This window comes from Notolepis coatsorum, assembly GCF_963971535.1.
Source record: "Notolepis coatsorum genome assembly, chromosome: 16".
Taxonomy (NCBI): domain Eukaryota; kingdom Metazoa; phylum Chordata; class Actinopteri; order Aulopiformes; family Paralepididae; genus Notolepis; species Notolepis coatsorum.
This window is the reverse complement of record NC_140180.1, coordinates 65,587,799-65,731,977: the sequence shown is the minus strand read 5'-3', so window position 1 is coordinate 65,731,977 and position 144,179 is coordinate 65,587,799. Positions and strand designations below refer to the sequence as shown.

The 144,179-nt window shown below is 44.3% G+C and overlaps 1 protein-coding gene across 1 annotated transcript; it reads right to left on the bottom strand.

Moving 5' to 3' along the window:
• Window positions 1–67,417: 67,417 nt before the first annotated feature.
• Window positions 67,418–140,920, bottom strand: psd2 (pleckstrin and Sec7 domain containing 2). Its single transcript, XM_084332342.1, has 13 exons — window positions 140,696–140,920; window positions 111,491–111,685; window positions 109,052–109,132; window positions 106,901–107,067; window positions 105,602–105,660; window positions 98,757–98,846; window positions 98,597–98,640; window positions 97,126–97,316; window positions 96,513–96,583; window positions 90,110–90,267; window positions 89,033–89,177; window positions 74,937–75,080; window positions 67,418–70,939 (listed from the first exon to the last, which is right to left on the bottom strand). Exons 1-13 carry the CDS (start codon window positions 140,806–140,808, stop codon window positions 70,709–70,711), a joined length of 1,689 nt encoding a protein of 562 aa, XP_084188468.1. The 5' UTR covers window positions 140,809–140,920; the 3' UTR covers window positions 67,418–70,708.
• Window positions 140,921–144,179: the final 3,259 nt, after the last annotated feature.

Sequence of the window (144,179 nt, the reverse complement as noted above, 5' to 3'; positions counted from 1 at the left end):
TAACAAAGAGAGGCAGAGTTGATTTAAAAAAAAAATTAAAAAAATTAATAATAAAACTTTATTAATCGAGATCTACTTGAAATCAGCCCGCGATCTACCTGTCGATCGCGATCGACTGGTTGGGCACCACTGACCTAGACTTAGTCTGGAGGAGGGATATACCAGACCTGGAAATACATTTTGATTGGCAAGAAGCCTGGGCAAATGTTCGACTTGCGTCACGTAACCCGGACCATCAACAAATCAATCTTAACTATATTCATAGGACATACCTGACTCCTATAAGACTGAACAGAATGGGTCTTAAACAAGACTCCAGATGCACCTTATGTACAAATGGGGATGATGGTACATTTATGCACATGTATTGGGACTGCCCACCAGTTAAGATATTCTGGAAAGAAGTGACCCAGCAATTATCAAATCTCTTAACTCTGAATATACCTGTACACCCCTCTGTATTACTGTTGAATGATGTTTTTGAGTTTGCAGTCCCTATACAGCTAAAGAGATTGGTTTTATCTGGTATCACAGCGGCTAAAAAGCTGATAGCATCACGATGGTTTCAACCGGAAAAAATTTGCCAAAAGGTCTGGATTCTTACATATCTCGTTGTGATTTATCTAGAAATATCTACAGCAAGAATTTTGGGTCTCAGTGAATCCAAAATTACAATGTGGTTAGAAGTGGTGGAGAGAATAAAAGCTAGCATATGAATTGTAGTGCCTGGTTAGGAGCGAATGATAATGGATGGATGATCCAAGGGGGGGCCCGGGGGGGGGGGGGAGCGAGCGAGAGCATATGTGTATAGCGTATTAGATAGCAAGTATTAGGTGTATATCTAAATAATAAATTTATTTAAATGGTGATTGCATTGGATGTGCACTGTTAATTAATGATTGTATATCTAATTTTATGTTGTTATGTTTATGTTTATGTGTTTGTTTAAAAAATTATTAAAAAAAAAAAAAAATATATATATATATATATATATATAATTCTTTTTTAGAGACCCCCACAGGTGCTGTTGACTATGGAGGCTCAGACTCTATCTATGGGGGCTGAGCCCCCATTGGCCCCCACATAATTCGAACACTGGTTAAAAGATGTATCTGAGCTGGAATGTTTAAATAGGTGATTGTTGCGATCGGGCTGTGCGGCGAAGCTGTCTTAAGCCTAAAGTGTTTCCTAAACTGGTTCCAGATTTTCAGTGTGGAAAGTACAACCAGGTTTTTTATGTGATCAGGACAGCGAGAGGTGAGGGGGGCACAGACAAGGGCCACCAAAGATGACGGACATGCAGAGTGGCTCTCCATTATACACCAATTGAGATTAGGGGAATTATACCAATTTTGAATTTGAGGTTTGCTGCCCAGTAGTAGTGTAGAAGGTTGGGCAGTGCAAGACGGTGGTATTTTTTCATCTTTGACTGTGAATAAAATGCTAAAATTTACCAGATGTGGGAAAATTGTGATTGAGCTCATTCAGCACCTTCTTGGGATCAAGTGTACAAAAGATCTAAGCAAATTAATAAAGGGCAGATGATTTACAGAGATATTTTTAGATACAGTACTTGGTAGATACAGTTGGCCATGTTTGTGCAGGACCACGGCTGGCTGCCATGTTTCACCTCTTTGCACCCTGACGCTTTCTCCTGCTTGTAGGTCAGACAGTCTTTTTGTTTGCCTGCCGAAGTAATTTTAGTTTTTCCTGCTCATCACTCAACTGCCTGCGCACGTATACAGTTCCTTCTGGAGTGAGCAGTGATGTCGAGGTGGGCAGTTTTCCTTTTAGCCGCTGTCCCATGAATCACTGTGCCAGTGATAGTCCTACACCTTCCAGCGGTGTGTTGCGATACTCCTCTCTTGGCTTAACGTTGAAAATAGATGTCTTTTAATATACTTGTTGTTAAGGTTTGCAAAGCGACCCCAATAGCACGACACAGACAGGTATTCAGCGTTAGCCAAAACAAGGGCGTATTTATTAAACAACAGAAAAAAGCAGCACTGTCCCTTTAATGGTGAATTACACTAGAGTCCACCCTCAAAATACTAATAAAGACCGTTAACCACTGTTTGGCGTTGGTGTGTCATTATAACCATGCTGGAATATGAATGCCTTTATTAGTTTTGTTCGATTGGCTACCGGGTATAATATGATTTGTAGAGGCATACAATCTATTTTGTTGTTGGTATTAGGTAGCCTATATGAATTACATAAAATACCAACCATAGCCTACATTATGCAACAGTAACTTGAGCATATATAATATATCATATCATATTCCTATATGTCTCCCAGGAATCGTGGGGCTCTGGGGAATAAAGGTTGGGAAGACCCTGCTATCATAGCCTATCCTTTATAATGGTATAGGCTATTTCATTTACAGTTTACTCTATCAGCCTACCCAGCATGTAATACGTTCTTTGTTAGAACTCAACTCGTTATTATTTTGCGCATAGATTGCAGAAATACGGGAAAGTTTTGATTTATATTTAAAAGGCTTTGACACGAAACGAAATAAGTGGAATTTCGAAGCTGCAAGCAGAATACAAGTCATATCACCCACACGATATATGCTACCTGTATCCAGAGCATGTATGCTTTTCATTCATTTAAGACACATTTATTGCAAGGGTTTTGTATACACATAAACTCAACAAATAACTTCTGTTCTCGTTGCAATGCATTTTTTATTCTTTCTTATACAGTAGGAAGGGGGAAGAACACTATATTGTGGGTGTTCATATGACTTGTATTCTGCTTACAGCTTTGAAATTCCACTTGTTTCGTTTAACAATGGCAAAGCCTTTTAAATATAATAAAAACGTTCCCGTATTTCTGCAATCTATGCGCAAAATAATAACGAGTTGAGTTACGCGGAGCGCAGTCAGTACACCCCGTATATTCCGATAACGCTATATATAAACCATGCTGCATTCATTCAGAAGGAAAGACCTATTATTCCAAATGCTATTTATAGGGTTTTGACCATAATTACACTACTGTTGCTATTTTACAATTAACTATAATAAATTACGGGGGTCATACAGAACACGTCAGTCAAACTAATGAACAAACGCTTATTTCCGCGTTGAAACTAATGCATGAAACTGATGAGAGCATATGCCGTCCGTCTGCAGTATCCATATTCTACCGCCGGGCGCCAGGTACGCATGCCCTGAGCTGAGCGTAAATATACGCACAAAGTCAAGCACACGTTCAAAGTCACACACTTTGCTTAGAGAGAGAGCTTGGGTGACGAACCTATGCAACTGGCGGCCTTGCGACTTTCGGACGCAGAAAGGCAGAGACGCATGGCCGGGGGTGAGTGGGAATGGTTGCAATTTTATGTTGTCATGTCTCCTCATTCACCCATTGTGTTAGGCCATCCGTGGCTAGCAGAGCATAATCCTTGTATTAATTGGGCTACGGGTGAACTTTCACTGGAGAGCGGCGTTCAGTCAGTTTCCGGCGAGGGTTTACCCACCCCTTTTTCTTCTTCTCTTTTGTCACCCTCCAGGGGTCCTACTAATCACCCCAAAGTACCAAAAAATACCAGAAAATACCCCAAAATACCCTAAAATACCCCAAAGTATACCCCAAAGTACCAGAAAATACCAGAAAATACCCCAAAATACCCCAAAATACTCTAAAATACCCCAAAGTATACCCCAAAGTACCAGAAAATACCAGAAAATACCCCAAAATACCCCAAAATACCCCAAAGTATACCCCAAAGTACCAGAAAATACCAGAAAATACCCCCAGAATATCCCCAAATACCCTAAAATACCCCAAAGTATACCCCAAAATACCAGAAAATACCCCAAAATACCCCAGAATACCCTAAAATACCCCAAAGTATACCCCAAAATACCAGAAAATACCCCAAAAGACCCCAAAATACCCCAAAGTATACCCCAAAGTACCAGAAAATACCAGAAAATACCCCAAAATACCCCAAAGTATACCAGAAAATACCAGAAAATACCAGAAAATACCCCAAAATACCAGAAAATACCCCAAAATACCGCAAAGTATACCCCAAAATACCAGAAAATACCAGAAGATACCCCAAAATACCCCAAAATACCCTAAAATACCCCAAAGTATACCCCAAAGTACCAGAAAATACCCCAAAATACCCCAAAATACCCCAAAGTACCCCAAAGTACCAGAAAATACCAGAAAATACCTCAAAATACCCCAAAATACCCTAATATACCACAAAGTATACCCCAAAATGCCAGAAAATACCAGAAAATACCCCAAAATACCCCAAAGTATACCCCAAAGTACCAGAAAATACCAGAAAATACCCCAAAATACCCCAAAGTATACCCCAAAGTATACCAGAAAATACCAGAAAATACCCCAAAATACCCTAAAATACCCTAAAATACCCCAAAGTATACCACAAAGTACCCTAAAATACCCCAAAATACCCCAAAATACCCCAAAGTACACCAAAGTATACCCCAAAATACCAGAAAATACCCCAAAGTAGCCCAAAATACCCCAAAGTATACCCCAAAATACCCCAAAGTACCCCAAAATACCCCAAAGTATACCCCAAAATACCCCACAGTACCCCAAAGTATACCCCAAAGTACCCCAACATATCCCAAAATTAAAAACAAAAATGTGCACATTTTGTGTAATAGTGTAATAGTGTGTAATAGTGTAATAGTGTAATAGTGTAATAGTGTGTAATAGTGTAATACTGTAATACTGTAATAGTGTGTAATAGTGTAATAGTGTGTAATAGTGTGTAATAGTGTAATAGTGTGTAATAGTGTAATAGTGTGTAATAGTGTAATTTTGTGTAATAGTGTGTAATAGTGTAATTTTGTGTAATAGTGTGTAATAGTGTAATAGTGTGATAGTGTGTAATAGTGTGTAATAGTGTAATAGTGTGTAATAGTGTAATAGTGTGTAATAGTGTAATAGTGTATTAGTGTGTAATAGTGTAATAGTGTGTAATAGTGTAATAGTGTGCTAGTGTAATAGTGTAATAGTGTGTAATAGTGTGTAATAGTGTAATAGTGTAATAGTGTGTAATAGTGTAATAGTGTAATAGTGTAATAGTGTGTAATAGTGTAATAGTGTAATAGTGTGTAATAGTGTAATAGTGTAATTTTGTGTAATAGTGTGTAATAGTGTAATAGTGTGTAATAGTGTAATAGTGTAATAGTGTAATAGTGTGTAATAGTGTAATAGTGTAATAGTGTGCTAGTGTGTAATAGTGTAATAGTGTGCTAGTGTAATAGTGTAATAGTGTGTAATAGTGTGTAATAGTGTAATAGTGTAATAGTGTGTAATAGTGTAACAGTTTAATAGTGTGATAGTGTATAATAGTGTAATAGTGTGTAATAGTGTAATAGTGTGTAATAGTGTAATAGTGTGTAATAGTGTAATAGTGTATTAGTGTGTAATAGTGTAATAGTGTGTAATAGTTTAATAGTGTGCTAGTGTAATAGTGTGTAATAGTGTGTAATAGTGTAATAGTGTGTAATAGTGTAATAGTGTAATAGTGTAATAGTGTGTAATAGTGTAATAGTGTAATAGTGTGTAATAGTGTAATAGTGTAATTTTGTGTAATAGTGTGTAATAGTGTAATAGTGTGTAATAGTGTAATAGTGTAATAGTGTGTAATAGTGTAATAGTGTGCTAGTGTGTAATCGTGTAATAGTGTGCTAGTGTAGTAGTGTAATAGTGTGTAATAGTGTGCTAGTGTAATAGTGTAATAGTGTAATAGTGTGCTAGTGTGTAATAGTGTAATAGTGTATTAGTGTGTAATAGTGTAATAGTGTGTAATAGTTTAATAGTGTGCTAGTGTAATAGTGTGTAATAGTGTGTAATAGTGTAATAGTGTAATAGTGTGTAATAGTGTAATAGTGTAATAGTGTAATAGTGTGTAATAGTGTAATAGTGTAATAGTGTGTAATAGTGTAATAGTGTAATTTTGTGTAATAGTGTGTAATAGTGTAATAGTGTGTAATAGTGTAATAGTGTAATAGTGTGTAATAGTGTAATAGTGTAATAGTGTGCTAGTGTGTAATCGTGTAATAGTGTGCTAGTGTAGTAGTGTAATAGTGTGTAATAGTGTGCTAGTGTGCTAGTGTAATAGTGTAATAGTGTGCTAGTGTGTAATAGTGTAATAGTGTGTAATAGTGTAATAGTGTGTAATAGTGTAATAGACACTATTACACACTATTACACTATTACACACTATTATACTATTACACACTATTACACTATTACACACTATTACACAAAATTACACAAATCAAATCAAATCAAATCAAATTTATTTATAGGGCCCGACAACACACGTTAATGTCCCCATGGGCCGTACAGGTCTTCTTTAAACAGGTCAAGAAGACAACATAACAATAAGTCAAGAACAGAACAAGAACACCATAGGGTCCAAACATTTTTTAGATGAATGCAAATAAATGAAAGAATGCAAGCACTCCCAGACATACCCCACGCGAAGGTAAGGAAAAACTCACTAAAACCTAACAATAGGGAAAAAAGCTCCACAGGCAGTGTGGAGGAGAGAAACCTTAGAAGGGCCGTTCAAGGGGGGATCTCCCTTCTTAGATGTTGGTGATAGTAGTGTTGCAGACGGACAGTTGGTAAGCATGCACTCATGTGTGTGGTGAAACACAGATGAGTGCATGCAATAGCAACTGTACATTTTGAAAAATTAAAGATAGAGTTGATAGCGGATCTATTTGAGGCACAGGGGCGGCGCAGAGAGGGTCACGTCCTCCCCGTCTTAGTCACGGGACATTCAACACTCCGGTCGTTGCTCAGGGACAGCCGGAGACAGGGAGATAGGGGGTGGCGCAGAGACACTAACACTAACACTATTACACTAGCACACTATTACACTATTACATACTATTACACTATTACACACTATTACACTATTACACTATTACACACTATTACACTATTACACTATTACACACTATTACACTATTACACACTATTACACTATTACACTATTACACACTATTACACTATTACACTAGCACACTATTACACTATTACACACTATTACACTATTACACTATTACACACTATTACACTATTACACTATTACACACTAGCACACTATTACACTATTACACACTATTACACTATTACACTATTACACACTAGCACACTATTACACTATTACACTATTACACACTAATACACTATTACACACTATTACACTATTACACTAGCACACTATTACACTATTACACACCATTACACTATTACACTATTACACACTAGCACACTATTACACTATTACACTATTACACTAGCACACTATTACACTATTACACACTAGCACACTATTACACTATTACACTAGCACACTATTACACTATTACACACTATTACACACTATTACACTAGTACACTATTACACTATTACACGCTATTACACTATTACACACTATCACACTATTACACTAGTACACACTATTACACTATTACACACTATTACACTATTACACTATTACACTAGCACACTATTACACTATTACACACTATTACACTATTACACTATTACACACTAGCACACTATTACACTATTACACTATTACACTAGCACACTATTACACTATTACACACTATTACACTATTACACTAGCACACTATTACACACTATTACACTATTACACACTATTACACTATTACACTATTACACACTATTACACTATTACACACTAGCACACTATTACACTATTACACACTATTACACTATTACACTAGCACACTATTACACTATTACACACTATTACACACTATTACACTATTACACTATTACACACTATTACACTATTACACACTATCACACTATTACACTATTACACACCATTACACTATTACACTATTACACACTAGCACACTATTACACTATTACACTAGCACACTATTACACTATTACACTATTACACACTAGCACACTATTACACTATTACACTAGCACACTATTACACTATTACACACTATTACACACTATTACACTAGTACACTATTACACTATTACACGCTATTACACTATTACACACTATCACACTATTACACTAGTACACACTATTACACTATTACACACTATTACACTATTACACTATTACACTAGCACACTATTACACTATTACACACTATTACACTATTACACTATTACACACTAGCACACTATTACACTATTACACTATTACACTAGCACACTATTACACTATTACACACTATTACACTATTACACTAGCACACTATTACACACTATTACACTATTACACACTATTACACTATTACACTATTACACTATTACACACTATTACACTATTACACACTATTACACTATTACACACTATTACACTATTACACTAGCACACTATTACACTATTACACACTATTACACTATTACACTATTACACACTATTACACTATTACACCATTACACACTATTACACTATTACACACTATTACACTATTACACTATTACACTATTACACTATTACACACTATTACACTATTACACTATTACACACTAGCACACTATTACACTATTACACACTATTACACTAGCACACTATTACACTATTACACACTATTACACACTATTACACTATTACACACTATTACACTATTACACTATTACACACTATTACACTATTACACACTATTAAACTATTACACTATTACACACTATTACACTATTACACACTATCACACTATTACACTATTACACTATTACACACTATTACACTATTACACACTATTACACACTATTACACTATTACACTATTACACACTATTACACTATTACACACTATTACACTATTACACTATTACACACTATTACACTATTACACAAAATGTGCACATTTTAGTTTTTCATTTTGGGATATGTTGGGGTACTTTGGGGTATTTTGGGGTACTGTGGGGTATTTTGGGGTGTACTTTGGGGTACTTTGGGGTATTTTGGGGTATTTTGGTGTACTTTGGGGGTATTTTCTGGTATTTTGGGGTATACTTTGGGGTACTTTGGGGTATTTGGGGGTATTTGGGGGTATTTTCTGGTACTTTGGGGTATACTTTGGGGTATTTTAGGGTATTTTGGGTATTTTGGGGTATTTTCTGGTACTTTGGGGTATACTTTGGGGTATTTTAGGGTATTTTGGGGTATTTTCTGGTATTTTCTGGTATTTTGGGGTATACTTTGGGGGTATTTTAGGGTATTTTGGGGTATTTTCTGATACTTTGGGGTATACTTTGGGGTATTTTGGGGTATTTTCTGGTATTTTCTGGTATTTTGGGGTATACTTTGGGGTATTTTAGGGTATTTTGGGGTCTTTTGGGGTATTTTCTGGTATTTTCTGGTACTTTGGGGTATACTTTGGGGTATTTTGGGGTATTTTAGGGTATTTTGGGGTATTTTGGGGTATTTTCTGGTATTTATTAGTACTTTGGGGTATACTTTGGGGTATTTTAGGGTATTTTGGGGTATTTTGGGGTATTTTCTGGTATTTTCTGGTACTTTGGGGTGATTAGTAGGACCCCCCTCCAGGATGGTGGTAAGCGTCGCAGACTCTATTCCATCTCCTAATCCCGATTTAGCAGGTATACCTGAGATTTATTGGGACCTGGCGGAGGTCTTTAGTAAGACTCGTGCTAAAGCACTATCGCCTCATAGATCTTACGAATGCCCCATTAATCTTCTACCTGGTACCTCTCCACCCCGTGGTTGTATGTTTTCTCTTTCTCGCCCTGAGACAGTGTCCATGAATACCTATATTCAGGAGGCACTGGCCGCGGGGCACATACGTCCGTCCACATCCCCTGCAGGCGCTGGGTTCTTTTTTGTAGCAAAGAAGGATGGTAGCCAGCGTCCTTGCATTGATTATAGGGGGTTGAACGACGTTTCCATCATGAACCGTTACCCCCTGCCTCTCCTTTGAGTGTCTACAGGGGGCGCAGGTCTTCTCTAAGATTGATTTACGTAATGCCTACACCTTAATCAGGATTAGAGAGGGAGACGAGTGGAAAACTGCATTTAATACACCTAACGGGCATTATGATTATTTGGTTATGCCTTTTGGCTTAGCTAATGCTCCTGCAGTCTTTCAAGCCCTAGTCAACGACGTGCTGTGGGATTTATTCAGGGTGTCAGTCTTCGTCTACTTGGATAACATTCAAATTTTTCTCGCGATATGGAGCAACACCAACAGCACGTTCGTCAGGTTCTCCAGTGTCTCCTTCACCATCAGCTGTTTGTTAAAGCAGAGAAGTGTGTGTTTTACACCGACACCGTTTCTTTCCTGGGGTTTGTATTGACTAAGGGTGATCTACGTATGGATCCGGCCAAGGTGAGTGTTGTACTGGACTGGCCTCGGCCTTCGTCGCTCAAGGAATTGCGAAGTTTTTGGGCTTTGCACATTTTTATAGGCGTTTTATTCGCAACTTTAGCGCCTTAGCCACTCCTCTGACGGCTCTCACTAAGGCCTCTCTCCCTGGCTTTGAATAGTCGCCTCGGGCAGAGTCAGCCTTTCGCGACCTCAAACGTCGGTTTACCTCCGCCTCTGTACTGATCCGCCACGATTCGGAGGCTCCGTTTATTGTGGAGGTGGATGCTTCCGATATCGCGGTGGGGGGGTGATCTCTCAGAGATGCTTAAAGGGCGGGAAGGTGCATCCCTGCGCCTTCTTTTCACGCCGGCTGTCTCCGGTTGAGTGCAACTACGACGTGGGTAATCGGGAGTTGTTGGCAATCAAATTGGCACTGGAGGAATGGAGACATTGGTTGGAGGGGACGGCACACCCTTTCATTGTTTGGACCGATCATAAGAACTTGGCTTACATCCAGGGGGCTAAACGCCTTAACGCTCGCCAGGCCAGGTGTGCGTTATTCTTCACTCGATTTAGATTTTCCATCTCCTACCGGCCCAGTTCCAAGAACGTCAAGCCTGCCGCTCTGTCACGCCAGTTTGACCCTCCGGACCGGGAGGAGAAGGCCCATCCTATTATTCCACAGGCCCTTATTCTGGCTCCCGTGTCATGGGGCATAGACAGGGTGGTAAGATCGGCTCTGGCACGGGAGCCTGATCCCGGTGGGGGTCCTCCGGGGTGGATGTATGTGCCCAAGGCTGCGCGCTCGCGACTGCTGCAGTGGGCACATACCTCCTCCCTCACCGGCCACCCTGGGGCCGCCAGAGCCCTGGAGTTTATCCATAGGAGGTTCTGGTGGCCTACAGAGGAGGGGGATACACGTTCCTTTGTGGAGGCCTGTCCGGTGTGAACGCATAGTAAAACCTCTCGCCGTGCACCGGCGGGTCTCCTTCGCCCACTTCCTATTCCCAAACGTCCCTGGTCGCACATATCCCTGGATTTTATTTCTGGCCTTCCCCCGTCTGATGGTTTCACTACCATTTTGGTGGTAGTGGACTGCTTTTCCAAGGCAGCCCACTTCATTCCCATTCCCAAGCTTCCCTCGGCTCGAGAGACGGCTGACCTGGTGGTGCAGCACGTCTTTCAGGTCCATGGGCTTCCAGTGGATATGGTGTCCGACCGGGGCCCTCAGTTCGCCTCCAGGTTCTGGAATGCATTTGCTTCCAGCCTCGGCGCCTCCGTCAGCCTGTCGTCTGGGTTCCACCCGCAGTCCAACGGGCAGACGGAGCGTGTCAACCAGGATCTGGAGGGTGTTCTGAGGTGCTACGTTGCCGGTAGTCCGGCGACGTGGAGTAGGAGGCTGGCGTGGGCAGAGTATGCGCATAATACCCTCCTCTCCTCCTCTACAGGTATTCGGACGGCGCTGCAGAAGGCTTCTGTTAGGGCTCAGCGGCACAGGCTAACCGCAAGCGCCGTCCGGCTCCGGTTTTCCGTCCTGGGCAGAGGGTTTGGCTTTCCACCTGTGATCTCCCTCTCCGGGTGGAATCCAGGAAGCTGGTCCCTCGCTTTATAGGACCCTTTAAAGTGGTTTGTCAGGTGAACCCTGTGGCTTATAGGTTGCTGCTTCCAGCTTCCATGCGGGTTCATCCGACGTTTCACGTGTCCTTGTTGAAACCATTCCTCTCATCGCCCTTGTCCCCGCCACTTCCCGCGGTTCCTCCGCCCTGCATCCTTGTTGGTCAAACTGTCTACACGGTGCAGAGGATCCTGGGTTGTAGGCGGAGGGGTAGGGGGTTTCAGTTTTTGGTGGATTGGGAGGGGTACAGGGTAGAAGAGCTTTCCTGGGTGCCTCAAAGGGCTATTTTAGATCACAGCCTTATCGTCGATTTTCGTCGGCTGCATCCTGAGGCCCCTAGGGGAACGTCAGGTGCCGTTCGTCAGGGGGAGGTACTGCAACGTTTGGGATTTCTATCCTCTCTCAGAAGTGGAAACCATACTGCCATTCTGGAGTACTTCACCCTGTTCTCTGCAATTAGCTCTGATTTATTGTCACCTGTGATTTGTTGTCACTAATTACTGCGTGTGGTTTGCTGGGTATTTTGCCTTTATAGTCATCCTTTGTTCTCCTGTCTGTTGTCGGATCTTCAACAGAAGTACTGGGAGCAGTCGGCCGCAGGCAGAAGTGGGACATCTGGTCCGAATTTGTTATTATGTTTTGTTAATACTTTTGCTCCGTCGTGAGAACGGTTTTCTCTTTCCTTAAGTATCTGCTTTCTCGTTCCATTATCTTGCTCTAGTGTTTCTGATAATAAAAGAACACATATTTTGAGAAGAGCAACACCATCTCCGCCTCCTTCCTTTCTACTATTGGACTCAACATTCCTACCTTGAATCATAACAGGTCCAAGGTGTTTAATTGTGACAACAGCCCCACCTTGTGATCAGGGGCGGTACCAAGACTTGCATGATTTTTTTAATACATTTTATACATGATGTTATGGGAACAGAGGAACGGGACCGTAAATAAGAGAATGCAACCGGTTCAACAGGGAAACGTTAAATACAGTGTGTATTTATTTACAATAGTATATCAAAAAGCAGGGTAGCCGGACCAGCACTCTCAGTTTCAATGTTTTTAATGGCAGCCTGAATAGATAGCAGACATGTTTCGGACAATGTCCTTCTTCAGTGATATGGCTAGCAATGGAAATACAATCAAGATGGTAGTTAAATACACCTGGCAGGTAATTACATGACATGACACGGCAGGAAATGACATCACAATGCAGGTGTGCCGGTGCAATGTGACCAAAGGGATGACCTATCAAAGTAGAGTCCAATCATAAATTATACATATATATAGATATATCTATATCTAACAATCTATATTATAAACAATACAAAACAAAACAAAATTACCAGAAACTTGATATTATATCATATAACATGCCCATTAATTTCTAGGGCTAATTGAGCCCCTTTACATATTTAATTAAATAGTTTCAAATTATACATTGGGCATCCTTGTGAAACATGCCTCTTGTTTAGCAACAAACAACAATTTTTTATAAAACCAGAAATAACACTGTAGGTGTAAGGAGGTTAGAGGAAACAGGTTAAAATGTTCTCTTCATTCATTCCTCTAGGTTCGATGCAATTGAACAGGTGGATATAATAACATTCACGTTGCAACAGCAACTTGTGTCTGTCTCCACCTCGCGCTGGCCTGAGTACTAACTCTAGTCCCATATATTTGAGATCGTTGACGGTATGTTTACACTTAGAGAAATGTCGAGCTACCGACGACTTGACATCTGAATTTCTCACAGCACATTTGTGTTCACTGATTCTTGATTTAAAGGCTCTCGTTGTTTTGCCCACATAAGAAAAATTACAAGGACATTTGAGCAAATACACCAGATTAGACGAATTACACGTAATCCGTCCTTTGACTGGTATATTTGTCCCCGTTTTAGGATGTGCGAAAAATGTATCTTTAATCATGCCCTGGCACTGTACACAAGGGATTGACAAGGAAAATTCCCATCTGGGATATTGGACATAAAATGAGAAGGTTTCTTTAACACTTTGAGCGCCACGTCGGGTTTCCTTTTTACCCGCTGAATGCCACCATCGGCGCCAATGTTAACGTTAATATCGCCTAATCTATGTTTTAAATTATGGCTATGTGTCTAATCTGCCCATCGCATTATCAAAGACTATTTTCCAGTCAGTGCTGTCAAGGCAGATTGTTTTTTTATCGCGTCATTTCCGTTTCAGAGCATTTAGAAAAGCACCCGTTTTCAGATAAAAAACAGCCCATTCTGGAGCATTCTATGAAAATCATCTTTTACTGGAATATTCCACAATGTTGATATTCGTCGGCCTTTTTATGAATCGTTTTCAAATAAACGCTAGATGATCAATATTATACGTGCACGCAAGCACATTCGGGCCGCGCACGGATAATCACCCCGTTGATTTCCTCTCGGACTTTTACAGTGAAACCGAAAGAGGACATTTCACAAAACAGCTTATAACTTCATCAAAATTAGTCTGATTATCCTAACACTGATAACATAGAGTCCTTACCTGACATCAGATGGTATCCAACTGGTATATTCCAATTCCTGATCACCATTCGGAAAAATCGATAAGTGTATGGATCCAACGTGATACAGTAGAACTCCATGATCCGCGGGGCTCAGAGGATCCAGAATGAACTCTGATAACCCCGGCTGCATCAGTGGACTGGAAAATGTGGAGTACCGGATTTTTTTCCCCATTCATTTTCATTGAGTCCATTCCAAAATCCCTTATGTCATCTGGGAGACGACAGGGGGCGCTTTTTTCCACAATGATCGCCGGCGCCGCTCGGCTATACTCGGGTAGGCTCGGGTGATGCAATATGATTTCAGATCGCTAAAAAAAAATAATAATAATAATTCCGAGAAATCTCGTGAGTGGCTTTCAACCACCTATAAATAAACCCGAGATATCTCGTGTGTGGCACGGTAAGTGTTAAGGGCAAATCAGTTTTGACTAGGAGATTAGATAAATTCGCTTGTCTCTTATAAAAATAGTTAGGCGGGGGCGGCTACGTGGCGTAGTGGGCAAGGCGCTCGCCACGAATGCTGGAGACGCTGGGCTCGCCTGTTCGAGCCCAGCGCTCCACATTGCTTTCAGTTTAGCTGGTCGTCCGTACTAATACACATTGGCCGTATTAGGGGGTGGGAAACTGATGGGTGGGGATCGGGCGTTGTGGACAGCGACTCCTACAGGTCGGTTGGTGCGCCTGTGCAGTAGAATCAGGAAGTGTCGGGGGCAGCGTGAGCCTCCCACGCGTTACTCCTCGCCACTGAGAGATCGAGCTGCGCAGGTGAAAAGATGCGACTGCTGTTACCTCGAGTATCGGAGGGGACTCGTGCTATGTATGACTTAGTCCACATTGCAGCCGGCTTGTGGGAGGCAAGAAACAGCGTTCGTGACAGGGGAGGGTTGAATTGGATGATACGAAATTGGGATGGGAGAAAAATATAGAAAATGGGAGAAAAAGTGGATAAAAAAATAAAAATAAAAAATAGTTAGGCGAATGCTGAAACGCTGTCCCTATAAGAGGGTCGGACTGCAGAATATGCCAATGTTTATTGACAATACTCCGTGTGTCTCTCGTGATAGGGCTGTAAGTAGACACAAAAGACACTTTGTCGGTTTTATCTTCTTTCTTTCTGGGGGTGAACAACGTGGCCCTGTCGATATGTTTGGTTTTGTTCAGGGCTTTGAGTGTCAAATCGGCACTGTAGCCTCTCTCGTGGAAACTGCCACGGAGGACCTCTGCTTGTGCAATAAATCTATCGTCAGTATCACATATTCTCTTATAACCAGGGTTCGAATTATCACCTGAGAGCTATGGGGGCCGCCTGAATTATTTTTTTTACTATTTTTTTTCTGAAATTATGGCTGTTTTCGAAGTCATATTTAGAGGAATATCTCATTAGGATTAGTCTAATACTAAGTAATAATGACATCACACAACAGTCTAATCATTAGACTATTGTGTGATGTCATTATTCAGTCTCATTCTTAACCATCAATATTTGTTCATTTTCTTACTCACCTCTGATATATAATGCCATATTTACTTATTTGCATTTTGCATCTGATAAAATACAACAATTTAATTTGAAAAATTTTACCAAATTTATGAACTTGAATGAACATTTATTTGTCTCTGCACTTATAAATCAAAAACTAACAAAATAATCGAATGGAAAATAAATAGTTGTATGGCACAACAGCAGCATTTATCAGGATACAGTAAGTAACATTATCATCTGATAATAAAATTAACATAAAATATATACTTGTATAAATCTAAATAAATAATGTTTTTTTTCATCTCTGTGGCAATGTGCTCTATGATCTGTGCACAAGAATGATCGGATCGGTGAGCTGGCCCGACTGTCGCACCGTTCAACTCATTAAGTGTCATAAGGGGGTTCAATTTGGTATACGGCAACCTTTCTTTAGCGACAGTATATGCTGCCCTGAATGAACTGGCTGTCTCCTTGAGCAAAGCAGATGTGATTTCGCTCACTTTTTTTGGAAGCACTTCCTTCTGGTTTTGACTTTCTATTTCTATAGCTTGCTTATGAGCAATGCTATCACTGTGCAAGTATATTTTCTTCCTCAACTTCTTGCTCTGAGAGCTAGTCACAGTCCCATTCATCCACTGCTCTGCCAAATGGGCTCTGTAACTGAGGGGTACAATTCCCTGACTGTATTGATAAGTATGGTATCATTAAACCACTACCGCTTTATGTACTTTAATTACTGGCCATACAGTACACGATATATGAATATGATGAACACTTCCCACAATGAAATCGGTTCCACACAAAGGTATAATCAAGTATTTAATGGAGCAAAAGGTACATAATATACTTTACATTATTCTTTGAATGCACTTGTAAGGCAAAGGAATGTGCGTAGGCAAATCAACAATGAATGTCCATTCTCTGGTTACGCAGGAGGTAATTATACAACCTGAATCTTAGGGAATTATATCTATGGTACACTAGTAATATAGCGGGAGATACTGGAAGGGTCCCCCTGGTTGTAAGCCAGCAGGGGTAGAAGATCTGTCGGTAGTAGAGAGTCTGGTCAACGATGACTAAGGAGACTCCAGGTACAGGAGCCGGTGCAATAGCCTCTTGATCCACAGACGAATACAGCTGTTCTCCGTAGACTGTAGCTCCACAGTGAAGAAAGCTAGTCGGCCTCAGGCTCTCTGAGGCGCCGACTCGACTTGACTCCTCGCGGGGTAAATCCAACACGTGCAGGCGTCGGCGATTATCCGCTCCATAAATCACAGGACCAAAGCAAATATATTCCAGCCGCAAAGGGCTATGTAGTCGTCGGGTAGATTAATCCAGTGTACATGTCCATACGGTTCTCGTCTAGGTCTCCTCGGGTGAAAGCGCCATGTGGTCAGCCCAGCCTGGATAAGAACTCTAGCTAATACGAGGAAGCGTTGGAGATGCTGGTCACTGTAGAACTTTAACCGCACGATACACTATACACAAATAGACTATTATTGACTTAATAGAAATATGTCGCACTCGACGGTATAGCGCCAAACTCTGACAATTCAGTTATTAATTCGCACGCGGTCTCAATGCTCTATTCTGGGGCCAAACAGGCCATACTTCACCGCACGTTGTATCGTGGGTGAGGCTTCAACTTATTGGTAACTCACTAAGGGGCTTCTGTATTCACCTGCGCCGTATTTATACGCACGGTGAACAAACTAGTGCCAATCTCATTTCTGTTGCGTATCCCTGGGCAAGGCCGGGCATGTCCAGACACGTCTTGACGGTGACTTTGAACCTGACTCCGGAGGCCGGTCCCTGGCGCCGGTGGACCGCTGTCCAATAGGAGAATGAAATATTATGGTCTGGGCTAAAGGGATATTCCGTGTATATGTACAAGGAATATACAAGGGATATCAAACGATATACAAATACTATGCAATATATATCAATAAATAAATATATATATTCGGTTTAATCTGATCCTTTGTAACAGCCGCCCCCTAATTAGTCCCACCTAATTAGCTAAGCAGAGACAGATTAACCGCACTGTCCACTACTCAATGTCTGTTGTGAGGGGTCGGTCAGTTCACAAAGTCATGGGGTCATGGTCGTCATCGATAGTATCGGGGAGCCTTGGCAGTTCTATTAGCCTCGCCACGGGTCGGGTGTAGATCCGCCCTTGGACGAGCACTTCGGCTGCTCGGACCTTTCCGTCGGCACCGGTGATCACTTTGCTTACGCGGCCAGCCGGCCACATAGCTCGGGGTAGTGACTGGTCGATAATCATGACGACTGTTCCTTCTGTCAAATTGTCTCTCTCTTTCACCTATTTCTGGCGGGTCTGTAGAGACGGTAGATAGTGGAGTAGGAAGCTGTTCCAAAACTTGTCAGCCAATACTTGACTGTACCTCCACATTCTTCGGCCCTTCGCTTCTTCAGGCCTGTACATTGTCTGTGGTAGCGCGGGGTCCAGCCGCCCCATCAAGAGTGTGTTGGGTGTGACTGGGTCGACATCTGCTACATCACTTGAGACGTAACCGAGGGGCTTTGAGTTCAATACTCCCTCGATCTCCGTGAGGACTGTCATTAGGACTTCTTCCGCCACGGTCTGGGCCCCAAGCACGGCGTACAGGGCTGTCTTTATTGAACGTACTTCTCGTTCCCAAGTTCCACCGAAGTGAGGTGCGTTCGGGGGATTAAACTGGAAGTCAATCTGGTATGGAGCGAGGTGGGTCTTAAGTTCTGGGCCCATAGCTTGGAAGGTCTCTCTCAGCTCTCTTTCTCCGCCTTTGAAGTTTGTCCCGTGATCAGACAATAATATAGACGGTTTGCCTTTCCGCGATGTGAATCTTCGGAAGGCCATAAGGAATGAGTCTGTGCTCATGGTTGGAAGGAGTTCTATATGCATCGCTCGGGTGGTCATGCATTTGAATACAATACCCCACCGCTTCTCGGTTCCTCTTCCTTTCTTTATATACAGCGGGCCGAAACAGTCCATACCGGTGGAGTGAAAAGGCTTGTCGCCGAGTCGGAGGCGACAGGGAGGTAGGTCAGCCATCCAGGGTATACTGGGCTGCGCTCGCCACTTACGACAGTCTAGACAGGTTCGCTGGAAGCGCCGCACTGCTTCTCTCCCTTGCAGTATCCAATAACGACGTCTGATCTCCGCGAAGACTCTCTCTGCCCCGGCGTGATGCACATCCTCGTCGTATTTCTTTATGATCAGCTCTGTGACCTTGTGTCGGCTGTTTAAGACTATCGGGTACTTGACGTCATCCGGTAAGTCTGGAGCTCTCCGCAGACGACCACCCACTCTGATGAGACCATGGGCGTCGCTCTCGGGGGCTAGGTGGAGCAGTCTGCTGTCTGATGGGACGGGCTTTGCTCCCTGTAGACAGTCTAGCTCATCGGGGAACGAGTCTCTCTGGGCTCGTTGTAGTAGAAGAAGTTCTGCTTCTTCGTAGTCAGCTGCAGTAATGTCAGTAGTGAGCTGAACCTCTGGGTGGTGCCACAGGAATGTCTTTAGCTGCGCACTCTCTAGGGTGAGGCAATCGTCTATGTCGGGGGTCTGTGGAGACGAGTGTGTTCAATCCACAGAACATAGATTTCTTGTTTTCTGCCTCCTCTTTACTCGCTTCCCGTGGGGTGGGTGTAGGCCACTCTTCTTCCGGGAGCTTGAGGAACTCTGGCCCGTCACTGTATAGGTTGTGACGGGTGAGGTCATCCAGGGACATTCCCCGGGTGATGACGTCAGCTGGGTTGTGTTTTGTGTCCACATACCTCCAGCTTGCTACTTCTGTTAAATCTTGAATCTCTGTGACTCTGACTCCCACGAAGACCTTGTATCTGCACGAATCAGACCGGATCCATGTGAGTACTGTCGTGGAGTCTGACCACAAGATTGTTCTTTGCACCGGAATGGTGAGTTCACGTTGGATTAACGTGGCGAGTTGCGCTCCTGCTAGGGCTGCGCAGAGCTCTAGACGCGGGATAGATTGTTGCTTTCGTGGGGCTATTCTTGAGCGGGCCAGGATGAAAGCAGTATGTATTTCTCCTCCCTCCTCTCGGGCACGCAAGTAGGCCACCGAACCGTAGGCTACTTCGGAGGCGTCGCTGAAGACGTGCAGGTCCATCTGGCACGTCTCCGGCCTCACTGTGGGTGGGAAGTAGCTGCGGCGTATGTTGACACCTGGGAGTGAGCTGAGTTCCGTCTCCCACTCTCTCCATGTGGATGCAAGGTGTTCGGGTATGGGGTCGTCCCAGCCCTGGTCCTTGTCCCATAACGCTCTTACAATCATCTTTGCCCTGGTGGTGTAAGGTAGAATACATCCCAACGGGTCATATTGTCTGGCGAGTGTTCTGTATACACTCCGTCTGGTGGTCGGTAGTGCAGTCGACCTTCCCTGCTCCTTGGTCAGGGGTGTGTGTTTATAATGGAGCGAGTCTGTTTTGAAGCGCCAGACTAGTCCTAGTGTCATTTCTTGGGCTTCTCCTGGGATGGTCGCCATCCAGGTCTCGCTGCTTGCTGCCTTGTCCTCGGGGGAGAGGCTGTGCAATACTTGCGGGTCGCTGCTGGCCCACTGCCTGAGATCAAAGCCGCCTTTGATCAGGGAGGCGCGGAGCTTGAGTAGAAGGGCCTCGGCTTCTTCTGGCGTCGAGACGCTTTGCAGACAGTTGTCCACGTAGAAACTATTTCCTACACTTTGTCGGACCTCTTCATCAGCTGCTGGGTCCTCTGCGACGTGTTTTTGCAGTGCAAACGTAGCACAGCATGGGCTGCATGTGGTTCCGAAAGGGAGGACTTTGGTCGAGTGCTGCTAGAGCCGCTGTGTATGGGGTAGTAGAGGTGGCATAGGCCAGCGCTATATTGTGCGCTCGGGGCACCTTGAGGTGCTTCAGTAGGATAGCATACTTGTACGGTTCATCAGCTACATCGGACATCATTGTCTCTAAGCACATTCGTAGCTCTGTGTACTGTGCTCTGTTCTCATGGGTGAAGTCCGGAAACGTCGGTGTGCCAATGTATGATGCCATGGATGGCTGGCACATCGGTGAGCGTTGGAAGAGAGGCCTCCTAGGCGAGTCTCCTCTTACGCCTCTTGGTGGGCTGGTACCTGCTGGGTACCATGGCCCGCGTATCCAGGTGCTATTCCTCGGGGCTGGTCGTGCGTCAAGCTCACCCGTGAATTGAGTCGGGGGTCTGTAGCGCAGAGCCGCGGGGGTAGAGCCTGGGCTGTACTGGACCTCCTGGTCCTGTGGAGTACTGTGCTGCTGTCGGGCTTGACTCTCCTCCTCTCCCTCTTCTTCTTCCTCTGGCAGGTCCTCTAGATCCTGTAGTCGTCTATTTAGCCTCTCCGCGGTGTAGACCGTTTCTTCCTTGTAGCTGGGTCTCGCGTGGCCCGGTCGGGGAAGGAGTTTGGAGGGGGGTATAGGCTCTCTCTGGTGGTCGGGCTCAGGGTCGCTTGATCGGGTAGGGGAGGGTGCCCTTGACCCTTGTCTTGATGAGGCCCTGGAACCCCGTGCGGAGGGAGGGGGTGTTGCCCTGGTGATCAGCTGCTCCATTATCTGTGCTTGTAATCGGTCGCGCTCGGCTTCTCTTTGGGCACCGGCAGCGGCGCGCTGGGCGTCGGCCCGGTCCCTTGCCATATTCTCTTCCGTCTGAAGGCGTCTAATCTCTAGACGTATACGATCTTCGTCGCTCCGTTGCTGCGCCTGAAGGCGTTCTCTTTCCATGGAAGAATGTTCGCGCTCACTAAGCGTCAGTGCTTAGAGTCGATCGCGCTCTGTTGAGGCTGCTAGGCTGGCGAGGAATGCCTGTGCCAGCATCTTGTCCGCCTCGCTGGGGGAAGACGCTGGTTGAGGTGATCCGCTCCTGGCAGTACTCGTTGGAGATCTGTTCTCCTGTGGCGAGTCCTGGAGATCCATCTCCGGGGTGCTCTCCTCTTCTTGTAGCGGGTAGAGTTCCATCCCTGGAGAGCTGTCTTTATCCTGGAGCTCTCCGGGGACTACTTCTTCGGTCTTGGCGGGGGGTAAAGTCGTGTCAGGTCCCTCCTGGTCCCTACCGTGAGCTTGGTCCGTTACGTTAGAACCCACTAGGGCCTCTATTGGCGGGGTAGCCTGGGCGATAGGGTCGGACATAATTTTACTATCTACTTTTTCCGCGTTTACCGTCTGTAGAAGGCTAGGTAGTATATTGGAAACGTAATCCTCTAAGTACTGAGGTGTCTGCCGTCTACGCTGCGGGCGATCTACTTTAGGAGTACCGTTTTGTGGAGTGTTCATCATAGGCCATGTCAATATTAATACCACTATATTAATATTACACTAGTTACCATCCGGCTCGAAGGACCAATTGTAACTGAGGGGTACAATTCCCTGACTGTATTGATAAGTATGGTATCATTAAACCACTACCGCTTTATGTACTTTAATTACTGGCCATACAGTACACGATATATGAATATGATGAACACTTCCCACAATGAAATCGGTTCCACACAAAGGTATAATCAAGTATTTAATGGAGCAAAAGGTACATAATATACTTTACATTATTCTTTGAATGCACTTGTAAGGCAAAGGAATGTGCGTAGGCAAATCAACAATGAATGTCCATTCTCTGGTTACGCAGGAGGTAATTATACAACCTGAATCTTAGGGAATTATATCTATGGTACACTAGTAATATAGCGGGAGATACTGGAAGGGTCCCCCTGGTTGTAAGCCAGCAGGGGTAGAAGATCTGTCGGTAGTAGAGAGTCTGGTCAACGATGACTAAGGAGACTCCAGGTACAGGAGCCGGTGCAATAGCCTCTTGATCCACAGACGAATACAGCTGTTCTCCGTAGACTGTAGCTCCACAGTGAAGAAAGCTAGTCGGCCTCAGGCTCTCTGAGGCGCCGACTCGACTTGACTCCTCGCGGGGTAAATCCAACACGTGCAGGCGTCGGCGATTATCCGCTCCATAAATCACAGGACCAAAGCAAATATATTCCAGCCGCAAAGGGCTATGTAGTCGTCGGGTAGATTAATCCAGTGTACATGTCCATACGGTTCTCGTCTAGGTCTCCTCGGGTGAAAGCGCCATGTGGTCAGCCCAGCCTGGATAAGAACTCTAGCTAATACGAGGAAGCGTTGGAGATGCTGGTCACTGTAGAACTTTAACCGCACGATACACTATACACAAATAGACTATTATTGACTTAATAGAAATATGTCGCGCTCGACGGTATAGCGCCAAACTCTGACAATTCAGTTATTAATTCGCACGCGGTCTCAATGCTCTATTCTGGGGCCAAACAGGCCATACTTCACCGCACGTTGTATCGTGGGTGAGGCTTCAACTTATTGGTAACTCACTAAGGGGCTTCTGTATTCACCTGCGCCGTATTTATACGCACGGTGAACAAACTAGTGCCAATCTCATTTCTGTCGCGTATCCCTGGGCAAGGCCGGGCATGTCCAGACACGTCTTGACGGTGACTTTGAACCTGACTCTGGAGGCCGGTCCCTGGCGCCGGTGGACCGCTGTCCAATAGGAGAATGAAATATTATGGTCTGGGCTAAAGGGATATTCCGTGTATATGTACAAGGAATATACAAAAGATATCAAACGATATACAAATACTATGCAATATATATCAATAAATAAATATATATATTCGGTTTAATCTGATCCTTTGTAACAGGCTCCAAATGATTTATTTAACAATGTCTTGGCGCATCCCTCCTTGGCAAATAACCAGCTACTGTATATTTATTTTTCCAAAGGTTCCACTGACTCGGACCCCAGCATTGTGGTGGTTGAGTAGCAGCACAGTCCAGGTCTAGTGGTGGAGACTCGGGTCTGGCAGTGGCAACCGGCGCGGTAACAATAATAGGCGCACTGCGCACAGGAGCAGCAGAGCTAACACTAGTACTAGCACTAGCAGTGTCAACTTCAGTGACAGTAGCGCTGCTAGCTGCTGCACTAACAGCGTCAGTCTTTGGCCTTTTTATAAAACCAAAGCTGTCCAGCTTTGTACAGCCTTGCGGCGGGTTGAGCCTTTTTTTTGGCGGCATGTGGCGTACTGTTTAGTGTTTATGTGTTTCAGTTGCAGGACACGGACCAGCAGCTTTCTGTTTACAGCAGCTGCTTGCTGCTTCTTCTTCACTAGGTTGGAGTAGCGTTAAACTTATGGGCGACGCTCATGGGCGACGCATAGCGGCTTGGAGGTGAAATGAAGCCTATTCCACAACATTAATTACTCTGTTATTTTAAAAACTGAAAAGAAAAATATGATCTATTAACAATTTATTTAGGTAACATAAATAATACTAATTCGTACATAAAAAAAAAAAAAAAAAAAAAAGATTATATAATTTTTTTGAGAGACCCCCACAGGGGGTCTTGACTATGGGGCTCAGACTCTAGCTATGGGGGCTGAGCCCCCATTGGTCCCCTCATAATTCGAACACTGCTTATAACGAAGTATTTGGCTATAAGGAAGACTGTTCTTCAAGGCTGGGGTGTGATAACTGGAATAATGCAAGAACGAGTTACGGTCTGTCTCCTTTTTAAAAACCTCTGTGTGTAATGAGATGCCATTAGGGGCTTTCTTGATCAGAACATCGAGGAAGGGTAAATTATGCATATCAAACTTCAATGTAAACTATCGTTCTTCTACAGGTGTTCAGGTACTCAAGGAAGGCAACAAGATCAGATGCTGAACCAGACCAAATAAAAAACAGATCGTCAATATAGCGCATATAAGATTTGACACATTTCTCAAACGGGTTATTATTAAAGATATGATCTACTTCATATTTGGACATATAAAGATTGGCTAGGTTCACAGCGGCTGGAGAGCCCATGCTGAGGCCTCTGTTTTGCAAATAGTATTTATCTTGGAATCTAAAATAATTTCTAGTTAGAACTAGGTCGGTTAAACTAACTAGCGCTTCTGTTGGGGGGAGTAATACTTCCCTCGAGTTTAAATAAAAACTCAGAGCGTCAAGTGCGTCAGCATGTGGAATGCTGGGGTAAAGACTGACTACATCTATGGTAACTAGTAAGTCTGTAGGACTAATGTTGCAGGTCGAAAGCCTGTTCAAAAAAGTAGTAGTATCTTTCAAGTAACCACGCTGAGAAGAGGCCAAATCCTTAATATGCGCATCAATGAACTGAGAGATTTTTTCTGTGGCAGAGCCAATACCGGAAACAATAGGTCTACCAGGAGGGTAAATCAGATCCTTGTGGATTTTAGGTAAAGTGTAAATAATAGGGGTAACCGGGTACTCTACAAACATAAACTTAAATTCATTTTCTGTAATTGCCTCTGACAATCTCAGGCTTTTAAGGACCTTTTTGATTTCCGTAGAAAATCTAAACACAGGGTCTGAATTTAAAAGGGTATATACCTCAATCTCGTTCAATTGTCTGTTTATCTCAGATACATACAAGCTCTTATTTTGGAGCATGATACCAGAACCCTTGTCAGCTTTTCTAAAAATGAAATCATCTTTCTTCATGAGTTCCTTAAGTGCTGCAGACTCTGATTCAAGTAAATTTGGGTAAAGATGGGCTTTGTGACTGGTCTCACATAACTTAAGGACATCATTTTGTACCAATCTGCAGAAAGTTTCAACTGAGGGAGGGTTGAGATGGGGAGTAAACAGGCTACGGGGTTTAAATACTTTTCTTTTAGAGGTGTCTGGCTCTGTCTCAGGCCTAGCATCAACATCAACATCATCACTTATAAGCACTTTTTCATTAGCAACATATTGAGTTCTCTTATCAAACCCTCTGGCATAAAATGCTTTCAACTTAATGTTTCTAAAAAACTTAAATAGCTCTACCTGGGTAGTAAATGCGTCCACCTTGCGGGCCGGGACAAACGATAAACCTTTAGAAAGGATATTGTAGTGTGGGTCGCTCAATAGTGCATCAGAAATGTTGACAATATTGGACGTAATGCTGATCACCGGAACCGTGGGTTTCTTCCTCTGGCTCCGCCTCGTCTTCCTGTGGGTTCTCTCTCCGGTTGGGGAGGAAGCTGAGCGTCCTGCTCGCCGCGAAAAACAGACTGGCTTCGGAGTGGGTATCTGCCCGGCTGAGAGGGCGCCTCGTCTGAGCTCACCGCTGTGGAGGAGGAGTCAGTATGGTACTTGACTATATTTATTTACAATAGAAAATACAGAACAGAAACAGAGAAATACAAACAACGACGGTAGAAGTGTAGTGCGAGCAGGTCGGGGGCCTGAGTTAATGAAGTGTGTGTGTAACTGAGGGGTTACAATACCCTGACTGTATTAAAGATTGTGATATATTAAACCACTACTAGTTATGTACTTTAATTACTGGCCATACAGTACATGAATATATATGATGAACACCCACACAAGAATACGGCATTGACACATAAAGTTCTATTGGAGGGTTATTTATTATTATTAAGCAACGTTAGGTTACAGATTGAGAATTAGGCTCGCGTTTGTATGGCGAAGAACATACGTAAAGTCAGTCAAGAGCATAAGTCAATGAGAATAGTAGGAATACTATGATGGGTCTAAGCTGACGCCACCTGTGGTATAGCAATTATATGGGCCACACCGGTACCAGCTGGAGACACTGGGGGGTTCCCTCCGGGGTGTAAAGCCGGGAGGGGTAGAGGAATGGTCGGGTACAAAGTCTGGGTCAACGAGGAATAACGAGGCTCCAGATACAGGAGCCGGTGCATGTACTCCCTTGATCAGCAGACAAAGCAATAGTTGTAATCCAATATGCTCGATAGCATTGACGACAGCTAGCCAGCCCCTTCCAAGAGGCGGGCCCGAGTGATGATCCTCACGAGGTTAAATCCCAAACGACAGTGGAATCAACGGTGCTCTTCTCCGGTGGTCACGGTCCCAAAGCAATATAATCCAACCAGAAATGGTTCTGCAATCGCCGGTGTAGATTCTCCTGTGTACATATCCAACGGTTCACGCCTAGGACTCCTCGGGTGTGGGCACGGATTTAGGCCGCACAGCCTGGATAAGTGCACTAGCTAAATACACGACGAACCGGTGGTAATGCTGGTCACTGAAGAACTGTAGCCGCACGATACTATTACTTCACATTAGATTAAGTCGAACTCAACGTTACTGCGTTAAACTCTGACACTTTAACATTCTATTCGCACGCGGTTCTCAATGCTCTATTTAGATGCAAGGTTGCTCACTTCACTGCACGTTGACTCGTGGTGAAGGCATTAAGGATTTGGTAAGACTACTGCTGTTTACACCTGCGCCGTATTTATACGTAAGGTGAATATCTAGTGCCAACCTCAGTTCTTGTCTCGTATTACTACGCAGACTCTGGGCATGTACCGACATGCCCGGAGTTGCCTTTGAACTTGCCGTTGGGGGCTTGGTCGTTGGCGCCTGGGGTCGCCGTCCAATAGGAGAGCTAATATTACTCTGGTTTGTACACAGGTAAAGGGATATTCCGTGTATATAAACAAACAATATACAAGGTATATCAAAACAATAAATATATATATTCAGTTTAATCTGACCCTTTGCAACAGTGTGTTTACCCAAATGTGTTGTGTAGCTGGATTATGTGTGTGTATTAATATGTAGAATGGAGTCTTACCGTGTTGAAAATGTGTAGTGGGTCAAGGTTGCTTCAGCAACGCCAGGGGAAACAATATCGGGATCCCAGAGGGTATAAACGCGAGGGAATAGGCGAGGTGGGGGGAGAAAGAAAACACAGGAAAAGTAAACAAGTGGATGGATGCGACAAGCGTTAGAGATGGCGTCCTCTCAAACTAGACACAAGAGAAAAAGAGACATGAGATTAGTTAACCAGCAAAACATCTACCCAAGCTAGAGGGGAGAGAACGAGGCTAGGATTAACAATAGGCAGATAACACGCACACCAACAACGAAGGTTAAATACTCAGAATATTGAATGTAATCACAATAACTAGGAAAGACAAATAGTCAAGAGGAATATTAAGACGCAAAAACCTACTGTTCCAAACAGAACGAACTTGCGTAGTCCACTGGGCTGGTCAAACGTTTATAGTCCCCTCCGTTACCGGCAAAGAGACAGCAGCCTCTGATTGTAGACTCGAATCAGCTGTGGGATGAGAACGTCTAGGGAGACCTGCACGTCGGGGCTGAGTGACAGTGTCATGCGGCCTCTGGGGGGAGCTGTCAGGCGCAGGGACCTGCTCAGGTGCATTCCTCACAACAGTACCCCCCCTCTCACGGGAGACACCGGCGACCTCCCCACGGCCTCAGGATTCTGCCAATATAACCCGACCCCGACGGCTGACGTCCAAGTTCAAGTTCTTTAATAGTTGTCATACAGAAGTACAGAATACTTTCATACAAAATGCTTCTTACTGTTACGCTCCAGAGACTGTGCTAGACAAGATAGTATCAAATAACATAATAACATAATATAGCATGAATTTAGAAGAAGAATGAGGTCACAGTTGTTCGGTATAGACATATGTACAATGTTCTGAGTTACCATATAATATACAATACACAATACTATGCAGTGTACTAATGTACAGTACTATCTAGTGCAAAGCAGAAATGGGATGAGGTACAATTTTAGGTACAATTTACAGTAAGGTGTACGAGTTGTAGTGCAATCCTTCATCCATAAATATAAAGTGTGGGGAGTGGGTGCTACAGTGTGTTTGTTTAAAGTGGGTGTGTGCTATAAAGTGTGTGTAGTGGGTGCTACAGTGTGTTTGTTTAAAGTGAGTGTGTGCGTGTGGATGTGTGTGCTATGTGTGTTTGGTGGTTGTTGTTGTGTAGTGTTCATTCATTGTTCGTTTAGCAGCCTGATGGCCTGGGGATAGAAGCTACTTCTGAGTCTTTCTGTGCTCGCCTTGAGACTCCTGTGTCGCTTGCCTGACGGCAGCAGTTCAAAGAGGCAGTTGTTCGGGTGGCTCGAGTCCTTAATAATTCTCTTAGCCTTCCCCTTGCAACGCTTGTTGTAAATGTTCTGGAGAGTGGGGAGCCCCCCTCCAATTGTGCGTTCGGCTGAACGTGTCACTCTTTGTAGTCTGCTTTGGTCCTTTGCAGTGCTATTCCCAAACCAGGAGGTGATGTTGCCGGTCAAGATGCTCTCTATTGTACATGAGTAGAAGTTCTTAAGGATCTTCTGGCTGACTTGGAACTTCCTTAGGCGCCTGAGGAAGTAGAGGCGTTGTCGTGCCTTCTTCACCACACTGTTAATGTGTATGGTCCATTTCAAGTCCTCGGATATGTGGGCTCCGAGGTACTTGAAGCTGTTGACTCTCTCAACCGGTGCCCCGTCGATGCTGAGGGGGCTGTAGTCTCACTGTCCAGACCGGGTCGCCATCCTGTAGGACTTGTGGAGGTGGGGGTGCAGCAACAGGGGCAGGCAGGCCGCTCTCCGACAAGGGTTTGAGCAAGGAGAAAGGAAACACGGGATGGACCTTGAGGGAGGGGGGTAATATCAGACATACCGCGGAGGGATTAATGATCAGATCCACCTCAAAAGGTCCCACGTAGCGAGGTGCCAGCTTCCAGTACGGGACATGAAGAGGAACAGCGAACAGCCAGACACGCTGGCCTGGGTGGTAGATGGGCACTGGGATCCGTCTGCGATTCGCGCTCCACTGGGCCTGCTCCGTAGCCTTGACCAGAGCACTGCGGGCAGTCTCCCACACACGGAGACAACGCTGGAGACGGGCATGAGGTGATGGCATGGCAATCTACAACTCCTGAGAGGAAAACATAGGGGGCTGGTAGCCCAATGAGCACTCAAAAGAGGACATACCTGTAGCTGCGCTGGTCATGGAGTTGAGGGAGTACTCCACCCAGGAAAGGTGTTTACTCCAGGATGCTAGATTGTTCGTGGTGACGCAGCGTAGGGCAGTCTCTAGACACTGGTTGGCTCGCTCGGCTTGTCCATTAGTCTGAGGGTGGTAACCGGAGGACAAACTGACGGTGGCCCCCATACCTTGACAGAAGGCCTGCCACACCCGGGAGGAAAACTGAGGGACCCGGTCAGAAACAATGTCCTGAGGAATCCCGTGTAGGTGTACCACATGGTCCACAAGGAGCTCCGCGGTCTCTGCGGAGGATGGTAACTTCTCCAACGCGACGAAGTGGACTGCCTTGGAAAAACGGTCCACAATAGTTAGGATAACAGTCTTACCCAGGGAGTCCGGAAGCCCAGTAACAAAATCCAGTGCAATGTGGGACCATGGACGGGTGGGCACAGGTAACAGACGTACTGTAGTAGTGTAGGCGGGGGCCGAAGAACGACCTTACTGAGGGCACAAACCGGACAGGCAGCCACGAACTCCCTAATGTCTCTCTCCATGGTTGGCCACCAGAAACTCCACAGCAGGAAAGATAGAGTTCTCCCGACGCCGGGGTGACAGGAGAACTGACTGGATTGACCCCATTCAATTACCTCCGACCGCATCAGGTCAGGGACACAGTCGGTTGGGGGGTCCGTTACCAGGGTCTGGGTGAGCATGTTGGGCGGTTCGGACCCTGTTCTCCAGCACCCACGTTAACTCGCCTATCACCCGGGAAGGAGAAAGGATAGTGTCGGAACCCTCCTCAACGGGGTTCTCCGGAAATAACCTGGAGAGTGTGTCGGCCTTAGCGTTCCGCGACCCCGGGCGAGGTACAATTTAAACGGCTGAAAAACAGAGCCCAACGCGCCTGCCGAGAGTTTACTCTCCGGGTGGACTTTACGATGGTGAGGTTCTTGTGGTCTGACCACACCAAAAATGGATCTCTGGCCCCCTCGAGCCAGTGTCTCCACTCCTCTAAAGCGGCGTGAACCGCCAGCAGCTCTCGGTTACCGATATCGTAGTTTCGCTCTGCCGGGGTCAACCTACGAGATAGGTAAGCGCAGGGGTGGAGAGTTCCGTCCTCTGAGGATCGTCTTGAGAGGACGGCTCCGACCCTGGTATCCGATGCGTCTACCTCCACAATGAAGGGACGGGTCGGATCAGGATGAGCTAGCACGGGTGCCGTGACGAACAACTTCTTTTTTGTATTTTATGTTTTTATAATTTTTTAAACAAACACATAAACAAACATGACAACACACGATTAGATATACAAGCATTGTTAACAGTGCACATCAAATTAAATCACCGTTTAAATAAATGTCTTATACAAGATATGCCCCTAATCAGGGGTGTAGCTCCAGATTCTGGGCCCCATGAAAGAATGTATTTGTAGGCCCCCAGTGAATGCGAGCGTGCGAGCGGAATTTTTTTTTGACATTTTTTTATTGATGAAAACGCATAATATGGTTTTTACCTATACATTCGGATCAGCAGTTCAGCACCTGCACTGTTGGTGGGTGAGCCTAGTAAAGGATGTCGCATTGCGTTCATCTTCAATGAATGGACCAATGCAATAGTCTACCAAAGCCCCCCCCTCTCTCTCTATATATCTCACACACACACACTTCAGAAACAAACATAGTATCAATGAGAGCATCAATAATACACCTGAGTGATGTCTAGTAAAAAAAAAAATGTGGGCCCCCCCCCCCCAGTGCTGGGCCCTTGGAATCATCCTAAGCTACCCCCCCCCCCCCCAGCTACGCCCCTGCCCCTAATACCTGCTATCTATTCCCCTACACACATATGCTCTTGCTCGCACCCCCCACCCTGGACCCCCCAATGGATAATCCATCCATTCTCATTTGCTCTTAACCAGACACTACCATTATATGCTAGCTTTTATTTTCTCCACCACTTCTAACCACATTGTCAATTTGGATTCATTGAGACCCAAAATTCTTGCTGTAGATATTTCTAGATAAATCACATCGAGATATGTAAGGATCCAGACCTTTCAGCAAATTTTTTCCGGTTGAATCCATCGTGATGCTATCAGTTTTTTAGCCACTGTAATACCAGATAAAACCAATCTCTTTAGCTGTGGATGTACTGCATACCCAAAAACATCATTCAGCAGTAATACAGAGGGGTGTACAGGTATATTCAGAGTTAAGAGATTTGATAATTGCTGGGTCACTTCTTTCCAGAATATCTTAACTGGTGGGCAGTCCCAGTACATGTGCATAAATGTCCCCTCGTCCCCATTTGTACATAAGGAGCATTTGGAGTCTTGTTTAAGACCCATTCTGTTTAGTCTTATAGGAGTCAAGTATGTCCTATGGATATAGTTAAGATTGATTTGTTCATGGTCCGGGTTCCTTGATGCAAGTCGAACATTTGCCCAGGCTTCTTGCCACTCAAAATCTATTTCCAGGTCTGGTATATCCCTCCTCCAAATAGAGTCTAGGTGGAGGGTTTCATACGAGGCTGTTAGTAATTGATGATAAAAATCTGATACAAAACCTCTCGATGTCTCTCTTTCATAGAAACATTTGTGGTATCTGTGGTGTGCAATTGGTATCCTTAATGGAACACCGTGAGACTTCAAACATAACAATAATTGTGCGTAAAAAAGATATGTGGAACCGGTGAGATAAAAAAAAAATTCTATTTCATCATAGCTACAAATACCCTGTTTGTTGAAAACATCTCCTAATGTATGTATGCCTTGCTTTTCCCATCTAGGGAATCTTATAGGTCGTTTTCTAATCAGGAGTGCATTGTTATTGAATAAGGGAGTATGATTATGCCATTTATGTGGGTTAGAATATTTTTTTTGTGTTTCACGCCATATCCGGATCGCATGTGTAATTATGGGGCCAAATTTCAGTTCGCATTGCTTAATTGATATTTTGGTGTATACTATGTCCTGCAGTCTCTGTGGTGCTACTATATTTACTTCTAAATTTCTCCAGGATACTGATGCTTGGGGTTCAAACCAGGTTGTCAGTGGTCTTAAAGTGTACGCCTTAAAATAGTGGAAAAAATTTGGAATTGCCATCCCTCCGTCGGCTTTGTTTCTCTGTGCGGTGGATCTTTTTATACGTGGTGGTTTGTTATTCCAAATAAATGTATATGCGGAAGAGTGTAATTTTTTCCAATAACCATCTGGAGGGGGTAACGGAAGCATTGAGCTGATGAAGTTGATTCTAGGTAAGACATCCATCTTAACTATTGAAACCCGTGCCTGTATTGAGTTTTTAAGTTTTGACCACCTGTCAAGGTCGTATTTGATTTTATTTTGGATTTCTATGTAATTGTGTTTCACCGTTTGGCTTATGGTAGGGAATACTTCAACTCCCAAGCATCTAAAGTGTTTAACCATTGGTATTTCTTCTTGAAGACTTGTATTCTTTGCAGGGGCGTTCAGTGGAAGGAAAGCCGACTTTGGCCAGTTTATTTTAAATCCCGATAGGTCGCCAAAGTCATTAATCAACTTGAGAAGATGAGGCATTGCGGTGTTAGGGTTTTGCATGAACAGTATTACGTCGTCCGCATATAGACTAATTTTGTGTTATGTGCCCTTGATTACGATTGGTTCTATGAGTTGGGATTGTCTTATATATTGTGCTAAAGGTTCTAGTGATAAATCGAATAGTCCGGGACTAAGAGGGCAACCCTGTCTAGAAGAGCGTGATACCGGAAATATTCCGGAGGTGATTATACCTGTTGTAATCATGGCCGATGGGTCTTTGTATAATACTTTAATCATATCAATGAATCCTTTTCCTAACCCCATCCTTTCTAATACTGCCCATAGATATGACCATTCCAGCCTATCAAAAGCTTTCATTGCATCCAGGGACAGCATCGCCTTGAGTGTGGTGTCGTCCTTGCTGGCATCTAGTACGTATAGTAATCGTCTTATGTTGTCAGTGATCAAACGGTTTCTTATGAAGCCAGTTTGATCCGGATGAACTAAAGACGTCATATGCTTTTGAAGTCTGATGGCTAATACCTTAGAGAACAGTTTGATATCGGTTCCGAGGAGGCTTACGGGTCTATAACTACCGCACTCGGTGGGGTCTTTGTCTTTTTTAAGGAGGACTGTTATGAGTGCAATATTGTCGTTCTTATGAAAGTTCCCCTCCTTGACTGAGTATAAAATCATATTAAGTAATAGGGGTCCAATTATGTCCCAACATGAGAGGTACATTTCTGGTGGGATACCGTCTCTTCCAGGAGCCCTACCACTTTGCATTTCGGATATGGCCTTCCTGAGTTCCTCTAGTGTGATTGGTGTTTCTAACTGTTTAGCATCATCCTCTGAAAGTTTGGGGAGGTTAATTTGATTAAGATATGTGTCCATTTTGTTTTGATCGAAGGTCGTTTCTGATTTATACAAGTTGGAGTAGAATTCTTTGAATGTCGCGTTTATTTCTTTGGTGTCTGTTACAAGTCCTTGTTGTGCTTTAATGGAGGTTATATCTGCAAATTTTGCGTTAACTCTTAATCGCGTAGCTAGTAGGTGACTTGGTTTGGAACCTTGAGAGTAATGCTGTTGTCTTGTGCTACGTATTTGTACTTCAGATTGTTGTCTGTAAATGGCGTTAATCTCTATTTTTAGTAAATTCACTTGAGATTCCAGTCGAGCCGAGTCGTTATATTGTAAAGAAGTAAATAATGTAGAGTAGAGCGTTTCTAATTCCGCCAGTTTTGAGCATCGATTCTTGCGTATTTTGGATGAAAAGCTATCCGTGAAATCGTTGATCGTTCCCTTTACCGACATCCATAATATTCTAGGGTCCGGCACCGAGTTCACATTCTCTGGTAGGAATACTGAAAGAGCTTCTTTGAGTTGTGTAATGAATTCCTTGTTATTCAGCAGTGTTGTGTTAAAGCGCCATCTTGAGGCTCGGGATGATAGTACACCAAATGATCCTTTTAGGAGTAAATAACAGTGATCTGATTGGTACATTGGGTACCATCTCCACTTCATAGTTATCAAATAGTCTCGGTGTTGCGAAAACATAATCTATTCTGGAGAGTGTTTTATGTCTTGCTGATCGACAAGAGTACTTCCGGGTCGTGGGGTTGAGTGATCGCCATAGATCATTTACACCTGTATTCTTTGCCCAATCCTTTAACGCATTAGATGATTTTTTTTGTTCGTTGGAAAAGTTGGGATAAGATTTATCCAACCCACGGTCCCAAATGGCATTAAAATCTGCACCAATTATAAATGAGTATTCTGGAAGGTTTAACATTTCCCTAGTGAGTGCAGTGTAGAAATTAGTTTCGTATAGATTTGGGGCATATACCGCTACCAACGCTATTTTCCTATTCTTGTGTATAATCTTAGCTATGGTTATCCGACCATCTGCATCAGACCATACTCCCTTCAATTCAATATTCAATTTCCGTTTCACGACTATAGCTACTCCACGGGTTCTCGTTCCAAAGGAAGAGTGACTAATGTTATGGTATGTGTTGTCCGCTAACGTAGCTTTGTCTCCCACTAAAATGTGCGTTTCGCTTAAGAGAGCCACATCAACCTGTTTGTTTTTCATCAATGTGAGCACGCTTTTGCGTTTATGTTGATTATTTATTCCCCCAGTGTTCCAGATCATTATATTCAAACTAGCCATAATCTATACATATTGATTTGTATTTGTTGGTAATATTTCTGGAGTGCGAATTCACAATGGATTTACATCCCACCGTTGAGGTCCCGTTGAGAGCCGAGCATAAAAACATACATATATACAAAAAAAAAACTGATCCCCCCTCCCTTACAGAGTCGTACAAGGTTCCTATTTGATACCTCCTTCGCGTACAACTTCTTCCTTTCCTGCACCTCCGGTCTGCCCAGAATGAGCAATTTATCCTAAGCTTTCCTATGTATACCATAGAATCTTTTAATTCTAATTTAATAGAATGTCACCTGTGACCAAGCCTCTCTCCCGTTAATATAATTATAACAGAATGAAAATTATACCTCAATTGGTATACTCATTTAAACCTCCTTTTTTTTCTTTTTTTTTAAACCTTCTATTAACATTTATTGGTTAGAACATTTCAGAATAAAGAAATAAAGTATAAGAAATAGTGATGTTTAGAATTAGATATCGAAAACCCATATAATCCGGGAATATCTACTTAATTTTTTTTTAAATACCTTTGTGTAGCAGGGTGGATTATCCCTGCTTCGTGGGAACGGTTGCTGGCAGTCACGAGGTAGCTGGACACAGTAGAGCTCCGTCTGACTGCACCCTCGTCTTTGGGCCTGGAGCGTCGACTGGAGGCTGGTAGTGTGAGTGGATGGGGCCCGGGATTTACCAACCTGGGCCCTCATTCATCAACGTGACGTAGAAAATGTTCTATTTCCACACGTAAGCACAGAATTTAGAATGCGTGCACGCACAAAATAAACGGGATTTACCACACGTGCGTACGCAGGTTCTACGCACACCTGTCATGATAAATATCACCTTGGCCCTGCGCCGAGGCTCGTGCACACTTTCACGTATTTGCATACCAAAACCGCCCCGATTAACCATATACGGTAATGGACACCCCCATGAAATGTGGAAGAATGGACTAAACCGAGGGTGTTGTACACTGTCGGATATTATATCTATTAACTTCCTAAAAGACCATTGCTGCCTGGCCACCGCAAACACTAATAAAGACCATTAACCACTGTTTTGCCGTTGCCCGTTAGTGTCATTAATGCATGCTGGAATAAGAATGCCTTTCTTAATTTATTTTTAATATTAATAATTATTATAATACAATAAAAGACAGCTCCGTCTTTTAATACACATATATTGTACAGTAACGTCAAATAAATACTACAGTCCCCGCTGAAATAAAGGTTCTGCACGCACATACCAGCAGTGATCTACAGCATAAAAGATAGCCACTTTATAATACTATTTTGAGTAGATAATTCATCTGTATCGCAACAGAGTCACGGATCTGGTCGGGGCAGGTAGCATTATGTCGGGAAAATCCTTATGAAATAAACAAAAGTGAATTAAAGAATTTAAAAACAAAGTTTAGCATATTAAATAGTTTTATAAGCTTTCTGAGTAGATAATTCATCTGTATCGCAACAGAGTCACGGATCTGGTCGGGGAAGGTAGCATTATGTCGGGAAAATCTTTATGAAATAAACAAAAGTGAATTAAGGAATTTAAAACGAAGTTTAGCATATTAAATAGTTTTATAAGCTTATAGCTTTTTTCGTGCTGATTTGAGAAGGGTCCAGCTGCAGAGCCGGAGAGCAACTCTCAGGGCCAAGATAGCACTTATACTATTTTGAGAGAGACAGCAGAGAGACAGACAGCAGAGAGACAGACAGACAGACAGACAGACAGACAGACACTGTTCCACAGTGTGTGTGTGTGTGTGTGTGTGTGTGTGTGTGTGTGTGTGTGTGTGTGTGTGTGTGTGTGTGTGTGTGTGTGTGTGTGTGTGTGTGTGTGTGTGTGTGTGTGTGTGTGTGTGTGTGTGTGTGTGTGTGTGTGTGTGTGTGTGTGTGTGCGTGCGTGCGTGTGTGTGTGTGACTACTAGTCTAATAGTAGAGACTCAGCCCCCCCCCCCCTTTTTGGACCACCTCCTAGTAGAGACTTCTCTAGGAAGAAGACGAAGATGAGGATTAAGGCAAGACACTGCAGGTGAATAGGCAAATATACTTTTTTTGTTGATTTTGAGATTTTGTTATATTTTGCTTCCTAAACATGTCTTCTATGAAACTAGTGACAATAAAACGTCAATAACACACATTTAGTTGTTCATTTTACTTCATTTTGCCTTATTGCATCCATAAATGTCCACATATTTAATGGGGAAGTGCCTCATTTGCATATATAAACATACATTTCAGAAAACTTGTCTCTACTAGGAGGTGGTCCAGAGGGGGGGGGTCTCTACTGGGAGGTGGTCCAGAGGGGGGGGGGTCTCTACTAGGAGACTAGTGGTCACACACACACACTGTGGAACAGTGTCTATCTGTCTGTCTGTCTGTCTCTCTGCTGCCTGTCTCTCCGGCTCTGCAGCTGGACCTTCTCAAATAAGCACGGAAAAGCTTTTAAGCTCATAGCTCCAATTTGGGTCCCAAATTGCGGTACAAATGAAGGAGGTGTCTCGGGTAGTGAACTCTAGTTAATATTATGTTCTCTCTGCAATTAGACTGCCCCTCATTCATTCATTCATCCCTATCTGATGCTATCTCTGAAAACAGTTCCTGCGAGCGCAGTCAGTGCACCCGATAACGCTATATATATAAACCTGCATTCATTCGGAGAGAAAGACCTATTCCACATGCTATTTAGGGTTTGACAATAATTACACTAATATCGCTATTTCACAATGAACTATAATGAATTACGGGGGTCATACAGAACACGTCAGTTCTTTTTTTTTCCATTCTAACCTCCCCAGAGAGCAGTCGCATTTTTTATCTCTCCTCCCTGCCCTCCAAGGCCCCCTCTACCCTCCTCCCTGCAGCCGCCTTTATCTCCGTACACCAGCGCTGTCTTTCTGCTTCTCTCGACGGTGTGGACTCTAAGCTGCAATTAATAACGGTGTGGATCCCGAATTACAACTGCCTTACAACTGCCTCCTTGACGGTGTGGACATTCTACCCTTTCTTCAATATTCCTGACTTCCCACTCAGTCAATCAATGGATCAACTAGTAAGCTGGAGTTTTGCAGCAGTGGATCGAATCTTCTCTTCAAGAAAACAAAGTGCGACCGAACCATTATGTCCGATAGGGACATTCCAGGCCGGGTTTGCAATTGACAGTTGGAATAATTGGCGATCAATATGCCTATATTCTATTGAGATTGAAGATGTTGAGGATCTCTATCTCCTCGTCATCTTCCTGATCGGTTGGGGAGCGATCGCAATTTGGATTTGGATTTGCTGCCTTCAAGTAGTAGCAAGATTGGAAAATGCCCACATTGAATTGACAAAGCGGCTCGCTCAACATACAGCCGATGAACAATGTAGGGGTCAAGTAATGTTGGGGGTCGCGCAGGACATTAGGACCGCGACAAAGAAGATGCAAGATCTGGATTAAATTAAAGCATTACAGGAATCATTGTAACCTGTTTCAACCCACCCCCCCCCCCCCCCCCCGCCACGTAACTCAAGTCTGTGGAAGAAAAGAAGGAATGTTTCGAGGTCAATGAAAGAGGCCGAGGAGAAAAAGTCAAGATAAGACCTGGTTTATGACGTCCGTACCATCGCAACCAAGGACGGGACAGTATCTGACTGTCTGAAGATAAGATGGATGGCCTCCCCCCGCCCCCCCCCTCCCCATCCTCACGCAAACCTCCCCCCACGAGCACGACTGGCGACGTGCACGAAAGGAGGGGCGGATCCCTCGACTGCCTCACACGCCCAAAACCCTAAGCCACTACCCTCTCCTTAACTCCCACCCCCCACTCTCCGCCCTCCCTCCCATCCCCCAAATTCCCTCCCCCGAGGGTGCTTCCTGAAGCTCACTGACTTTCGACATAAATGAACATTGTATCAACAAATGTGCTTTGTTTTGTATTAATTTAGGGTTGTGCCATTATTATTATGCAAAGATAATAATTGTGATTAATTCTGTAATGAGTTGTGTGTTTCTAGCATCCTTGACACCCAAGGACAACGATGGAAATAAGTCAAGAGGCTTTTACGTTACTATCCTTGACAGCAATGTAAGCTGGATTAATGATCTGTTTATGTTGTGGAGTCTAAATAAAAACCTGAAACCTGAAACCTCAGTCAAGCCTATTTCCGCATTGAAACTAATGCATGCAACTGATCTATGCCGTCCGTCTGCAGTCCCCATATTCTACCACTGGGCGTCAGCTACGCATGCTCCGAGCTGTGCGTAAATATAAGCACGAAGTCAAGTTCAAGTTGAAATTGATGAATCCCACACTTTGCTTAGAAATGGTTGTACGCACAGGTTAAGCACATATCTGTGCGTAAGTCACGTTGATGAATGAGGGCCCTGGTCTGGTACTCTGGTCTTCCTTCCCTGCAGCAGGGCGGTCAGCAGTACTCCCCAACACGCTCCCACTTCCCCCAGTTGCTCCTTAAACCCTCCCACACCTAGTGACTGAATTGTAAATAAATACTTTGAGTTCCCCCCGCAAGCAGTACCCTCCCTCAATGACCCTGGAAACCTTACAATGAAGAGGGAAAGGTGGAATAGGAAAGGGTTAATTATATTAACGTTACCCACACCAAAAGGATTGTCAACCGGCCCATGGATAGTCACACACACAAATCTCCCATCCAATTCTTTAATGTTATTTACTGGTCAGTTAAATGATCTACTACTAGTGACCAATTGGACGGAAGTCCCACTATAGTACCGTTGGTAACTCCATACCTCATAAACACGTATATTATACACCCACCTCTGGGTCAATATCAGGGATAATATACTTCAATGTGTTTGACTCATCACCCACGTCTGGGTCTTCACCCTGTATAATACCTCAAAAGGCTTTAAATATATACGGCAAGAATAATACCTCTCTAGGCTTTATTTATAATACACCAGGTCTGTAACTTCTCCACAGAGAAAGGGTTAACTGGATGGGAAAATATTATTAAACACCAACACGGTATCACACTCAAAGGAAATGAAAAGAAAACAAAAGGGTGGGCCCACTAATACCTTGCAAAAGCCCTATTCTAATGCCGGCATATATTGTTTGGGGTTCCCCTTATGCACTGTAATAGCAACGCTGACTTCGCCCGCGGGCTGCACCACACTGTGTACGGTGTAAGGCTCCGGAGCATAGACGCTCATTTATACTCATCCAAAATGGCCGCCTCGCCGCGCCACTGTTGTCCGGAAGGCAAGATGGCGTCGAACACTCTCGGCGAGGACACCAGCAGGCGGAGCTGGAGCAGAGAGGCAGTGCTGGCTGAGAGCGTATGCTGGGCGATGACGACCTCTGCTGGACGGGGCAAACTCCCGTAGGCTGCAGGCAGTCAGGTGTAGATCTGGTCGCAGGCAGCCGGGGCAGACTGGTTGCAGGCAGCCGGAGCAGACTGGTTGTAGGTCCACGTGCGTATCTGGGCTCGCACTCTATACCGTCACACTGTAACTACTATAACCCGACTACTAAGGACTCAGATATGTGGTTAGCCGCACGCTACTTATACCGCCACACTACTACTGTAACCCGACTACAATGAACGTTAGTGCTTTGTTCTGTACCGTTTGCTCACACACTATCGCTGGTACTTCTAGGATATCACGTCAACTAGCAAGTACTTCCTATCACCCGTCGCTATCCCACGGGGCCCTTCAACATAACTTCTGCAACAGGGCTCTTCCAGAGCACACGCCCGTTGCGACTGTTCATGGTCAAGTTCACTGCCGAAGAGAGCGTCTCTCTCCTTCCGCTTCCATATATCTCCTTCCATCTCTCCCGACACTCTCTGCCTGTCACCGCCCCCTGCTGGTCGCCTACTAGCTCCACAGGGAAAAGGATTGTAGAATAGAATCCAGGAATGCCGTTTATAATCCATATTCCAGCGATAGAAAAAGGAGACGCTTGTGTCATTGTTCGTGCGAATATCAATGAAACTAATTAGAATGTCTTGGTGCAGAAAGGGGAGATAAAGAGGCAAGTCAGCAGTTCTGAATAATAGACAATATTTTCAGGCTGCTACATTTGCATGTTTACACATCTAAACGACAAGGAGAATTTTAAATACTTGTATGCAGATCGTCCCCCGTCATGCTTGATCATTAATCTGTTATGGTGGTCGTTGTTCTTCACATCTATTTCCTGATCAAGTCTCTTTCACGGGTCCATCATTGAAAAAGGTTTTGTATTCCAGAGTGCTGCCCGCCGCTCGTGACTTGCAGATTGATGTTTTAATGTTCCAGTACATTCCTCGTGCCATAGACCAATAACAATCCAGTATATTCGAGAATATTCCGTTATGACTCATAGCCGTCATGTAAGAAAAATAGAGTAGAAAATTCTAGAATGTTCCAAAATGGTCGGTATCAAATCAGATCTGCATATTACCGTGAATCTATATATATATGGTGTTTAGCGTTTTATATCAAATTACTTATTTCTCATTGTTGTCAAAGGTTTGTATGTTGCCGTTTTTGATGTCCATGCAATTGTAGCGTTTTCCATGAAAGATGAATCTTGTCATCCACTTTTTATATTCTTCATGTAATCTTCTGCCGCCTCAAGCGAACGTAGCACGAATCTCTTTCCTTCTCCCTCAACTATGGAAAGATTAGCCGGATACCGTAAGATGGGGTGGAAACCTTTCTCATATAGCCGGTTTACTACATCCTTGTAGCGGGCCCGCAGAGTTATGGCTTGTTTGCACATATCTTCATAGAATAACACTCTTTTCCCTTTGTACATCAGTTTCCCCCATTTCTTGCGTGATTCCCTGATAATCGTGTCTCTTGTTGCAGTTTCCCGTAGACTAGCAATTATCACTCTTTCCTTGTTGTTATTATTGTAGTTTTCAGATCCAATTCTGTAGCGTTTGTCCACTATCGGTTCTGTAGTTAAAATTTCAGAACCTAGGATTTCGAATAGCACTGCAGCAAATTTGTCATCTGTGCAGTCGACTGATTCATCCAGACCCACTATACGGAGATTGAATCTGCGGGCGTGCCGTTCTATTTCTAGCAGATGGATCAAGTTTTCCTCCTTGTTGTCATGGATCAACTGCCGGAGCTGTTTGTTTTCCAGTTGCATTTCCTTCGATACTTCGGCGATAGCTTCAGATAGTTCCTTATTCTTCTCCTCTTGCTTCCGTGAGTATTCGATCCCAGTATTTGCAACCGCCGTTATGCGATCGGATTGTGCTACAATCTGTGTGTTGATATATTCAAATTTAGCCTCTATGGCTATCTTAAATGCGGTAGCATTAGTCTCGACTCTATCCACAGCTTTAGCAATATCAGTAACCTTGTTGGTTAGGATTTTCATCATATCTGTCATCCGCGTTTTGAAGTCGGGTGGAATACTCTCCATGACTGTCTCTGCTGAGGTCGTTTGAATGTTAGAATCCATGCTATTGTCGGGTTTTTTATTCTCAATAGCGTCTGCTCTTCCCTTCCCTGAACGTGTCACCGCGGCGTCTGCCGTTGGAGAATCTGCTTCACGTCTTTTTGAGCTATATTTTCTTTGTCGCATGCTGCGTTTCACTGTTGATATAGTTAGTTGAAGGTCTTAGTTAATATATAAGTCGAGGTTTAAACACATTAGTGTTGTATAAAGTAGGTATTTAAGCGAAATTAACAAAAAATGGAGCGGAGCTTGTGACAGATGCGACCGTCACATACTGTCGTCAAACCGGAAGTCGACGGTCAGGGACAAACAACTTCTTAACACTTTCAGTGCCCACCACGACATAACACGTGTTATCAGCCCGCCCCCTGAATGCCCACCACGACAATTAGCGCGCTATTTTTTTATTAGCGATCTGAATTTATATTTCATCAACCGAGTCTCCCGTTGGTAAACTAGCCCCATCAGGAGCTCAGATGTGAAAAAGCGCCCCCTATCGTCTCCCAGATGGTAATGCAACCTTTTGGAATGGACTCAATGAAAATGGATGAGAAAAGAAAAATCCGGAATCCACATTTTACTTCTCAGGCATGTAACCCGAGCTGATCGGATTCATTGTGGACCATCAGAACAGCGTGGAATATGTGTTTACAGTATGTAGCGTTGGATCAATAAAAGCGATCGATTTTTAGAATGGCGATCAGGAATTGGAATGATCTTTTCTGATCTGAGGTAAGGAATCTATTTTACAAGTCTTGGGATAATCAGAGTTGTATTCGCTGAGCTCTCAGCGTTCGCCCTATGTGTGTGTGTGTGTGTGCGCGATGGCTTTGAGGAAATCAGAGAATCGATTTTTCAGATCGCCTATATAGCGTGCATACGTACACATATACTATCGATAATCTAGCGTTTATTTGAAAACGATTCATAAATAGGCAGAAAAATTACAACGTTCTAGAATATTCCAGTAAAGGGCGTTTATTATGGAATCTTTTTATTTTCCTTGAAAACAAGGGCTTTTCAAAATGCTATAAAACGAAAATGAATTGATAAAAAAACAATCCGCTTCGACAATGTTGACTGGAAAATGAGTCATTGATAAGCGACGGGCAGATTAGACACATAATTAAAAACATATTAGGCGTTATTAACGCTAACATTGAAGTGGATGGTGGGCATTCAAGCACTACATCGTGCGCCCCCTGCTGGCACTGAAAGTGTTAAGGGCAGTAAATGCGGTTTGCGCCTCCTGAGTCCAAACAAAAGGTCGGAGCGTAGAGGTGAGCGCGGTCAGGGGCGCGGCCACCCGACTAAACCCCCTAATATACCGGTGGTAAAAACCTGCAAACCCCAAAAATCTCTGCATCTGGGTGCGGGAAATGGGCTGGGGCCACTCCTCCACCGCCTGTATGTTACGGGGATCAGCGCGCACCTGACCTTGCTCGATGTCTTACACGTTTATCATGTCGCGTAAGACATCGTTAACCAACGCCTGGAACACTGCGGAGGCATTAGTGAGTCCAAAAGGCATTACCAAATACTAAAAATGCCCCAGGTCGGTACGAAACGCAGTCTTCCACTCGTCGCCCTCCCGACCGCGGATGAGGTGATAAGCATTACGGAGGTCAAGCTTGGTGAAAATGGTGGCATGAGTAAGAGGCTCAAAAGTAGAGCTCATTAGGGGTAAAGGATAACTATTCCTCACTGTGATAGCGTTCAATGGTCGGAAATCTATGCAGGGGCGGAGCCCTCCGTCCTTCTTCTTCACGAAGGAAAAACCTGCTGCCACAGGGGAGGAAGGACGGATGAGCCCCGACGCCACAGACGCGGATATACTCCCGCATTGACTCCTTCTCAGGAATAGACAGGTTATACAAGCGATGAGAAGGAAGAGTGGCTCCGGGGAGGAGCTCAATGGCTATGTCATAAGGATGGTGAGGAGGCAGGGACAAGGTGCGCTCCTTGCTAAATACCGCGGCAAGGTCACGATACTCCAGGGGAACACCCTGGAGATCCGGAGACGCAGGGTCAGGTTTTGGACCACGAGGAGGAGTCGAGGCTGAACGTAAACAGTTGGCGTGACAGGCCACACTCCAACCGAGAATTCTCCCAGTGGACCAACAAATATGAGGGTTGTGAAGTTCCAGCCAGGGGCGACACAAAGTAAGGGGAGCGGACGGTGCGGAACCAACGAAAAATAATAATACTCTCAGAGTGGTTACCTGACACCGTGAGCGAAATGGAGGTGGTGCCATGAGTCAACAGAGCTAGGGCGCGTGCACATGAACGGGAGCCTTTAACGGCATGGTGGAGATCTGCGCTGCGTCAATGATACACAGATCCGCCCCTGAGTCAATCATAGTGCCTATCAACAACGACTCCCGCGCCCATGCCAGCGTGACTGGAAACAGTCTATTTAGAGGGGTCCTCCGCAAATTGGATATTACTTGGCTCACTAGCATCCCTCGAGCTAGTGAGCCGGATCTTTTGGCCACGCTGGACAAGCACGGACCTAGTGCCCTGTCCTCCCACAATAAAGGCACAAGCCGCCCCTTAAGCACAACTCGCGCTCCTCCGAGGTAAGGCTTGAGCGACCCAATTACATGGGTTCCTCCTCTCTACGAGAAGAGGAGTCAGGAGCGTCCCCGTAGACTGGCCTGGATAACTCAGCCGAAGGTGGCCTGGCGGTGCGGCCAACCACAGGGTTACGTGCCGACGAGGTGGAGAGCCAGGACCCCCGCTCACTACGCCGTTCACGCTGATGCTGGTCAATCATCAGCGCGAGGGTAATGAGCTCGGAATAATTCTGGGGGTGGTCCCTTAGGATCCCATCCTTAAAGGACGACTCCACTTTTTTTGGAAATTAGCTTATTTAACATCTTCCCTGGAGTTAGACAAGAAGATGCATACCTTTTTTGTCTCTGTGCGTGCATTTTAGCTTTGGGAATAGACGCTCCGTTAGCATAGCTTAGCTTCATCACTGGAAGTGGGGGAGGACAGTAGCCTTACAGTGCCTTACAGTGTATTGCAAGGTCTGACATTGACCAAACTTGATATGCATGACCTTGGTGGGCTCTAGGTCAACTCCTGAAAAGGGGGTCAATGTCAGACCTTGCAATCAAAAGTTAGGGGGCGCACTGAAATTATGGCAAGGGTTATTAGCCCCCTAACTTTGATTGCAAAGTCTGACATTGACCCCCTTTTCAGGAGTTGACCTAGAGCCCACCAAGGTCATGCATATCAAGTTTGGTCAATGTCAGACCTTGCAATACACTGTAAGGCACTGTAAGGCTACTGTCCTCCCCCACTTCCAGTGATGAAGCTAAGCTATGCTAACGGAGCGTCTATTCCCAAAGCTAAAATGCACGCACAGAGACAAAAAAGGTATGCATCTTCTTGTCTAACTCCAGGGAAGATGTTAAATAAGCTAATTTCCAAAAAAAGTGGAGTCGTCCTTTAATGGTCTCGCTAAGACCCTGTCGGTATGCGCTCTGTAAGGCCACACCGCCCCAACCACAACCCGCAGCCAACGTACGAAACTTGACCGTATACTCTGCTACCGAGCGAGCCCCCTGTTGTAGGCTATGTAGACTAGCCGAGGCGAGTGGGCCGTCCCAAGGGTGATCAAACATAATGCGAAACTTGTTACAAAACGCATCATAGTCGGCCTGGCTCTACTGCGGCAGTGGCCCATCTAAGGGCAGTGACGTCGTTAGCCTGATTCTGATTCCACTTCTCCGTCCTCTGTGCTTCCTCTTGATCGCACCGCCTTTTCCATTGTCCTTGCCTTTGTCTTTGACTCGTCTTATCTCCGATGGCCAATCTTGGCAAAAAGTGTCGTTAAACTCCTCTTTCAGTCCAGAGTCCATAAGTGACTGTACGACGTCCATGCCAGCGTGGTTTTTATAAAAAATATATATTAAAAATAAACATAATAATTAATATTGCGCACAATCTCTGCGGAGCAAAACCAATGGTGACTGACCTTGGTCGCGCCATCGTACAGGTCTCTCACCCTCACACACACACAAAGCACAGGCAGCTAGAGAGAGAGTTTGAGTCTTTATGGACAGATTGCCAATAAAATAAGGTTGTTTCTCAGTCTCTAAAAACACATCAATCCCAGGTAAGTGCATACATGTGCGCATGCATGAACATGCCACATATATGCGCGTATGCTCTATATATGCATAGAACCCTGCATATGCACATTCAAGTTCAAGTTCACATGCAAACCCATGTGTAGGAAAATAAACATCTGCCTACCAGTCCCAATCCCTGGCCCTGTTTTGCTTTGTCCCCAAATCGTCTTATGAACTCCAAAACATGTCCAAAACAGTCTGCCCTGCACCTTGCAGTCGAAGATTGAGCTTGTTGAGGTGTCCCATAATATCCGTGAGAAACGTCATTTTCATAACCCACTTCTCGTCCTCGAGTTCTGGGTAGTCTTGGCCTTTTTCAGCCAGGAAGGCCTTGATGCCATCAAAGCAGCCGACAAACCTCTCTAAAACGTTTCCGCAGCTTAGCCACCTAACCGCAGAGTAGAGCGGGACATCTTTGTATGTGCATCTATGAAGTTAACAATCTTTGTCACCGTAGCCATAACCTCATAAAAATTTCCAAACATAAAGCACACAGAGCACGGTCCTTCTGACAAACAAAACCGTACTCTTCTGTCCAAGAGTGCTGGAATGCCAGAAATTCCTTTACTTTAGCTTTCTTAGCTAGCAGGGTTGCCATCTTGACATCTACAAATATACTGTTGAATCTAGAGGGTGTATGTATGGTTGTAACTAACTGTAACTGTCCTCTACTGCTCCCATGACTGCATATATATCTGTGTCCACTGGAGGGCACTATAGGCGGAGCTTCTACAGTCTACGCCAGGTTGGGAGTATAAGACTTGGTTCCCTCCTATTTTTTCATCGCATTACACACACACACTGCAAATTAAATAAATAAGAACTAAACTGAATAATATGCCATATATAGGGAGGTGTAGTCTGACGTCACTGGTTGTTCCACCCGTATAGGGATTTACCATTGGGAAAATGGATTATCGGCTATTGTAACAATTCTGCCACATGGAAATTGAAAAGCTTTCCAGTTTTGCATAAAATTAGTTCCCTTCTATCACTAACATTATTTTTTAAGCATTTTTGGTTGAAATAAAATGTGGCGATTTTTTTTTTATTATTAATTGCGAATATTTTCATGTTGAGCTATAGCTTGTGGATGAATAAGCACAGAAATGTACACCATGTCAATGTTAATGCTTTATTTGTTTTAAACGAGACGATTTAGAAATGGGCAATGGAGAAATGCATTGGGTTGGACAGAGGGTGGAACACGAAAAACGCCAATGACGTAACCACTACACCTCCCTATTATCTTCTTCTCTAAGATATTATTTATTGTTGGTTTGATTTATTCCTATTGCTAGAACTAAATAAATGCGTGGAGAAACGGCTTAGTGAGGCAGCCTCAGCGCACAAGCACACACACACACACACACACACACACACACACACACACACACACACACACACACACACACACACACACAGTGTATACGTCTCATCTCATTTAGTAATGTCAATACTGAACGACTGCGTGATTGGCTCTTGACAAGTTTCAAGTTTCTTTAATAGTTGTCATACAGAAGTACAGAATACTTTCATACAAAATGCTTCTTACTGTTACGCTCCAGAGACTGTGCTAGACAAGATAGTATCAAATAACATAGTATAGCATGTAAATTAGAAGTAGAAAATGAGGTCACAGTGTTCAGTATAGACATATGTACAATGTTCGATGCACAGACAAGTGTGTAGTCGTTCAGTATTGACATTACTAAATGAGATGTCATGCTAATATGTCATTTTCTACAGTAGGACTTACTACTATAATACCTAATAAAACAAGTCATTCGAATAATAGAAACCTACTTTGCTGGAACGATTAATTTAGCACGTATACAGTACGTGTATGTGTGTGTGCTTGCGTGCTGAGGCTGCCTCACTAAGCCGTTTCTCCACGCATTTATTTATTTCTGGAGCATTTTTATGCTCTGGTTGGATGGTGTATTGTACTTGTGCTGTATAATAACAATACATTTTAATCTAATCTCATTTTGAGATCAGTCACAAATCGCTTCCGCGCTACCTGTTGAATGGGTCAGCAATGGTGCAGATGCAATACCGCCCCTTTCGCTGTTTTGCATATGGCCCTCGTCATTTTGCACACGCCTCATTTGCTGGCGTCCGTCTTTATGCAAATTCACGTGAATGAGAATGCGCTTTGCAGTTTAAGAATGAGTGACGTATTTCATTCATGGGAATCCAGCTGCGAAGATTTTGGCCACTTACGGAGACCGTTTCACGTGTTCAGAAATCCGGAGGAGGACTTTTTGTAAATTTGTTGGTACGATATTTTTACCAAGATATTTACAAAGGCACTTATGAACACGTTCGAGAATGAGGACCTATGTATACATGGCGATTGGTCTGAGCAGCTCTGCTTGATCATTCCACCCAACTAGCCTCCCTTCAGACTGAGCTGACCAAGCCCAAACTAACTAGTTTATCATGTCACTCCTGGTCGACAAAGTCCTTAGTTGGGCAATATCCGTTTATAGTCGGGACCCGTGTTTTGCCAGTGATTATTCCGCGTTTCAAGTTTCTTTATTAGTTGTCATACAAAAATACAGAATACTTTTACGGGGGGGAGGGGCAGAAAGCAGGCAGTAGAAATGCTTCCCAAGAAAGATGCCCCGATTTGACTTTAAACACATTTTATCAGGGTCTGAATCTCCTGCATGATACCCAGACGTCGCTAGTAAGCTGCTGGTACTCCAGCAGGGTCTCAGGTCCATGGCTGACTACACCCTGGAGTTTCGGGTCCTCTCCGCAAACAGCGGACCAGGGACATGGCACTCCACTGCACCTACAGGAAGGGACTGTGTGAAGCGGTCAATGATTTGATCGTCAGAGATCGTCCACAGTCGCTCCACGATCTGATCACCCTGGCCCTGCAGATGGATGAGCGACTCCGGGAGCGCCACCAAGAGCGAAGTCACCGCTCTGCTGGATCCCTCCGCTCGGTCCCCAGCCGGGGGCCCACTCCGCTTGGGTCTACGACCACCCACTGGGGTCCACCCCCTTGATCCCCCATGCTCCCTCCAGCCCCATCCACGGCCGCATCGGGGGAGGAGCCGATGCAGATTGGCCGGTCTCACCTCTCTCTGGAGACGAGAGAGCAGAACATGCACGACCGACTGTGCCTCTACTGTGGGAAGTCCGGACACTTTATCCACTTTAGCTTGCCCAAATGACCCCGCTCACCAATAGGAGGAATATTGGTGAGTAGCGCCTCGTTTCCCCAACCCAAGGAAGGCTTCAACCGACTCTTCCCTGCCACTCTCTCCTGGGGCGAGAACTCTCTCTCCGCAAGTGTGCTCATCGACTCTGGTGTTGACGAGTGTCTTATGGACATCACTCTCGCTCGGCAGGCCGGGATTCCCCTCGTTCCCATGGGTACCACCTTGTCACCTCTGGCTATAGACGGGCGACCTTTGGGTAAGATTACGCACAGCACTGAGTCCCTCACACACACACTGTCAGGTAATCATGTTGAGTCAGCACGGTTTTTGGTGTTACACGCACCCACTGCACCTCTGGTGCTAGGCAGGCCGTGGTTGGAGAGACATGACCCCCACATCTCCTGGGCCACAGGACGGATATTGGGTTGGAGCATAGCTTGTCATGCCAATTGTCTGCGCTCCGCCCTCTCTCCATCCAGTAGCTCCAGAGCCGTGGTCTCTCCCCCGGATATCACTGGTGTTCCCTCTGTTTATCACGACTTAGCTGAGGTATTTAGTAAGGACCATGCCCTTTCACTTCCCCCTCACCGGCCTTATGACTGTCCCATCGACCTCCTTCCCGGGGTGGTTCTCTGGGCTATCAACCCCTGTTGTTTCCCCAACAGGAGCTGGAGGTGGCGGTCCCGTCCACCAGGGTCAATCTCTGGTGCCATAATATGCCAAACGACGACGTTTACGAATGCCATAATATGCTGAACGATGACGTTTAATTTATTCAAATCAGTACTTACATGATTGCCTCTATCGTAATAGGGAATAAGGGTTTTACCTTAAAAACCATCTATCTAAGCTACTCTGCGTTGTGTTTTGTATTTACCCTATAACCTATTACTAATAAGACCAACACGGTCTGTAGGAAACAGAGGAAAAAGCATCAATGAAGAGGAGAGGTTTTCTATTGTCCGGATCTGTTTATTTCAAAGTCCCAACAGTGAACAAGAATCTTCTGGTTCAATTAAAAAATGGAATGTGCAATAATATCAATGAATCCAACCACTATGCCGTTTGTCATTAATACTAGACTAATCAAAAGTAGTATCTTCAATGGAGCCTTGGTGGTGGAGCCTCGTTGAGTTGTTGATTTCTTTGTTGCCCCTAGAGACAAAGAGATTCTTGGTCTCGTCCTCAGCTTCAAGCAGTTCCTCTGTCCGTCTCGTTTTTGCATGGAATCCTTCCAAACGGCGTGTGTGTCCTATCTATCCTGCATGCTATTTTTAAAGCTTAAACTCCTCCTCTGGAATACGCTAGATTTCTACGTCAGAGGGGAGTGTCTCTACATCCTGATTGGTTGAAACATATCGCGGCCATTTTGATTATGGCCGGAAGTTCCTCTGACTACCTTTAAGAGGCCGTCCTTAATATTTTTAAGACAATATGTTATATTTCACTTAGTTAACGTTTTATAATCCAGTATCTAATTTGACTGACTAACAGTTTAAGAATTAGTAATGACTATACTTTAATCATGAATGTTATCGTTTTTCTGATCAAAATTGGAGCTTAAAAACTATGTTTAGCCCTATTGGTGGTTTTAACCAAGAACAATGGAGCACAGAAACCTATATTTTAGTTGAATATAGTTTCTCCAGATGATTATCTATTTTAGTCCCTTTTGGTTTTAAGACAATCCTGTTGCATTTATTAATTCTATAACCTTATGTTTGACATTAAATTAACTTTCTAATTACATTACTGTATCAGGGTATCTGCAGGTTTAGCCCAGTCAGATTTAAGGCTTTTTAAGACTTTTTAATGCCACTCAGAATTAAATTTAATACCAATTTCACGATAACAAAATGGCAAAAATCATGGGTACTCTCAGTACTCATTCAAGGGTACTACGACTATGCTTGCACCTCATGGTACCAAAGCACCTCAAAGGCACTAAAAACAAGATTACAAACATCACAAAACAAACTGGTCAGACTACTGCTTAACCTCACTCTTAAAACCCATTTTTACCCCTGCCCACATTCAAAACCGCTCTTAAAGAGCACCTACGGGAGACTGCAATTCGAAACTGGCCACCGTAAATGTCCAACCCCCCCCCCCCCCCCTCCTAATGTACAGTCTCATCCCCATCATATATATATAATATTTTCTGTTAGGATCTCTGGGTAACAGTACTGTATATTATTTGCATATCGTATATGTCACAAATGTAACAGTACTACAGTATATACCTGTATGTCATGTATGTCCCTATGCCATAAATGTCATGTCATGTATGTTTTTACTGTATTCATTTCTGTATATTTTATTTCATTTTTATTCTATTTTACTCTACTCTTATCCTAGGCAACTTGATTGATTTGTGTTATTATTCTAATTCGTGACCTGTCCTGTCTAAATGTTTAAATGTTGAGCGATTTGCAGTGTCAAATTTCCCACGGGATAATAAAAGTATTTCTATTCTATCTATTCTATGTTGTGTATGTCAATATGAATTCAAAATGGGGGACCCTGATGTAAACAAGACAAACGTCTTTCTCTGGTCTGCATCCCCTTATTATTGTGTGTATTGAGCTGTACTGTATTGTACACATTCTGCAATCTGTTAAATAAAGTTGTCATTCATCCAGTTGTTTTGTTTTTGTGGTTTGGTTGAATGAATACTTTATTTAACAGATTTCAGAATGGGTACAATACAGTACAGCTCAATACACACAATAATAAGGGGATGCAGACCAGAGAAAGACGTTTGTCTTGTTTACATCAGGGTCCCTCATTTTAAATTCATAGTGACATTTATGACATGCACAACATACATGACATCATGACATTTATGGCATAGGGACATACATGTATATATTACTGTTACATTTGTGACATATGATATGCAAATATACAGTACTGTTACCCATAGATCCTAACATATATATATACATATAAATATGATGGGGAGGAGACTGTACATTAGGAGGGGGTAGGTGTGTGGTAGAAAATAAATACATAGGGTGGGGTGAAGCTCTCACTCTCATCAACACAAACGTGTCCTTGCCCTTGTTTACATCCGTGGAGAGATTTTTTGGATGCAAGAAGCCAATCCAAACCTGGCTATGTAGGACGTTTTATCTTTTCCACACGTGAATGTTTTAGCGACTTCAGAGTCAGGGAACATCGCTTGAAACACCTCTCCTAGTCCCTCATTTCCATTGTAGGACTGATGCTTTGCGACCGTATTTAGAACCCACAGTACCTCAGCTTCAAGGGTTGGCGTGGAGCCGAACGTTACCCGGACAGGTGCAGATGTAATTGGTGGTAGACCTACCTGTCCCTCAGCAGTTGATGTGGACAGCGTCGCCGTCGAAAATAAATTTGATATTGAAGTTGTCTGCAGGCGGGTTTTTGCAGAGGTAAACATGCTTAGCGCTGTGCATGTGTGACTCGACTGCTTTTATTCCCATCGTTCCCAGTTTAAAATCCTTTTTGCGGAGTTTGCAGCGGGCCTCGTAATTATCTTTCACTGGGACCAACCACGGTGCTGCAAACAGAGGGTTTTCGAGCCAGTTCTCATTAAATTTGCACTTTCCCATGTTAAATTAACGAGTGCAAATAAATACAAATCAATGAAACTAAACTAAGCGTCAGCGTTATCGCTACGGCTTGAATAACGTGTTACCTATGCTCCGGTGTTCTGAAATAGCTCCCGACGGCGACACACATTAAGGACCACATTAAGGTTCCGCCCCACTGCGTACCGTTTGCGTGAAAGAAAGAAAAAAGCCTGATTTATCTCCCGTTAATAGTTTCCCCCCAGATTTCACAATGAAACATAAGATGACATGGCATGTTTTTAAGACCTCCGAAAGTCGGATTTAAGACATTTTAAGACAAATTAAGGCCTTAATAGTTGATAGTTGAATTTAAGACTTTTTAAGACTTTTTAAGGTCCCGCGGACACCCTGTGTATTACTGACTGAATTAGACTTTACAACAGTGGATAAGAGTCTAGGTATTTCTTTAACCTATTTATTATTTTCTATGTGGGAATCTATACTATTTTACTGTTATTTATGAATGTCTATTTTACCTTAAACCTACAGTTTAAACTAAACCTATTTTTATCTGTTCTAACAGACAGAAGCCTTTGTTTACAGGCAGTATCGGTGTGCCTGCCGAACCAGAACACTATTTGAAGTGCTGTACCAAATGGTCTCTCAGGAATGTGGCATAGTTGGGGGCTAGGTGTCGGTGACAGTGCTATTGTCCCCTTAACCAAAAGGCCCCCAGCATTTCTGCTGCTTTGACTGTTATACAGAACGGGGGGCAGATTTAATCACTAGTCTATACTGTTTACCTAGCAAGTCCTTTCCAGATCCTGCTTGAAGTAAACAAAGCCATCTTTTGAAATGGTAAATTCAGCTGCTAGCAGATTTTACCTGTCCCCCGTGGGGGGAGAGGAACAGCTGCATTTTACTTTAGGATTGTAATGCTAATCCACTCTGTCTCCAGGCCTGTCCCTTTTAGAAAGATAGACCAGCTAGTATTTACTGTTACAGAGAGACAGAGAAAAAGGGCAGAGTAATTTAATCGCCTTTTTTAGACCTCTGTGCTATCTTAATCTAATCAATTACTTTACTTGTGGGTTATTTTAAAAAGCCTATATATCTTACTGATCTCTTTTCTAGGGATTTACTAATATGAGACTGGTCTAACGGTGTGTGTATTGATCATACCGAGTTCAAACCTCCCAGTAGACGTCGACCTGTTTTGGGGATCAAGATTTCAACCATATTCCCATATTTCACAACAGTTTGAGAAGGGAATTATACTACACCTCAAAACGGAAAATCCTCGCACTCTGGCCGGCAACACTTTTGGAAAATGCTCCGGTGTTGCTCAATTGGTCTCTCTAAACGCCCGTCTTTTTTTCCGACCAATCCCATGCCGCCGTCCCTGCGACTTCATGAAATCCGAGATTACCATATTAAAGGTACAGTTCTTGCCTAGAAAAAAATCCGTTGGAATGGTGTCGATTGGACGAGAACTGGAGGCGTGACGCCAATTTGATTGACAGAGTGACGATGCCATCGTTCCTGATCACCGTCGGTTGATAAGAGTTAAGAATTTGGCCATAGATTCACTTCCTAACTGTTCATTACAATTTACTCAAGCCTAGTAATAGGCCGTACGGTGAAGGCTGAGAAGTGGCTAGAAAACTATTCTCGTTCCCACCTCGGCGGACTACACAATTTTCACTCTGGGCTAAAGATCTATTGGTGTAGATTTAAGAATAAAAAGTTCTCCATTTACAATCCTGCCCGTTTTGCGCAATCATAATTTTAAAGTCGGGACTATCTTTCCTCGCGAATGGATACTTGGTCACAGCATAGTTTTATTTGACGTAATTGGTGCGAGTTCGGTCACGTATCTTGCGCTCGACCAATAGCAGCTCTCTTTGTTGCCAAGTTACAGACAACAAGAGATTTGTGTAAACAGTAGTAGGAAGCAACGGAGAAGGAGTACATATCAATGAGTACAGAAGAGGACGAAAATGGAGAAAAACCACCTTCTAAAGTTCACAAAAGGTTTCTAAACAATGTTATATGCATCTCACGTCCGTTCAGAAAGAAAGTGTACAAGATTTTAAACAGACACGGTGGGATAGATGTAGAAACTGTGTCGAGCGACGTGGCTTAAATTGCCAGGCGAGAATCGTATCATTGCGGAGACATACAAACATTGTTTAGAGAGAGATCTGCGGTGACAAAGTATCCGTTCACGAGAAAAGATCTAGTCCCGACTTTAAAATTATGATTGCGCAAAACAAGCAGGATTGTAAATGGAGAATTTTGTATTCCTAAATCTACACCAATATATCTTTCACCCAGAGTGAAAATTGCATAGTCCGCCGAGGTGGGAACGGGATGAAACGATACAGCCTTCACCTTACGGCCTATAACAGACATTATTTCTGACACTGGGAATACATTCCCTGAGATCCATAGATGTCCCTAGATACCAAGAACATGCAAATGGTCCTTGTACAAGTGGAGCTATCTTCCATTTATTTAGGTAGGCCTATGTACTTTTAGGCGAATTTTCTGAAAATATGGCTCGGGCTTAAGAATGTCACTTTCCTTGGAAATCTCATGCATTCTCTTTATACGCCTAGTTTCTCACAAGTGGCTCTGCCTAGTGTAGCTGGTACATCTTCTTGCTGTGTCATTTCAAATTCTGCTATGTGTAGCAGGGTGGATTATCCCTGCTTCGTGGGAACAGGTGGGCACAATCACTGGGTAGCGAGACACAGTAAAGCTCTGTCTGACTGCACCTCCGTCTTTGAGTCTGGAGCTTCAACTGGAGGCTGGCAGTGTGAGTGGAAGGGGCCCGGGATTTACCAACCTGGTCTGGTACTCTGGTCTTCCTCCCCTGCAGCAGGGCGGTCAGCAGTACTCCCCAACACGCTCTCACCTTCCCCAATTACTCCTTTAACCCTCCCACACCTAGTGACTGAATTGTAAATAAATAACTTGGTTCCCCCCGCAAGCAGTACCCTCCCTCAGTGACACTAGAAACCTTACAATAAAAAGGGAAAGGTGGAGTAGGAAGGGGTTAATTATAGTAGCGTTACCCACACCAAAATAGTTAACACTGTGCACAGTAATGGACACACACACAGATTCCCATCTAATGTTTTTATGTTAATTGGTACGGTTGAATACAAAAGCTTAATAGGAGTGGTCCAACGGAATGAAATCCTACTACTGCTCAATTGTAACTCAATACCTTATGTACCCGTATATTCTACACACACCTCTGTGTTAGCACCAGGAATAATATACTTTAATGTATTCGACTCATCGCCCACGTCTGGGTCAGTACCAGGTATAATACCTCTATCAGGCTTTAATTATATGGTAGGAATAATACCTCAGGTCTGGAACCTCCCCACTGGGAAAGGGTTGATTAGATGGGAAATTATTATCAAAGAACCAACACACGTTATCACACTCAAAGGAAATAAAAAATGTGGGCCCACTGTACCAAAACAAAAGTCCTATACTAATGCCGGCATATAATGTGTATGGGGTACCCCTATGAACTGGATTTAGCAACGCTTAGCTTCGCCCGTAGGCCGCACCACACTGTGTACTGTGCAATAAGATCCGGAGCACTGACGCTCTATTGTACTCAACCAAGATGGCGTCCTCGCCGCGCCACCACTGTTCGGGGTAGCAAGATGGCGTCGAACGCTCTCGTCGCGGGCGCGAGCAAGCGGGGCTGGAGCAGGGGGACAGTATCGGGCTGAGAGCGCGTGCTGGATGATGGCGACCTCTGCTGGACGGGAAGAACTCCCGTGATGGCCTGAAGACAGCCGGTGCAGGGCAGACGTCGAACACTGGCGAAGACTGATTGTTGACGGCCGGTGCTGGGTAGACGCGCGGCTCTACTCTTGCCCTACTTACACTGAAGCTACTCTTGGGGTCCCAAATAGCCCTCCTGCTAGACGCAATATATAATGACGCAGGGTGTCTCTAAACACCGGTCTTCTTCAAGCCACGCTGGCAGGGCGCCTCACTAGAGGGAATATCTTTAACTTAAGCCACACTTGGCTATACCGCATTTCTTCTAGGATAACTTGTTGTATCGCTAGGGTTATTCAGTGGGAAAACATGCAACACGCTACTACGTTTACCTTTCTAGGATAACCCGTAATATACTCAAGTTCAATACGTTCACCCGTGTGGTCCTACACAGGGCTCTGTCTAGACATGACAGATCACATCCAAGTCCAATGTCGAAGAGGCTGGTTCCTCACACTTCCGTCTCAGTTGACTTGCTTCCTCCTCCGTCACTCTCGTACGCTCTCTGCCTGCCACCGGCGCCCCCTGCTGGCACCGCCTACTAGCCCCACAGGGAAACACTGGGTGGAAGAATATGATCCAGGGTTAGTTTATAATCCATAGTCCAGCCGGTATGAGAAGGAGAAACCCGCGTCATTGATCAAGGGGATATTTAATGGAAACTAGTTAATACGTCTTGGTGTACCAGGGGAGATAAAAGGCAAGTCAGCACTTCTGAATAATCGCCATATTTTCAGGGTGCTACATATGCTTTACCTTTGTACTCACATGTGCTCTCTTGCCCAGTGGTGAAATCTTTTGGCCAAAGAAAGTAACTAGTTTGCATTTGCTCACCCTGAGTCGGCCTCTAACGTCTAGTTCATTCAATGTTTTTACTGACATGGCGTTGTAGTCTGCGCCTGTATCTAGTTCGGAAGTCACTGCTTTTCTGTTTATCATCACTGTGGGGGAAATGGGAGCTCATCTCCTCCCTCTCTGTCCCGTATACCCAGTTGTATTGCCCCCCCCCCCCCTCTCCTCTCCTGGGTGCCTGTACGTTAATGCCAAGCAAGCAGTGCAAAAATGCTTCCGCATTCGTCACCGCACGCTAGTGCGGTAAAGCGCCCTTCTTTTCAGACAAATGCTACCGTGCGTGCACCGGCGGCGGCGTGCTCGCTCAGGTGCGTGCGTGCGCCGGCGTGCTCGCGCGAGGTGCCCGCGCATGCGACACGAGCGGAGCTCAATATATATAAGTCACCGCCCCTTATTCAGTATCTAGCAAATAGCTCAATTGGCAAGGACACATGGCTGTGGATCCTATGGCTTGTTTGCTGGCGAGTTCGAATCCCATCGAAAATATTTTTTAACGTGATTTTTTTTAACGTGTATTCTTTCGCCGATTAAGGTTAGGCATTGTTTCGGAGTTGGTTAAGGTTAGAACGGTTAAGTTTAGGCGCTGTTAAGGAGCTGGTTAAGGTTAGAGTTTGTCAAAGAGAATGGCAATATAATTTCTAAGGTTAAGGTTAAGGTTAGGCATTGTTTCGGAGTTGGTTAAGGTTAGAACGGTTAAGTTTAGGCGTTGTTAAGGAGCTGGTTAAGGTTAGAGTTTGTCAAAGAGAATGGCAATAGACAGCCTATTTCCGCGCGACCTGGGCGCTGGGCGGCGGAAAATGAAAGGCGCATTACTGCATGCCACTACGGTAAATTTTTGCACTGCTTGCTTGGCATAAAGCTACACGCATAAATAACGGCCCTTTCCTGTGAAACGGTCTCAAGCTTTAGACACAGCTGGTCACTTGGGGTGAGGGCCATTCAAGCCTATTCTCTAACTTTGTATTTGATACTTTCATTCTGAGTTAATACATTATATTAATCGGATCTTCCTTGACTGAGTAAGTTATTATATGTAATCAACACATTCCACAGATTTTCCTTGAATTTTGTCTCCATCAGTCTGATGTGTTTTTCCTGCTCCACTTAGACTGTGCCGATGAACATTTCCTCCTCATCACTCTCACTTTGCTCAATTGCATGCAGCTTTTTTTTTTATATTGGTGCTGTGGTGGGCCCTGTGCTGTACACATTTTGGCAAAGTGATTGTTCTTGTGGCATGATTTACCCAATTGCCTGACATGTCCTTGTTCCATGTCTGTAGCAACTTCAAGTCAAGTCAAGTCAAGAGTTTTAATTGTCACGGCATACAAGTATACAATGAAATGCGGGTGGTCTTGCCCGCGACGATGTGCAATACAGTGGTACAACATATAATAGAATCCAATAAAATACAGTGGTACAACATATAATAGAATCCAATAAAAAAACAACATTGTGCAATAAACAGGTAACATGGTGTGCCATCTCGGTATGTGTACATAGTATTTACAGAGCATATAGGACATGCTAGGTAGCTTTAGTAGTGCAATACACTGTTCCTGTTGTTATACTAATTTAAAGTGGCCTTTCCTCTTGGCCATAAGTGTGCGTGTGTGCGGCATGAGTATGTGCCCGCTCGTGTTAAAGTGTTAGAGTGGCTGCTAGTGTGTGAGCGTGCACAGCGTGCGTGTCGTGTGTGCTTGTGTGTGCTTGTGTGTGGATAGTTCAGTTTCTGTGGCACTCAATGTTCATTGTTCAAGGCTCTGATGGCCTGGGGGAAGAAGCTGAGCCTAAGCCTCTCCGTCCTAGTAGCTGGGGTTCGCAGGCGTCTGCCTGACCTCAGCAGCTGGAACAGGCTGTTATTGGGGTGGTGGGGGTCTTTCATTATTCTGCAGGCTCTGGATTTGCACCTCTTGTTGTATAGAACCTGCAGGGGAGGTAGCGCAATACCTACTCATCTGCTTCAGTATGACCTGTGCTGTTAGCTGCAACTTTATTGTCTTTTAACCTGACTGTTCTCAGTCTTTTCACGTCCACTTCTTCTGTCAGTGCTTTCACTTGACTGGTTGTGATTTTCACTTGCACAGCAAATATCCAAGGCGTTTTCTAGTGTCAGATCTGCTTCTCTTAACAGTCTGCCTCTTATTTGGTCGTTAGTTATGCCACATACTATCCTGTCTCTTGCAACTGACCAAATTCACAATCCTTGGCTTTATTCTTTAAATCTGTGACATCATAGGCATCTATTGTGCTCGTGTGAAGAATATGTGCCTTATATATGGTATGTTTTTTGGGGCTCACAATAGTCCTGAAGCGTCCTCTTCAGCACATCTATTTAGTATTTTTCTCCGTCAGCAAAGAAGAAAGTATTACATACTTTAATCGCCCTTCCTCCAATTTTCTCAAGGGTGGTGGAGGTTGAAACTGCGCCATCTTCTTATTCCAGTTTCACTTCTGACACCATGTTATATTGACAAGGCTTGACAACCGAGATTCAAAGTTAACTTCACCTTTATTGGCTGCTTGTGTACATGTCTGCTTTATGCATCGGGCTCCAGGTTACAACTGCGTGTGTCTTAACTTCCTAGTGTGACATTACTCAACTACGGCAACTAAGCTCAAACCTAATACATCACACCCTCAATGACTCCCAAGTTTAAATAAAGTATAAAAAATGATAATAATAATACATTTAGATGGATTTACTTACACACACACTCTGCAGATTCCTAAACCAATTAAGCAACAAAGTGGCTATTCTAGTCAAAATGTATCAAGGTCAGGGTCAGTGCTGGATTTGCAACAATCTTATCTTCTTCTGTCTTCTCCAGCTAGCCTAGCTTAGCACAAAGAAATGGAAGGTAAGGACCACTATCCTAGCTTAAAACTCCGGGAGAGGTGTTTTGAGCCAACAGCTAGGCTAGCTGGTCTGTATCCGCTTCCATCCATTTGTGCTAAGCTAAGCTAACTTGCAGCCAGATAGCTTTCTACTGAACACGCAGAGAGGAAATTGGTATCTATCTTGTTAACGAGAGCTGATGGCAACTCAAATTACTAAATGGTACAACAAATCACACAAAATAATCACAACCACAATCTGTAAAAAATGTACTTTATGAAGCACCGACTAAATATCCAGTAAATATGTCCTTTACATTGTATGAGCATCCTGTTAAAAACAAGATCAAATTTACCAACAAAACAAAATCCAGATCCAATGCTGACATCAAAGTGCCGAAGTTGTAATTTAAATAAAACAGTGAAAACAATAAACAAATATTCTGTTTTCTTTTGCTTCACAATCCCATACTACAGCACAGGCCTAACCCTAGAACGTTGGGGAAACAATAGTTAGCACAAAGTGACTATAAGGGGACTTCTCCCAATAAGAAAGCAGTTATATTTTTTTACCAACAATACAGGTTCATAGAAAATGGCAGTTCATTTCTGGAATTCAGCTCTGCACTTAGAATTCTGTCCCGATTCCAGAACTCCAACTCTGATTCCACATTTTCCAGCTCAGTCCAGGAGGATCTCAGATCCGGTCTGTTACTGTGTGTGTGTGATAATATACATAATAGAAAACAGCAGAGCCACAGATATGCTTATTAGTGTCCCTACTAGATATGGACTTACTGTATCCACAGCTCTCACGTTCATGGCTGCAAATGCCTGTGTACCGTACAGTGATGCTGAGTCAGAGGGGGGCACTATCTATTTACATCATTCATCTACAGTTGTGTCGGGAGTATTATGGGAAGCAATGGAGAATGTGGGTGTGTGGGGTGAGGAGCGGATGGTGGTGAAGGTGCTCATCAACAACAGTACCGGTTGTCCCCCCCAGCCCACCCTTCCCCTCACACAATTCTACACCAGTCATCCTTCCAGGAAATCAGGCCGTCTATCTGTTGTTGTTTTGCCTGCTCTCTCTTCAATGGTAAGAGTGCTCCCTCTCCCTAGAAGCAAAGCTGGGCCTCTTCTTAGAAAGACAATCTAGTCTACCTTTCCTACGTGCAAGATGCATTTCCTCTGTTCGGCGACACCCCTGCACTGCCAGCGGTGCCAGGGTCCGCCGCTCGCTCCACTACCGGTTCCCCGGCTAGAGCAGTCCTGCTGCCAAACCCCATTGCACCCCCCACCCCCACCCCTAAAACAAAACAAAACCAATTTTTTTCCCGACCGTTAGGACTCTGACATCAATAGGACTAGGGTTTGGTCCTTTCATAATGTCATCTCTGTTACAGGTAAGTAATTGCCTGTATAAAGGCCCAATCCTCAATCCAAACGTAAACACAAGGATGGCCCCAACATCGAAAACCAAAAATATGGTATTGGTGAAGTACCACATTTTAAACAAGTAATCCAGCAAGTACCTACCCCCGCTAAAAGTATCTGTTGCTTACTGTGTTTTTACAGCAACTATAATGGATTAAATCTTTTTATCCAGATTACTGTAATCCTGTTATATACTAACTCCTGAACCCTGAAAAGGGCTTAACAAAAAAGGCCTTCAAATTTACTTTAAAAACAGTGCTAATTGGTTCCACGTGATTAAAATGTGCTTCATCATCACCAATAAAAGAGATATGATAAGATCATTTGTGTTGATGAAACATTTTAATCACCCACGTGAATCCCAAGGAACGCTTTCTTCAGAGAGTGCCGAGATGCGTCTGAGCCGGGCCCCTGGCTGTGATGCATCTGAGGAGCCGGGCCCCTGGCTGTGATGCGTCTGAGGAGCCGGGCCCCTGGCTGTGATGCGTCTGAGGAGCCGGGCCCCTGGCTGTAATGCGTCTGAGGAGCCTGGCCCCTGGCTGTGATGCGTCTGAGGAGCCGGGGCCCTGGCTGTGATGCATCTGAGGAGCCGGGCCCCTGGCTGTGATGCGTCTGAGGAGCCGGGCCCCTGGCTGTAATGCGTCTGAGGAGCCTGGCCCCTGGCTGTGATGCGTCTGAGGAGCCGGGGCCCTGGCTGTGATGCGTCTGAGGAGCCAGGCCCCTGGCTGTGATGCGTCTGAGGAGCCGGGCCCCTGGCTGTGATGCCGCTGGCTGTGATGCGTCTGAGGAGCCGGGCCCCTGGCTGTGATGCCCCTGGCTGTGATGCCCCTGGCTGTGATGCCCCTGACTGTGATGCGTCTGAGGAGCCGGGCCCCTGGCTGTAATGCGTCTGAGGAGCCGGGCCCCTGGCTGTGATGCCCCTGGCTGTGATGCATCTGAGGAGCCGGGCCCCTGGCTGTAATGCGTCTGAGGAGCCGGGCCCCTGGCTGTGATGCCCCTGGCTGTGATGCCCCTGGCTGTGATGCCCCTGGCTGTGATGCATCTGAGGAGCCGGGCCCCTGGCTGTAATGCGTCTGAGGAGCCGGGCCCCTGGCTTTGATTGTGGTGCTCGTTCAAGAGAAGGCCATTACGTTTTTTTTTTTATCAAACATGCTTCATTGAATTCTTGATACAAAACATGACCCTGCTGTTATATACTTACTGCTAATTCCTTCAGCTTCCAGTCCTCGACTAGTATTTAAAACACATGCAAATGCTCACATACTCTCATTCACACACACACACACACACACACACACACACACACACACACACACACACGCACACACACACACACACACACACACACACACACACACACACACACACACACACACACACACACACGCACACACACACACACACACACACACACACACAATCCAAACTGGTGTGTGCACATCATCTAAACGCACGCTGGCTTTCCCACCCATATTCCTTCCACCCACATATTTCTCTTCTATACATGATTTCAATCTCCAGCTTCCTACTGTACTGTTTTCTTCATCCCACTATATCTTCTTATATGTCCATAACTCTGTCATAACATTTTGAGGGCTAACGGTAAGGACAGAAGATGTGAGGGCTAACAGTAAGGATAGAAGATGTGAGGGCTAACAGTAAGGATAGAAGATGTGAGGGCTAACAGTAAGGATAGAAGATGTGAGGGCTAACAGTAAGGACAGAATATGTGAGGGCTAACAGTAAGGACAGAATATGTGAGGGCTAACAGTAAGGACAGAAGATGTGAGGGCTAACAGTAAGGACAGAAGATGTGAGGGCTAACAGTAAGGACAGAAGATGTGAGGGCTGACAGTAAGGACAGAATATGTGAGGGCTAACAGTAAGGACAGAAGATGTGAGGGCTGACAGTAAGGACAGAATATGTGAGGGCTGACAGTAAGGACAGAAGATGTGAGGGCTGACAGTAAGGACAGAAGATGTGAGGGCTGACAGTAAGGATAGAAGATGTGAGGGCTAACAGTAAGGACAGAAGATGTGAGGGCTGATAGTAAGGACAGAAGATGTGAGGGCTAACGGTAAGGACAGGAGATGTAAGGGCTAATGGTAAGGACAGAAGATGTGAGGGCTGACGGTAAGGACAGAAGAGTTAGGGCTGGGGCGGCTAGGTGGTGTAGTGGGCAAGGCACTCGCCACCAATGCAGGAGACGCTGGGTTCGAGCCCAGCTCTCGGCGTTGCTACCAGCTTGGCTGGTCGTTCATACTAACACAATTGGCAGTGTTAGGGGTGGGAAAACTGGTGGGTGGGTCCTGGTCGTTGTAAACAGCGACTCCTACAGTTCGGTCGGGGTGCCTGCTCAGCGAGGAAAGGATCTAAGGGGGGTAGTCTGATCCTTCCACACGTTACACCCTCTCAGTGAGAGTCCGCGCTGCCAGGTGAAAAGAAGCGGTTGATTGGCTACACATGTGTCGGAGGAAGCATGTGATAGCCTCCACTCTCCCAGACCGACTGTAGGGGGTAGGTGCGCAGCGACCAGGAAGGGGATTGGGAATTGGCATAACGACTAACATTGGGATGGGAGAAAAACAGAGGAAAAAGGAGGGGGGAAAAGATTTAAAAAAAAAATTAAATTAAGAGTGAGGGCTAACGGTTAGGACAGAAGATGTGAGGGCTAACGGTAAGGACAGAATATGTGAGGGCTGACGGTAAGGACAGAAGAGTGAGGGCTAACGGTATGGACAGAAGATGTAAGGGCTAACGGTAAGGACAGAAGAGTGAGGGCTAACGGTATGGACAGAAGATGTAAGGGCTAACGGTAAGGACAGAAGATGTGAGGGCTAACGGTTAGGACAGAAGATGTGAGGGCTGACGGTAAGGACAGAAGATGTAAGGGCTAACGGTAAGGACAGAATATGTGAGGGCTGACGGTAAGGACAGAAGAGTGAGGGCTGACGGTAAGGACAGAAGAGTGAGGGCTAACGGTATGGACAGAAGATGTGAGGGCTAACGGTAAGGACAGAAGAGTGAGGGCTAACGGTTAGGACAGAAGATGTGAGGGCTGACGGTAAGGACAGAAGATGTAAGGGCTAACGGTAAGGACAGAAGAGTGAGGGCTAACGGTTAGGACAGAAGATGTGAGGGCTAATGGTAAGGACAGAAGATGTGAGGGCTAACGGTAAGGACAGAAGATGTGAGGGCTGACGGTAAAGACGGAAGATGTGAGGACTAACGGTAAGGACAGAAGATGTGAGGGCTAACGGTAAGGACAGAAGATGTGAGGGCTGACGGTAAGGACGGAAGATGTGAGGGCTAACGGTATGGACAGAAGATGTAAGGGCTAACGGTAAGGACAGAAGATGTGAGGGCTGACGGTAAGGACGGAAGATGTGAGGACTAACGGTAAGGATAGATGATGTGAGGTTTAACAGTAAGGACAGAAGATGTGAGGGCTAACGGTAAGGATAGAATATGGCACAGTGTTTTCATTCAGTCAACATATCCTCATCGTCATCATCATCGTCATCTTTCGCTCAAGCTCAGATTTCAGTGGAAGAATCCAAATCTAGAATAAATAAATACATGTCAATAATAAATAGGCTACAACATGGCAAGAAGCCTTGCAGGAGTTCATACTAGAAGTTCATAGTTTTGAGCGTTTTCAAAACTCTCCCACTGATGCTATGTGTAAACTGTCCATCTCCACACAGGTCCATGGCTTCGTTCTGTCCATCTCCACACAGGTCCTGTAGTGTGGTTCTGTCCATCTCCACACAGGTCCATGGCTTCGTTCTGTCCATCTCCACACAGGTCCTGTAGTGTGGTTCTGTCCATCTCCACACAGGTCCATGGCTTGGTTCTGTCCATGCTACACATAGGTCCTGTAGCGTGGTTCTGTCCATGCTGCTCACAGGTCCTGTAGTGTGGTTCTGTCCATCTCCACACAGGTCCTGTAGTGTGGTTCTGTCCATCTCCACACAGGTCCATGGCTTGGTTCTGTCCATGCTGCTCACAGGTCCTGTAGCGTGGTTCTGTCCATGCTGCTCACAGGTCCTGTAGCGTGGTTCTGTCCATGCTGCACATAGGTCCTGTAGCATGGTTCTGTCCATGCTGCACATAGGTCCTGTAGTCTGGTTCTGTCCATGCTGCACATAGGTCCTGTAGTCTGGTTCTGTCCATGCTGCACATAGGTCCTGTAGCGTGGTTCTGTCCATGCTGCTCACAGGTCCTGTAGCGTGGTTCTGTCCATGCTGCTCACAGGTCCTGTAGTCTGGTTCTGTCCATGCTGCACATAGGTCCTGTAGCGTGGTTCTGTCCATGCTGCACATAGGTCCTGTAGTCTGGTTCTGTACATCTCCACACAGGTCCTGTAGTGTGGTTCTGTCCATGCTGCACATAGGTCCTGTAGCGTGGTTCTGTCCATGCTGCACATAGGTCCTGTAGCGTGGTTCTGTACATCTCCACACAGGTCCTGTAGCGTGGTTCTGTACATCTCCACACAGGTCCTGTAGTGTGGTTCTGTACATGCTGCTCACAGGTCCCACAACGTGGTTCTGAGTGAGAAAGGCCAGAGTGCTACAGTGATAAACCACCTCCAACCCCAGAATCCCTCCCCTGCCTGACACCTGGAGAGATGAACGAGGTCAGTGACATTGTGGGGGAGCCAGAACTGGGGGGGGGGGGGGGGGGGGCGGGGGGGGGGGTTTGTATGACCAGTGTTGGGAGGTAAAGTGTTACAAAGTGACACATTACTATAATAATTACATTTTCCTGTAACAGAGTAAATGTAAGGCATTACTATTCCAATACTATTCCAGTAATCACATGATAATTCATGATCTACTTAGGCTTAGGTCTTAGGCTACATTCTTTTTGAAGCGCCTGCACATGGCTTTTTCATTGTTTCCTGTGTGGAACGGTGTGCCACGGTTAGGGCGCTCCACCCACTCCGCATGATGCTCCTCGCTGCTTTTTGCATGCATCAAAGCAGAAAGCTATGCTTCTTTTGCATGGAGCGCATAGGAAAACCGATAGAAAAGTTCGTTATAGACAAGGAGAGCGAGCTGTGCTTGTCTCACTTTTTTTGCATGCTATGAAGAAGCCTAGTTGGTACGCGGCCTTTCTTGCGTTATATCTATGCTATCGGTCTGTCTGTATCAGCTTACTGTAGCGATTTGTCGTTCGCGAATCTTCAGCCGCTCCTGCTCACTGCCCAGCTCTGCTAAGAACTAACGGTGGAAAAGAAACTCATGGGGAAAACGAAAGTTCTGCCACAGCGGCTGGGCATAAGAATCCAATGCAGGTAGGGGCGGGACTTTATTTTGACACCATGAGGCCAATCACATGCCAGGACAGACTAGGATCATACCATTATGTCTCCAAAGACAGCGAGTGTAGTGGTGCAGGCCAGGTACACTACACAAACACACACACACACAGAGTGACAGAGAGAGACGGGAGCCAGATTTAAATAAGAGAGTCTGGGAAAAAGTAAAGAAATTAAAATAGATAGAAAAATAAGCAGCATCTGGCTGCATTTCAACAATATTGAAAAATAAAAGAAGAGAGCCGGCTCTTCTAATAGCCCTTTCACACCGGCAGGGCTCCGGTTCAAGCTCCAGCTGCGTTCTGGAGCCTCTGAACCTTGGTGCTTTCTGGCAAACCAGCCTGCGTTTACACCTATTTAAGCAGAACCAACGTTCCACTGTCCTCCGTCATCAACGGGGGACGTTACTCAGGCGGAAGTAAACACAACAGTGGCTAAATGTGCCGTGTGCAAAACAGCTTCGGCATTGGTTCGGCATTGCATCTGCACCATGCTGATCCATTTAACAGCGCGGAAGCGATTTGCGACTGATCTCAAAACGTGATTAGATTCAAATGTATTGTCATTATACAGCACAAGTACAATACACCATCCAACCAGAGTGGATAAATAAATGCTTCAGAAATAAATTAATTAATGAACTAAAAAAATCTTGTCAAGAGCCAATCGCGCAGTCGTTCAGTATTGACATTACTAAATGAGATGTCATGCTAATATGTCATGTTCTACAGTAGGACTTACTACTATAATACCTAATAAAACAAGTAATTAGAATAATAGCAGCCTATTTTGCTGGAACGATTAATTTTGCATGTATACAGTACGTGTGTGTGTGTGTGTGTGTGTGTGTGTGTGTGTGTGTGTGTGTGTGTGTGTGTGTGTGTGTGTGTGTGTGTGTGTGTGTGTGTGTGTGCGCGCTTGCACGCTGAGGCTGCCTCACTAAGCCTTTTTCCTGAGTGCAATGCCGAACCTCTGCTGTTTGCCGTTTTCGCTTGTCTTCACAGCCTAGAATAGGACACGCCCACTGATGATGTCACGGTTCGCAAGGAAAAAACAAAAAAATGTCGGTTCCAGCTGAGAACCGACTTTTCAGGTTCCAAACCAATTATTTACGGTTTGAAGGCGCCGGCAGTTTCAAGATCAGGTCAGGCACCGGCACAGAGCCCTGCCGGTGTGAAAGGGCTATAAGAGAGCCGGGCCAAAAGAGCCGAATCTTTGAAAAGAGCCGGACTTCCCATCACTAGTTTACTGGTCTTAATCCATGTAATGGCCTTATTGAAAAAGAATCCCCCAAACCTAAATCATGTTTTCATCCCCCTGGTTCCTGGCTGAGAGAGGAGACACAGTAAGGACACTGCTGAAGGGCAAATTGCAAAGCCTGGCGGCGCAACAAACCTCCCCTTCTTGGCCCCGTTGAGTGAGAATGCATCGCAGATGTTTTAGGGTGTCGCGCAAAAGTAATGTAACAGGTATTGTAACAAATTGCCTTTTAGACAGGGAGGTATTAAGTAGGGAGTAATAATAAGTAAAGGAACTTGTTACTGCTGAGAGAAGTAACAGGTTTTGTGCAATACATTTCCAACATTCTGGGTCCAATCTCATTTCATAGGGTGCACCGATACAGACACTGGTATGAGATATCAGGCCAATATCAGACTAATACACCATACAGACACTGGTATAGCACATCAGGCCGATATGAGACTACTATAGGATAGCGGGCTGATATCAGACTAATACATGATACGGACACTGGTATAGGATAGTGGGCAGATATCAGACTAATACATGATAAGGACACTGGTATAGGATATCAGGCCGATATCAGCCTAACAGGGTATCAGTATTAGAGAACCTCTCCGATACTAAAATACCATTCCAAGAGCAATGGCTAACATTTCAGAAATTAATGCAGAGGAACTTGATGTTCTGCATCAAGCACGCTAGATCTCTCTAATAAAATAAAATGGTGCCAGTGACCCAAAAGCGATGGTCCAAGTCTATACTGTTCGATACAGGTAATGGATTGGATTGGTATCTATTGATACCAAAGGTTTAGGACTCGGAAATGGTATCGGCAGTGAAAAAGTGGTATCAGTGCATCCCTAGTTGTACGGGTACCCCTCAAGGTCTGTGGACTTCCTGTGACACACTTCTCTTCGCTATTTCGAGTCTGAACATTACAACTTCCTCAATCCTCTTTGCGTAAAGACAAATTTGTGTCATTCAGTATAAAGGACAATAAAGTACCTACTTTACTTATTTAGTTACTTTAGATAATAACAATAATACTGATGGTGATAATACTTCACGATCACAATTCGGATCAATTCTGTGTGCAATGAAAGGGGGTCGGATTCGGGATTAAGTTCTGGAATTGTCAGCCGTCTGGTGTGAGCGTGTGAAAGCCGCCGTTCAGTAGGCCTATCTATTGCTCAGTGCCGCGAATGGCTTGTAAATTAGATAGATCTCCCTGCCCTGCCCTCCTCTCTCTAAAAAGTACAACAAACTATTATCTGTCCACTCAGAGACGGAAGGAACAGGGATGAGGGAGCCCAAAAACCCTTTGAAGAAGCAGTCACAGGGTGAAGCTACTTTGGGTTCACAGACACATAGAGGAAGGCTGATATTTTTCGGGGGTGGTCTCTGTACACATCCTTCACTTCCTCTTAGCTCCTTTGCCCTGGGGCAGTGCGCCCGGTGGCTCTCCCATTGAGCTCCCCGTGGACCTGGCTGATGGATGGCGAGGACTGGGTCTTACGGAGGTAACCCTCACGGCCGGCCCGTCCCCCGTCCCCGAGCAGGGCCGACATCACGCTGGCCTCGATCTTCTCCAGGTCGTCGGTCTCTGCGCGGAGCTTGACCTGCAGCAGGTTGATGTAGGTCTCATAGCGACTCTTCTGCTCAGGAACAGAGAGGGGGAGAAGGGAAAAAGAGAGGGAAGGGAGGGGAAGGTGGGGAACAGGAACAATATGGAACCAGAGGTGGAAAGTAACTCATTACAATTACTGTAGTTAATATAATACATCTTTGTTTTTCGAAATACAACTTATTGAGTACTTTTAAGTCCCTGTATATCTTATTTAACTTATGTAATTTTAACCTCTTAAGCCCAACCGGCCCGGTACCGGTATGAGATGTATAGGGAGGTGTAGTGGTTACGTCATTGCCGTTTTTCGTGTTCCATCCTCTGTTCCAACGCAATGTATTTCCCCATTGCCCATTTCTAAATCGTCTCGTTTAAAACAAATAAAGCATTAACATTTACATGGTGTACCTTTCTGTGCTTATTCATCCACAAGCTATAGCTCAACATGAAAATATGTCTACAAAGATTTTTTGTACACATGATCTCAAGAAGGTACTGAACGAGATCAGTGGCAGTTATTCATGTCTGGTCATTTTTAGCATGGTGTTATTCACTGTCAAAGATGCAAAGAAAAATCATAATTCATATTCTCCTTTGTTTCATCACAATTTAAGCAAGCCTAGTAATAGACACAATATTTCTAACACTGGGAATACATTCACTGAGGTCCATAGATGTCCCTAGATACCAAGAATATGCAAATATGCAAATCTTCTGAAAATAGGGCTCCGAGCTTAACCCATTCAGTGCCAACCACGAGATTAGTCGGGTTAACTCGCCATGCGTTGTGTGCCAATCACGAGTATACTCGGGTTTTAATCGTTATTTCTTTTATTAGCGATATCCATAAATCTTTCATCCATCCAGCCTGATGTTATCATTGGGAATATTAATTGCATATTAATAAATAAAAAAAATATGTATGATACTGTATTGTACGTTATAACATATTACATTATATAATCATATTATAATTAATTTGTATATTATATTGAACTATATTTGCAGTATATACTATTATATTATGGTACGATATTATATTTTATATATCATGTACTATATATCTCATATCACATTATATATGTGCTGTAATAATAATAATAATAATAATACATCTATTTTATATAGCGCTTTTCCAGGTGCTCAAAGACGCTTTACATGGGCAGGAGAGACAAACTATGGCAAAACAAAAAAACAGAACAAAAATAATACATGACAAAAATAAAATAACACAGACAGAATTAGAGGTCAAAAGCAAGATTGAAAAGGTGAGTTTTGAGGGCTGATTTAAAAGATGTCAGGGTGTTTGCATCACGGATATGGCTGGGGAGGGCATTCCAGAGGGAGGGGGCAGCAGCAGCGAAGGCCCTGTCGCCCCAGGTCCGGAGCCTGGTCGTGGGAGGTGTTAGGAGGTTGGCATCTGCAGACCTAAGGCGACGGGTGGGCGTGTGACTGTATACACTATTATGTACCATATACTATTATATATGCTATTATATACTGCAGGTATACTATACTGTAATGTGTACTGTAATGTGTACTATATGTGTGTACTGTAATGTGTACTATATGTATGTACTATGTATGTATGTAAATGATTGGATTGGCTGGGACTGTGCAGCAGCAAAAAAAACTCCGGTCCGGGGTTTCCCTTCTCGGGAAAGCAGTATCGTGTTACCACATTCACTGGCGAGGCTGGGAGCAGCTTCGATTATGCGTTTTGGACTATAACGTTGGATCAATAAACGCAATCGATATTTGGAATGGCGATCTGGAATTGGATTAATCTTTTTGCAGAACATCTGATGTGAGGTAAGAAATTTATGTTACAAATCTTGGGTTAATCAGATGTTCCTATCACCACCATCGGAGTGTGTGTGTGTGTGTGTGTGTGTGTGTGTGTGTGTGTGTGTGTGTGTGTGTGTGTGTGTGTGTGTGTGTGTGTGTGGGCTGAGCCCGAACGTTCGAACGTTCGAACGTTCGTTCGTTAAGCTGACATTCGGACTTTAATTAATGGGTTCGAACGTTCGGTGAAAAAAAATAAAGCAGGCGCAACGACGGTGAGGCGATGTGAAGCGGCGCGTCCCCCGAGTGAGATCGCTCGGCTCAACCAGTATGGTCTCTGCCGGGCTGTTGCTGGATACTCAACCAGAGCTCTTGTCTCAACCAATGCAATAGAACAATTTTGATTGAATGACAGGCGATTCTGCCAATTACGTCACACCGCTTGCACCCGCCTCTGCTGTTACCACCAATCGGCAAGCGTTTATTATTTTTTTTACTTCAGGCAATGCCGCCATTGATCTGCTTGAGAGAAGCATTAACGTAGCGTTAGCTCCCCGCCGAGGAAGTAAAAGTCGTAACAACTTTCCATAGGTCAACCTGCGGAAGGATCATTAATGAATAGTATTGAATACCAGCCTTTTTCGGCCACGGAGCGCGAGCTTCATGGTCGGAGGTGGTTGCGTTGGAAACACTCTGGGCGTGTTGGGAGCCCGGCGGGACCCCCGCGCCGGTGTCTCTCTGTCTCTCTGCCGTCCCCCGTTCCGAGGTGACGGTGGAAGGAGCTGAGGCGCGCGCCTCTCTCCTTCCCGTCGACCAAGAGTGAATACCTGTTATTGAACATGTAACACTAACTATATAACGTGAATGCCACAAAACGAATGCATTTGTTTATCTAGCCCCTTACGTGACTGCGGTGTGCAAGGGCTATTGTTTATCATAAGTAGGAACTTTATGCAGTACTCAGTAGCTTGTTTATTTTCTTCTGAGTGCTTTGTTTAATTACATGTTTACATGAACAGCCACCACTGTAAACAACATGTTTTTTCACCAATAGATTATGCAATGCCGCCCTCCGTAGGATCTATAATAATAATAAAAAAAAAAAATTATATAAAAAAAAAAAAGTAATAAAAAAAAAAATTTATTAAAAAATTTACAAAAAACGAACGTTCGAACGTTCGTTCGATAACCCTGGCGAACGTTCGAACCCTAAAAACAGGGTTCGGGCTCAGCCTGTGTGTGTGTGTGTGTGTGTGTGTGTGTGTGTGTGTGTGTGTGCGTGTGCGCGCGCGTGTGTGTGTGTGTGACGTTAGCGCTGAGCAAGTCACGAATAAGCGATTTTTAAGCCCCCTTCTCTAGTGTGCATAAGTACACATGTACTATCGATAATCTAGCGACTGCAAGCAAGTCATTGATAAGCGACGGGTGTATTAGACCCATAGCCATAATTTAAGATATAGTTTAAGCGTTCGCAAATGTCCCCGTCCTCCCATTGACTTCAGTGCTGGCACGCTAGCCCTAATTTGGTCATATGGGCGTGGCTCTGAATGAGTTAAGAGGTTAAGTATTTACTTCTACTTTTGGAGGATCTACAAGGACTATGCCAAATGGAGAACTCCATTTGTGGGTGACAATTTCAGAATATTTTCATGGACTTTTATTTATTTATTCATTTTCTACTCTTTTACTTTTACCTGAGTAATTTTCCAGACAAGTACTGGTTCAACTTCAGTAAAGCTTCAATGAAATATACACAAGACAAATACTTGAAATACAATACAAAACAGAAACAAGAAACAAGGTGAACCAAGCAACCAATTAATGCCTTGTCTCCATTAGCTACAGTATGTTCAGCCTGGCTGGAGCTAGCCATGGTCTAGCATGGTAAGGTACAGTATGGTTGGGTTTGTGTCTCCATTGTGTTTCTTGTAAACTCTCCAGTTGCTAGGCAACCTTTCAAAATTCACACCACACCAACTGTGGTACACAAGCTGAACAATGATGATACAACAGTCCCGGGCCAGCTTTGGCCAGGTCTGGCCAGGTTGTAAAAGGTGGCTAGCCAGGTTCTAAAGACAATGGAGACGCTGACTGTGTGCCAGACGGGCCACAGCAGGGATAAACCCTGGCTAGTGGAGACAATGCACATATATGTCTGCAATCTGTTCCGCTCTTGATCGCTCAGCTGGTCTCCACCTCAAAACAAAGGTTGTTTAAACGAACACTTGTCCAGAATACTGCACCTCGTAAGTGAGATAGTACTCCTTGAGGCGGTACTCCTCCCACTCATGGCTCTTGGGGTCGGGCAAGGGTGGGTTCTTCCTGTGTTCTTCCACCTCCAGGCTCATCTGCTTCAACTTGCCCTCGTGACTCTTCATCTGTTCATCCTGAGCCAATCAAGAAGAAGAAGAATTTATTGTCAGTTCACGCAAGACACTTAAAATATGGATGGGCGTGAGTTATTAATTACTCGAGCACTACTCGCCGTTTCAACTGAACTCGTTTTTGAGGGTGCTCAATTTAAATGTCTTTATTTGGTTAACACCAATTAAGTCCACTAAGCATGTTTGTGCCACTGAAAATCCCGCTTTGAAATCCCACAAAGCGCAAGTTGTTGCAGGAAGACGACGCTGGAAGCTGTGGAGCATGAAAGCGCACCGCGGAAAGTTAGTTGCATTGGAATACAGCTGGCCGGGGCGCCCCAGTGGCGAACCACGGCCGACCCGGGTTCGATTCCCGAACCCGTCGTTATTTGCCGAATGTCTTCCCCCCACTCTGTCTCCCATTCCTCCTCTGTCTCTCTCTACTGGACTGCCCAGTAGAAATAAAGCGATAAAACACCAAAAAAAAATCTTTAAAAAAGGAATACAGCTAGCATAGCGTTTTCTAAAAGACAAAAACAGCGGCTCATGTTTGTGCATTTCCAAATTGTGCAAACAACGTATTGCCCACTTTGCTTAGCGTTCATAGACAGTATTGATACGGACATGCCGTTCCATGATCGGAGAGACCTGCTGCAGACAGAGTGGAGGTAATGGAATTATTACAAAAGGTTACTGACAGTTTTGACTGACAATATGCATTAAGCAACGGGTATATTGCTGTGCATTGTTATATCTGAGACATAATAAAACCGGTAGCGTATGTTTGTGTGTGTGTGACTCCCCGCAATATCTTGCTATTATCATTGCTGCTACCATGCGTTTTAAGATGCATTCTAAAAATGTATTTCTCTAAACAATTACTCAAGTAATTCATTTGAGTACTCGATCTGAATCTGAAAACATTACTCATGCCCATCCCTACTTGAAATGTGTCTGTCCACATCTCCCTCCTAGATACACACATTCACACCCACAGCCCCCAGACGCATTGCATTGGAGAGAGTGCAGGGTTGCAGTGTGGCACCCCATAGAGCAGTTTTAGAATTCAGTGCCTTGCTAAAAAGGCATGTCGGCATAGTGCTTTTTTGGTAGGCAAACAGAAATGTGTTGGCTTTACTACTAAGCACACCGGCAGCACTGTGGCGCGAGGTGGACATTTCGCCGCAGGCACAGTGCACAAGACCAGCGATAGCCTACATTTCTCTCCATCAGCGCTGTGCAGTCATTATTGTGACAGCTATGTTATACAACAGTGCTGTCCGGGTGAGGGCACCCTGACATTGGCCGAGAGGAGGGAGAAGAGGAGGATGAGGATGGTGACAACATTGGCAGAGTGTGAAGCAGCTCAGTAGTAATAATAATAACTTTATTTGTATAGCACTTTTCATACAGAGGTTGCAGTTCAAAGTGCTTCACAACAGTAAAAAATACAGGCATAAGCGAGCATAAAAAAGATAGACAGGTAGCAAGGTATGGTAAATCACAGTGTTTCACATTAGGATCTAGCATCCCAATAGGCTCTCTGCTTACAGTTTTCAGTAATACAAATAATAAAAATAGTTCAAAATGATTCAGTTTAAAAATAGTCAAAAAATTATAAAATAGAACGGACATAGCCTGGGTATTTAACATACAACAGCAGTGCATCAGTAAGAAGTAAAAAGTGTGATAAAATAGTTCTCTTAAAATTACAGTGGATGTAGTCAGATAAAATTAGCATAGAACCGACACATGAATTTGATAGGCAGTGGATAAAAGTAGGCAGGGTAAGAATAGTGCAGGTAAGTACAATTTGTGTCAGGATATCCCTGATGTTTCATTGAAATGCCTGAGCAAAGAGATTTAAGCTGTCTTTTGAAGATGTCTAGCGAGTTGGCTTCCCTGATGTTTTGGGGTAGTTTGTTCCACAGTTTTGGGGCATAGTTGATAAAGGCTGCATTACCGATCCTCTTTTGACTGTTTCTGGGAGCCTCTAGTAGTCCAGCAGCTGATGATCGCAGTGTTCTTGCTGGTGTGTAATTTATTAGAGTGTTGGTAATGTAGCTAGGTCCCTGTCCATTTAGAGCTTTGTATGTAAGGAGAAGGACCTTAAAGTCAAAATGTTACAGGAAGCCAGTGTAAAGTAGCTAAGACTGGACTAATGTGCTCTCTCCTTTTGGTTCTAGTTAGCAGTCGGGCTGCGGAGTTTTGGATAAGCTGAAGCCTCTCTGTGGTTTTCTTAGGGAGACCTGTGAAAAGTGCATTACAGTAGTCTAACCGGCTAGATATGAATGCATGAATTAGCTTCTCAGCATCGTTCTGATTAATAAATGGTCGTACTTTTGCTATATTTCTGAGATGGAAGAACGATGTTTTCGTTACTTTGCTAATATGAGAAGTGAAGTTCAGTTCTGAATCTATGATAACCCCGAGACTAGTGACCTCAGATTTGATCCATTACATTTAGTCATTTAGCTGACGCTTTTATCCAAAGCGACTTACAAGTTCTGTACGACAAGCCATCAGGAAGGGCACAACTCTATCAGCTGAGCAACAATGTTCATCAAAGTGTTGAGTGCTACAGTGTAGGTTAGTTTATTAGGACAAGTGCATGACAGTACGGTTAGTTAGGGTTAGATTTTTTTATTTTTATTTTTATTTTATTTTTTTAATTCAGATAATGGTTGAAGAAGTGCGTCTTTAGTCGACGGCGAAAGATTGGACGTGATTCGGCTGTCCTAACTGGGGTGGGTAGTTCATTCCACCATTGTGGGGCAAGGACTGAGAATAGGCGACTTCTCTTTGATGACTCTCCCGGAGCTTGGATAGGAGTAGGTCTGAGGCGGCCAGAAGATGCAGAGCGTAGGGGTCTTGAGGGTGTGTAGTTAGAGACCATTGACCGGAGGTAGGCGGGAGCGGTTCCCTTTGCCGCACGGTATGCTAGGTCGAGGGCCTTGAAGCGGATTCGTGCAGCAATGGGGAGCCAGTGCAGGTCCCTAAGAAGTGGGGTGACATGGGCCGACTTCGGTAGGTTTGAGATCAGGCGGGCCGCTGCGTTCTGAATGAGTTGAAGAGGCTTAGTGGCAGTGGCCGGGAGGCCAGCGAGCAGTGCATTGCAGTAGTCGAGGCGGGAGATGACTGTTGATTGGACGAGGAGTTGGGTGGCTTCTTTTGTCAGGAAGGGGCGTATCCTTCTGACGTTGCTCAGGAGGAATCGGCAGGTTCTGGTCGTCGCTGCGATGTGAGCAGAGAAGTTCAACTGGTCGTCGAGGACAACACCAAGGTTCTTGGCGGTCGGGGACGCAGTCACAGCTGTATTCTCGACTGTGATTGAAAGGTCGGTTAGGGGGGAGGATTTGGCCGGCAGGTGGAGCAATTCTGTTTTGCTTAGGTTCAGTTTGAGGTGGTTGGACGTCATCCAGGCTGAGATGTCGGACAGACAGGCCGAGATCCGCTCAGAGACGTGGATATCTGAGGGAGGGAAGGAGAGGAAGAGTTGAGTATCGTCGGCATAACAATGGTAGGAGAAGCCATGAGACGTGATAATGTTACCCAGTGATTTAGTGTAGAGGGAGAAGAGAAGGGGTCCTAAAACCGAGCCCTGGGGGACACCCGTCCGCAGGGGGCGGGTGGCCGACAGGGTCCCTCTCCATGACACTTGGTAGGAGCGGTCATTGAGGTATGATGACAGCCATGTCAGCGCAGAGCCAGCCACTCCCATTCCTGCGAGGGCCGCAAGGAGGATCTGGTGGTTGACTGTGTCGAAGGCTGCAGATAGATCTAGGAGAATCAGGACAGAGGAGAGGCCTTTCGCTTTTGCTAAGTGAAGTGCCTCTGTGACCGCAATGAGGGCTGTCTCTGTGGAGTGACCAGTCCTGAAGCCTGACTGATTAGGGTCTAGGAGGTCATTCTGTAAGAGATAAGCAGTAAGTTGGTTGGATACAGCACGTTCAAGTGTTTTAGATCCAAGGGGTTAGTCCTCCCAGGTTCTTTATTAACGTTTCTTTTTTAGTTTTGGGGCCGATAATTAGAATTTCAGTTTTGTTCTCGTTTAGTTTCAGGAAGTTCTTGCTCATTCATTTATTTATTGCCAGTAAGCAGTCTGTAATGGAGCTAATCGCTGTATCATTTGGTTCAGCAGATATGTACAGTTGTGTATCATCCGCATAGCTATGGAAATCTACATTACCGGTATGTTCTCTGATGATATTACCCAGCGGTAACATGTAAAGGGAGAAGAGTAAAGGACCTAAGCAACTCCCTTGTGCAACTCCATAGTTGTTGTCGTATATATCAGACATGTGCTCTCTAGGTCGCTTTCACACAGGAGCTGTTTGGTCCGGACTATCGGACCAGAATTCGATAGTCCGCTTTTTTGGGTTTGTGTGAATGCGCATCGAACTCGGTCCGCGGACCAAACACGCAAACTCTGGTCCGCCCAAAAACAAAAACGCGGACCAAATATAGGAAGTGCTTATTATTATTATTACCACGGCGTGCAGCATTCACTGCAAAACAAGCACACTGCATCTATCTATCTATCTATCTATCTATCTATCTATCTATCTATCTATCTATCTATCTATCTATCTATCTATCTATCTATCTATCTATCTATCTATCTATCTATCTATCTATCTATCTATCTATCTATCTATCTATCTATCTATCTATCTATCTATCTATCTATCTATCTATCTATCTATCTATCTATCTATCTATCTATCTATCTATCTATCTATCTATCTATCTATCTATCTATCTATCTATCTATCTATCTATCTATCTATCTATCTATCTATCTATATATCTATCTATCTATCTATCTATTGTGCATCTTGGGTAGAAGGAAGAAAAAACGCGGCTTATTATTATTATTATTATTACCGAGGCGCGCGGCATTCACTGCAAAACAAGCACACTGTACACATAGGCAGAAGACCAAATAAAACAGCTACTTGTGGGCACTCATAAAAACAACGAGGTGTACAAGTTGTTTAGCGAGAGGATGGTGGTAATGGGCTTCAATAGAACAATGGATCAATGCCACGTCAAAATAAAAAACTCCGCCTCCGCTGATCTGGAGCCAGCCAGGGCTCGCAGTCCACACACACAGACACACACATGCGCGCGCGCACACACGGGCTCGCAGCCACACACACACATTTCCATTCTCTTTTGTCCAATAGACGAGCGCCATTTTCGACCGTGTGACATTGTTCAGAAAGTTTTGGTGCGCCTGACAAATTGCTGTGTGAATGCAGACGAACCAAATGATGAATGCAACAATGTTGCAACTTCACCACCACCAGAACCGCACCGAGTCCACCAAAACTATATGTGAAAGCACCCCTAGTCTAACATAGAATTTCCTCCCTCTGATGTATGTTTTGAACCAGCCTAGCACATGTTCTGAGAAACCGACAAGGTTTTCAAGACGATCGATTAGAATATCGTGATCGATTGTATCAAATGCTGCACTGAGATCTAGCAGGATAAGGATGGAGATCTGAATTTCCTCCCTCTGATGTATGTTTTGAACCAGCCTAGCACATGTTCTGAGAAACCGACAAGGTTTTCAAGACGATCGATTAGAATATCGTGAACGATTGTATCAAATGCTGCACTGAGATCTAGCAGGATAAGGATGGAGATCTTATTCTCGTCAGAGTTTAGCCTGAGGTCACTGATTATTTTGGTGAGGGCAGTTTCAGTGCTATGATATTTTCTGAATCCCGACTGAAATTCTTCTAAGATGTTGTTTTCTTCAAGAAAGGAATTTATTTGAACTGAAACTATCTTTTCAAGTACTTTGCTAATGAATGGTAGGTTGGATATTGGACGATAATTTGCCATTTCATTACTATCCAAGTTAGGTTTTTTTAGTAATGGCTTTACAACTGCTGTTTTAAAGGCATCTGGGAAAATACCAGTTCTAAGGGAAGTGTTTATGATATCTAGCACAGGGCTTGAAACACTATTAAACACCCATTTGAAGAAAGCTGTAGGTATAGGGTCAATGTCTGAGGTGGAGGAGTTACATTCTGAGACAGTTTTGCAGAGTACATCTAATGTGATGCATGTGAATCTTCTCATGGTTACATTGCACGGTTTGCTGCAATCAGCTTTATTTCCATCATGAGTAATGCTGGCCCTGATCAAGGTTATTTTGTTGTTAAAGAATAGTGCAAGTTCTTCACACTTAACCGCTGATGACTGAGGAGGTGTAGGGGCAGTGTTGAGTAGTAGATTAATAGTGGAAAAAAGGATTCTGGAGTTTCCAGCGTTTTCTGTAATGATTTTAGAGAAGTAGTCTTTCCTTGCTAAGCGGATGGTTTTATTATAAGCAGTTAAAGCATCTTTGTATATATCACAGCATATGGTGGTTTTTGTTTTTCTCCATTTTCGCTCTGCTGCACGACATTTCCTTTATTTTTGTTGACCGCATTATAGTTCAGAAGGGGGAGGCTCTGGCTTTCTTCTTTTTAATTTTTAATGACTGGTTTCATGGCAGGTCAACACGTTATTGAACATTTATTTTTAAAGGTCCCATATTATGGTCTGAAATGTTGCTTAGGCACTGGGGGAAAGTGACACCAAGGGTTGGGGTTGTTAACTGTGAAAAAGTCTTAAGATTAAGCAAGCCAATGAGACGTATTATCCTTTGTGATGTCATACCCAGGACACAAAAGGTCAAAATGTTGAACCTCGAAAGGTCATAAATCCTACGCCATAAGTCTGATTTACACAAAACAGACATCCAACTATCCTCACTCTACAAATTTTCTTCAAGGACCCATAAAGTCCACCATATTGGATTTTCCGCCATTTTAAAAGTTTTTAAAAACACATTTTTGACTTCTCCTCCTAAACCGTAGGACCACTTGCTCCCAAATCTTCTGTATCAAAGATTTTATAAGGCTTGTTGATATCTAATTATGTTTTCAAGATATTGACCAAAACTTTAATTACATGGGAGTGGCCCAGCATATAAATAGACAAAAGTCAACAACCATTGGGCCCAAACTTGCAGGATACGTCTACTTATAGAATGGCATGCAAATTTCTCGATTCTGATTGGCTGAAACAGTCAAGTTAAACGTGGTTATTTCTTATAATCCCCACTCGTGATCCCAGAACCCGCCCACAACCGAATTGCAATCACTCCGCCGTTCGTGGTTTTAGAAATGAAAGCAAGATGGCGGACAATAATCTTTACGAATGGATATGTTGAAAGCGTCATAACGACTAAATCAAAAACGATTCTGTCACGGCGAATGTGTTCGTTTCTTACAAAATGTTGGATTATGTAATTGGTCATGAGTCATTGTGGAACAAAATAAATATCGCGCAAAGTCTGTCGTTCGTCAAAAGGACATGCATTTCAGTGTTAATAAAATGTTCAAGCAATCAATCAATCAAACCAATAACACAAGCTCACGCGGAGGTGCGCTGTTGTAAGTGAGCGTGGGGTTATTGAATTGATTGATTGATTGATTGCAAATTTTATTAATGTCCGCCTTGTTTCGAACTGGTTAAAAACTTCATTCCTAGATGCTTCTATATAAATTAGGTTAACATTTTTTTTAATAAAATTCTTTGCCCTATAGGAGGCAAATATATATTTTTTAACCTACTTTCTATAGAAGCAGCTGGGAGGTGCACTGTTTTAAGTGAGGGTGGGTTATTGAATTGATTGATTAATTGATTGCAACTTTTATTAATGTCCGCCTTGTTTCAAACTGGTTAGGCTTAGGCCCTCTTTCGAAGTCGACCTCTTTCGAAGTTGGTTATGCTTAGAGTTTGGAATCAGGGCTGGTGGTCTATCGCCCTGCTCTAAAGATAAACTCTAAGCATAACCAACTTCGAAAGAGGGCGACTGCAATCTGTTAATAAAGTTTTCAATGCATAGTAGTATAGACATTATTAGCATAGTAGGTAGTAGTATAGACAAGTCAGATTACTTAGTAGTAAAGTGGATAATAATAAAAGACGGTATGAAGGTTATTAGTTTCAGATATTAATTGAAGTTAGTTTGGCTCATCTTCTGCCAGCTTGGCTACCTGTGTGTGTGTGTGTGTTTGTGTGTGTGTGTGTGTGTGTGTGTGTGTGTGTGTGTGTGTGTGTGTGTGTGTGTGTGTGTGTGTGTGTGTGTGTGTGTGTGTGTGTGTGTGTGTGTGTGTGTGTGTGTGTGTCTAATAACAACAAGTATATACTATAATAATCTCAGCACTGTATCTGTATCTGTAGCACTGTATCTCTCTCAACCAGGGCTAAGATAAAATAAAAGTCCATTTCTACAGAGTGTATGAATGCAGGGTCCATGTGTAGCAACGCTGACAGTTGGATTCGATACCAGTGTCTCTTGCGTTAGTGACCAGCGCCTTGTCCGCTGCGCCACCCAGCCGCACCGAAACAGCCTATTTTAAACAAAGGATTGTTACTATTATAGATATTCTAACTTCTTCGTTTTTATAGTAAACATGTTTTTATACATTCTAATAATATGGAAGAAAGAAAAAAAACACAAAAAAAAGAAAAGAAAAAAGAGTTTTGATCTCAGGGGGATTTGCCGATGGCCGAGTTCTGGTCAAATGCGCTGTAACCAGACTCATTCAAATTGACCACTAGGGAGCGCTACAAATGGGCTACAAATGCAACAAATGGGCGTGGCACAACACAAATGATTGATTTGTATTACTATTATCGACAAGAAACATGGAATCTCATTGTATGGTGCTTGGATGCGACCATGACAGAGGTAAGAGAAAGATGTTCAATGGCAAAAAATGGCTCTGATCTAACATTTACCGGAATTAGACACGGGCATGCAGTAACGATGCACAAAGAAGCCAGGCCGAATAGAGGTACGTTGTTTTAGCTATATAGAATATACAGCTAATACATCAAAATTAGCACATCAAAAGGTAACGTTACCCCTTTATTTATCTATCTTTGATTAATAAAACGACTGTTGTGAAAAGGGTGTGCTAGGTCACAGAGCTTGCTCAATTTAGTAATAATACTAAACTATTAGCATTAGTAATAGTATTTCATAAATACGAATCTTGTTCTTTTTTTGCTCTGTCAACAACTCTTTGTCCCCTGGTAACCATGGCAACCATTTTCCAAAATCGCACCCACCTGCTGTTATTTTTACCAGTAACTCAGGTTCTAGACCACCTAGGATCTTAATTCTGGTGGCTAATCCTACATTTACAAGGATGGGGAATCCAGTGGTAACATTTATAACATGCTAGCAACTACATATCTGGCATTCAGATAACAAAATATTAGTCAAAACTAGGGCTGTCAGTTTATCGCGTTAATTAGATTAATAAATTACACAGCAAATTATTGCGTTATGAAAATTTACTAAAAATGTACGTAGAATACACACTTACAGACTTTTTTTTAATATGGTCCATTTGCTTGTTCTTGGTATCTGATTCTAGGGACATCTATGGATCTCAGGGAATGTATTCCCAGTGTCAGAAATACTGTGTCTGTTACTAGGCTTGAGTAAATTGTAATGAACCAAATGAGAATATCAATAAAAAAAGAATTATCTTTAACTGTGAATAACACCATGCTAAAATTTACCAGACCTGAAAAATCTAAGCAAATGAATAAATGGAAGATGATTAAACAGAAGGTTTTGTAGATACAGTACATGTGTCCGGATGGCAGAATTCAGTACTGTATCTACAAAACCTTCTGTTAAAAAAGAAATTATAAAATGGAATGGAATGGAAAATGGAAGATGATTAAACAGAAGGTTTTGTAGATACAGTACTGAATTCTGCCATCCGGACACATGTACTGTAATTAATTAATCGAATTAACGCGATAAACTGACAGCCCTAGTAAAAACATCAAATATTAGCACAATTGGCGGTCGGGTGGCGTAGCGGAGATTGCGCTCGTCACCAATGCAAGAGGCTGCGGTCTCGACTCCCGGAGACAGCATTGCCTGCGGCTTGGGCCAGTCGTCATACAAACTCGTTTGGCTGAGTTAGGGGGAGGGAAGTCGTGGGTGGTAATCTGGCGTTGTGGACAGCGACGCCTACAGGTCAGGTCTGGGCGCCTGCTCAGCGAAAGGCAGGAAATGGTGAAGGCAGCGTGACCTCCCACGCGTTACGCTTCACCAATGAGAGTCCTCGCTGCCAGGTGAGAAGAGAGCCACTGGCTGTCTCCACATGTGTCGGAGGAAGCATGTGGTGGACTTCAGGGTTCCCTTGTACCGACCAGTAGGAGGAACAACCAGGTAGGGGAGGGGGGAGAATTGGCATAACGACTAAATTGGGATGGGGAGAAAAATAGAAAATCAGGCGGAGAAAAAGAGGATACGTTTTTTTTTTTAATATTACCACAATTGTAGATACTTAGTATGTATAATATGTGTTTAATATTTCACCGTAGGTGATATTTGTTTAAATCTATATGTATTGTTCATAATAGGTCATGTGAAGAAAATAGTGATCATAAGCCATAGACACTTTGACTGGCGTCGTCGTACCACACTCCTTCCACTCCGCCAGCCTGCTGCTGCACAGTGCATAGAGCACAATCTACCACAGTCTGCTGCTGCACAGTGCATAGAGCACAATCTACCACAGTCTGCTGCTGCACAGTGCATAGAGCACAATCTACCACAGTCTGCTGCTGCACAGAGCATAGAGCACAATCTACCACAGTCTGCTGCTGCACAGTGCATAGAGCACAATCTACCAGTCTGCTGCTGCACAGTGCATAGAGCACAATCTACCAGTCTGCTGCTGCACAGAGCATAGAGCACAATCTACCAGTCTGCTGCTGCACAGTGCATAGAGCACAATCTACCACAGCCTGCTGCTGCACAGTGCATAGAGCACATCTACCAGCCTGCTGCTGCACAGTGCATAGAGCACATCTACCAGCCTGCTGCTGCACAGAGCATAGAGCACAATCTACCACAGTCTGCTGCTGCACAGTGCATAGAGCACATCTACCACAGCCTGCTGCTGCACAGTGCATAGAGCACATCTACCACAGTCTGCTGCTGCACAGTGCATAGAGCACAATCTACCAGCCTGCTGCTTCACAGTGCATAGAGCACATCTACCAGCCTGCTGCTTCACAGTGCATAGAGCACAATCTACCACAGCCACGTTAACTCAGTTGAGATCACTAGACTGTTAACGGTTAAGTCATACAATAGGCCTACTTGTTTTTTGTTTTTTTTAAGTATGTCAAATTACCTCATTGGCTAGCTTGACGTTAGTTATAATCATTTTTTTTTTTTTTATCCACAACCCTCCCCTGTCACGAACGCTGTTTCTTGCCTCCCACAAGCCGGCTGCAATGTGGACTAAGTCATACATAGCACAAGTCCCCTCCGGTACTTGAGGTAACAGCAGTCGCATCTTTTCACCTGCGCAGCTCGATCTCTCAGTGGCGAGGAGTAACGCGTGGGAGGCTCACGCTGCCCCCGACACTTCCTGATTCTACTGCGCAGGCGCACCAACCGACCTGTAGGAGTCGCTGTCCACAACGCCCGATCCCCACCCATCAGTTTCCCACCCCCTAATACGGCCAATGTGTATTAGTATGAACGACCAGCTAAACTGAAAGCAATGTGGAGCGCTGGGCTTGAACAGGCGAGCCCAGCGTCACTGCATTCGTGGCGAGCGCCTTGCCCACTACGCCACGTAGCCGCCCTACGTTAGTTATAATACTTAATGTTTTGGGTCTCCCAGTCACTCACTCACTCACTCACTCACTCACTCACTCACTCACTCACTCACTCACTCACTCACTCACTCACTCAACTCACTCACTCACTCACTCACTCACTCAACTCACTCACTCACTCACTCACTCACTCACTCACTCACTCACTCAACTCACTCACTCACTCACTCATTCACTCAACTCACTCACTCACTCACTCAACTCACTCACCTCATTCACTCACTCACTCACTCACTCACTCACTCACTCACTCACTCACTCACTCACTCACTCAACTCACTCACCTCATTCACTCACTTCACTCACTCACTCACTCACTCAACTCACTCACCTCATTCACTCACCTCACTCACTCACTCACTCACTCACTCAACTCAACTGACTCACTCACTCACTCAACTCACTCACTCACTCACTCACTCACTCACTCACTCACTCACTCACTCACTCACTCACTCACTCACTCAACTCACTCACTCACTCACTCACTCACTCACTCACTCACTCACTCACTCAACTCACTCACTCACTCACTCACTCACTCACTCAACTCACTCACTCACTCACTCACTCACTCACTCACTCACTCACTCACTCAACTCATTCACCTCATTCACTCACCTCACTCACTCACTCACTCACTCACTCACTCACTCACTCACTCACTCACTCACTCAACTCATTCACCTCATTCACTCACCTCACTCACTCACTCACTCACTCACTCACTCACTCACTCACTCACTCACTCACCTCACTCACTCACTCACTCAACTCACTCACCTCATTCACTCACTCACCTCATTCACTCACCTCACTCACTCAACTCACTCACCTCATTCACTCACTCACTCAACTCACTCACCTCATTCACTCACCTCATTCACTCACTCACCTCATTCACTCACCTCACTCACTCAACTCACTCACCTCATTCACTCACTCACTCAACTCACTCACCTCATTCACTCACCTCACTCACTCACTCACTCACTCACTCAACTCACTCACCTCACTCACTCACTCACTCACTCACTCACTCACTCACTCACTCACTCACTCACTCACTCACTCACTCAATCAATTCACTCACTCAACTCAACTGACTCACTCACTCACTCACTCAACTCATTCACCTCATTCACTCACCTCACTCACTCACTCACTCACTCAACTCACTCACTCACTCACTCACTCACTCACTCAACTCACTCACTCACTCACTCACTCACTCAACTCACTCAGTCAAGTTGTGATGTTTATGAGACGGCTACGTTAATAGCGGAATTTCGTGAAATATTAGGGCTGCGTTTGATTACCCAGTCCATTTAGTAACAATAGAGTTGTACTCTGTAACAATAGTACATAGTACCTTGATATCATCCCCAAATCATAACATACATCAGTTTACCATTATTGTCATAATAATTATTGCTGTTCTTATCTGAATAATAATATGGTGCCAGCTCTGATTCATATAAATAGGCCTATATATTTTTGACTAGTGATGTCATTGCTGCCTAATACATTTAGTCAGTGTACCATATAGGGAAAATGTCTCTAATGACAATATAATCATGTAATTTAATCATGACATTTGAGACAATCTCCATAATTACCGTGACTGTAAGTTGGTGTGCCTTAAGATTCTGGTTTGACGTTTGTTGTGCCTTGAGATTCTGGTTTGACGTTTGGTGTGCCTTAAGATTCTGGTTTGACGTTTGTTGTGCCTTGAGATTCTGGTTTGACGTTTGTTGTGCCTTGAGATTCTGGTTTGACGTTTTGGTGTGCCTTGAGATTCTGGTTTGACGTTTGTTGTGCCTTGAGATTCTGGTTTGACGTTTGTTGTGCCTTGAGATTCTGGTTTGACGTTTGTTGTGCCTTGAGATTCTGGTTTGACGTTTGTTGTGCCTTGAGATTCTGGTTTGACGTTTGGTGTGCCTTGAGATTCTGGTTTGACGTTTGGTGTGCCTTGAGATTCTGGTTTGACGTTTGGTGTGCCTTGAGATTCTGGTTTGACGTTTGGTGTGCCTTGGCCCCAAAAAGGTTGGGAACCACTGCGCTAGGAAACAGTGTCTGGGGTTCATCAGATCTGCTCTCCACTGGGTGATGTCATAACACGTACTGTACATGTGTGTACACAGTCTATGTGTGTGTGTGTGTGTGTGTGTGTGTGTGTGTGTGTGTGTGTGTGTGTGTGTGTCTGTGTGTCTGTGTGTCTGTGTGTGTGTGTGTGTGTGTACCTGCTTGAGCCTGGTGCTTGAGGACGGTAGTAGTGGTCGACAGAACTTCTTCATTGATCCGATGGCGGCGGGGAAGGCCGGAGCTGAGAACAGAGCAGCCACCAGGTTGATCCTGAAGATCCACGACAACATCTCCTCCTCACTCCTAGAGTGAGAGAGACATAGAGAGGGAGAGAGAGAGAGAGAGAGAGAGAGAGAGAGAGAGAGAGAGAGAGAGAGAGAGAGAGAGAGAGAGAGAGAGAGAGAGAGAGAGAGAGAAGAAAGAAAGAGAGAGAGAGAGAGAGAGAGAGAGAGAGAGAGAGAGAGAGAGAGAGAGAGAGAGAGAGAGAGAGAGAGAGAGAGAGAGAGAGATGAAGGGACAGAGAGAGGGGTATGTATTAAACTCAGATCAGAGTTGACATGTTGATAACTGAGAAATTTCACTCTACAATGGAAATTCCAAGAATGCCTCTAATGCTAACATAGGAGCTGGTATATCTTATACAGAGAGGCAATTGGTATCTATCTTCTTGTCTGACTCTGGAGATAGTTGGATCTGGGATAAGGGCCTGGGGAATGGAGGTTGTACAGACCAGTGAATTGTTGTGATTACTAAAAATACACAGAAGTACCAGGCCCCGAAACTCATCCCCAACTAGGGTGACCAGATGCAAAAAGTCCAAAAGCAGGACAACAGTACGATTTTGGTGGGACAAAGTGGGACAGATAGATAATGTAATTTTTTTTATTAGAATAACATGGTCTTCACCGAGACCAATGTTTTTTTTTTTTGCTTCAAAAAGAGGGACATCCTCTCAATATGTGGGACGTTCGGTCAAATGGTGGGACAGTACAACCAAAAGGGGGACACCTGGTCACCCTATCCCCAACATAGACTTGTATGCACGCACGCACACATTCCAATATGCTAGATAAAGTCTATATTTTATAGTGGAGGTTTCCTTTCATTTTTTTTTTAACTCTGAGTTTCATCAGGGAAAATTCCAGGAAATGAAAGTAAAAAAGAAACCAAAGTGGGCACATATTGCATTGATTCCATGTGTTTGTTAGTAAAGTTGAACCAGGAGGGCGACTCACGAGGCCTGCAGCAGGAACACCCGCCAGTCGGAGGTTTTCAGTTTCAACACGTTGGCTCTCTTGCTGTAGTCAGTGGCCCGCGTGGCTAAGGCGTGGTGGATCCGCACCGCGTTCTTCAGATCCACCTCCGACAGCTCCGAGTCCGGCTTGTACTCGTCCTGGAGGAAGAGTTGGAAGAGGAGGAAGAACACAACTTCATTTACATTTAGTCATTGAACGCTTTTATCCAAAGCGACTTACTTCTGTATGACAAGTCATCAGGAAGGGCACAACTCTATCAGCTGAGTAACAATGCCAGGTTGCCAGGTTGAGGACCTTAAAGGGGAACTATCTTATAAATGGCCTTTTTCAGTGTTTAGCATTGTTTCCTAGCTATGTGGACTTATATTAATATGATCTATGTCTCTAATTCTCATATTGGCGCATTCTTCCAATTCTCCTCTCACAATATTCACCCTCACTGAACTGAGTCATCTGAAAATGTGCTGATTTGTGATGTCAGAGAGACACCGCTACATGATAATGTTCAGGCGGCGCAGTGGTTTAGGTGCCCAGGCTCAAAACGGCTTAAGATCTTGAGGTAGAAAAATGCTGTTTTTGAGGACTTCATTAGAAATACAAAACAATGTATTAAAAAAATAATAATAATACAGAGGTGTTCCATAAACTCACAGGAATTGTGTAAAAGTGCCCAAATAGTGAAAGAAATAGTAAAATAGTTCCCCTTTAATAATAATAATAATAATAATTCATTTAATTTATATAGCGCTTCTCAATGACCCGAAGTCGCTGACAGTAGTCAGGAGCAAAGTAAAAACAAAGAAACAAAAACAAATAAACAAAAACAAAGAAACAACAAAGAAACAAAAACAAAAGGAACATGAGACCATGGGGGGAACAGGGAAGACAGCATGAGATAGCACAAAAAGACAGAGCGGCAGGAGACAGACATCAATCAGGTTGGAGGGGGGGGGGGTTATGGGTGGGGGGGGTTGAAGGCAAGGGAGAACAGGTGGGTTTTGAGGCGAGCTTTGAAGGTGGAGAGTGTAGGGGAGTCTCTGATGGACTGAGGGAGGGAGTTCCAGAGTCGGGGTGCAGTGCGAGAGAAGGCCCGATCACCAACGTTTTTGAGTTTGGATGTCGGGACAGTGAGGGAGGCAGTGGAGGAGGATCGGAGGGAACGGGTGGGGCGGTAGGGAAGAAGGAGATCAGTCAGGTAGGGGGGGGCCAGGCTGTGGAGAGCTTTGAAGGTGAGGAGTAGTGTTTTAAAGTTTATGCGGTGTTTGATCGGTTGCGGTGTTTGACCTTGAAGCGGATCCGTGCAGCAATGGGGAGCCAGTGCAGGTGAAAAGATGAATTTCCCTCCCTCTGCGTTAAGGAGACAATAGCGTTGACCTCACCTGGGCCCCTACATACTTCAGTGAGATTTCTTAAAGTATTTGATCGGAAAACATTTAGTGGTTTTCACAACTTTAAAAATCAAACAAACACAGAATGCTGGTCATTGGAATGTTCATAATGGTGCCATAGCAACACTATCAAGGAGGTGGGCATGAATTGAGAATCGCTACCACTATGAATCTTTCCATACCGCTTATGGAGTTGAAAACTTCACCAATAACAGTAGTGAAGTGATTTGATAGCACATTTTGACTAACTAAAGCACACGATTCATTCACTCACTCAGAGACAAGTTTGGAATTGTTCTCAAGCTGTATAGACATTTTCAACTTGACTAAACAATAACGTTCTAAATCAAGGGGTGTCAAACTCAACTACCAAGGAGGTCGAAATGAGAAATACAGATTTTGCGGGCTGGACACAAATAAGAAAAAAGTGCATTTTCCTGAGGTCAATAACTTAATTGTATTCATACTTGTACCACTGTATATAATAATACTGTACATATATTATCTTAACATATTTACTCAGTAGCTTTGTCATATACTCCATATATTCACATGTTACATACTGTATATATATTTTTTTTTCACATGAAAACAAGACAAAACACAATACCGTAATAATAATAATAATAATAATAATAATAATAATAATAATAATAATAATAATAATAATAATAATAATAATAATAATAATAATAATAATAATAATAATAATAATAATAATAATAAAAAAAAACAAGACTTCACAGGACAATAACAGCAACAATAATAATAATAACAATAATGACAATTTACTGCTACTTTGCACTCTGGTTAGATGCTAACTTCATTTCATTGTACTGTACTTTGTGCAATGACAATAAATCGAATCTAATCACATTTTGTTTATCTATTCAATTTGTGCACACCAGCTCAATATGTTACTCTAAATGCACTTCTGTTCATTATCTGGTGCCTCAATGAATACAACAAAGGTTATTTGTTTAAAAGGTGGGTAAGGAGGTGGCATTTATGGATATTGGCTTATTATGGATTTTCTTTTCTTTACGGATTTAAATTATATATTGGAGGACAAAGTACAATACACACACATACATGCACACAAAACATCTCTCCTCAGCTTTCATGCAGTCTCACGCAAAACGAATTATTTCCATGCCTTTGATTTTAGATTAAGTGGAATTCATTAAAATAATGATGAATTTGCAAGCTACATATTGGGTTTAAATTAATTATTCACCCACAAGAGTTTAGCAATTTAGCAAAGATTAGCAATTCTAGGTTAAACTGGTCCTGGACTTGGAGAACTAAGTGGAGCACACATTCTCTCACACACACACACACACACACACGCACGCACGCACGCACGCACGCACGCACGCACGCACGCACGCACGCACGCACACACGCATGCACGCACAAAGTACAATTGGATGCAACCGGATAATACCATCCTGAGTCAAGTGAAAAAGGATGACTGGCTGAGCTTTTAGAAGTGAAAGTAAATCAAAAATACAAGGTACAGCTGAAGGCTAAATACTGGATCCTCCTCCAGTGGCCAAGAAATCAGGGTTAGGCTATTGACTACAAACACGATGCAGGTGCAGAGAATGCACTGTAGATTTGCTTGAAAAGTCGAGAAAACTCGGGGTCAACATCAGCGAGGTCCTGTCCTGGTCTCATCACACCGGCATCATTGTCAAGACAGCGAGACAACAGCTCTTCTTCCTAGGCTGAGGAGATTCGGCATGGACTTCAGGATACTCTGCAACCTTTACCGGTGCACTATAGAGTATCCTGACTGCATCAATGCCTGGTATGGCAACTGCTCAGCCATCGACCGCAAGGCTCTGCAAAGGGTGGTGAAGTCAGCACTACACATCACCAGGACTGAGCTGCCAGCCATGGACGACCTCTATATACAGAGGTGCAGTAGGAAAACCCAGAACATTCTCAGAGACCACAGTCACAAACTTTTCACTCTGCTACCGTCTGGCAAACGGTACCGGAGCAGAACCAGCAGGTTCAGGGACAGCTTTTTCCCACATGCCACAAGACTCCTGAACAAGGACAACAGGAGATAGCCCTATCAAAAAACCCATGAACACACACACATGCACCCTACACTGCACCTTAACTCATTGACCGCCGGGAATTAGTCGGGCCCCGTTCTAGCACTGCCACGCTTTAAAAGATAGGAGTGCGTCACCTTGTTTGTAGCTATATAACTATATTCTATATTATAGAATAGCTATGGATACAATACTATGGCCCATTTGACATCACCTATCTATCGTTCAATATGTGAAAAATAATTCAATTTTCCATCCATACGTTCCCGTGTTATACCGTGGTGAATATAAGTATCGTTATAGCGTGGTCTGGTGTAATTCCCGAAAGGCTGAGTAATAGGCTTATATGTCAATTCTACTATGAACGTTGCCATTTCTTGCCTGTACACACTATTATTCCCAAATCAAAATCTATATCATAGGTATTATGTTCCATCATTAATGCATGAAAGGGGGGGGGGTCGTTTCTGATTATTTGATTGGCAGTAACGGCATTCGTATTGAACACTAACAATGCTTATCAGCCCGAGGTATAAAAGCATTGCATGATCAAGCTAAAATTTACGTCAGATAGTCCTTACCTGTGATCGGGAGTATTCAAAAAATAATATTCCAATTGTTTGATCGCCATCTGGTACATCCGATGTCCATTTGGTCCACGGCATAACCCACCACAACATATGGATCGGGGATATTTGAAGCGCTTCAATGGAACCGGGAGAATCGCTCCATTCGCCTGACAAGGAAAAGTGAGACCGGAGACATTTGGCCATTACACAGGCCAAGATACAAGGTTTCAAAGGGTGCTCGATACCGCCGTCTAGCTGGATGTGGCTGGTATTGCACTTTGGCGGTCTCAGACTCATTCCCTATGGTAACACTGAGGTCCCCGGATGAATAATGAATACAAATATAAAAAAAAAAAAGGGAAAAACGATCAAATGACGTATATCGTGGTTGCGGTTCAACGGTTGTCGGCCAAACACGTATATAAACGTTGTTGGCAGGGATTGAGTTAATATGCTAATATAGTATACACTTTTACGCAAGCCACTTTCTGAAAAAGTTTACTATTTTATTTTATCTTACCTCATTTTGATATTTTATTTTATTTATTGTACTACTACTACTACTACTTATTGTTATTGGACACACACACACACACACACACACACACACAAACCCGCACCCTGCACTGCACCGTAACATGCATAATTTATAAACGACACGCAAGACACTTTCTGTAAATAATTGACTATTTTATCTTACCTCATCTTATATTTTATTTGATCTTACTACTACTCTTATTGTTATCATTCTTATATTCATTGATGCTTCTTAATTGTGCACTGTTGAGTCTGAGCTCGAAACAATGCTTGCAATGCCCCTGTATTGTTGTGGATTTGACAAATAAATAACTTGAACTTGAACTTAAACACTCCATATTTAAAATGTTTGTGCTTATAGTGTTCATACTAATCTCTTTTGCATACAGTATTTGCATAATAACAAATCACATACAGAAAATGTTATGTAGCATGGAGAATATAGTATGTAGCATGGAGAATAAAGTATGTAGCATGGACAACATGAATGAATGAATACATAGTATGTAGCATGGACAATATAGTATGTAGCATGGACAATAATAGCATGGACAATATAGTATGTAGCATGGACAATTCTGAAGCAGCATATCGATGCTCTCTTGCAGTAAGACATGGTGGACAAGGTTTTTATACCTACCAGCGTTTTGTAAAGTCTGAAAGGATTCAAATAAACACTCTGGACTGTGACTGGACTGTGACTGGAGTGCTGTGTTCATCTCTGCCTTTAACACCTTGCTACATGGCTCTTTGTGGTTCAACTTGCTATATGGCTCTTATGTGGTTCAACTTGCTACATGGCTACATGTGGTTCAACTTGTAAGGGACCAAAATGGTTTTTAAAACATGTCCTGTAAATGTGTTCCTGCAAGCTAGCCTAGCTGGTCTGTATCTGCTTCCATGCATTCATGCTAAGCTACAGTAGCTTGCAGAGACTGAACACACAGAGATGAAATTGGTATCTATGTTCTTGTCTGACTCTGGAGATGACAGTAAGTGCATTTCCCATAATGTTGGCGTGTCCCTTTAAGGTTAGGGTAAAGAGTATGATTAGTTACGAATTTGTTTTAATTTGAATTTAATTGATTTTTTTTTTTACATGGATACTGATCTGTTGGAGTTTTGTAATTTCCCCACTCATAGTTGAGATTGTAGGAGGTGGGGAGGGGGGGTGGAGAGGGGGGTGGGGAGAGGGGAGGAGAGGGGGGGGGGGGGTGCAGCAGGTCATTTGATCCCTTGTTTGAGCTCAAGGACATCTTCACCCTTGAGCAGTTGTAGGCTAATGGCTCACTTTAAATTCACACATAGACGTGCGTGAAAACTGCCAAATGATTACTATCCATTACTATCCAACAACTAGATGGAATACACAGTGTAAAACACAAAACTGCATGTTGTGAGAGACTCATATAGTTTTGTAGTAATATCCATTCATTTTGCAGCTTTGCTGCTTTTCAGCTCTGATGATGCGTCAGTACTGCCACTCTGCCAGGAGAGGGAGACTCACACTCAGACTGAGAGCAAGGCTGGAGCTAGCTGTGTTGCCGCTGGGGGAAAAGTGTGTGCGTGTGCGTGTGCGTGTGCGTGTGCGTGTGCGTGTGCGTGTGTGTGTGTGTGTGTATGTGTGTGTGTGTGTGTGCGTGTGGCTATGGATCTTTCTCGCCCTCCCTCTGTCCTCTTTCTCTTCCACACACATACACACACACATACACATGCGCACAGAGCGCAGCCAGCAGTAACCACTGTGCTGCCTCCGCTGTCACTGCGGTGGTCGATGTGTGTTGCTATAGCAACGGAGTGAGAGGGCTAGATGCGGTACCTTCTGGAGGTATAAGATCATCCCCTTTAGAACCGCATAGAACTTCTTCCAACCTCTCCTGCCTCGCGGTGCTGGAGAGAGAGAGAGAGAGAGAGAGAGAGAGAGAGAGAGAGAGAGAGAGAGAGAGCGAGAGAGGGAGAGGGAGGACGCAAAAGAGAGGGGGGAAGAGGGAGGGAAGATAGAGAGGGAGGAAGAGGGAGATGGAGGAAGAGAGACAGGGAGGGACAGAGAGAGAAAGAAATAAGTAATAAAAAGTATTTGACAGTTCTGTCACATATCCAGCAGTAGCTCTCAACATATGCATCTCAAACAACACATATTCTGTGGATTTTCAAATGAACCATGACACATTATACATGTAAATGTGGTTATAGCACACATCACGGTGGACATAACTCCCTGCGATCAATAATCAGATTTGAACTGCAGCCATGACTGGCCAGTTCATTCGCTTCATGCGGGTAACATAAGATGTTAGCAGGTTGTTATAAGAACCTGTAATTGCACTCATACATCATTATAACATGTTATAATCCATTAGAGCTGTGTGGGTTAAGTGCTGGCCAATCAATACTGTGTGTGTGTGTGTGTGTGTGTGTGCGTGTGCACTCACTCCGTTTGCCATCCATGTCGGCGTGGCTCTTGCGGGTCAATACTCCGTGTTTGTACGTGACGGCGTTGAGGAGGATGGGGATGGCGATGAAAGGGTTATTGCCATCGGTTACCCTGGCAACACGCTTATAGCCGCCCTCACACTGTTCATCCACCAGCTCCGAGAGACTCTTCCTCAGCTCGTCCTCCTCACTGCACATTTTAAACACCTTGATTTCAGTCCGGCAGATCAGATATAGGCCATCATGCGTTCACATGTCAACAGACAGGTTTGATGAAGGGCTACAAGATTTTGGGAAATAATCTAATTGCGATTTTTCTGACAGATATTGCGATTGCGATTAAATTTGCGATTAAATTTTTTTTTAAGCAGCCCCACAGAGGTTTATTGTAAAATGCAGCTTGCATCTGGCCTACACGGTGGGTCTGTTCGGGACACCGAGCCTGACATTTTTTCTTTTTACCTGGGAATCGATACCGGTACCCAACGGTACCTTTTTTCTGTACTTTACTCTCCCTCTCTGAAGTCTAAACTTCACAACACACAATCTAAAACCCCTTATTTCCCTCTCCCAAACCGTTCCTACAACAATAACAACAACTTGCAAAGGAGATCTTGTATCTCAATGGGACTTCCTGGTTAAATAAATTGTAATTATATATATATTTTTTATTAAATAAAATAAAAATGCGATTTTTCTTTGTGTGTGATTTGATAATTGCATCATTTCAAATCGCGATTTCGATTTAAAATCTATTAATCGTTCAGTCCTAGTTTGATGTGTTTTTTTTAAGGGATATCGTACCAATTACAGCAGGGATTGAAGACAACTATGCCAGACGCAGGTCTGTAATCATCAAGCCACTAACTCCCAAGTCTTTGAACAAGGCTGCTCAATATCACTTAGAATACCATAGACAAAAACATATTATTTAAGATGATGTCTGAAGAATGTGCATACCCATACTGTATGAACTCTGAACCCTGTTGCCTATACTAAATGTATACCTGCCTACTGCCTTTACACTGGAATCATAACTACCTAACTCAAACTATAGTCTACCCATATAACTCTGCATGATAGCGTGTACAATAATACCGTATATACGTATATATTTACCATATATTTATCAACATCTGTCTGAATATACCTGCATATAATCCTTATTAAATACCTGTACTATATATGTATATATCCCTTACCTACTCTTACTAGTTATACCGCTGGCCAGTATGACTTACTACCATAGGGTTTTTATACCTGTATCACTGTACATAATACTACTGTTATAACATGGCAGCAGAGATACACATACGTCTGTCTCAGACTAGTCCTGCATGTATCAACAAATGCGCATGTATTGCCTATATTTATGTCTTGGGGTATCAATAAAGAAATATCTTGTCTTATCATATCTTAAATTTGAATCTGATCTAATAAACACTTGAAGATAGAAAAACACATACTCACATTGCCCATTCCAGCTTCTCGTTCTTTATGGAGTTATACAACACCTGTACAGGCAGAAAAAGAAAAGCTAATAATGTATTTTTAAGGGAATTTTAAAGTAATTGCCCAACCGTGGTGGGCATGCCATAAATCCTCTCTTAGAATGATGCGGCATCAATACCTTTAATAAGTCTTTGGGGAAATCTTTGCCATTGTTGAGACCATCAAGGTTACTGATGAACTGCTGACAGGACATCTTCTTTCCAATGTTCTGAGGGCACGAGAGATAGATAGATAGATAGATAGATAGATAGATAGATAGATAGATAGATAGATAGATAGATAGATAGATAGATAGATAGATAGATAGATAGATAGATAGATAGATAGATAGATAGATAGATAGATAGATAGATAGATAGATAGATAGATAGATAGATAGATAGATAGATAGATAGATAGATAGATAGATAGATAGATAGATAGATAGATAGATAGATAGATAGATAGATAGATAGATAGATAGATAGATTATTTCCATACAATATGCATCTATATCTTGATTCAGTATCTGTCCTGTACTCCAAAAACTATGAATTTTCCAAAAATAAATGTGATTCAAGCACACCTACATAATGCACCAACATTAATTGAAGGAATGCCAGAAAAGCCACTAGGTGGCAATATTACGCAGCGAGAGCACTGCTAGGCAGGGCGTCACAGTGGTATTGATCCTGTAGCACAGACCCTGCCTTTCAGATCCTTATTGATAATGTGGTCGATAGGACCTGGTGTGTGTGCGTGTGCGTGTGAGTGTGCGTGTGCGTGTGCGTGTGTGTGTGTGTGTGTGTGTGCCTGTGTGTGCCTGTGTGTGCCTGTGTGTGTGCCTGTGTGTGTGTACCAGTAATCCGCGTTACACAACCACAGAACAGTGGAAAACCTTTAGCTCTTTTCTGTTTTTCATGATTAGAATCTGTAAAAAGTCAAATTTAAGTTGTCAAATCAGTCACAGTGCCTAGTTATGAACAATATATTTTCTTTAATGTTATTTTTCATCTTGCTTCCTAGAATAACCCTGTAATGGGTGTCAAGGTTATTATAGTTAAACTAAAACTAAACTAAAAATAAATAAAAATAAAAACAAATAAAACATTTGTATACCCTGCTGCGTGTTCCTGGTCAGTCCAGTTACTACTGAAGAGGCTTGATAAATAGAGGCCCTATTATCTGCCTTGCTAGTTGGAATAGCCCTGAAGGTCAAAGTGCAAGAGACTAGGCATGAAACACTCGTGTGTTTTCACACAAGCCAGTCCCTATAGTTGCCGCAGAGCTTCACAAATTCACAATACATGGCGATATCATCAAATTTAACTGCAGTCCATTAATCTATATATAAATGTCAGGCTAGAGAAGCATACTTACTACCTGCACTCTTCCTAATATACTAACATGTCTCTACTACTATGCACCCAACACTGCAGCACTCAAGTTTCAACACTTTGATGAACATTGTTACTCAGCTGAAAGAATTGTAGCCTTCCTGCTGACTTGTCATACAGAACTTGTAAGTCGCTTTGTATAAAAGCGTCAGCTACATGACTAAATGTAAATGTATGTAATGTATTATCATACTGCGGATGCGGAGCCCCCTAGCCTACATTCGTTCATTGTGGGTTTTCCGTGTTTTGACTTTCTTTTCATATACAAGAATTCATGAGAATATCACATTGTGAACGCGATACCATGCATTAAATCAAATCATGAGCTATCATGAGCACATTGAAGAAAGAAAAACGTCACTTGAGACCAGATCTTGGTCAAATAATATATATAATACCTACAAATAATAATTTCTTTAAGTGTTTTGTTTAAACTAGCTTGGGGTATTAGAGGGGAGGGGTTCACCACTCAAAGGACAATACAATGAGTGCCACAAGTGTAGACTCTTTTAAAACGGTCTAATATGCTAAAGCTTTAATATTCCTTTCAAACATGAGGTTAAACGAAGACCAAAGCTTTATTTTAGCTTCCTATTGCTAAGCAATGTCTCTCGTCCACCCGATCTAAATGTTTTTTTTGTTTTGGATCCACTTGTTCTCCTTATTTTTAAATTTGTTCTCCCATCCCAATTTCGTATTATCCAATTCTTCCCTCCCCTGTCTTGAACGTTGCTAGACTATGCCTCCCACTGGTCGGCTGTAGTGAGGATAGAAGCCTTGCATCATGTGTCCCCTCCGGTACACGAGGAGGCAGCCTGTCGCATCTTTTCACCGCAGCAGCTCGAACTCTCAGTGGCAAGGAGTAACGTGTGGGAGGCTCACGCTGCTCCCGCTACTTCCTGTTTCCGCCACACCGGCGTCACCCAACCGACCTGTAGGAGTTGCCGTCCACAACGTCCAATACCCACCCACCGGCTTTCCCACCCTCTAACACTGCCAATTGTGTTAGTATGACGGCCGGCCAAGCCGGTAGCAACGCAGAGAGCTGGGCTCGATACCAGCATCTCCTGCGTTAGTGGCGAGCGCCTTGCCCACTGCGACACTCAGCCGCCACCCACCCGATCTAAATGTTGTATAAAAGTCTATTTAATATTTGTTCCTGTGATAGAAAAAAAACATAGTTGATGTGATTAACCACACACATCTGGCACTCCAAGCAGGTTCAAACAAACTAGATTATTAGCAAAATACGGTCAGAAACAATGACAGATGGTAGGTGAGGTGAGGTGATTGGCGATTGCATTAGTACACGACAGGCATGACTCTACTTACCACCTGAGAGACCAAGGGAGCAATTAAGAGTGAAAAGGGTTTGAAAAAGGGGAGCAGAAAGCAACAGGGAAAAAGAGAGAAAGAGGAAGATTATTTGTTAGAGGAAGGATGTTCCTTTGCTTCAAAAGCACTGTGAACGTCACTGTGAGACGGAGTTACCGAACACAGCAACACAGAGGTTTGAGATTTTGTCTAGGGCTGGACGCCCTAGTTTTAAAACACGAACGGATTATCAGACAAATAGAGGAAGAGAGACAGAAAGAGGTCAGAATGTAGGACAGTTGAAAGAGAGAGAGAGAGAGAGATAAAGTGAATGTCAATGGAGACGTGCTACCGTTCCAATGGAGACGATACTACACATCACTCTGTGACAACTGGAGGCCGTGTTGGAGACAGCTGACCCAGACACCTCACCCAGACACCTCTCCCAGACAGGTGATGGATGATGCTCCGTTTGAATCTCAGTTCTCAATGGATCATGTTTATTTCAGACTCCACTCTCAGAGAAACGCTTAAATACAGTAGAAGAAGACGATAACTTGAGGCGGCTTGCAGATGGGACGCGGTGACGACACAGCTGCACCCTGATCGCACCTCTGCACCCTGATCGCACCTCTGCACCCTGATAGCACCTCTGCACCCTGATAGCACCGCTGCACCCTGATGGCACCACTGTGATTTAATGGCACCGCTGCGCTTTTGACAGCACTGATGTGCCATGATGGCACCACTGCACTCTGACACTCATGATTTACAATGGCCTGTGCCGCACAACAACAACAGCTTTTTCCGCTCCCCACAACTCCAATAGAGAGGAGAGGCAGCCAGCCAGGCAGAGCAGGAACATGGAAGAAAAGTTGATACTGGCAACTATCGCAGTTTTCTGAAACGTCATGAAGATGAACTCTTATCATCTATCCTTCTACTCTTCTCTTGAAAAACCATAACTCTCTCCTGTGTGACATCTAGTCAGACTGAGCCGAACCAGGTGGTCAGAGCAGCTCAGACCTCATCTTGTCTGAGAAGAACTGTATGCAAGGGTTGGGGAGGCAAACAGATTAAAATCACCTGACCGAGGTTCAAGATTATTTTGAAGTTTCTCCTATAGGACATTCAAAGAGTTTTCACACTTTGATTCTACTGTGTGTTGTATGTATATGATATTACTGTATTATGGTAAATGGAATGGTAAATGGTCTGCATTCATATAGCGGCAGGACGCACCATGAGATATGCTACTGGGAACCACAAAATGGACACGGGGAAGGTTGTCAATCATCAAACACGTGCAACTCAAACAACCATTCACCACATTTAGAAGAGCAGAGGAAACAAAGATGGTTGAGTGAGGAAAGACAGATAAACCTATACTTTTTTAAACCATATTACCAACAAGGAACAATAACATATTCCTCTTTAAACCATATTACCAACAAGCAACACTAACTAACCTATTCCTCTTTAAACCATATTACCAACAAGCAACAAAATCCCTCTAACCATCACCAAAATCTAATAAAAACTATTATTATCCAACACCCCACCTGGTCCCCCTCTCAATAATAACCTATTCCTCTCACCTTCAACAACCTCTAATTAAAACTATTAGCCAACAATCCACCTTTTGAGATCATTTGTAGCACCATGTCATTTTCAGAGGAACAATATTTTCAAACTTTATTTCGAGTGTCATGTTCATTCATAGTTAAAGACATAGAGGTTGAGTACTTCATTTATTTATTTAGCCTTTTACATTTGCTCCCCATACCCCAGTTTAGTACTAGTAATTGTATTCAGTCATCACACACAATACAATATGCACAATCATTCCAGACTGTAGAAACGGTCTTTGTTTCGGCAGTGACTGAAAAGGTACAGGCAGAAGCATAATGCGTATATATGCCTTGTTTAGTCAGTATGCTAATTCCCTTCCTGGTCATTGCACTGCCCTACTGTCGGTCTGGGGAGGGTGTAGACAGTCTACAGTAGACTACCACATGCCTCCTCCGATACAGGTGGAGTCATCAGCCACTTCTTTCACGGAGGTTCACGCTATCTCCCCCAGATCCCCTACCTGCTGAACAGGGAATTGAACCCTCTGGGCCTCTGCGGTTTTAGGCAAGTGCTTAGACCTACACTACCAAGACGCACCTGAGGTTGAGTATTTTCTTGTGACGTATCACATTCACACTCCCAAATGATTTGGATTGACTTGGGACAATTCATGGACTGTGTCAAGGATATTAAAACACTAAGTCATAAGGTTCATCACAAGGGTTCAACGTAGATTACATTAAAACACAATGGGGACCAGCCACGAGTTAATACGTGTTTCGAATCCATGCGTTGTGGACCAGAGCCATGTATATAGCCGTGGCAAGTTGTTATTGTTTTATTCCATATTAACACTTTGGTTGCCTAAGGTTAAATTAATGATATACCATAGATTGCCAGCGCTATTTGTCTATGGAGAAAGTCCCCTTCTTTGCAGGGCTATAACTTTTTAAATTCTATTGCTACATTGCCATTATTAGGGCCCATTCAAAGTCCTATATGTATTGTTCATTGTGTAGCAACGTTAAACTTTTTCATTCACATATTCATAGTAAAGTATGGTCTAATGTATAAGTATGTTTTCATCTCTTTCTGCAGCTTTCTCCAGAACGTGATATATAGCCCCAAATGCATTATATTGATGATGAAATACAGTTTGATGGCAATCAGCGCGATATAAAAAATTCCAACTAGACGTACTTCTAGAAGTTACTACACGTCATCTGATGTTGACCGGATGGGCGAGGGGGCGTTTATAATTCCGTGGGCAGCGTTATACCAATCATCTAATGTGGGTCAAATGTTGATAATATCAGTTATTATCGAAGAAGGTAACGTTACACGCTGAAACTCACCCCAGTCTCCGCGCGCCGTTGGGCGATCATCGTCGAGTAGAAATTTTATCATTATGGGATATATTTTTACCCGGTCCATCTCCAGCTTGTATAATGGTATATACGTCCAAATCATGTTGTTTATCGAGTTATTGGCAATCGATCACCGTGTAGCGTGACGAGCCAGAGTCACATGAACCATAGCGAGCGCCCGGAAGTACTACGGTCGTCATGACAACCTCTATTCAACATCCTGTTTTGGCGATTGCGCCGATCGGCCACCAGATGGCACTCCTGAACCGCCAGAGAGCTCAGTGGGTCCTGCTGGTGGATCTCAGGCCAGCGGAGGGACATTATGAATCCGATCGCAGATTTTTGAAATATTGATATAAGGACGCTGTACAGCGTCCCCCGGCAACTTTAGCATGGCCAGCAAAGACGTGAAAAGACGTGTCCCGGCACTCAAAGTGTTAATAACCGGATCAAGATCGCCGATCGACTCTGCAGATCTACCCGACTCTGTGGAATCGGCAACATGCAATACCGGCCAGATCCTCTTAGGGGCGCCATCGCTCCACTGCAGTATCATTGTGGGCGAATGGATTTTTATTTTTTTTTACCCTCCAACAGAGTATCATATTACTCTAATCCCAAGCAAACATCATGAACCGTGTATCACGTTTCGAATCGCAGATCTCACCATGGAATAAGGGGATTTATCATCAACCAATGGACTTATCGATCTAACAGATGCTGGTCGATAACGGGGAAATGCTGTAGGGTATCCCACGGGCTGACGGTAAGACTTTATTCACCTAAATTACAGCCGGATTAGACATTGTTGTGAGACGCAAGCATTCGATCAGTGAATGTGGCTACTTCCACTGACACTCTATCGGTAATCAATAATACTAATGGACGTTCCCCGCCGCCCCCCTTTCATCCATAGATGCTATGGGATAGTCCAGTTCATAAGCAGTTTGTGTTATTTCATTAGAATATATACAACAGAAATGCTGTTGAATATAACGTTAGTAGCCTTTAGCTCTATAAGTAGCTTTCCAGAAAATATATGAGACGAAAGCTTATATTCACGGCACTATAAAATGACAACCTATTGATGGATTTTTTTTTCTTTAAGCCATTTTGAAGGGACTCTTTATGAACTCAAGTGACAATGAAAATGGACAGATAGCAATACTATAAAGTATAGATATAGCTATACAAAGACACATCGGTTTGTCAACAAACCTTGGTCCTCTAGCACCATATTAGACGGCGCCGAACGGTCGTCAAAGTGTTAATGTTTGTATTTTGATTCAGAATGGTAACGTACAGTAGAAGAAGTTAGTAAAAGCTCTACATACGTGTCCATGTAGATCTGTGTTGAGCAGCATCAGGGCGCAGGTTAGCGTGTGGGATCCGTCTGTGGAGAGAACAACAGATAAGGTTAAGGTCATCTAAATGTCATGGAACACTGTTACACAACATCACACACACACGTGGCTTTCCATGTTCCACTCAGGGGTGATGTAGTGTGCAGTTACTGTTAATGAATATTCTATATTCAAATTAATAATCGACTGTAGAAATAACAATAATATACAGTATAACAAGTATATACAGCATTATTGTACATGCTATCATACAAGTCAAGTCAAGTAAAATGTATTTATAAAGCACATTTTATACATGGAGGCAATCCAAAGTGCACAAAAAAACTATAAAGAGAAGGCACAGCATAAAATTCTCTGGAATTAAAAAATATATAAAAGGAACACAGAAAGGTATAGTATAAAAGCGGTACATTCTCACGGATAGATTTCCAGTGCATTAAAACAAACAGAAAAAAGGGCAGTAAAGTGAAAACAATAGTGCAGTGGTTTAGTAGCAGTTAAAGGCAGAAACAAACATAAGGGTTTTTAGCCTATTTGAATGGATAGAGTTGTGGCAGATCTAAGATCTTCTGGCAGTTTATTCCAGCTATGTGTGTCATAGTAGCAGAATGCGGCCACACAACGTTTTGTTTTGGTCCTAGGAACAGTTAGCAGACCAGTCCCTGATTAACTAAGAGGTCTAGAAACTTCATAGTGTAGAAGCAACTCAGAGATGTATTTAGGACCTGACCTGTTAAGTGATTTATAGACTAGTAACAGTATTTTAAAGTGTATTCTATGACACACTGGTAGCCAATGCAGAGACCTGAGGACTGGTGTGATGTGTTCAGCTTTCCTAGTTCTTGTTAAACCTCTAGCAGCAGCTTTCTGAATGAGCTGCAGTTGTTTGATTGCTTTTTGCATATACAGAGTTACTGTATATGAGTTATATGCAGGTGTATAAATGGGTATATAGAAATTATTATATGCAGGTAAATTCAGACAGCTGTGAATACATATATATATGGTAAATATAAATATGGTGTATACAGCATTATTATTGTACATCACACAGAGTTATATGGGAAGACTATAGTTTGAGGAATGTAGTAGAGTCCAGATCTGCTGATAATGATTACAGTCCATCAAGTGGAGCATCCATGACAACTATGGTCATTACATGATCACTTTCTTATCATTTATATACATGGACGCTTCATCTACATCATCATCATCATCATCATCATCATCATTCACCATCATCATTATCACCATCATCATCATCATCACCTTCATGCTCACCATCACCATCATCGTGATCACCATCACCATCATGGAGCGGACCTTCAAAGGTGTGTGTGTGTGGGTTGCAGTGGCAGAAGCGTTTGGAGAAGTGGACCAGGACTCTCTCTCTCTCCTGCGTCTCTCCCATAAGAGGGAAGGCTTTCAAGAAGTTCCTGTACACACACACACACACACACACAAATTATGACATCACAAGGTCAATGTGCAGGTCAAACAACCTAGGAAGAGGGAGAGAAGAAGGAATAGCTTAATAGGACTAATTCTGTTTTCAATAGGCCTAAGGGTCTGGGTATACTTGCTTTTAACCATGTGTACCAGTAGACAAGCAGCTGTGTTGTGAACGCCATTGTTCACAATTCACATACTTGCCTGCATATTCTGCGTGTACCTGATGGTTTGAAAAGTCTGTCCACTAGGAGGCAGATCAGGGCCAAATCCTCCCTCATTGAGACAAAGAATTATATACATAGAAGGAGAATATCTTCCTTGTGAACTATCAACTATCCAGATTTGCAATGTAAACATAAAACATGGCGACACTTGTTATGTTGAAATCACGGCATAAAAGGTTTCTGATCATTTTTCTTTGCAGCTTTCCATGTTGAGTTTTAGTGTTTAGCTGTAACGTTTGGGGTTTTGCTCTCCTCAGGGAGCAAAGCCCTAGCGTTACCTGGTGGTAATTGACCTGTCTATCTGCCCTGATTGCATTCATTGGCACCTGGTGTCTAGTTAGGGTGGCTTTATATGCTCTTCCGTGTCACTACTGACACTGTGAGTCGATCGCCAGACTTTCCGTGAGTACATCAATGTGAGTAGCACTTATCGCTCCTGCCATGGAGAATAAGTTAGTTTGCCATTTATAGTATTTGCCGTGCCTTTGCATTATCGATTGTATAACCTTATTGTGTGCTTATGTAGCACCGTTGCACGTGTTTCTTTTTGTCATGTGTTTTCTGCCCTTTGCTTTCCCCATTTGCTATATAGTTCAGTTTATGTGTTTGTGCTATAACGTGGTTTGGAGACTTGATTTCTCCCCTTTACTTTCCCTCTTTTGGAGACAAAGGATTCTCCCATTTTGTTTGTGCGCCGTTGTCGGCGTGTACGCCTTACATGTTCAAACAATAAATAAGTAGCCTTTTGTTTGAGAATCAACACCTGCCTCTCGTCTATCCGTTCTGCACTGCACCTGGGTCCAACACACCTTCCAAACGCTAACATTTAGCCACATCCCCACTGTTGAGTTTGAGTGTTTAGCCACATACTGTACACACTGTTGAGGCGCTTGATTTCATCTTTTGGACGTGTAGTGTTCATTTCTGAGGACGTGCTCCAAAGGAACACAGGATACGCGGCTCCGCCCTCTTGTACACGCACACTCTTATTTAAAAGCAAGTACTGTAAACCCATTGAGCTTCATGCTCAATGGATCTTGTGTGGAGGAGAGATTAATGAAAAGGTTACGTGGAACTATAAATGCTCATAACCCCCACAACCAGCAAAGAACCTACATGGAAAGTCTAAAAAGGGCTTTAACAGTCATTTGCAACACAAAATAAGTACCCCCTATCTTTTTTTTTTAATATATTTGAAATTTGTCCCATGTCTTGGAATACTCTATTCTTATTGGCTGGGAGGAAGGTTACTTTTCCATAAACACACAGCTGTGAGGACGTTCAAGGAAGCTGCGAGAGCAAAGCCAACGATGTGTTTGCCAAAAAGGTTAAGTTACAAAACACATGTGTCTCTGAGAGGACATTAATGGGGACTTTTGGCCCTGTAGTTCCAGGTACACCATTATCACGTAATGCATTCGGCGAGGGGTTCTTTGCCTCTGGCATTGCATTAGCTTCTAACCCCTTATTGTGCGTCATTCCCCCTTTAGTAAGGCTTATGTATTAAACCTGAGTCTGACATATCTGGTCATACTTGGCTGATGAGTGTTGGATTCACACAGAGGCACAGTGTGTTTAGGGACCAACGCTGCCATGCCGTCCTACAATATCCTGTCTCTGTGTGGAACACAAGGCTTTGATTAGAACAAGACTAATGCATTGTGAAAAGAAAGTAAGGAAAATGTGTGGACGTAGATACACACACACACACGCACACAGAAACAGACTGCTGACAGTGCTGTACCTCAGGGCTCGATCCAGCGACAGGCCAGAGAGGTCGAAGAAGCTTAGGTACTCTGACGCCACCAACTGGCTGAACTCATTACTGCAGGGTGGAGATGGAGAGAGAGAGAGAGAGATAGATGCATCATAATGGTGTGTGTGTGTGTGTGTGTGTGTGTGTGTGTGTGTGTGTGTGTGTGTGTGTGTGTGTGTGTGTGTGTGTGTGTGTGTGTGTGTGTGTGTGTGTGTGTGTGTGTGTGTGTGTGTGTGTGTGTGTGTGTGTGTGTGTGTGTGTGTGTGTGTGTGTGTGTGTGTGTGTGTGTGTGTGTGTGTGTGTGTGTGTGTGTGTGTGTGTGTGTGTGTGTGTGTGTGTGTGTGTGTGTGTGTGTGTGTGTGTGTGTGTGTGTGTGTGTGTGTGTGTGTGTGTGTGTGTGTGTGTGTGTGTGTGTGTGTGTGTGTGTGTGTGTGTGTGTGTGTGTGTGTGTGTGTGTGTGTTGATGTGATTGCTACAGCTGTCAGAGCAGTGTTACAGAGTCACATATGTTGGTATAAATCATGCCTGCATTGTGTTGTATGAAGTATTTTTCAATGTTCCAAATACTCCTGATATTCGCTTTTTGTCTATGAAGATCAGATAGAAGAGCTTATCCTTGAAGATAGGCTGCTCATTCAACCGCCCAGCGATGCCCTGCTTCACACTCATACAATGACACACATTCCCGCCAGGAAGCTGCCGTGTGCAAACATTGTCTGAGGCTGTTGCCCCCCAAGCAGTTTCTCAAGGACACTTCGACAGTGGGTATTGAGGGACTTTTTCCTGCCAGTCTGGGATAGAACCGCAGACCTTTAACCTCTTAAGCCCTAGACATATTTTCAGAAAATTCACCTAAAAATACATACCTAAGTAAATGGAAGATTTCTCCACTTCTACAAGGTCCATTTGCATGTTCTTGGTATCTACATGGGACATCTATGGATCTCAGGGAATGTATTCCCAGTGTCAGAAATATTGTGTCTGTTACTAGGCTTGAGTAAATTATAATGAACCAAAGGAGAATATACATTTTCTTATTTTTTTCATCTTTGATGGTGAATAACACCATGCCAACATTGACCAGATGTGAAAAATTGCCACTGAGCTCATTCAGCACCTTCTTGAGTAAAAAGAATCTAAGCAAATTTACAGGTTTTTTTGTAGATATAGTACTGAATTTTGCCATGCGGACACATTGAAATATGAATATAGAATAGGGAGGTGTAGTCTGACGTCGCTTTGGACCTCCCGCGAGGTCCACCTGTATAAGGATTTATCATTGGGAAAATGGATTATCGGCTATTGTAACAATTCTGCCGCATGGAAATTGAAAAGCTTTCCATTTTTGCACAAAATTAGTTCCCTTCTATCACTAACATTATTGTTTAAGCATTTTGGGTTGAAATAAAATTCGGCGATTTTTTTTATGATTAATTGCGAATATTTTCATGTTGACCTATAGATTGTGAATGAATACGCACAGAAAGGTACACCATGCAAATGTTGTTTGTTTTAAACGAGACAATTTAGAAATGGGCAATGGGGAAATTGCATTGGACAGAGGGTGGAACAGGAAAAACTGCAATGACGTAACCACTACACCGCCCTATATAGAAGGCTATAAATGACTTTATTATGGCCAAGTCACACATCTATGGATCGGACCAAATCTCCTCTTTCCAATGGCAGAGTTAAATCTGGATTTCGACAGGGATACAGGGTTAGGGTCTTTACTCTTGGCTACATTTGAAAAAGAAACGCAACATTAATGAATATGTTCTGTATTCATCTATTTATGGTGTGATATCAATCTCGTACCGGACCGCTCGGGCTTAAGGGGTTAAGTCACAAGCCCTCCCTCCTCTAACCGTTAGGCCACCACTGCTGTGTTCATATCCTGTATGTCCTTGAAATGTTGAACCTCTAAAATATTTGAATGTCTGCGTGACTTAAACTGTGGATTCAAACTGTGGAGTGTTTAATAATCGTGATTTCAATATCATTCAAAATAACCGTGATTATGATAATCGAGCAGCCCTAATGTGTGTTCATGCGTTTGTGGTGCCAGTGCTTGTGTGTGTGTGTGTGTGCATGCGTTTGCGGCGCCAGTGTGTGGGTGTGTGTGTGTGCATGGGTTTATGGTGCCAGTGTGTGTGTGTGTGTGTGTGCGTTTGCGGCGCCAGTGCGTGTGGGTGTGTGTGCATGTGTTTGCAGCGCCAGTGTGTGTGTGTGTGTGTGTGTGTGTGTGTGTGTGTGTGTGTGTGTGTGTGTGTGTGTGTGTGTGTGTGTGTGTGTGTGTGTGTGTGTGTGTGTGTGTGTGTGTGTGTGTGTGTGTGTGTGTGTGTGTGTGTGTGTGTGTGTGTGTGTGTGTGTGTGTGTGTGTGCGTGTGTTTGCGGCGCCAGGGCATGTGGGTGTGTCAGGCTCACTTCTTGCCCAGGTGTCTGGCCACGTCACAGCGCTTGAAGCCCTCCAGGTGGTAGAGGCGTTTGGCCAGCCGCTTGGCCGCCTCGCAGTCCGGACGGCAGCCGTTGGCGAGGGTGTCGGTGCTGCCGCGCTCCAGCCGCTCCAGACTGCCCAGCTCACTCTCCTCCGAGTCCGACACGTCAGTGAGGTTGGCATTGCTGGGACACACAAACACACACAAGCAAACAGAGGCAGGTACGTACGTGCATGTTAATCATCTGTGAATTAGATTGTTCTTCTAAAAATGCACAAGTGTCCATCTGAGAATTAAGTTGGGGGTTGAGATAGATCTCACAGCAGCTTAATAACCTTCCTATGCCTACTGTAACAGACGTGGAACAGTTTATATTATTTTAGCTCTTAGCCTCATTAGCTTAACAAAATCATCTCCAGACTTCCTTCACTCACTGACTCCGTGGCAGAGCCTTCATCACCTCCCGCCTTGACTACTGTAATGGAGTCCTGTCTGGGCAGCAACACCCTGGACAGGCTCCAGTATGTGCAGAACTCAGCGGCCAGGGTTCTCACCCCGCACTAAGCCCTGGCAGCACATCACCCCCACCCTCATCCACCTCCACTGGCTCCCGGTCAAGTCCCGTATATCATATAGGATCCTCATCCTTACCTACAAATCCCTCCATGAACTTGCCCCCCAGTACATCTGATTCTCCTCCACCCGCTCCTGGAGGCTGCTCTCCATCCCCCACACCTGCCTACAAACTTTTGGTGACAGAGCCTTCAGCGTGGCGGCCCCCACCCTCTGGAACTCTCTCCCGGCTGAGATCCGCTCTGCCACATCATTGGACTCCTTCAAGACAGCCCTGAAAACCCACCTGTTCACAAAGGCCTGTGGCCTCTAGTCGTCTCCCTGTCCATCATTGTTATTATTATTTCTTCTGCTTATGTTTTATTTGTTTTGTGAAGTGTCCTTGGGTTTCATGACAGGTGCTATATAAATCCAAGCTATTATTATTATTATAGGCAAAGTCTTTTTTAGGTGCAGCCGGGTAGCGCAGCGGACTAAGCGTCTGTCTACCACCGCAGAGACAGTGGGATCGAATCCAGCTGCGGTACCTCCGGCTTGGTCGACCGTCCATACTGACACAATTGGCAGTGTCAGCGGATGGGTCCTGGTCGTTGTAAACAGCGACTCCTACAGTTCGGTCGGGGCGCCTGCACAGCAAGGGAAGGATCTGGGAGAGGTAGTGTGATCCTTCCACACGTTACACTCTCCCAGTGAGAGTCCGCGCTGCCAGGTGAAAAGAAGCGGTGGGCTGGCTACACATGTGTCGGAGGAAGCATGTGATAGTCTCCGCCCTCCCGGACCGACGGTAGGGGGTAGAGTGCGCAATGACCAGGAAGGGGATTGGGAATTGGCATAATGACTAACATTGGGATGGGAGAAAAACGGAAAAAGGATGATACAAAAAAAAATTAAACGTATTTTTTAGGATGATAAACGGATTTTTTGTTTTCCTAAACTGAACCCTGAAGTTTGTAGCAAAACACTTACAAACACTATGAGGAAACCACAGGCTTCAATTGTCAAGAATATATTGCATGAAATACAGACATTAAAGGTCTAATCTGTAATGTTGTCCACCAACGACCTCCAGGCAAGAGAGCCCTCTTGGTATTGCACTTTGTTTAAATCATTTTGTTTTGGTCTGATGTGTGGGTTGGAGTTCAGCAATTTATTATACTGTGAATTTCTCCAGAGAAGTGTGACTAGCAATAGCAACCCCTCCCCTGTCCCCACTCAACTTCAACTTCAACAAATCTATTGCGTAGAGGTCGCTGTTTTATTACTCTATTATTGATAGAGTAAGATATCTCACCTGTCATTGTGTTATTATTATTGATAGAGTAACATGGCTCACCTGTCAGTGTGTTATTATTATTGATAGAGTAGAATCAATAATATAAATTAGTGTTGAAGTAAGAGAAGAACTTCAGTAATAATTAATTCAATTAATTAAATAATTAGTGGTTACTTAGTTATTTAATTGATTCATTAAAGGGTCACTTCACTGATTTTCAACCTACAACCTGTAATTCAGGTGTATTCCACGTTGGGAAATGGAAAGTAGGGAAGGGATACGTGCACACAACATCTTTTTTTGGATCCACTTTTTCTCCTCCTATTTTTCTGTATTTTTCCTCCCATCCCAATTTAGTCGTTATGCCAATTCCCCCCTCCCCTTCCTGGTCGTTGCGCGCATGTGCCCCCCACTGGTCGGTCTAGGGAGCCCTGAAGTCTATCACATGCTTCCTCCGATACATACGAGACAGCCAGCAGCCTCTTTTCACCTGGCAGCGAGGACTCTCATTGGTGAAGTGTAACGCGTGGGAGGTCACACTACCTTCACCATTTCCCTCCCTCGCTGTGCAGGCGCCCTGACCGACCTGTAGGAGTAGCTGTTTACAACGACCAGATTACCACCCACCAGCTTCCCTCCCACTGACGCTGCCAATTGTGCCAGTATGACGACCGGCCAAGCCGGAGGCAACGCTGACAGCCGGATTCAATACCAGTGTCTCTGCGGTGGTAGACAGACGCTTAGTCTGCTGTGCTACCCGGCCACCCACGTGCACACAACATCTAAACAACAACATTCATTTTGGATCTGCAAACATTTCTTAAATGATAAATTCATTAATCAAAAATGTTTTGGCGGGAAAAGCAATATTTTGATTCTGCACCTTTCTAAAAGCTCTGTGGGTGTCTTTTTTAAATGATTATTATTACTCTACATAAAAAGATTATTTATATCACCGTTAAGGTTAGAAATCTGCTAAATGTCTAGTTCTGTCACGATCAGAGCTTGTGTCTGCCAGATGAGGAGCAATCAGCGCGGCTGCAAGAGATCACCTCATCAAGCGTTCCCTACTTCAACTGGCAGAACCCATCATCCAACGTCGCAGTGTTAAACTGCCTACCGAGGTACGACGACGCTATCTGAAGACCAGCTGTAACTACCCGTTTATGCTTGCCCTAACCTTCTGTTTCTTGTGCCCCAGGACTTCGCTCCAGCGTCCTTCCACTCTGACGTCTCAAGCTCCAGCGTCCTTCCACCCTGACGTCTCGAGCCCCAGCGTCCTTCCACCCTGACGTCTCGAGCCCCGCAAAGAGGACTCCTGCTCGCTCTCAAGCGCAAGACCTGTGTCCTCTCTCTCTCGCTGCCGACAGCTGCACTGGAGTGCACCTGCTCTCATTCTTCTCCCCCCCAAGAACATTATAACCTCCGTGTTATTCACATTCCTGTTTCACATTCCTGTTATACTCTGCTTGGTTGGGAAGAATAATTAAAGAACCCTAAACCGCTCCATTCTCTCCTCCTGTGTTTTGCTATTGGGCTCCGCAAGAACCCCCCATCCTCACAGAACACTGCGACCATGATGTCGGACTCAGCAGCACAGGAGGCCGGTGAATGGAGCACCAGCATCCAGGCCGCCGTCAACGGACACGCCAGTCTGGTAAATCAACACTCACAGATACTGGATGAGACTATTGCCCAACTCAGCGCTCTCACTCTCAGCGCCCTGGAGCGAGACAAACGATTAGAGCGTTTCGAAGCATATTTAACGGCCCAGCCAATTCCGCCTACTGTCTCTCCACTCGTGGTATCCCCACCTGCAGTATCCCAGTCCCGGGAACCCCTCGCCAGAGCGTTACGACGGAAACGTTGCCAAATGTCGTGCCTTCCTCTTCCAATTCTAAAGTTCTAAAGGACTAATTGGCGTCGAAAGAGAGGCCTACTTCCCTTGACAACTTGATTAACTTAGCCAGAGAGCTGGACACGCGTCTCCGGGAACGCCGCCGTGAAAAGGCCAGCACCGTCAACAGCGTCCCGCTGCAGAGCCGCAGGGCCGCTGAGCAGGAGCGTCCCGTTAATGGTGTCCCGCTGCAGCACCGCAGAACTGACGATTCGGAGCCCATGGACCTCGACCGCTCTCGCCTTCCTCTCCGCGAACGCCGTCACAGACTCAGGTCAGGGGCATGTCTGTACTGCGGGCAACTAGGCCACTCCATCGCCCCATGTTCGGTTCGCCCAAACGACGGGGCTCGGCTGTGACGCTGGGCAAATGCACGAGCCTTAAATTGGTTCCCAGTTCAAGTCCTAATATGCAATTCAGTGCCACGCTTTACCACAACGGTCAATCCCTCCCTCTGTCCGTGCTAGTCGACTCGGGCGCAGACGAAAACATCATCGACGCTGGGGTAGTGTCCCACTACCACATTGCCACCGACGCCTTACCCATTCCCAGAGATGCCCAAGGCCTAAACGGGAAGTTGCTCTCGCAAATAACACGCCACACCACGCCTCTCCGCCTTCAACTCTCCGGGAATCATAGCGAGGAGATCCGTTTTCACGTCACTGATTCCCCCCATAACCCAATCATTCTCGGCATGCCTTGGCTAAAGCTACACAACCCTGTAATAAATTGGCCAATGGGCTCAGTCACGAGCTGGAGTGCTCACTGTCACGCCTCTTGTCTCCGGTCGGCGCGGTCACCACTGGGGGCCACTGGTTCTCCCGTTCCCAACGAACCTGTTGACCTTTCGACTGTTCCTCCAATTTACCACGACCTAGAGGCTGTGTTTAGCAAACAACAAGCTCTCTCCCTACCTCCTCATCGCCAGTACGACTGTGCTATAGACCTGCTCCCGGGAGCCCCGCTCCCCGCTAGCCGCCTGTTTAACCTCTCACGCCCAGAGAGAGAATCTATGGAGAAGTACGTCCACGAGTCCCTGGCCTCTGGCATTATTACCCCCTCCTCCTCTCCTGTCGGCGCGGGCTTCTTTTTTGTGTCCAAGAAGGACCACTCCCTTCGCCCCTGTATTGACTACCGGGGTCTCAATAACATCACGGTTAAGAACAAGTACCCCCTGCCTTTGATTAACTCTGCTTTCGAACCCCTGCAAGGCGCTACCATTTTCTCAAAGTTGGACCTCAGAAATGCCTATCATCTGGTCCGCATCCGGGAGGGAGACGAATGGAAGACGGCCTTCAAGACCCCGCTCGACCACTTTGAGTACAAGGTGATGCCTTTTGGGTTGACCAACGGCCCTGCTGTCTTCCAGGCCCTTGTCAATGACGTTCTCCGTGATGTCCTGAACCGCTCTGTCTTTGTCTACCTGGACGACATTCTGATTTTCTCCCGCTCCATGGAGGAGCACATCCAGCATGTCCGCCGGGTCCTCCAGCGCCTACTAGAGAACAAGCTGTTCGTCAAGGCGGAGAAATGTGAGTTCCACGTCTCCTCCATCGGGTTCCTCAGCTACATCATCGAGGGTGGCAAGATCCGGGCGGACCCCGAGAAGATCAAGGCGGTGACCGACTGGCCCCGTCCCCTTACTCAACTCACCTCGCCTTCCGTGCCCTTCGTCTGGTCGGACAGAGTGGACTCCGCCTTCGCCGAGCTACGCCAGCGCTTCACCTCCGCGCCCATCCTCGTTCAGCCGGATACGTCCCGCCAGTTCGTGGTGGAGGTAGACGCCTCAAGTACCGGAGTGGGGGCGGTCCTTTCCCAACGCTCCGCCCTCGACCAGAGACTACACCCCTGTGCCTTCTTCTCTCGCCGTCTGACCCCGGCAGAGGTCAATTACGATATCGGGAACCTGGAGCTCCTGGCAGTCAAACTGGCACTGGAGGAGTGGAGGCACTGGCTGGAGGGATCGGAGACCCCCTTCCTGGTCTGGACCGACCACAAGAACCTCGCCTACATCCAGACGGCCAAGCGCCTGAACTCCCGCCAGGCACGCTGGGCACTGTTCTTCACCAGGTTCAATTTCACCCTGACCTACAGGCCTGGCTCCAAGAACACTAAGCCAAACGCCCTCTCCAGGCAGTTCGTCCCCGAGGAGGGTTCCGCACACCCGGACACCATCCTTCCTTCCTCCTGCCTGGTGGCCGCCACCACCTGGGAGATCCAGTCTGTCGTCCGGGAGGCCCAGCGCGTCCAGCCTGATCCAGGTAACGGCCCACCTAACCGGCTTTTTGTCCCCGACCTTGTCCGCTCCCAGGTGCTCGAGTGGGTCCATGCCTCCCGGTTCGCCTGTCATCCTGGGATCAACCGTACCTTGTCCCTGCTGAAGCGACACTTCTGGTGGGTCACCATGAGGGAGGACACCCGCGACTTCGTCCTTGCGTGCACCGTCTGTGCCCGTGGAAAGGCTTCCCACCAACCACCAGCCGGGCTCCTCAGGCCGCTCCCTGTTCCCGGTCGGCCTTGGTCGCACGTCGCCCCCTGGACTTCGTCACCAGATTGCCTCCTTCACACGGTAACACTGTCATTCTCACCATCGTGGACCGGTTCTCAAAGGCCGTGCATTTTGTCGCTCTCCCCAAACTCCCCTCTGCTACAGAAACCGCGGACCTGATGGAAGGCTTTCTGCCGGTCCCTGGGGGCCACGGTCAGCCACTCCTCCGTGTTCCACCCGCAGACCAACGGTCAATCGGAGCGGGCCAACCAGGACCTGGGATCCGCCCTCCGCTGCGTGACCACCCGGGACCCCTCCGGCTGGAGTACGTTCCTGCCGTGGATCGAGTACGCCCACAACTCGCTGTCCTCCGCGGCCACAGGTCAGTCTCCCTTTGAGTCCTTCCTGGGCTACCAACCCCCACTGTTCCCTGCACAGGAAGAGGAGATCGCTGTGCCTTCGGTGCAGGACCACCTTCGCCGCTGCAGGAGGATATGGGAGGACACGAGGGCTGCGCTGCTCCGCACCGCTGAGCAGAACCGTCGCTTCGCCGACCGCCACCGGACTCCGGCTCCCGACTACCAACCAGGTCAGATGGTTTGGCTCTCGTCCCGAGACCTTCCACTCAAGTCCTTGTCCCACAAACTCACCCCCCGTTTTGTTGGTCCGTATAAAATCCTGTCCGTTATCAACCCCTCGGTCGTTAAGCTTCAGCTCCCCGCCATCATGCGCATTCACCCCTCCTTCCATGTGTCGCAGCTGAAGCCGGTTCTCTCCAGTCCCCTGTCTCCTCCTGCTCCAGAGCCTCCTCCTCCGCTGATCATCGATGACCACCCGGCCTACATCGTCCACCAGCTGCTGGACGTGCGTCCCCGTGGTCGTGGGTACCAATACCTCGTGGACTGGGAGGGCTACGGCCCAGGGGAGCGCAGCAGGGTCTCCCGAGGGATGATCCTGGACCCTGAGGTCGTTTGGGATTTCCATCACCGTCACCCGGACAAGCCTGGGAGACCGCCAGGAGGCGCCCGTCGAGGGGGGGGGTCCTGTCACGATCAGAGCTTGTGTCTTCCAGATGAGGAGCAATCAGCGCGGCTGCAAGAGATCACCTCATCAAGCGTTCCCTACTTCAACTGGCAGAACCCGTCATCCAACGTCGCAGTGTTAAACTGCCTACCGAGGAACGACGACGCTACCTGAAGACCAGCTGTAACTACCCCTGTTTATGCTTGCCCTAACCTTCTGTTTCTTGTGCCCCAGGACTTCGCTCCAGTGTCCTTCCACCCTGACGTCTCGAGCTCCAGCGTCCTTCCACTCTGACGTCTCGAGCTCCAGCGTCCTTCCACCCTGACGTCTCGAGCCCCAGCGTCCTTCCACCCTGACGTCTCGAGCCCCGCAAAGAGGACTCCTGCTCGCTCTCAAGCGCAAGACCTGTGTCTTCTCTCTCTCGCTGCCGACAGCTGCACTGGAGTGCACCTGCTCTCATTCTTCTCCCCCCCAAGAACATTATAACCTCTGTGTTATTCACATTCCTGTTTCACATTCCTGTTATACTCTGCTTGGTTGGGAAGAATAATTAAAGAACCCTAAACCGCTCCATTCTCTCCTCCTGTGTTTTGCTATTGGGCTCCGCAAGAACCCCCCATCCTCACAAGTTCATTTGAGTGAGATTCAGTATATCATGGTTGTTGCTAGGGATGCCCCGATCGATCGGCCACCGATCGTTATCGGCCGATAATCAGTATAAATATGCGATCGGTGATCGGTGATAATGCTTTATTTTTGCAGATCGTCAAAACCGATCTCACTCGCTGCAGCGTCTGCTTCTCCCTCCAGCCCCTCCCGCACGCATGTAAACACGGGTCTAGTCTAGTGGGATGGGAGGACGGCGTCTCCCTGAGCTAACGTTAGCTGCTACCATTACAAAATGACCCAGTCAACTATTCACTTTTAGTTTAATACATGATGAGGCATTGTCTAACCGAACGGTATCTAGCCGGCCAGCTACCGATAGCTCCTGATATCAACAAATGCTCCAGCAATAGTCTAGTAGAGACGTGTATGATACTCTGTTAGCTCACGTTAGCGCAAGTTACTTCACTGTTCAAAACGAAATGTCCCATTGAACTAAATAATTCACTGAGGCGCTGTATCAACGTTATATATCCGGCTAGCTACAGATAGCTCCTGATATCAATGTCTTATAACACTGATTCGACGCGTATTCGAGCTGAGGGCTTGCTGAGCACATTAACGTTATACCAATAGGGTCCAGCTGCAGCGCAGGAGAATCCTGGCCGTAGCTCGAGGCTACTCGAGTCATAGGTCCAGCTGCAGCTCCGGAGAATCCTGGCCGTAGCTGGAGGCTACTAGAGTACACACAGACAGTGGAGCTTGTTGCGTGGTGGCGATGTCTCGCAGATAATACAAGTACAAGTCTAATTATATAATATATATATTTTATAAAAAAATAATTATATAAAATAATTAAAAAAATAATTTAATCAAAAACGATCTGTATCGGATCGGTATCGGCCGATATGGCTCACGACGATCGGTGATCGGTGGCAAAAAACGTGATCGGGGCATCCCTAGTTGTTGCATTCATTCTCTTGGTTATATGTATGTTATTCACCTTGGTTGTGCACAAACCTAAACACCACAAGGTGTTTCTGCATGCAAGGCACATCACTACTTACCACATTTCATTCATACTGTTGTCATGACATGTTTTGCCGTAACAATATGGCACAGAGCCACAGCTCACTGGCCGGCCGCCATTGTCATAATGATAATCACCTGCTATTATCTTGGTCACATTGTTGTGTGTGACCAAGATGTCTGCCATGGAATACTATGATTACCCCTATGAATATATACCTTTTCAGTGGGATCCCACTGCCAGGGGAACAGTTTGGTACAGTGTATTTCCTGTCAGCTATTGATATTAACAAACACTGCAACAGGAAATACACTTGGGCCCATTTTGAATGTTTATTTGTGTCAAGCTTTAAAAGGCCTATATAATAAAAAAGGAAACGCAATAATGTAGGTCTAATACAACAGATACCCCACTGAAACAACATACACATCTGTGTATGGTGTTTGTCTAACAAACAGAAGGAAAAACAGCACATAAACCAAACTGCAGACCTAAAAATAAATGCATATTCAACCCTCCCCCCTCCCAGTCCCAGTTTCATCTCGTCTCGTCTGTCTGTGCACCACTGTCAGCTTTCTCTCTGTAGATGATTCAGATGTTTCTTTGCATAATCTGATTAGATCAATTACATTAGTCCCCCTAAAATTCAATACGCAACACTGCGCCGCCGCCGTAATGTGCTGGTTACCATGGCTACAGTGGAAGCTGATGTCCTAGACAGCAAGGTGGAGGGAGGGGAGGGGGGTGGCTGCCACTCTCTCCTGTCTGCTCTATAGATGTGTTTCTCTGCAACATCACGGTGGATATGAGACTCGCTTTGGGCTGAATGATGAATTGGATCTAAGTGTGTGTTTATGAAATACATTTAGTAGTCCTACTAAATTGCTAATGGCTTGGTGATTTGTTGTTCCTTTCAGTGGACTTGACCGTGTCACAATTCTGTGTTACTTTGTATGCCTATGGTTAGAATAACCTAGTGTTAGAAGCCTGATAATTAATGTAAAAAGAAATTAAAGAAATATATAATTACAATTGTTTGGTGGTGTTCAAAATCAACCCACATCACCATGTTTACAATGTCCTGATGAAGGTTCCTGTTGAAGGCAGAGGTTCTGTGTAGGATTGTTAGTAACTGTCTAACTGCATATATAACTGTTTCCACTAGTAACTGTCTAACTGCATATATAACTGTTTCCACTAGAGGGCGCTCTAGGCGGAGACACTCAGGAACACCACCAGGTGGCGAGTATAAATAGAGATGTCTCCTCCCATTCTCTCTCTTTCCCCCATCCTCTCAGTGAGAGGATACCTGTAGTGTTACTGCTCTGCAATGTGAATAATAAACCACGCCAGTTAAGGCTCAAGATAGAAACCATGCCTCTTGACCACATTATTGTCGCCCTATAGCCGAATTCTGTTAACAGGTTATGGGCCCAGATAACGCCGGGGCGAAATAATAAGGGTAGCAAGCTTGGCTAAAGTATAGGCTAGGTTAGCGCCGGGAGCACCGCGTGGCTAGACGCTAGGCCAACAAGAGCTAAAGCTACGCCAACCACCAACGAAGAGGATGGAAAACAAGGGAAGGGGCAAATGGCCCTCATTCAATGGAAAAGCAGAGGACTACGAGCTCTGGGAAGAGCGCATGCTATGCTGCATGCACAGTGCGGGACTGAAGGAGACGATCCTGGCAGCCCCCACGCGAGAACTGACGGCGGAAGAGCAAGCCCTGGACGGCCAGCGTAACGCAGACGCGTACTGTGAGTTAGCGCCGCTGCTCGACGACACCAGCCTGGGGCTGATATTCCGCGACACTAAAGACCGAGGCCAAGAAAGCCTGGAGGTGTTGAGAGAGCATTACATCGGGCGAGGAAGACCCCGAGTCGTGGCCCTCTACATAGCACTAACGGCCCTGAGGAAGGGGCCCACCGAGACTGTGACCGAATACGTCAACAGAGTGGAGCAGATCACGACGCCATTGAGGAGTGCCAGAGAAGCACCAAGCGATGGGCTAATGATGGTGATGATGATGAGAGGACTACCGGAGCTGTACAAACCGTTCACACTCCTGGTAACACACGGTTCAACGGACATGACACTGGGACAGTTCAAGGCTAAGTTAAGGAACTTCAAGGCCTCAGAAGATACCCACGCAGCCGCCGCGGAGGCGGGAGAGAGGGTGCTAAAGGCCCGAGCGACGCCAAGGGAGAGGACCAGGACCACGACGGAACTGGCGTGTTGGCGATGCGGAGAGAAAGGCCATCGGAGAAGCGACTGCACAAAGACTGTCTGGTGTAGCTTCTGCAAATCCATGGGGCACACAGACAGAGCGTGCATGAAGAAACACGACCAGAGCGCGCGATACGCGCATGGGCAAGATGACGGCCATGGACAAGACGGCGGCCATGGACGAGATGGAGGCCACGGACAAAATGGCGGCTATGGACAAAATGGCGGCTACGGACAAGATGGAGGCTACGGACAGGATGACGACAGCGGACACGATGGCGGCGACGGTCGACGTGAGACGGATCGAGACGACGCCCGGAGAATAACGGGACGGCGTGCATCGCCGGACCGGCCCAGCTGCAGCGAGCCCAGAGAAAAGGACTGACCCTGGACCAGGGCTGTACACTGCGATGATATCGTCGCGAATTGCCCCTTTAATTGGCCGTTGCGATTGGTAAATATTATCTGGGGGCGGGCTTGCGAGTAGTGCTTTCAACTCACGCGAGCTGAGCAGTGAGCACTCAGCAGGTATGATCAGCGGGAACAATCGACTGAGCACTCACTCTGATAGACTGGCTGACTGTCTGATTTAGCTATGAAGAAAAGTAAAGTTAGTATTGCTTCATATTTTCGACGCGTTCGACCTCCTATAGTGAGCCGAACTGAACTGAACTCAGACACACGGAGAGAGCTGCGGCGTCTGCTCCTCCTCCAGCCCTCTCGCACCCGTGGCTGTTGTAAACACTAGTCTCTAGTGGGACACTGGGACCTCAGTGAGCCTGCCAGCCGGCTACTGTAGCTACTGATAGCTATCAACAAATGCTCCAGTAAGTCTAGTAGTGCATGATAGCTTGCGTTTGCTTACTGTTCAAAACGAAACGTCCCATTAAACTAAATAGTTCAGATAGCTCCGTCCTGATATCAATGTCTTATAACACTGAGTCGATGCGTATTCGAGCTGAGGGCACGCTGAATATAGTCAATAGGGACCAGCTGCAGCGCCGGAGAATCCTGGCCGTAGCTGGAGGCTACAGTATAGGGCCCAGCTGCAGCTCCGGAGAATCCTGGCCGTAGCTGGAGGCTACTCGGTACACACAGACAGTGGAGCTGGTTGCATATAGCGAGCATTTAGACTTGTTGCGTGGTGGCGATGTCTCGCAGATAATACAACTACAAGTATGATTATATAATATATATATTTTATTAAAAAAAGAATTATATAAAATAAATTTTTTTCTTTTTTTTTTAAATCAAAAACAATCGATATAAATAATGGTCAAATTGTTATTTAGAAATTTGCCCCTAAAAAATATGTTTTGCCCCTAAATTTCTCATTTAGGGGCAAGTGTGCCCCTAGTGAAAAAGCTTAGCGTACAGCCCTGCCCTGGACACAGGTGCGTCGTCCCATGTCATCAACGACAGGAGTCGGTTCAAGAACTTTGACGACACTTTCCACCCGGAGAGGCACAGCATGGAGCTGGCAGACGGGAGACGCACCTACGGATTGGCGCAAGAGAGAGGAGACGTACAGGTATGCCTCACGGACAGCAAGGGGCGCCAGCGTACGGTGACGTTAAAGAACACTCTCTACGTACCATCGTTTCCACAAGGACTATTCTCTGTAATAGCTGCTACTGCAAGCGGTGCCAAGGTATTCTTCGATAAAGGTAAACATTTTCTTGTAGAACCTGACGGTACACGGTTTGACGTAAAGATGTACCAGAGAATATATTATCTGCAAACAGAGTGTAATGACAACGACAAGTGTAATGATAACGACAAGTGTAATGTTAATAATGATATGTGTAGCGTGACGGCCAGTCACGCTATTCAGACATGGCACGAGATTATGGGTCATTGTAATTACAAGGATTTACTGAAACTGCAAGTAGTGACAGAAGGCATGCACATTGAAGGAGAAAAGCGTAGACCTGACAAAAATTGTGCAGTGTGCAAAACGGGGACGTTTACTCAACCGAGATACAGAAATCCCACAGGAGGAGTAAGGGTACCACTTGCATTAGTTGACACGGACCTAGCCGGCCCAGTAAGCAACGAGTCCATAGGGGGCTTTAGATATGTACAGTCTTTTACAGATGTGTGCAGAGGGGCAGTGTTTGTTTACTTTCTCAAAGCAAAGAGTGACACACTCCAGGCCACGGCGAAATTCCTGGCAGACGTAGCCCGTTATGGTAACGTAGGATGCTTAAGGTCCGACAACGAAACCGAGTTCACAAACAGAGAATTCCAGAACTTCCAATCACTGTTGAGAAGGTATAAGATAAGACACGAGACGGCATGTCCATATCCCCCACACCAGAACGGGGTGGCAGAGAGGGAATGGCACACCCTTTTCGAAATGGCTAGGTGTAAGCTAGCAGATAGTAACTTACCTAAGAGCCTATGGCATTATGCGGTGCAAGAAGCCGCTTACACCAGAAACAGGTGCTTTAATAAGCACTCTGGCACCACCCCATATACAGCACTGACAGGAAAGAAGTGTAATCTAGCCAGAATGCACCGATTTGGATCAGTGTGTTATGCGTACCTGCAGAACAGGGGAAAGCCCAAGTCCAGAGGTGTAAAAGGATTTTTCGTAGGACACGTCAAGGGAAGCCCCGCTTTCCTAGTTTATCATCCCAGTAACGGGAGAGTGCAGAAACACATGCTAGTCAAGTTTGTCATGAAGGCAACATGTGAGAGCGAGACACAGACAGAGGAGCCAGAACTGGACTCTAGAGTAAGGTGTGTAGAAACACATTAACCCAGTGTACTTAGTACGGTCGTGCAGGCAGACAGTCAGCAACCCCCAGAGGGCAATGACGAGGAGCACCCGAGGGTGACGTCAAGTGCCCCAAGCAGTGGGAGGTATCCCTCAAGGGAACACAAACCCCCAAAATATCGGACAGACTATTCCCGGAAAGGGAGTGACGAGGAGGACAGTACACCTACCCCCGTTGATTACTACTACAGGGTAGTCAGTGGGGTAACCCCGACCTTTAAAGAGGTCACATTGTCCCCCGAAGAGGGCAGACAGACAGTGGGAGGGAAATGGGTGTATTCAACCAAGTTACCAGAGGAACAGACAGTGGGAGGAAAATGGGTGTATTCAATCCAGGAGGGTATTGAAGCCCACGACAAAAAACAAATAAAAAGTATGGTTCGTAGAAAATTGCTTAAATGCTGAAGGAGGGTACCCCATGTTTAAATACTGAAGGAGGGTGGCTACACTGCTTAAAGGCAGGAGGATGATACTCTAGGTTTAAATACGGGAGGAGTAGAATCAAGGTTAAATACCTGATTAGAGTCCATGTCTAAATACTGAAATGGATCCTATGTTTAATTCCATGTTTAAGTACAGAGGTGGAGGATTTACCATGTAATTCCATGTTTAAGTACAGAGGTGGAGGATTTACCATGTTTAAAAGAATTTACCATGTCTAAATACAAAAATGGATCCCATGTTTAAATACAACAGTGGATGACTTACCATGTTCTCAATGATGTAACTATGTGGGAAAGACCCTGGAGCGTTTAGACATGTAGGAATGTAGATCAAGGGAAGCACCATGTGATCAAAGACTAGACTATCAGGAAGATGCTCAGAAACTGACAAATGTAAAATATGTACAGAGAAGCTGTGTGTTGTGAAGGATCAGATTAAACCGAATATATATATTTATTTATATATATTTAAATAGTATTTGTATATCGTTTGATATCCCCTGTATATTCCTTGTACAATATGCACTGAATATCCCTTTAGTCTACTAAACAGCCCATAATAGTTTCATTCTACCATTGGACGAGAACCTGGCGCCAGCAGCCATACCCCTAGGTTCAAGTTCAATCGTGCCGCCCAACATGTCGTGGCAAGCCCGGTTCCGCGTAGGAATACGTCTGGCGAAATACGAATGGTACTATTTGTTCACAGCGCATATATATATGGCGCAAGTAAAGTAGAACTTTCTTTTAGTCCATTAGTTCTTTACCCTCCAACCGAGTAACAGACGCGAAGCCTCACCCACGACGCACGTGTGGTGCAGTAAGGCCTACTTGGCCTCAGAATAGGCATTGAGATATCGTGTGGATTAATAGTTGAATTGTCATAGTTTGGCACTATACCGTCGAGTTGGACGTATTCTATTAAGCTAATAATAGTCTATTTATGTATGGTGCATCGTCGGTTAGAGTTATAAAGTGAGCAGCACCCCATCGTTCCTGACGTTATCTGGAGTCTTAACCAGACTGGGCAGACCACTAGTGGTGCTTGCATCCGAGGAGCTCCGGGCCAGGACGAGGAGACCTGTACATTGGATTACTCTACCCGGACGACGGCGAGCCTTCCACGGCTTGGATTATGCTTTGGGTGCTTTGATTATTCCATGGATAACGGCCAACACTGCTGAGTGTTGGAACTACCCCCCGGAGAGGAGCAAGGTGAGACGGCGCTCTACACCAGTGAGGTCGCCTCACGTCTCTCCGTTGTGGACCGGCAGCTACCGTCCACCAGAGGGTCCAGCTGTATTCATCTGCGGACCGAGGTTCTGTGGGCACCGTGTTCAAGACTTTGAATTCTCCCAAGAAATCGTCGGCCAGATGGGATACCGCCAGCGGCTCTTCTAACCCCCCCCTCCTACTGTCTTACAACCAGCGGGACCCCCCCCCCCCCTTAGTGTATCCAGCTATAATCATTTAAATACCATCGCTATAGTTTCCTAAAGAACCAGGTTGTATACTTACTCCCTGCGTAACCAGAGATTGGACATTCAATGTTGATTTACCTACGAATACTCATTTGCCATACAAGTGCATTTCAAATCATAAGTGTAAACAAGTGAACGTTGTATATACCTTTTGCTATATTAAATATTCGATTTGTACATTTGTGTGGACTTCGTTTCATCAGGTGGGAAAGTGTTCATCATATTTATATCATGTACTGGATGGCCAGAAGTTAAAGTACAAGAGGTAGTGGTTTAATAATACCATACTTATCAATACAGTCAGGGAATTGTACCCCTCAGTTACACTGTGGGTAGCCTCATTTATTTAACAATGTGTACCCGCCCTGACCAATGGTTTGTAGAGAGTAGATTATCACAGCATTTTTCTGACCCCACAGAGGAGCATTTGGATTACAGCCAAACATGTTTTTTTTGTCTTAAAGGTACAGGATCAGGGGAGGAAATTAGGCCACTTTACTCGCCAAATGCGAGTATTTTTTACGTTTGGCGAGTGATTCATGAAGACCACTCGCCAGTCTGGCGAGTTGACAGTGCCACGAGAGCACTGCACAAGACCCGCGGACATATATAATGTTTAATAAAAGTTCCCGCAGTACTGGCCAACCCGCGGACATATATAATGTTTAATAAAAGTTCCCGCAGTACTGGCCAACCCGCGGACATATATAATGTTTAATAAATGTTCCCGCAGTACTGGCCAACCCGCGGACATATATAATGTTTAATAAAAGTTCCTGCAGTACTGGCCAACCCGCGGACATATATAATGTTTAATAAAAGTTCCTGCAGTACTGGCCAACCCGCGGACATATATAATGTTTAATAAAAGTTCCTGCAGTACTGGCCAACCCGCGGAAATATAGAATGTTGAATAAAAGTCCTGTGGTACTGGCCATCAGTCAAGGAAGCACTCGCAAACAGATAACGTTAAACACAGAAGATGGAAAACAGACAGACTGAGCAACGGGGAACTGCATCCAACCCTAGTACAACTCTCGAGTCCAAGGCAAGGACACATTTAAATTACAGAGGTGTATGTTAGTCTATTGCGCACCGGACTACGACGTAAGGTTAGACATTTTATTTCATGCTCAAAAGCCCCTGGCTTGCACATCGCAGTCACGAAAGGGGCTAGCTCAACCAGTGCACAACAGCAGACCAACCCAACTGACGTTACCACAACACTTGACGGTACTTCACAGCACTGTCGTAAGGCCACCGTGCCGTCTTAAAGGCACAGTGAACACTCGGATGCATACACAACATTGACGTGGCTTGACAACCGAGGTTCAAAGTTAACTTGATTGACTGATTGAAAACTTTATTAACAGATTGCAGAATGGGTACAATACAGTACGGCTCAATACACACAATTGTTAAGGGGATGCAGACCAGAGAAAGACTTTCGTCTTGTTTACATCAGGGTCCCCCATTTTCAATTCATCATAACATATGACATACACGACATACAGATAGACAGTACTGCTACATCTATACATTTCACATCTATCTATCTATACACTTCACAACATACTTCGGTTTTTTTCTTTCACTGCCCAACCCAGTCCAACCCAGCATCTTTCACTGCCCAGTTCAGCCCAACCCAGTCCAGAATAGATCCCTCTTTCATGTTAATATGTGTTATGCTAATATTGTGAAGAGTAGATACTGTTATTAATGTTTTATGCTAATAAATATTTTAAAGAGTAGAGACACGGTGTGATTATTACTATGATTGAAAATCAATTTAGACGAAGACATACAAAGAAGTAATTATCACAATTAGCGATTTTTTTTGGCTGGTAAAAAATCAGTTTGTCTGGTAAAAAAAATCAGATACTCGCCAGTTGGCTGGTAAGCCAAAAAGTTAGTTTCCTCCCCTGTACAGGATATTGTGTGAGTTTGAATACAGACAGCTCACTGGTTTCGTGGGAAAACAAAGAAGCAGCCCACAGTGGTACTATCAACTAGTGAAGCCGAATATACGGCTCTAACTATGACCATACATGAGTGTATTTATCCAGAACAACTGCTAGAAGTGATGGAGATAAGATTATGAGTATATTGTTTAATATGTAATAGGTAATTGGCATGTATTCTCTATACCAGATGAGGGGTTTTTTGAAGATGAGGGGCATTTTGTCAACATCATTTAAAAATGATGGACACTGTTTATATATGAAGGCTGTTGTTTATGAGGGCAATCAGGGAACCATTGTGATTGCTAGGAACCCAGTGTATCAACATAGATGTTTAATGTGAATGTCATGTTTAATGTGAAAATATTGACTGTCATACCCTGTTGATGTTTTTGGATTATATTATTTCCTTTGTAAAATGTTTTTCAAATAAGTTATCCAGTATGCTAAAGTGGGAGTGTTGAAGGCAGAGGTTCTGTGTAGGATTGTTAGTAACTGTCTAATTGCATATATAACTGTTTACACTAGTAACTGTCTAACTGCATATATAACTGTTTCCACTAGAGGGCGCTCTAGGCGGAGACACTCAGGAACACCACCAGGTGGCGAGTATAAATAGAGATGTCTCCTCCCATTCTTTCTCTTTCCCCCAGCCTCTCAGTGAGAGGAGACCTGTAGTGTTACTGCTCTGCCATGTGAATAATAAACCACGCCAGTTAAGGCTCAAGATAGAAACCATGCCTCTTGACCACATTATTGTCGCCCTATAGCCGAATTCTGTTCCTGACTGAATGAAGCAGAGAAAAGACATTAGACAGGCAAAACTAATACAAAGGTTTTTTGTTGAGCCGTAGATTATTGCAAAAATCTATCTGTGGTCTGGAACAAAGGAGAAGCCTGGAGAATATTTTATTGTCATTGTAACCGAGTGGATTTGAACCTGGGATCATAGGATCCACAGGCAGCCGCACTGACCAGCTGAGCTAAAGGGTCAGACCCGTTAGCAGGTGCTGGTTGACTGTGATCAACTCATCAATAGTTTACAGTCATCCTCCCCCCGAGAAGTGCGTCCTTGCACGTTCTATCGTCCGCATGCGCACTTCCCCAGGGTTATTAAAGCAGATATCCCACCCTCACTGCTACGTAAACCTGAATACAGATTCACAGGGAAGTGAGATCCCACTGCTATCACCAATTTAAACGAGTGGATTTGAACCTGCGATCATAGGATCCACAGGTGGCCGTACTAACCAGCTGAGCTAAAGCCGTACTAACCAGCTGAGCTAAAGGGTCCGACCTGTTAGCAGATGCTGGTTGACTGCGAGCGACTCCTCGTAGGGCTGGGCGATATGGCCTAAAAATTTAATCTCGGAAAGTTTCCTCCAAGTAATATCCCACATAAGAATGCAGATGCAGTTAAGTGTGTTCTATCCAAAGTAAAAATGCTTGTTGAACAGACCTTTAACAGAATAACGAGATAGACTAGTAGATTGTTGTGATGTTTCTTCTTGACTTGTCCAGGCCATGGGGAGATTACCTTGTGATTTCGGGCTTTACAAATAAATTTGATTTGATTTGAGAGACCACATGATAGTGAGACAGCCAGGCTAATGCAAACCATTACTGAGATGGATGACAGCTATTTCGCTAATATTAGCTCATATTTGAGTAACCTAAGCCTACCTACTTGAAGCTGAAGTGGTCCCTTGATTCCCTATGATGTGTCCAGGGAATCACGTAATTTCTTAGAATCCATATTCAACTTAATCTGGGTTTATGGGAATGCAATAGGGTTTATCTCTGCTGCTTTGCTTTCTGGCTCGTCCATCTCCACCTCTTTACACTGATTTAGCACCAGCTTGTTCTCCTTCTCATTACTAATTCACAGCGTTGACTGTCTTATGGAAAGCCTTTTTTCTTTTAACTGTATAACAAATGCTATTTAAAATGTAACTAATTACAATACGTCAAACTAAATATATTTAAGTAAAAATGACTGATTTAGAAAACTACTCCAGAAAGTACAATTATACACAAAAGAAACACACCCATGGTCTTATGATGCATAATGCATTGCACACCTTTGCAACATTACTAATTTATTACACACTTATGTATTATTCTGTATTGCTCACTCACTGATCACAATCCTGCCTTAGTTGTGACTTATGCCAACACTGTTGACTGGTCCCTGTCCCTGCACACCTAGTCATGTTGGTCAAAATATCCATCTATAGAACACACCAGTTCACTAAAGAAAACAAATATAGCAAGCATACACACACACACACACACACACACACACACACACACACACACACACACACACACACACACACACACACACACACACACACACACACACACACACACACACACACACACACACCAGTGGGGCTGTCCTCGACTGATAAAATTCTTAGTTGTAGTAGTAGCTGATTATATCTACAAATCTGTAAAATTTTGTTTCCCACATGCAATCATGCAGATGGACCTTTTTAAATCTAATGTTAACCAGAGATATGCTGATTATCTTTCAGGAAAAGACAGGGGGGGGGGGAACTTAAAGAACAACTAATCAGCCTAATTAATCAACTAATAAAGACTTAGGTTGACTAAGACCAAACCGACCGACTAAGGCCCCGTCCACACGAACGCTGGTTTTAATGTAACCGTGATTGTATGTGCGCAGTTGCACTGTTCGGCCACACACAACCGGGGATTTGCTACACTGCAACCGCGGTCTTTGAAACCGGTGGCCAGGGTGGAGTTGTGCGGTTTTGCAGTTGCGTGTGGGCATAGCAACCGAGGTTATTCCCAGTGTTTACAGCAGAGCTGTCGCAATTATTCCCCATGTTCACGGCAGACCGCGGGGTAGAGAGATTATAGCAGAGCCAACTACACCAGTGTTTACAGCAGTCCCAAGTAGCGTTATATGAAAATGATTGTAACAAACTTTTGTTCGAAACGTATCGTCTGTGTTGAAGAGTGTTGTGATCGACTGATGTCTTGTCGCATTCCTGACCTGACGCAGAGTAAACATGTAGCTGCAGCTAAACTAAACTCATGTGTTGTCAAGTTATTGTTATAAGGAACCCAGTCCAGACTGCATCCCCTTAACAATTGTTTGTATTGAGCCGTATTGTATTGTACCCATTCTGCAATGTGTTAAATAACGTTTACATCCATTTCATATCGGTAACGTTACCACAATACGTTAGCATTTAAGCTATATACTATACATGGATATAGCTATTCACATTAGCATGTAGCTAACAACACCGGCGGTCTTTTGTGAGACTAAACTATCCGCTCTTGGTGGTAAATTGTGTTGCTGATGGTTTTGTTTCATCAACAAAATGAGAGGCAGAACACAGTGAATGTATCCGTTTGTTTATTGCAGTTTCTTTCTTTGCTGAAAATAATATGTTCCGTTGGCAAAATGATCCAGTCCAGCTGTGCTTCTAAACAGGAAGTTTACTTCTTCTTCTTCAGTTAATTAATGGCAGATCGCGACCCAACAGGAAGTTTAGTGAGCGTACAGCCTTTTCTGATTGGTTGAAATGGCCTTCATGTCTGAACAACATCGCCGCCTACTGCTTTGGCATTGTATTACATTGTACTAAATGTATCGGTTGCTGGGATCCCAGCTCTGCCGTGAGTACGCAGTTATACACGGTTGTCCACCTGTGTTCACCGTGTGGACGGAGTTTTATTTTTTCAAACTTCGGTCATATTAAATCCAAACGCTTGTGTGGACAGGGCCTAAGTCTTAGGTTGAATAAAACCAAACCGACCAATTAATCAGCAGACAAAGTCTTAGGTCTGGCCCTGGCATGTTAAACCATCAAAACAGTATTCAGCCCACTGTTTGCCGTGAAATTGCTTTGGCTTGTCTGACCATATTAATTCAGCAGATAGAGACAACCACATGAATCATTCAAAGCTCTTATCAGCCACCGACTACAATGATGATGAACTCCCAGGGCAGCTACGTGGCATAGTGGGCGGAGACGCTGGCCTCGCCTGTTCGAGCCCAGCGCTCCACATTGCTTTCAGTTTAGCTGGTCGTTCATACTAATACACATTGGCCGTATTAGGGGGTGGGAAACTGATGGGTGGGGATCGGGCGTTGTGGACAGCGACTCCTACAGGTCGGTTGGTGCGCCTGCGCAGTAGAATCAGGAAGTGTCGGGGGCAGCGTGAGCCTCCCACGCGTTACTCCTCGCCACTGAGAGATCGAGCTGCGCAGGTGAAAAGATGCGACTGCTGTTACCTCAAGTACCGGAGGGGACTTGTGCTATGTATGACTTAGTCCACATTGCAGCCGGCTTGTGGGAGGCAAGAAACAGCGTTCGTGACAGGGGAGGGTTGAATTGGATGATACGAAATTGGGATGGGAGAAAATATAGAAAATGGGAGAAAAAGTGGATCAAAAAAATGATGATGAACTCCCCAATGAAGTCTGCCAGTGAGAGAACCAGAGTGTGCGCGCGCACACACACACACACACACACACACACACACACACACACACACACACATAGAAAATCTAGAAGAAAATTTACAATCGATTGACAAATAAAAAAATCTTTTTTTAAGTTTTCAGTCTTTGGTTTTAAATATCTCATGCCTAGGAAATCATGATGAATCGAGAATTGGTTTCAAATCAAATCGTGACCCCAATAAGTGAGATTCCCACCCCTAACACACAAACTGAGACAGACAGGGTGAGAGAGAAACAGACAGACAGGAAAAGAGAGACACACACACTATAACAGCATCCAGAGGTGGAAAAAGTACAAACACATCCTACTCAGATAAAAGTACTGTTACTTTGATAATTGTATTTGTCAAAATAAAATTACTGATGTTAAAATCTACCTTTTTTTAAATAATATGTATATTTTTGTATGTTTGATTTTACAAAACAGGGGAAGTTCTCGATAAGCCTCTAGGCTTCTAAACTTCTCCTACACAATATGGTTATTATGTATATATATATTTTTTTACTTTTGTTTAACTCCTTGTGTTAATAAATAAATAAATAAATAAATAAATAAATAAATAAATAAATAAATAAATAAATAAATAAATAAATAAATAAATAAATAAATAAATACAAATACAATGGTGGTGAGAGTGGTTGGACGTTTTTTTTTAATTATTATTATATGATATTATATGATTATTATGATTATTATGATTAGCCCATAGACAAAAATACAGAATACTTTTATACGAAACAGAAAGAAGCATTTCATATAAAAGTATTCTGTAATTTTGTATGACAACTAATAAAGAAACTTGAACTTGAACATGTCCAACAGAGATGCTGAGGAAAGCTGACTCTGAAGGGAGCAGTAGATTATAGGCTACTATTGAAGGCTCTTGTGACTGGGTGACTGAAGGCTCTTGTGAGCATGTGGCTTGAGGCAGAAGATGCTTGAGGCTTGGGTGTGTGCTTGGTTACTGTAGGGGAAGTTTCCTTTAAGTAATATCCCACATAAGAATACAGATGCAGTTAAGTTAATTACAAGTGTGTTCTAGGCTAGCCGAAGTAAAAATGCTTGTTGAACAGAACTTTTAACAGAATAACGAGATAGACTAGTAGACTAGATTCAATACTATAGTCCCCTTCAAGCTCGTCGGCAAGCTCAGAGACCTGGGCTTGAACTACGACCTCTGCCAGTGGGTCTTGGACTTCCTGACAGGAAGACCCCAAGTGGTGAGAGCAGGTAACTTCACCTCCTAATCCATCACTCTCAACACATGCAGGTGCCCCACAGGGCTGTGTTCTGAACCCCCTCCTCTACTCGCTTTACATGCATGCATGACTGTGTGGCAAAGCACAACAGCAACACAGCTGTGGTGGGCCTGATCTCTGCAAACGATGAGAGGGCCTACCTGGGAGAGGTGAAGAACCTGGCACTGTGGTGCCAGGAGAACAGCATCTCCCTGAACGTCCAAATAAAAAAATAAAGAAATAACTGATTGTGGATTTTAGGAGGTCTGGGGCTAGGGACTACAGCCCCCTCAGCATCTACGGGGCACCGGTCGAGAGAGTGAACAGTTTTAAGTAGGCTCGAAGTCCACATATCCAAGGACTTGACATATACCACACATAGACAGTGTTGTGAAGAAGGCACGGCAGCACCTCTACTTCCTTAGGTGCCTAAGTAAGTTCAAAGTGAGTCAGAAGATCTTCTACTTGTGCACAATAGAGAGCATCCTGACTGGTAACATCACCTCCTGGTTTGGGAATAGCACCACACACGACCGGCGCAGCAGACTGCAGAGAGTGGCTCGATCAGCCGAACACACAATTGTATGGGCTTCCCACTCTCCAGGGCCCTCATACGATAATTATTATTATTATTATTATTATTATATTTTTTTTTATCTACTTTTTCTCCCCATTTTCTATTTTTCTCCCATCCCAATTTCATATTATTTAATTCAGCCCTCCCCTGTCTCGAACATTGTTAGACCATGCCTCCCACTGGTCGGCTGCAATGTGGACGAAGCCTTGCATCATGTGTCCCCTCCGGTACACGAGGAGGCAGCCGTCGCATCTTTTCACCTCCTGCACAGCGCGATCTCTCAGTGGTGAGGAGTAGCGCGTGGGAGGCTCACGCTGCCCCCGATACTTCCTGATTCTGCTGTACAGGCGCACCAACCGACCTGTAGGAGTCGCTGTCCACAACGTCCGATCCCCACCCACCGGCTTTCCCACCCTCTAATACTGTCAATTGTATTAGTATGAACGACCAGCCAAGCCGGAAGCAATGCCGAGAGCTGGGCTCGAACCCAGCATCTCCTGCGTTAGTGGCGAGCGCCATGCCCACTGCGCCACTTAGCCGCCCGCATACGATAATTTCTAAGCAAAGTGTGGGATTTATCAACATGAACGTGTGCTTGAGATTTTGCGTATATATACGCACAGCTCAGACCGTGGGTACCTGTCACCAAGCGGTAGAATAGGAAGACTGCAGACAGACGGAATAAGCTTTCATGCATTCGTTTCAACACTGACGTATTCGGTATGACCCGTAATTAATTATAGATCATTTTAAAATAGCGACAGTAGTGTAATTATTGTCAAACCCTATAAATAGCATTTGGAATAGGTCTTTCCAAATGAATGCAGCATGGTGTGTGCTCCGCGGGAAGCTGTTTTCAGGGCAGTCTATTTGCAGAGAGAACATAATATTAATAGAGTCCGCTACTGCTACTCGAGACATTCTTCTTGATTTGTACCACAATTTGGGACCCAAATTGGAGCGTGGAACAAAACGCACAAATTCCATCCTGTGCACATTCAAGTCCTCTCACATTCAAAGCAGCATGTATAGCGCTTCGCTGTGAGTACAGAACTAATGTCGCACCGATGCACAGTTGTTTAACTTGGTTACTTGTCAAACATAAGTTACTCTGCTCACTCCTTGTGTTCACTAGGAATATTCTTGTTACAAAGATCCCCTCAATTTTATATAACAATTTATCTATAAGTCTTGACAGACACAACCATTCCACCAGACATGCTTCTGCATGAGGTTTTACACTTCCAAAAGTGAGGTTGAATGCAATGAAGCGAACTGTCATGTTCCGTGGTATGCAGGAATGGAACTCTCTTCCCAGACATGTTAAGCAGGAAAATAGTAAATGTCTGTTCAGAATCTTGGTAAAACAACATTTTCAACCAAAGAAATTGACATTTCCTGATAGATAGTGTGTAAATGAAAATGTATGTGTCTGATAAAGAAATAGGGATATACGTAGATGAAGAGGTATGTGTCTGATATGGATATATTATTAGAAGATTGTATAATTGGTTGATATGAACATAGATAATGTATGTAAAAGCTAAATACTAGTATATTATGCTGTATTGTATTATGAATTAATTATGAGTAGGTATTGTTGTATTGTATTATGAATTGATTAGGAGTGTATTGTTGTATTGTATTATGAATTTGATAAGCAATTATATTAAATAAATAAGATATTTATTGTTTTTTTAATTGTCTGTATTAGAGTTGTTCTGATACCGATACCAGTATCGGAAATGCCTCCGATACAGCCTAAAATGCTGGTATCGGCGAGTACACTTCAATTCTATGCTCCGATACCATATGAAGTAATTTATCAACAACACGTGCAGTATCCTCCTGCTGAGAGTGAGCATTATAAAACAAACGTGTTTTTAATCGACCGTGAATTAAAGTGTCAATGCTGTTTGTCATTTTAACAGCAGATACTTTCTTAAATGCCATCGTCCCAACAGAGCGGTGTGACGGGGAGCTCTGATGTGTTCGCTTGCTGGTGTTATTTAGCATTAGCTGAAGAGCTAGTTTTAGCTTAACGTTGGCTAAAGTTGGGACTATTCATAATCCAGCAATAATGGCTGCAGAGTGCAGACCTGCAAGCAAAGCAAGTTGGCAAAGGAGTATTCCAAGGTAAATCACTTTTTCACCAGTAACGTTACATTCACATTGTCTTTCCATCTAGCTCACCTTAACGTGGCTAACCGTGTCGTCACTGATCGACCTCTCGCACACATGCATGCACGCAATTAATGACATAATGCGGACAGCCATACCGGTGACAATGTTTAGCTTTTAGGGCCAAAGGATAAGAGTCTGAGGCGGAGTCTCAAAAGAGAATGTTGAATATTTATTGGGCATTAAAAATCACAACATACACATTACTACTAGCTAACTGAACCGGAGCAGACTGGATAGGAAGTGCAACAACGTATATCCATTTCCATTTCCATTTAGTCATTTAGCTGACGCTTTTATCCAAAGCGTATATAACGTCTGTGCGGAACCAATGTCCCAACAACCGTTCCGTGGGTGAACTCATTGAGCACAATTGCCTCTTTGCACTGCTGTGGTCAGGCAAGCGGAGTCTCATGGCAGTACAGAGACTCAAAAGGAGATTCTATCCCCAGGCCATCAGGATGCTCAATGACTCTATGCAACATTAACCAATGAATCTACATTCATTGCACACACATCCACATGCACACACTCACTTTAAGCTCTTAAGCCCGATCGGCCCGGTACCGGTACAAGATTTATTTCACATCATAAATAGATCAATACCATATTAAGTAATGTTGTTTCTTTTTCAAATGTAGCCAAGAGTAAAGACCCTAACCCTATCAAAACAGCAGTCAAAGTGTATATTTTCAGCACTATGTTGTTTACAAATGATTTTAAGTGTTATTAACCTCTTAAGCCCGGAGCCCTATTTTCTGAAAATCCACCTAAAATACATACCTAACTAAGTAAATGGAATATTGCTCCACTTCTACAAGATCCATTTGCATATTCTTGGTATCTAGGGACATCTATGGACCTCAGTGAATGTATTACCAGTGTCAGAAATATTGTGTCTATTACTAGGCTAGTAGGCTTGCTTAAATTGTGATGAAACAAAGGAGAATATGAATTATGATTTTTCTTTGCATCTTTGACAGTGAATAACACCATGCTAAAAATGACCAGAAATGAAAAATTGCCACTGATCTCATTCAGTACCTTCTTGAAATCATGTGTACAAACCATCTAAGGAAATTAATAAAGGGAAGATGATTAAACAGAAGGTTTTGTAGATAAAGTACTGAATTCTCCCATCCGGACCAATGCAATTTGAAATATTATTATAGAATATAGAATAGCAGGCTTATAAATTACCTTATTATAGCCAATTCGCACATTTGTGGATTGTGCCAAATCTTATATTTCAAATGCCAGAGTTCAATTTGGATTTAGTATCACCAGGCGTGCATAAGAACAGATAATGAAATCTACTGTATGTACAGTAGCTTTTTTATTTTTGCCAGGGTGCCACCATTTTTAAACTAATTTCAAATCTGATTGTTGCTACATGCTAGAAATAGGGGAGACAAACTAACTGCGCTCCCATGCCAATAACGTTAAGTTTTGTGGTTTATTATCCAGAGTAATAAGAGATATTAAAAAAAATGCATACAGAACAAATTAGCTTGAAGCCCCATAGAGGCCTTTGTGAAGTGTCGTTCGGAAGAATTCCAACACTCATCGAAAGCTATCGGTGTCCTCTTCAAAAAGAATACAATTCCTGACGTTAAATTTTTATTGGGACAAGTGAGAGACAATATTACCTCTGTGTCTGTCTTCTCTATATTAAACCATGATTTCATGCCCAGAGGACCCATATATTCAGCCATTGTGCGTGTGTGTGTGTGTGTATTACTCAAACATGACACATCATGTCAGTGACTCATCTCCCTACTAATCTCCTTGCTGCTTGTGTGCCACCCTTACCCACACCCACAAGGTGTGCCTATATGAGCAGTGAGTTAAGTGTGTGTGTGTGTGTGTCTGTGTGTGTCTGTGTGTGTGTGTGTGTGTGTGTGTGTGTGTGTGTGTGTGTGTGTGTGTGTGTGTGTGTGTGTGTCTTTTAAATTGGTATCTTCCACATGTGGCCCTCTTGAAGGAATTGTGTTTTTGTATCTCTTTCTTTTCTCTCCCCTCTCCCCTCTCTAGCTCCATCTCTACACACACACACACACACACACACACACACACACACACACACACACACACACACACACACACACACACACACACACACACACACACACACACACACACACACACACACACACACACACACACACACACACGGGTGAGGTTTTGGTAGAGTGTAGGCCTAAGGTGAACTACAGATACACAGAAGAGACAATAGATGAGACAGTGTGTGTGTGTGTGTGTGTGTGTGTGTGTGTGTGTGTGTGTGTGTGTGTGTGTGTGTGTGTGTGTGTGTGTGTGTGTGTGTGTGTGTGTGTGTGTGTGTGAATGCAGGTCTGGACAATCCGCAGACACTGTTGCAATAGTGAACTCAAGTTAGGAAATTATACAACACATCATCACCAACCCCCCTGAAACACCCATTAGGAACCTGAATTGGGCTGATTTGGTCCTAAGCCAGAGGCCGCTATGGCAAAAGAAAAAAAACCAACGTCTGTTTAGAATTGAATGAATGAACAGCTGGAATGGACGTAGGCTAGTAGCTAAAAACCAAGTTCCATCGTCATTCATTTACAATGATGGATACCATTGTAGTACAGCTGGCTCAAATATTAACGTATTCGTCATAGTTAAAAGTGCATATCAAAATAATAGAAACAATCAGACAACCCTAAAGTAATTTGAAATATGTTTCTAAAATAAATACAGCAAAATAATGTCAGGTTTAAACCGAGTTTCACGTGATCTGAAAAGTACAGGCAAAGCTACGTATTTCCAGTTGCAAAATCATAACGCACCGCAATGTTACCCAAATGCATTGCAGACGTAAGTTATATTTAGATAAAAAAAAAAACATGAAACTTTATAGCGTTTATGAAACAAACTTACAGGAGTTGAAAAAGGAAGTCAAAGTGAGCATCATATTCGTCCTTCCACATAGTCGCTCCCGCTCTCAAGCTATGGAAATCGGCTAGAGGAGCGCACGGCGACAACTTCATCATCCAGCGACTATATCACAGCTGTAGAATCTACATCGGTCCGGTAAGGTTTCTATGAGCTGTCCCGAACAGACTTCGCCAGCTCATCGATCCACGCAACAAGAGGACGCGAAGCCCACATACTCCCCCCTCCTCGTTTGAAGATCGTATAAACCAAACTATTTCATTGTTTCCTCCATAGTATCAACAGGCTAGGATCGTTTTTCCCTTGAAGGTTCTTGGAGGTGGTCCCCCGGCTGACGGCTGTCCCCGCAAAAGAGGATGTGAGGGGCGGGGCGGTCGACCGCAGAGAGACTTTATGAATTATAATGTTCCTGGCAGTTGCTGTACAATAGGTCTGTGTATCCGAGCCAAGATACTTCTTCTGCATGAGACTAAAACTGGTCTGAGCCACAGCATATCAACGGAATGTCAGTGGAATCACTATTGTCTGAGCAGCTGTGAAATACGTCCAAAAAAGTCATAACTCGAAAGTGAATTTAATTTAGTATAGTCACTGTCAGAGTAGACCAGAATAATATTTTGTATTATTATTCGATTTCTAATTCTACACTGTCTAATATAGGCTATACCATAACAGGCATTTTTAAATCAAGATTCAACCAAAGGAATTATATGATGTCATGGAATACACACACACACACACACACACACACACACACACACACACACACACACACACACACACACACACACACACACACACACACACACACACTACACACACAAAACACACACACACACACACACACTACACACACACACACACACACACACACACACACACACACACACACACACACACACACACACACACACACACACACACACACACACACACACACACACACACACACACACACACACACACACACACAGTGGCAGATTTGATCAACCCGGCCCCTGACACATCGCTACATGTTCTCTTCTCTCTCTCTCTCTCTATCTTTCTAAATAGCTCCTTCCTCTTTCTAATCTGGTGGGATCGTGAAAAGGAGAAGAAAATAAGAGGTGGAGGATAGAGGGAGGAGAAGAGGAGCAGCTGCAAGGAAGAAAGCAACAGATACAGGAGGAGCACCACCTGTAAGAGAGGAGGAGAGGAGACAGGAGGGGTTCAGACAGACAGATCAACTGTATTTATTTGGACAGACAGACAGACAGACAGGCAGCCACTGACTGACGGCTCTGTCGTGTCCTCATCAGAGGGGGGGTTTATACAGGAAAAGGGAAACCTGATGTTTAGCCCCATGCATGCAGATCTGAATCAATGTGGCTTCTCCTGGATTTCGTCCCTCTTGACAAAAAAATTATCTGTAGCCCAGAATGTTTAAAAAGAACATGTTTTGTGTCTGTGTGTAAAACCACAGCCTGCCTTATATTATTAGTGCACATATTGCGTATGTGGTCCTATCAGCTCAGTGGGGTGGAGCATGGCGATCACACCTCCGCCGTTAGTGGTCCCTATTCCCACTGCGTCCACCCCCTACTAAAAAATGCATGCACTCATGCTACTCTAAGTCGCTTTGGATAAAAGCGCCCACCAAATGGCATATTTATAAGACCTTACATAATCCTGCTGATATAAAAGGGGGGTCTTAGCAGCATGCTAGCCATCTCAGACAGCCATGTACCTACTGTGTCTGTGATGGGATGACCATGGTTCCTCAGACAGCCATGTACCTACTGTGTCTGTGATGGGATGGCCATGGTTCCTCAACAGCACTTGTCATCTCTGATCATTCATGCTTTGACTGGTGTGCCAATGTAGAGGCACTTCTAAACAACCCAGATACTCACATCCTTTACAAGGACTGTTCAGGTATTGAATGCTTCACCAGATATACTCCAGCACTTTATTACAAGAGTCATTCTGATATTGCACTAGAGACTCTTACCTTGGAGAAAACTTGTCTCATATAGGACTATCAATCTGATAGTTATTGTTATGTTTTATGACCTGGGGGGGGGGGGCTATGTTTTTCTGTCATGGTGTTGTTGTGGATGTTGTGCTTGATGTCCTTGCTTTTACCATTGGTTTTGTCATGAGCACGCCAAGGTGAATTCCTCACAACACGTTAGTATGGCAGTAAAGAATTTAATCTCTTGGATCTCAGTAGATCCAGATCAAACAGTGACTCACTGCAGGGCAAAAAGGATGTTGTTATTTGCCTTGACATGCAGATCCCGCAGCACTAGAAAACAGCTAGTTATCTGCTCACAGTACAGTCCCACTGCATTCACATCACAACAAAGGTGAGACCACACAAGCTAACAGACAAATCGCATCACAACAAACATCATCTATCCTTTTCGTCCAGCCATGTTTGTTGTGATGCGATTTGTTTTGTTAGCTTGTGTGGTCTCACCTTTGTTGTGATGTGAATGCAGATAATCCCTGTTATCTTCATGTGATATTCAAGATGTTTTTGTCAATCTGTGGTAATCTCCACACAAACAGAAATAATATTTAGGCCATGCAGAGTAATCCTTAGCGAATGGCAGTGATATGCGACACCTCCACATGTTTCATAATTGTTTGTTAAAGGTAGAATCTATAATAACATCTATAGGCAAAAGATGACAACATGTTACTGTTCTTTGTTTACATTTTCAGTCTTTGTCCGATGTTTGGGTTGGATTTCAGTGGGTAGAGGGGAGGGGTTGCTACTGCTGGCCACACCTTAGGCTCTACCAAGAGAAAGAGTCTGGAGAAATTCACACTATAATAAGCTACTAAACTCCAAAATGGGGCTCTTTTGCCTAGAGGTCGCTGTTTGACGGCATTACAGACTACACCTTTAATTATTTTAATTATACCTTTAAATACCATTGAATGAAGAACTATGGAAGTAAGATGAGAGCATTTCACCAAGCTTTGGTAGCTTAGGCACTAGATACCTAGTGTGCTTTCTAAAGGCCTATATTTAAGCCTAGGGTATGGGACTAATCAATATAGATTAAAATACACATCCCATAAGATATGTTTACATACCACAGGTAAGGTATGTTTAAAAAACATTTGAAACCCCAAATAAATCAAACTAGAATTGCACTGAGGGAAATGCTACAACCACGCTGTAAACCTGCCCTCTAGTCCTGAGTATTTAGAACAATACAGAACAGGCCAAGAAACGCATGATGATATAGTAAGTCAGAACAGAGCTCACATTAACCTCACTCTTTGACCATTATGAAATGTTAAAAATACAATAGTGCAGGACCTTGGCTGACTGTCAAACGATACACCAAGATGGAGCCAAATCAGATGCACACGACATCTCACAGACAGTTACGAAATAGACAGATACACACACATTCCCCCAAGAAAATCTAAAATATTACCAATGAAGCCATTTTTTCCACTATTGTTCCAT

Bases quoted from the DNA above. Each gene is read 5' to 3' on its own strand.
- psd2 (XM_084332342.1), bottom strand. From the start codon at position 140,808: ATGATGAAGTTGTCGCCGTGCGCTCCTCTAGCCGATTTCCATAGCTTG. The intron at 107,068-109,051 runs GTACAGCACTGT...GTGTGTGTACAG, and splicing joins TCGCTGGATCGAGCCCTGAG to GAACTTCTTGAAAGCCTTCC. The intron at 97,317-98,596 runs GTGAGTATGTGT...TAAAATGTGCAG, and splicing joins GAGAAGCTGGAATGGGCAAT to TGAGGAGGACGAGCTGAGGA.